The following is a 144,179-nucleotide window of genomic DNA, read 5'->3' on the forward strand; positions in this document are numbered from 1 at the left end:
TTGGTTATTTTGCAGTTCCAGAGGTCTTACATCAAGAAATCAAGAAATCTTATATCAAGTGACCCAGTTTCACATTATTTGAATTATGATTCTAATAATCTTATTGTGAAGTTAGAATTCAACTATTATAACCCTTGAAAAAATCAGAAAAGCAATTAAATAGAGGTGTGTTTCCTCGAATATGTCACAAATTGAAAATGCGATATTATTTCCAACCATCATTAACATCATAAAAAATTATTGCCTTCACTTCTTTAAAAAAGTCACTCACTCTTACTGAAGAATTATCTGCTTGAAAGACAAAATAAAGAAACCAGCATTAAAGTTACTACTAAATTCCTCCCACAGAAAGCTCTAACTTCTAGCTGCCACTAAAAAAGAAAAACGATTACTATACTCTCGTCCTTGCTTGGTAATAGCTTAGAAGTTGCTTTTTTAAAAACAAGCTTAGGAAAATTTGATGAAGCGCCTCATTTTTCATAATTATGTAAACTATTCATAGTAAACAGGAAAGAGCAAGAAACTCTTATGTAGGAGAATGTCATCACCAACAGAAGCCTTGGTATGAATGAGTGCCTTGGATAGCCTTGCATCCCTCGCAGTCTAAGGACAGAAAAGTAAAAGAGATGAAAGGGAAACAGAATAAAGCAACAGGGTGCTAACTTAGAAGTTTCAACTGAGGCACAGAGAAAGGCTACAAAATAACAATGGCTGACAGTGACCTAAGCCCTATTCTAAGAGCTTTTCACACTTTAACTCTCTTGATAAAGACATGAGGCAGGAACTTCTCTAAACCTCATTCTACAAATGCGGACACTGAGGCACAGAGAGGTTAAGCAACTTGTCCGATGTCTCATGGTATTGTCATGGGGATTCCAATATAAATTCAATATAAACCCAGGTATTCTGATGGAGAGCACAAGCTGAAAACGCCTCATTCAAGACGCAGGGAGCTCGAAGGACTGACCACACCCAGAAGTGGGATTTTATAACACTAAGGAAAAGATCTCATCCACCAAGGAGGGATGAAAGAGAATGCCACTGATGAGGAGAACAATAGCAAGAGAAATCGAGATAAAATTAAATTTCCTTACAACTTGCAGCCCACGGTAAATACCTGAGACATACCTGAGACATGCAGAATGTCCTCAAGGAGCTCACAGCTGCCTTAATGCTTTGTTAGAGACTAAAAGCAACTGTAGCTTGACAACAGACATACCTCCAGGCTCCTGTAAGTCATCTTTAACTACAGAAATTGCTTTAGAGATTTCCATTATCTCTACCCTTCCACTCCTTCCCCCACCTCCTGATTTATAAAAGTATGTAATTGGTAGCACCTCACAATAACAAGTGCAGCTCTCTCTGCCCTGGGGTCCTGTCCCCATACTGTAATCAACACCTCAAGAATTCTTTCTTGACCACTGTCCTCAGTGACCCTGCATCACCAAAAGACCGCAGGCAAGGAAGACGATTCTGGCAGGAAGTTTCTTTGGCAAAATCTTTCCTTTGCATCCCAAGCCCTCTTCCTTCGAGAAAGAGTGACAGGTGACTCCAGCCCCCTCAAAACAAGTCTAATGATTAAGAGGGTTAGAGAGGGGGGGTTCAGCAAGACTACTCAGAGAAACTTTGTTATTAGGGACACAGCAGACTGAGGTCTGACCTCTTTGTCTCTGAAAGTCTGGAAGGCAGACAGGACGCAGGAGCTGCTTGATGCTGGGGCTAAGGCAAGTTTCCACAGCTTGCCCGAGATGACTACACTTTCCCCTTGAGGCAAGTCAAAGAGTAGATGATTTTTTTCTTCTTCTTCTGTGAAACAGGTTGGAGAGAGAATTGACTTGGAAAATACAGATATTTGTGTCTCTTTTACTCATGCTGTTCCCCTAGTACTTAAATCAGTGCTTCTTCTAGTGGCTAGAACAGATGGTCAAGGAATATTTAGCCATATTTTATAAATTATTATTATGTTATTATAAACTATTTATTAGAAATATGGTTTTATAAGTCATTAATATTTAATATAAATACATTAAATAAATAAAGCATTTACTATTTCCTTGATATTTAATAAAGAAATATTTGTTGCTTATTAATACATTGATACTAATTAATACACTAATACATAGTTAACTAATGGAAAAACACCGAGGAAGGAGTGATCAGCCAAAAGAGAGCCACTGCTACATCACAGGAAGTCCAGCTGGAGATCCAGCAAGATTCTTCCTCCAAAATACCCACTCCATTTCTTGTGCAGAGAAAACCCCAGCATTTTAATATAATTTACTTCGAAGTTTCCTGGTAGATGAAGACATTTGTGGGTGTCATGTGATCCACTAATTCCACTCCCGGTCCTCCCATTTTATCCTGGACAAGCCATTCCACTCCCACCACTGCCCTTGCAGGAAAGAGGTCTGAGGAGGGAGGCAAGGATGCACTGGTCGTTTTCCCCAGTGCACGTGGCAGGCTGGGAGACGAGAGTGAGCACAGGTTTGACGTCAGATCGTCATCTAGGGTTTGATTACCTTTAGAGCCCCTGACTCCCCATTTCTTAGACATCAAGACTGCCTTTGCACTTCGAGGGACTGCAGGGCAAAAGCAGAAATTATAGATCATGCTGGAGCCTTGGGAGAGTGTTGGAGGCCACGGCACGGTTGGAGTCGAGGATCAAACCAGGTCCTGACTTGTGTCTCCTTCCAAGTCTGGACACTTTGACAAGGTTAAGGACGGGAAAGTTGAGTAACATTGTGAAAAGGGTCTGTGCTATGTGTCGTGCACTCGCCTGTGACTTCCCACGCACTCCCCCTACAGAAGGGAACAACGTGGTCAGGGTCATGAATTCTTAGTTGGTCCTTGTTGTTCCTGTACCTCCCATAACCCACTCCCTGGTTGATTGTCTTGCTAATGGCTTTAGCCGAGACTACCTGGCATCACGAGGTTTGCTTGTAGTTAATGTAAACTTGTTATAGAAACTTGCAGTCATCTGACTAGGTACTGATGTATTACTCCTTTTATTGTGGTCTGCCTTATAAACGCTGGTAAGATATGGAATAAATTTGGCACTGTTGGACATCCTCCCCAGTGTCCCTCCTGCCCCCATCTCTTTGTCTCTTAATTCCTTTCACCATCCTCTTACCCTCACATTTCCTGGTCAATTTGTTGCACCAGCTGCGACAGGAGAGCCATGTTCAGCCTTGTTCAGTGATGTCACACTGACATCATAGCTTGAAATCAGTCATGGTGGGAGAGTTTACACCAAGGAAATTGTCAAGCACTGCAGATTAGCCACTCTGCCTCTCCCCCCAGCCAACAACCGAAAGCTAAATATTAAACATCGAGCAGCATTCTCCCTATACACTAGGTGCATGTAGTTTCACAGGGAACTACAATTTTTTTAAGGTGCTGATCAACCCAATCTGTTTCAAACACTTTAGAGAATAGAAAGAGGAAGTATTCCTAAGTTCATTCTGTGAAGACAGCAACCCAGAGAGCAAAGCCAGACAAAGGCGGGAAAACAAGCCCATTTCTCTCCCCCGATCATCAGTGCAAACTATCCTAAACCAAGTACTAACAGTTTTAATTCACTAATGCATAAAAGTGGTAATAGTCAATGAATACTTTGGGTACATCCCAAGAATGTACAGCTGGTTCAGTGTTATAAAATCTGCCAATGTAATTTAGCATGTTAACACATTAAAAGAGAAAATCCATCCGACCTGTTTCATAGACCCAGAAAAAAAGTTAATGAAACCCTCAGTAAATTACAATAATAAAGGGTAGCGGAAGAACAGCAACAGATGGTGCAGTGAACACCACACTAAACTTGGGGAAAATAGAAAATAGATGAAGATGCACGTGATCACCACTTCTACTATCAAATTAAGAGAAGAAATAGAAACTAAGACTATAAGAATTGAGCATAAAAATATTATTGGAAGGCAACATTATCATGAACATAGAAAGCTGAAAAGAATCTACAGACAATTTATTTGAAATAATGAAGGAAGTTACCAAAGAGGATACTAATTCTTCTACACGAGGACCAGCTTAGAAAATTTAATGAGAAAAAAGCTTCTTTTTAAAATAGCAATAACAATAGCAATATTATTAATAATAATAAAATAGCAGTAACACCCTGCGTGGCTCAGTTGTTAGGTGTCTGCCTTCGGCTCAGGTCATGATCCCAGGGTCCTGGGATCGAGCCCTGCATTGGGCTCCCTACTCGGCTGGAAGCCTGCTTCTCCCTCTCCCTCCGCGGCTCCCCTGTTTGTATTCCTTCTCTCACTGTGTCTCTGTCAAATAAGTAAATAAAATCTTTAAAAAAAATAGCAACAGCAAAAAAATCAAAGATACAAAATTAAACCAGACAATATGTGAGAGACATCTTGGGAAATCTATAGACACCACTGAAAGACATTAAAGAGATAGAGAAAGAGAAATACATGTTCATGAGAGGAAGAACAGATTCTAAAATTAATATGGAAGGCCAAAGGGTCCAAGATATCTCAGACACTACCAAATATCCAGGTTTGCTTTAAAGCTGTAGCAATTATATCTTGGTGGAGGGACAGAAAAATCGATCAATGAAATACAGATTGCAAGAAACACCCACACACATGTGGAGCTTTGATATATAGAAGAGGTAGCACACCCGATCATGTGGGGGAAAGGCTCTTAAACAAATGGACTTAGACAAAGGCTGTACATAAGGAAAAGTGAATACTTATTATACCGTACCAAAAATCAACTGCAAATGCCTCCATATTTTGGAAATCAGTTTGGTTTTATCTTGTAAAGTGGAGCATACGGCATAGGCTACCATGCAGCAATTCTTCTAGGCACGTGCCTAAGAGAACGTCCTGTATACCACCACCCGGAAACCTGTACAAAGATGTTGATCCCTGCCCTGTGGCATAGTGGCAAAAACTTGGAAATAATGGAATTGATAAAAGAAACGGAAAATAAATTGTGTTATCATTTGGTATGCTCTTATGATAAAGTACTCTGCACCCGTCAAAACAAACAAATGACACCTAGACACAAAGATATGGGTGAATCTCAGAAATATAATTTTAGGTGAAAAAACAAGTTGCAGAAGTTTATGTACAGTCTGACATTTTCATTTTATAAATTTAAAAATGACTAAAAGTCTTGGGTGAAGAGATATAATGGAAATGTGCTGGGATGAAACACCACATCTGGGCTAATGGTTGCCCTAGACAAGAGAGAAAGAAAGGGGTAGGAGATAGAATCAGCTATTATCAGTGTCCTAGTTTTGTACTTCTGCGGATGGTTTCATAAGAGTCACCCCAGAGAGATGGTTAAAAAAATCACCTTGAATGGAGCAATAATGAAAGTTGGTCATAAATGAACAACCATATTCATCCACTTCTATGATTCTGAGACCCAGTTAGAGTAAGAACCCTATTAAAATAATGAACCCATTAAATTTGTTACAGAAGGGGGCCATTAAGGCACAGAGAGGTCTCATAGCTTGATAACAAGAGGTGGAGTCAAGATTTTTAATCCAGGGGCACCTGGGTGGCTCAGTCATTAAGCATCTGCTTTTGGCTCAGGTCACGATCCCAGGGTCCTGGGATGAATCCCACATTGGGCTCCCTGCTCAGCGGGAAGCCTGCTTCTCCCTCTCCCACTCCCCCTCCTTGTGTTCCCTCTCTCACTGTGTCTCCCTCTCTATCAACTAAATCAATAAAATCTTAAAAAAAAAAAAAAAGTTTTAATCTGGATGGTGTGACCCAAGAGCCCCCAAGATCTCAGTCATATGCTTTAAAATGGGTGGAACTGCTTCCTAGTCACAATACCATCCGCACCATGTGGAGTGTGCAGCTAGAAAAGAGAAAGTTAAAGATAGAAAATAGAGTGGGAACTGTCGCAGCAATGGTGGGAGCATAGATGATCTTTCCATTGACTTAGCCCTTGTACCGTAATTACTGGACTCCAGGTAAACACAGACAGAGGGCAACAAAGAGCCTCTGCAACTTACAAGAAAGAGGGAGACTTGAGATTTAAGGCACACAAGGTTTGGGATGAAAAGAATGACACAGGAGGAGACACTGGGAACCAGGAACAGGACTGAGACACAGAGTCAGCCACTCCTGATACCCGAGACGTTAACGATCCTTCGAAAGAAAGAATTCGTGATTAATATAAAAGCTACTACTGCATAATATAAATTATTCACCTGACCCATATAAATGACTCAAATGTCAGCTGGAGCACTCTGTACTCTGATATTTAATTAAATTTTTACAAATGCTAGAGTCCCCCTCCCACCATATGCACGAAGTTTAGAGGGATTCCTAAGAGCTCACACGGCCTGTGGTGCCCACGTTCTGCATCTCCGCATCTGTGGGTTCCCTCAGTCACACCCCACTTTCCATGACTGTTCTCTTCTCTCCTGTCGGCACTGACCCACAGGCAGAACATATCTCCTTTTCTATTATTTCTTCCCACATTACTCTCATAAGGCATTTCTAGGCCACTTTAGTACAACAACCAATTTAAATTTTAATATTAAACATTATCATTTGAAAGTCCTTTAGCGGCCATGCCACCGGGCATCCCTCCATGGACGTCCTTCTCCGCGGAGCCCAGCCAGCGGCTCTGTGTGTCCTCACGTTGCTGCTTCTTCATCCACTCGCCTGTTTCTTCCTTGGCACAGATTCAACTTCTTGTTAACCTCTCACAGACTATTTTAGCTTTCTTGTCTCCATTATTTCATAGCAGTGCCCAAACTCTGTCAAAACACCCCATTAATTATTTCCTAAACAAAGACAATCACTTTCTTAAGGTTTATCCTTGGGCCATCTAATACTTGTATACTGAGCAATAAACAGCTACTAACGAGGGCTCCTAGTGCCCCCCCAGCACTTTGTTGGACCCTCCCCTGGCACCACAGACCTCCTGTCCACGGTCCAGCCACTGAATAGTAACACACAGCACAGAAGAGAACAGACTTATAAACATTAAACATATATATATCTTTAGTATCACCCTATTAAGTGTGTATGTAAAAAAAAATAATGAACACACATTAACTGATGACTAAGAGATAGAGAGAATGGTCCATTCGACATCCAAACATTCCTTACCTTTTCCTATGGTTGAAGACCCCAACTTTCTTTTAGAAGTCTCTCTCTCTTCCATGACTTGGGGTGTTCCTAGATGGTTCATTCAGGGGACCAAGGAGAGACATGTGACCCAAATTAAGGAACTCAGACTCTCGCTCCTAGTCATTAGAATTGCTAAAATAAAAGTTTGCATGGGACATACTTATCCTAAAAAATTATTGGTTGTTTATCTGAAGTTCAAATTTCACTGTGTGTTCAGTCTTGTTATTTGCTACATCTGGCAACCACACCGGTAACGGAAGTCATCGCGGTTTGATCCAGATGGCAGTCTGCAGGAGCCCCGCTACCTCTGTCCATGGCTTCTGGTCTCCAAGATTCGCTGTCACTACCCAGGCTTTGTCCTGCTTCAAACCTGGTTGTTCAGCTATGCCTCTAATCTCTGACTATCCCTAGTCCTATATCCTTCCACTATGTTTCTTTCTTTTTCTTTTCTTCTGTTTGCTGTGTTGTGGTTCTGTCTCAGATACCTAGAGTTGTTGTTTGTAGTTTGTAGAGAAAAAAATCCCTTACCGAAATACCACAGCAGAGACACAACCAGAGAACCCCTGCTGGAGACAGCCCGGTTTTCTTGGCCTGAAGAGAATCTTTAAAACTGAATGTGTTGCCACTAAGGTCTAAGACAGAAATATTTACTTAAAATATTGACCCTTTTGACTTCTCCGAAACCGCAGATCTGGCAATATGGGGCTGCAGTCCCATTGGTAACAAGCATCTTGGTTAGAGTAGCTGTTTTCCTTACGTGGCACGTGCTGTTGTTTATTGATACTCTCTGTACACCTGGCGGGTGTTTGACAATGTGATCTATGGTACATAGAGTGCCTTATGCTCCCTGATTTTTTATCGCTTGCCTGATTCAGTTCAGTTTAACTCAATACATCTCTTCTCAGCACCTAAAGTAGCTGACACAGAGGAGAATGAAGTAAGGCACAGTCCACACTATCAAAGAACCTCTTAGTCTAATGAGTGTGGCGGACACTTCAAAGGAGAATTTCATATGTAATATGAGGAAAGAAATAATGGAGGTAGGTCCAGGGTAGTATGAGAACCAATAAAGATCATTTCATTCAAACTGGGTTACAGGGGAAGTTTCTAGAGAAGACAAAGACTCACTGAGTTTAGAAGGATAAGGGAGAGAAAACTGCTGACAGCAGCAGGTTGAATAAAGGGAATAAGATATGAAACAGTACATGGAGGGGCGCCTGGGTGGCTCAGTGGTTAAAGCCTCTGCCTTAGGCTCGGGTCATGGTCTCAGGGTCCTGGAATCAAGCCCCGCATCGGGCTCTCTGCTCAGCAGAGAGCCTGCTTCCCCCTCTCTCTCTGCCTGCCTCTCTGCCTACTTGTGATCTCTGTCTGTCAAATAAATAAAATCTTAAAGAAAGAAAGAAAGAAAGAAAGAGAGAGAGAGAAACAGTAGATGGAGTATGACTAAATATGAGGGGTTTTTTTGTTGGCTTGTTTGTTTTTGTTTTTAACAACTAGGCAATTTCTTTTTTTTTTATTATTATTTATTTATTTATTTTTTATAAACATGCATTTTTATTCCCAGAGGTACAGGTCTGTGAATCACCAGGTTTACACACTTCACAGCACTCACCAAAGCACATACCCTCCCCAATGTCCATAACCCCACCCCCCCTTCTCCCAACCCCCCTCCCCCCAGCAACCCTCAGTTTGTTTTATAAGATTAAGAGTCACTTATGGTTTGTCTCCCTCCCAATCCCATCTTGTTTCATTGATTCTTCTCCTACCCACTTAAGCCCCCATAACAACTAGGCAATTTCTGATACCACAGCTCTATGGTAACCTATGGCAATCTCTAACTCCTGACTAGATTTTAGCTCCAAGTTCTGTTTTCACTCTGCTTTACAGGTGTTTCCTCAGCCTTGGCCCATTCCAGAACATACCTGTTTGACCAGGGATAATTTTCCATTCTCTGTCACCCTCCACAGGAGTGGGAGCCCCCCAAGTAAAGAAAAACTTAATAATAGTGCCACCTCCAGGCCAATAGCATCTCAGGGATCCATGTCCACAGTGAGGCAAATTCATCTTCTTTTTGATCTACCTGCCCCTGGAGCTTCAAATTCAGATGAGGATTTTAGGATTTCTAGGCGGGTAACAAATCTCTTAAAAGATATCATACACTTTCAGCAATAAGTGGCATCTGGGTGGCTCAGTAGGTTGAGGCCTCTGCCTTCGGTTCAGGTCATGATCCCAAGGTCCTTGGATCAAGCCCCGCATCGGGCTCTCTGCTCAGTGGGGAGCCTGCTTCCCCCTCTCTCTCTGCCTGCCTCTCTGCCTACTTATGATCTCTCTCTCTGTGTCAAATAAACAAATAAAATTTAAAAAAAAAATAAGATAAGTTACTACAAATTTGTTCCATGTTTCTCAACTCCTAGAACCCTCTACTATGATCTAGCTGTTCTTAAAAAGCATCACAAGGGAAGAGTGCTGTCTTGTTCAGTGCTATATCCACAGTCCTGCAATCAGTATTTGACACATAGACATGGCTCAACAAATACCTACTTGGTTTAATTAATGATATACGATTGTCATGAATTAAAAATATTTCTTTATAGTTCCACTTGCATAGCTTTTTAAAATGCAACCGATTCCAATAATCCTTATCAAGCAAATTAAATTAGTGTGCCTGGGTAGTTTGAATACAAACCATAAGCATTCCTTCTTTTTGATATTTAAAGGAAAATTTGACATTTAAATCACAGGCTTACCTTAGAAAAGACAGTGGGTTGGTTGCAGCCAAAATTATTTTAATCTTTTTGTACGGTATAGGGAACCAGATGACTAATAGAACCAAATATTTCTGTATTTTTATTTCTATATTTCTATATTTCTTTATTTACTTTTTATTTATTTATTTTGCCTCACACTATTTTTTATTTGCAACATAATTCACTCAATTCTTCTAAACAATGACATAAAAGAGATTTCCTTGTGTATAAATAACTTACAGACCTTCCATAAAGGAAATGCTCAAATATACTAGAATAGATCGCCTGCTGCTACAGCGTTCTCATAACCCACAGAGTTGATGCACAATCTATAAATACTCAAGGCAACGTTAAAAACTCAAGTACTTCAAGTTTCCCAAACTATATCAATATATTTAAAGTGCTTATATATATATATATTTAAAAATGATGATTGTCAATAAATTCTCTATAAAAATAAATGCGATGGTTTGCTCCATCTAACTTTACCACTATGAAATATGAACATTTAGCTTTTAATATGTGGTCAGGCTTGTTCTACCTTCTCTCAACACTAACGCCAAAGGAGAATCAAAAGGAACTAGCGGAGTGCTAAGATGTGAGGGTCAACCCAGTGATTCCCGTCACAGTGCATTTTGGGAGGAGGTAACTGGATTTGGGTGATAGGGTTTATTCTTCCTTCCCTGGTTTGGATAACCAGATAGACTAGGAGAAGGGTAGTGATGCTGATGGCCATTCCCTGGACACATTCCTGGCTTCTTTCTGGGCAAAGGGTGCCACCTTGGAGGAGGTAGGATTGTCACTTTGGAAATCTGGTACACTGGGCTTGGGGCTGCCGTCCCCCAGTTGGGTTTCCCTTCTACTTCCTTACTTGTTTCTTCCTCTGAAGAAGAGGATCCGGAATAAAAATCAGAAGTAACGCTGTCAAGGGCCCTGGTAGCTTTTATAGAGATGCCCTCCTTATTCTCATCCTCATTTTTGTTTCTTTTTTCTTTCTTTTTTTCTTTTTAGGATTTTATTTATTTATCGGACAGAGAGAGAGAGATACAGAGACAGAGAGTGGGAGCAGCAGAGGGAGAGGGAGAAGCAGGCTCCCCGCTGAACGAGGAGCCCGATGCGGGACTTGAGCCCTGGACTGTGGGATCATGACATGAGCCAAAGGCGTACGCTTAACCAACTGAGCCACCCAGGCGCCCCTCTCATCATCATTTTCAAAGCTGGCACCAGCGAACGCATTGTTTTTCTCTCCGTCCCCACCTGGCAGCACACCTCCCAAGGCGCCCGGCACCGAGTGAGCTCCTTTGGCAAACCCGGGTCCATGGATCAAGTGCCCCTGTTCACACAGGCTTCCAGGACCTCAGGATCTGCTCTGGAACATCGAAACGAATGCCTCTGCAAGCCTGTCCTTTTGATGGTTTTTCTGGGTACCACTGATCTTTTTGTTTTTCTGGAAGTATAAGAGTCAATTTCTCAGTAAATCTCTCAACTGCCTGCCCCCCCACCCAAAGTTACCATTTTCGAACTCGCCTGGTGAGAAAGAAAATGGCAGCAATTTCGTTCTTTTCTTTTCTTTTTTTTTTTTTTTAAGATTTTATTCATTTATTTGACAGAGAGATCACAAGTAGGCAGAGAGGCAGGCAGAGAGAGAGGAAGGGAAGCAGGCTCCCTGCTGAGCAGAGAGCCCAATGTGGGACTCGATCCCAGGACCTGAGATCATGACCTGAGCCGAAGGCAGCGGCTTAACCCACTGAGCCACCCAGGCACCCCAGCAATTTCGTTCTTCACTTTCCCTCTGGCTCAGGGACTGTGGGGGTGCTTGGACTGCCGATGTGGCCACCACTGCACAATCCTGGGTGGGAACCCGGGCATCACCTCTGCACAGTGAGCCTGGTCCCAGCCTATGACTCCCGCATCGTCTACATATTTCTCTTTAAATTATAAGATTTATCAAGTGGTAAGCTGGGAGTTATTTTGCTGTGTTATTTATAAGGTATTTCAAGGAGAGAACCAAAAGACGTATTAGCATTTTACTGGAAATTACCTCTCCACTTCCCTATTGCCTATCTATTTATATCCAATCTTATTCCAGAAAAGAGTGAATGTGGCTTGCAAAATTACATAAAATACTTAGATAGCATAAATAAAAGCAGAGGAAAGGGAAGAAACAAAGGACATAAAACATAACTAGGAATGATGGTAAAACGTACATCATAAAAATCCACGCAGTTGCTACAGCTAAGTGACAGATTTGGCCCCCAGCATTCCACCAAGTTCACCGGCAAGGGGAAGCCTGATCAATTCCTCAACCACAGGGTGTATAACACAGAACAGCAATTTATCAGGATGAATATGATTATTGTCCTAAGATCAGACAGGATGTGCTTACTAATGTACTTATATTTTACCTCAGTATAGGCTGGTGATCTCAGTAGAGAGAAATTTAATAAAATCAGTTCTGCAAGGAGGAAATAGCTGCTGGTGACTTGCCTCTCCTTATTTACCTACCTGCTGTAATCAGCGTGACTAGGTAAGAATTACAGTACACACAGCATGCTGCTGCCGAACAGTCCCTTATGAAGAATACCTCTGTGTATTTCCAAATTATCATTTTAGTTTCCATGCAATGTATTTCTAAGAAAACACTGAAGCAAATAATAATAATAATAATAATAATAATAATAATAATGTATCTTTAACAATATCATTCAAGAAAAAACAACCAATGATCTAGACTTCTATTATAGGCTTTTTGTTTGCTGCTGTATAATGAGAATTAGATTTTTACCATTTAAAAACTCAGAAATATTCTCTCTCTTTTCTATTTGCATAAAGTCTGTGGAGTTCAGCACTGTGTCAACCACATTATTACAAATCTCTGGTTATTTTAATTTTTTATCACAAAGATGGGTAAAGGTTATATCGTTTGGCAGAGTCATGATGACAAGCAAATAGTGTTTTTAAAAAGGAAAATGCAGAATATTACTTTGTGACACACAAGTGTTTCACCTTATAAATACAAGGTTAAGAAGAAAATGGTTTTAAATGAACCACTGGGTGTAGGTGAGAATTTTAGATTCTAACTGAACAAGAATTACTTGCACAACAGCTATATGCTAAGCAACTTAACCAAAGGTCTTCACACAAATATCCCAAAGTAAGTGTCTTGGCAACAGCTCTGGGAAGTGGGGGCTATCATTCCTGTTTCACAGATAAAGCAGCTGGGGCAGTAATGCTATAGTCAGTAAACTTTTTCTGTAAAGGGACAGAGAGTGATTATTTTAGACATTGTGGAGCAGTAAGTCTTTGTCACAACCACTCAGCTCTGCCGCTGTCATGGGGAAGGTATAGACCGTTCTTAAAGGAATGGGTGTGCCTCTGCTCCAGTGAAACCACAGCCACAAAAGAGATGGCAGATCCGCTAAACAGATCCTTGAGCCATAATTGGCATACCTCTGGAGCTCAGTATTTTTCCCAGTCCCTCGTAGTTTCTTTAGTACCTAGACTTCCATTTTAAAATAAGGAGTTATTATTGATGGACAACTTTGGGCTAGTTGTTTTTAACCTAGCCAAAATAATATCCCAGCAAACTTGTTAGAAAAATGTTTTAAAACATTCAATCAATTATCTACTAATGGTTTTATGGGCGTGCTGACAAATACACTTCAACAATGTCTTTGTTGACTTCACAGGTACCATCTTCTTTTTGTTACTGAGAAGAAGAATTGTCTGAAGTCAATGATTTATTTCTACATTAAAAAAAATAGAAAAAGAAGAGCAAATCAAACCCAAATCACAAATAAGGAAGAAGACTATAAAGATAAGAGTAGGGGTGCCTGGGTGGCTCAGTCGGTTAAGTGTCTTGACTTCAACTCAGGTCATGATTTCAGGGTCCTGGGATTGAGTCCAATAGGGGTGTGCTTCTCCCTCTTCCCCATCCCTGCTCATGCTCTCTCTCTTTCAAATAAATAAACAAAATCTTTAAAAGGGGGAAAAAAGATAGGACTAGAAATCAATGAAATAGAAAACAGAAAAACCAATGCAGAATATCAGTAAAACCAAAATCTGATTGTAGAGAACCATAAAGTGGGTAAACCTCTGTTTTTTTAAGATTTTATTTATTTATTTGAGAGAGAGCGAGCATGAAAGGGGGTAGGATCAGAGGGAGAAGCAGAATCCCTGTTGAGCAGGGAGCCTGATGTGGGACTTGATCCTGGGGCTCCAGGATCATGACCTGAGCTGAAGGCAGTCGCTTAACCAACTGAGCCATCCAGGTACCCCAGTGGTGTAGACCTCTCGAGGGCAAATCAGAGAGCTAGTATTTTTACCCTGGGATCACAAATGACACTGAGACTCAGAGCAGTGAATATATATTTTTGTGGTTTTCTACCCATGAAGTGACAGGATATTAAACCCAAGCGCGCTGTGTCTAAGTTCCACTTGATTTTCTCTGTGCCAGCAGTGAACAGACTGCACTGTGGACTACAGGGCATTTCGGACAGACATGTTTTCCTGTCTCTTTTCTCTCAACCTTAAATGAATGACCAAGCACTAGAAGTGGAATTGGAATACTTTTAGGACCTGAAGTTAGACACACACACCACATTACCGTTTGTCAGACAGTAACATGATAGTGTATTTCCAGAGTCACAGCATAGGACTGTACAGCAGAGAACTCAGGTCAACACTAGGCACACGATGACCTGGATGAGTAGTTCCCCACGGGCCGCTTTCACTACCATAGCTGCTGGTCGTTCTGGCTCATTCATTCATTAAACAGACATTTACTGAGTGTCTGCTATGCGCTAGACACATAGCAGAGTCTATGGGATAGACTCTGAGGATGCAAAGCTTATGAGGAATCTTAGAGGTTAGTGGGAAAAATGAGCAAAAAGGAAAAATGATTGTAATAGCTAATAGTGAGAGCAGAATGCCCTGGTAACTCTTAGGAGAGACTTCTAACTTAGAGAACAAATGAATATCGGGATTTGCCTCTATTCTCTTACCTGCTCGGGCTTTTCACTCCTTGGCCACTAGGATTCCTCGGATTCCTGCTCCACAGAGCTAGTGCTGCCCTGAAGGTCAAAGCAGGAATGGCCTTGTTCCTGGCTCCTTGATGGGAAAATTATGGTGGACTCTTGGAGGTGTTGGTCATTAGAGATCTCTTGGGTAAGTTAACCTATAAAGTAAATAAACCTTTGTCTGTGACAATTGACTGTCTTTCTTTTTAATGTCAAAGTTATTAGGCTAACAGTCCCCTTCTGTGACAAAGCTGAGAAGAAACACAGGAAGGGAATGGATGGAGAAACCTCCTTCTGCCAGAGCTCCAAATCCCTCCAGCAGAGAAGCCGTGAGTGTCTTGCTTATGACGAAATCCTTCTCCCACTCCCTCCCTGCACCTGAACTAGGGCTGGATTGCACTTGACATCAAATGTATAAATGGATGAATGAACGATAGACTCATGAAAGTACTAGCCAGGGAATGTGGCTGTTTCAGTGGATAGGAAAGAATGTTCTAAGCAGAGTGAATAGCATATGAAGAAAAAAAAAATTCAGGGAGAATATCAGAAGTTCCAGCAACTGAAAATAGACCAGACTAGCAAGAGTTGAGTATAAAGGGATTTATAAGATGTGAAAGTTAGAAATGTAATTCTGAGTCCAGTCCCTGCTTGGTTCAATCATTGGCATCATAACCTTGTTCAGTAAATTCTTACCCTGTCTATAGACTGGGTAAACATTCCCTAGCATATCATAATATCTAGTTAATAAAACATCAAACTACCTTCTCTTTATCAATTTGCATTTATCAGGGTATCAATAAACAATCTATCATTGTGAGTATAAGCACATGTAAGATTTAAAACACATACTGTATTTATAATTTTCCCCAATTTTGGTGACTTTATCTGAGTTTTCATGGTTAGGAAATTTGGAAAATCATTCTGTAATTTAAAAATACTGTTAATCAATTTGAAAATTAACATTTTCTTTCTTGTGCTTGCAGCAATAACTTCTGAGAACTTTATTTCAATTAGAAATGTCCAATTATAATAAATGTCTCTAATGAAGATGTAAAAGGACAAGAATAAAAGTGAAGAAATGGGAACATTGGAGAGATGGGATCTAAAGGGCAACCATTATTCAGTTTCTTGTAATTGCCTTCAGAATTCTCTCTCTACCTCTCTTAGAAGGAGGAGATCTGAATGATGTATAATGTTGGTACTTTGGGAGTTCTTCCAGGCGGTTCACATAAATGGGAAAACAAGTGCATGTGAGGTCCAGCATATCCATCTGAATACTTCAGGGTAACCATATTAATTTTGAAGTACACTAGGAGGTTGCCTGGGTGGCTCAGTGGGTTAAGCCTCTGCCTCTGGCTCAGTCATGATCTCGGGGTCCTGGGATCGAGCCCCGCATTGGGGCTCTCTGCTCAGCGGGGAGCCTGCTTCCGCCTCTCTCTCTCTCTGCCTGCCTCTCTGCCTAATTGTGATCTCTCTCTCTTTCTGTCAAATAAATAATAAAATCTTAAAAAAAAAATAAAGTGCACTAGGAAATAAAGGGATTTTCCTTCCCTTTGTTGTTCTTAGATCCCTATTGTCTTGTTCAGATACATATGTGAAAAATGTTGAAGAACATAAATTTCCAAGTGCCCCCATCTATTCATTTTAACCTATGAGCTCATAGTTAAACTGTAAGAAATGTTTAAATGTGTCAGCCTTAATTCTTAATTACTAGGATGTTAATTCTGCCAGCTCGTGTGGCACACATGTGGGAATGTTTCCTGACCAGCTCATAAGAAGTGATTAAAATTCAAGGGTTCTGGCTAGACTTACAATCACATGAGTAGCATAAGCACCAAAGCCTATTTGAATGAAATCTATAGCACGATGTTTTCTTTCAGCAAAGCAGCATCTAGCAAAGGATGGAATGACACAGGGAAATCGATGCTTGTGTAAGCTGACCGATTTGAAGTCCAGACGCAGGGGAAATTCTGACAAACTTGTCCCTACTACTAATAATCAATTTTTGCTCAATTTTGCCCATAAGGAAGCCTAAGGCTTTTAGGAAACTCCACAGGAGTCTATGTAATAAATATATGTCTATTTGTCTATTGTCTATTAAGGTTTTGGTTCCATGATGTAGTTTAATTCTCACATTTCTATGAGTTAGAGAGGTTGGTTTTAGCACCTCTGTTTTCCTGATATGGAAAGAGGATGACAAACTTGACCCATGACAGAGCTAAGAAGAGGAATATCCAGGATTTGAATTGAAGTCTAACTCCAAAGCCTCTGCTTTTTCTTCTCTACCCACAAAGAGCCAATCCTACATGAGCCTTTTGAAACACGCAGAAAGGGACTTGGGACATGTAGCAACTTTATTCCTCATGCTTATACATCAGTCCTTGTCTTTCCTTCAGAATAAAAGGGATGCTTCATTGTCATGGGGAAAAGTCTGGAATAACCTAGCCTGTAGAAAAGCTTGTGTAAAGTACTCTGAACAGAAGAGACCCCAAGTGAATATATTCTGTTTACTATGGTTTTACATTTAAATATTGTTCTATATACAAAAACCTGACATCTGTGGCTGCCGATATAATTACACAGGCAGAGAACATCCTCTCACAGCCACCTTGAATATGAAACATTTCTACAAGAAACTTTCTCCAAGAATATTGCTATTGCAATAAAAAAATTAACTATAATTCCCTCCCGGATTCCAATTATGGAAAATCTGCCTCAACAAAATTCTATTTAAAAAAGAAATAAGGGGGCACCTGGGTGGCTCAATGGGTTAAGCCTCTGCCTTCAGCTCAGGTCATGATCTCAGGGTCCTGGGGTCAAGCCCTGCATCGGGCTCTCTGCTCAGCAGGGAGCCTGCTTCCTCCTCTCTCTCTGCCTGCCTCTCTGCCTACTTGTGATCTCTCTCTCTGTGTCAAATAAATAAATAAAATCTTTTAAAAAAAATAAAAATAAAAAAGAAGTAAGACACAAAACAAACAGGGTTGCCAGGGGGTGGGGGGAGGGAGAGGGCAGTGGGGTTATGGGCATTGGGGAAGGTATGTGCTATGAAGTGTGTAAATTCACAGATTTACAGATTTACAGATCTGTACGCCTGGAGCTGATAATACATTATACGTTAATTTAAAAAAAAGAAAGAAAGAAAGAAAGAAGGTACAGAATGAACTACAGATTTCCTCAGGGAAACTGGGTAAGGACAGGACTTGTGATGAAATTCCTCCATAGATTTCCTTTTCTGCTGGTCTTCCTTAGGTATTCAAACAACATAAGAGCCAAGGACGCTCAGAGATGGCCACTGAAGGGACGTCTGCTGGATGAGAACAGGAGGAGAAGGGGAGAACGAGGCCTCCAAGACTCCTGTTCATAATGCGTCTGTCGGGGATTCTACCCAGCTACACCCCTAATTCTCCAACAGCTCTTCCTCCTTATGGCTCTTCCCAGATACTTTATCTCCCATGCATTTGGAAATGATTTCAAAGTGAGAGCTATAAGTAAACAGAAGTACCACTGCCTGTCATGCCTTAACTAGATGCAGCGTAGACGTTAGAAACATGGACTCCGGAGCCATTTTGGTTGGATTTGTATCATAGCTTTGCCATAGACCTGGGCATATTGAATATGCTTCGCTTCTCCGTATCTGTAATGGGTAATAGCAATGTCCCCTTCTCAGAGTCGTGGTGAGGATTAACTGTGGAATGCCAGTGCCTGGAACAGAGTAGGTTTTCAGAAAATGTTAGCTATTTTAAATATTTTGAAGAAGTAGTTAGTTGAATTCTCCCCTTCCATACCCTTATACAGTTGATCCTTAAAACAACATGGATTTGAACTGCATGGGTGCACTTACACACAGGTTTGGTTTTTTTTTTTATGGTAGTTCTATATATGGATTTTCCTTATGGCTTTCTTATTAACATTTTCTTTTCTCCAGCTTACTTTATGTTAAGAATACAGTGTATAATACATATGACATACAAAATATGTATTAACTGCCTGTTTATGTTATTAGCAAGGCTTCTGGTCAACAGTACACTGTTAGTAGTTAAGTTTGAGGGGAGTCAAAAGTTATGGATATTTCCAGGCAAGTGCACAGAGGTTGGTGCCCTTAGCTCCCAAGTTGTTCAAGAGTCAACTCTACTCTACTTCAAGAGTCAACTCAACTCTACCATTGGCAAGTTCAGTTTAATTGTGAAAAACAGGATCTTTGCTCCAACCTTCATCAGATTCTCATAAATTACACAGAGAAAAATATCCCATCTGTCCATAAACAATATTTCAAACATCACGGATCACTAACTTCCCTCCACTCGAAGCTTTTCTGTGCTCCTGCACTTTATATTACGTGTTTGTATTGAGTTGAAAGAGGAGCGTTCACACTTTGCCATGTTTATTTTCTTCAGCTTTTAATGTGAGTAATAAATATTTTCATTTATTTTTTAATTCAGTCTTGGTGACAACCCACCCAATGACATGCTAATCTTTTCACGTGTTTTTCCCCCCAATGTAAACACATGGCCATTAAAACCAACAACTGTTGTTTTGCTTTCTTTTAAATCCTACAAACAATTAGATTTACAGATGGAAACCCACTAGTGCCAGTTTTCTGGGGACTTTCTAGATGTAAGCACTGAAAGTCCTATGTCCAGAGAACTCCTTTGATCCTGGACAAACCAGGACACTTTACTCATATTGGACAAATATATTGCAGTTGTCTTTAAAATATCCCAAACCACGAGGCATCCAGGTGGCTGAGTCAGTTAAGTGTCTGACTCTTGATTTCAGCACAGGTAATGATCTCAGGGTCTTGGGATCGAGCCCATGTCAAGCTTCATGCTCAGTAGGGAGTCTGCTTGAGGATTTTCTCCCTCTCCTTCAGCCCCTCCTCCATATACTTATTCTCTCTCTCTCTAAAATAAAAATAGAAACTTATTAAAAAATTATCCAAAATCATTAAATAACAAAGCATAGTGAAAATAGCACTGGACTTGGGACTCAGAATTGCTGGTTTCAAGAAAATACGGGGTGTTTTTTTTTTTTTAAGATTTTATTTATTTATTTGACAAACAGAGATCACAAGTAGGCAGAGAGGCAGACAGAGAGACAGGAGGAAGCAGGCTCCCTGCTGAGCAGAGAGCCCGATGTGGGGCTCCATTCCAGGACCCTGGGACCATGACCTGAGCTGAAGGCAGAGGCTTAACACACTGAGCCACCCAGGTGCCCCGAAAGTAAGGATTTTGCCTTCCACTCTCTCTGTGACTTTGGCAAATCAGTCCCAACATTCAAGGTTCTCATTAATAAAACGAAATTGTAATATTGTTCTTTGTTACCCAAGGACTGTTGTCAAGGCTATCCTCATAATGGTCATGCACACAGAGTCTTAATGAAGAGTTGCACATGTTTTCTCATCTGATCTTAAAATTTAGTACAGAAGTTGCTAAATGATATGAGGTAGCCTGTCTGTCCGTGGTGGTTACTAAAATTTAGAAGTTAAAGAGGTATTATACATGAAGTTTTAGTTCTTTTGTGTAGACATTTCATGTCTAAACATATTCATAAACAACTCCATTTTATGTCTAATCAACAATAAAAATTCCCATCTCTTCTAGTATTCCAATATTTTCTGCTGTGGGAGTTTCCAAACCCTCCCTTTAACTTTTGTAGTTCAAATGCCTTCTTAGTTCAAAAAGAATTCATAAGAAAAGAGCATCTTAAGTTCTTCTTTCATCAGGGAGCATTTTCACATATAGTTCTACAGATACTATTTTTCTGGGATAATGCATTTCTTCATAACTGCACAATATGCTTATGTACACTCAGCTTCAGAAAATAGACTTCGGCTCATCCCTTTACAAACTTTGTGACCTTAAGCCAGATGAGTGGTCTCGTGGTGCCCAAATCTGTGCATTTATAGAACGCAAATAATAATAGTACCTACCACCTTGGATTCTTGTTGTTGTTGTTTTAAAAATTTATTTATTTATTTATTTATTTATTTATTTATTTATTTTAGAGAGATAGATAAAGTGTGGGAGAGTGGGGGGTGGGGGGAGGGTCAGAGGGAGAAGGAGAATCTTAAGCAGACTCTGCACTGAGGGCAACCATGTTTATTTTCTCAAGGAGCATTACAAATGCTTTGAGGGAAGAGATCCTGGGTCATGGGTCAAGCAAGGCTATCCTAGAGAACATTGTGTTTATTCTCTGCCTTTAATTTAGGAAAGGGGCCTGACCTTTCTATGCATTCATTTCCTTATAAGCTTCATCTATGATCTGCTGTTGAAAACCTTAATCCCAAATCATTTCCAGATTTCAGATAAGCTTAGTCTTTAATAACTTCTCTTCACAAATAGGACATCAGGACTTTTAACATTTCAGGCACATACCAGGGTCAACAAAAATAGCTTCTGTCTCTATCTCAGTGCCTACTATTTTGAATATTTGTGTTAATAATGTGTTTCTCCGGTGCTCCAAACCAAAAGATTGTCGTCTTCAAAGAAATGTTGCCAAAACCTTTTCATAGGTCGTCTTCAAAGAAATGTTGCCAAATCATCACTATTTACTCCATTAGAAAACTGAAGAATTGTTTTCCATGTAATTCAGTAAATATGTGGGTATATATATATTTTTAAGATTTTATTTGTTTATATGAGAGAGAGAAAATGAGAAAGCACGCATGAGAGCAGGGAAGGTCAGAGGGAGAAGGAGACTCCCCACTGAGTGGGGAGTCTGATGTGGTACTTGATCCTGGCACTCCAGGATTATGATCTGAGCTGAAGTCAGTTGCTTAAGCAACTGAGCCACCCAGATGCCCAAATGTGGGTATAATTGAGGATATCTCCACCAGCTACACTGTGGTCAGGTGAGACCATGGTGACCATTTAACACAACACCCTCCACACACACACCTTCAAGTCCTGTCCCCCTGTCCCTGCTCTCCCATCCTCTCCTTAGTCTCTCCCAAATTCTGCAGTGTGAGTCACCTTTCACCCACAGGGGAGATGATTAGTAATGTACTGCTGGGTACAATCATTAAAAGTGCTGCTATTTATACGACGCGTACTGAAACGAAGCCCATCATATCTCACGTGGCTTTTTTAGTTGCCAAGCTTCTCCTTTAACACTCTCAACAACATGGTACCTGCTACTCAGTGTTCTTCATTGGAGAAACAAAAGTGTCTTAAAGAAAGTAATGAGATCTTCTCATTTTCTTCTACCTTGTGTATTTAATCATTAAGGGCAGATGGGGATGGCATTTAAGGAGTGAGCAGTGGCTGCAGGGAAGCGTACATGGCCATTAGCCACAGTGACCCATGATTCAGCTGAGTCCCACCACGACCCAGGTTATCCTGATCTTCATAGTCCAGTTCCTGTACCTGCAGAAGCATCATCCCAGAATCAGAAGATCATGGAGCTATACAGGCCTAGAGTTGGGTCCTCCAAACAAACGTGACTCAGGCTGTCCATTTTCACCTGTTTAAATTTCCTATTGGTGTGCTTCAGAGATTCAAGTTCAGCAGTGTACCCTGGGCTTTGTCTTATGGACGGTTCATGTTCTTCCTCACGTTCATTTCCACATTTCTCTGCCACATTCCAGACTGCTTTATCTTGTTTGATTCTCCTAATTAATGTAGCTTTTCTTTTACTCTCTTACTAATATGGAGAAACATTTCTTTATTTTCTTTAAGTTCTTTGCATTCTGGAGGTTAGAATTCATATCCCATTAATGCACCCTCTCTTAAGTAACAAGCATAATCAGTTACTGAGTTCTGATTCCTCTTCATGGGTTTTCGTCACATCTTCTCTCTCCCTTTTTTAATCCCTCTGTCACAGTCCTAACGAAAACAATAAAAACCCCCGTTTACAGAGGCGCCTGGGTGGCTCAGTGGGTTAAAGCCCCTGCCTTTGGCTCAGGTCATGGTCCCAGAGTCCTGGGATCGGGCTCTCTGCTCAGCAGGGATCCTGCTTTCTCTTCTCTCTCTGCCTGCTTCTCTGCCTACTTGTGATCTCCGTCTGTCAAATAAATAAATAAAGTCTAAAAAACAAAATAAAAACAAAAAAACAAAACAAAAAAAACCCAGTTTACAGAAGGACTATTCTGGGTCAGGCACTTGGCCTACATTTTCTCTAAATCCTTGCCATTAATGAAGGGAAGTTACTGTCTCTATGTGTCTCTTCTCTATTTCACTCATTATGATCTGATATAAACATATTTGCTTTATTTATATGTCTATTGTTCGCCTCAACTAACCAGAATGTAAGCTCTATGATGACAGGGATATTTGCTTTGTTCATTGCTACATCACCAGTACCTAGAACTGGTACCAGGTTGACAAGAAGCCATCATTTTAACTTAGAACATTGCACAGTGTCTGACATTTATGTATCACCCAATAAATATTTGTTGAATTAATTAACAAATCAAGACTGACATACAAGACTCCTTTTCTACTTCTGTCTGCTTATATTCTATTTTGGACTTTTCAGTACAAATTGGCCCATTCTGCATTTATTTATTTATTTATTCACTTACTTACTTATTGAAAGAGAGAGAGAATAGGGAGGTGCAGAGGAAAGGGAGAGAGAGAATCTTAAGTAGGCTCCACGCCCAGTGTAGAGCCTGATTCGGGGCTTGATCTCACAACCCTGAGATCATGACCTGAGCCAAAATCAAGGTTTGGATGCTTACCCAACTAAGCCACCCATGCACCTCAAGGTCTATGTATTAGAGCTTCTGCAATAGTGGCAGCTGGTTAAGTGGTCTCTGCAGGGTTTTTATCTTTGCATCTTATGTTAGAGCTTCAAGTCCAGTCATTAGGCAGTCATTCCCAGGGAGGGAAGATAGGGATACAGTAGGGGAAAGCAAGAAAAAGTTGGAATCCATGAATATGATCTAGAATCCACGAGGAAAGACCGAAACCTGTGTCATTTCCTATTGCATCTGACCTTGATGGTGTAGGTATCTGCAGAAAACAGGGCCTTTCTTCATGGAGTTAAATACACACAAGTGGCCCAGGATTCAGAGATACTGAAGTAGGATCCAGAGGAAGGCGGAGTGCGTTCAGGCCTGACAGCTACCTCACATGAATGATTCAGATGCGTAAATTACAAAGTGGCCCTCTGTGTTGCCGACAAGGCTGTCCCTTATGGCCCACCCCATCTAGAAACATACAGAAAAGGGAATTCTAAGAAATGTAGTACAGTCTAGCAACATTGATATATTACAAAGCTGCTTCTCATCTCTTCCAATTAATTACTCATGATAGTTTTGAGTGGCATTTCCTATTTTGCCAGGGGTTAACAACCCACCCTAATAAAGACTAGAAGCTGTTCTTGTTCTTTTTTTTTTTTTTTTAAGATTTTATTTATTTATTTATTTGACAGAGAAAGAGAGATCACAAGTAGGCAGGAAGCAGGCAGAGAGAGGGGGAAGCAGGCTCCCTGCTGAGCAGAGAGCCCGATGCACACCTGGATCCCAGGACCTTGAGATCATGACTGAGCCAAAGGCAGAGGCTTAACCCACTGAGCCACCCAGGCGCCCTCCCTTCCCAATTTTTTAAAGGTTTCCTGGAAATCTTGAAGAGCAACTTCCACTTGCATCTCAGAGCTTCAGGAGGAACTGAAAATTATAGACCAGAGCCGTTTACATTGCTCAGGAAGAAATTAGGATTTGGAAGGAAATAACAACATCTGCCACAATTTCTAAGAAACACTCCCCCCCACAAGTCATACTTACCTAGATGAGATATTGCTTCCTTCCCTAGGAATGAGAAGAGTATTGAATATGAGGTGGGCTTTAAAACAATTAATTTTGTGGCAGGAGAGTTTATTGAGCATTGTCCACAAATGCTTTTGAAGCTCTGCATTTATAATATGGGTCTTACAGAGAAAGTTCTGCAAACTTTTAAGCTGAAGCAGTGGAGATAATTCAGAAACACCAATTTTGCCATCAAAGACATGAAATGTGAATTACTGTAAAAGTTGTGCAGAGTGTTAGGAGACCTCGTAGGACACTGGGTGCTCATCAGAGGGCCATGATCGTCAGAGGAGTGGGAGGCTGATGCAGACAGAAGTGTGGGTGGGGCCCAGGCTGCACTTTGACATCTCCATGAAACCAACATGGTGTGGAAACTGCAAGGGTCCATCAGAGGGGTTCATTAGTTTACTGGAGGGCCTTTTCTCAGTTGTGGGGAGGAGGGGGCCCTGAGAAGAAAAACTTGATCAGGATCCAGAGGTCCTGCAGAAGTGGAAGAAGCAATGCAGAATTTACTCTGGATGCAGAATTAATGTCTGTTTTATATCATAGCATGTGAGTTGGAGCTACCCACAATCCCTTGCAGGTATCATTTTAAATAGTACAATCAGGTTCTTCATTTACCTGATTGTACTATTGTCCAAACACTTTCCTGTCTTCATCATTAAGGGTGCTATTCCAGGCAAACAAACTGTCTTTGTTTGTACTGCCTTCCCCCTTAGCTTTAAAAAAAAAGAAGTTGGTTTGTCAAAATTTGCTTGTCATTAGCCATGTTGATTTTATATAAAAAATATGACCACGCTCTAATGAGACTAACACCTTACGAATACAGCGGCATTTACGCGTCCTAGTGAATGCCCATTACTTCAGAGAGTCACGGAGGGGGAGAGCACAGTTACGGATGCTGCTAGAGTTGACCACACTTTGGGAGTCCCCATTCTAGAATTCAACAGACAGTGTGGCATTTCGGGGGTGAGGGGGCACTCTCATGTATGCTTCTTGTTTTCCATCCTGCTTGGATCAAGGAGACCCAAGGAATGGGTCTGTTCAAATGGGAGGCGGCACAGAGGCCCAGAGCATATGGTTAAGAGCATGGGCTCCAAGGACAGGGTGCCCAAGTTCAAATCCTAGCCTTGTTCCCCATGACCTGGGCCACCCCCGGTGAGTTTCTTACCTGCAAAGTGGGGATACTAAAAATAGTTCTGCACCAAAGGGTCTGGGGCAGACCTGAGGCTGCAGGTCAGGTTCAAGTTATTTTACCTGTGAGGATCAAGTCCCTGGGAACAACCAGAAGAGGAGTGAACAAAGAAGTATGAACATTAAACTTCTATTTTTTCCTCAACCAAATATTCTTAAGCAATTAAGTTAAATATGAACAACCATGTACCTGCTTTTAAAAAAAAATGGAAAATTTCTTGTAATTAATGTCTTAAATCATTTAAAAATAACAGATTCTCAATAATATAAAGAAAGAGCAGAACAAGGTGTTTCTAAATTAGCATTCCTGATTGGAAGACAAATTGAAAGTTGTTGAGAAACAAGAGGGCAGTCTCTAGTTCCTCATTTAGCTTGCCTCCAGGAGTGTGGAGTCTGAGCTCTAAGCTCTGGAATGGTTTTACGGCCGCCCCTCAGTTATCTAGGTACCTGGAGTTGAGTCAGCCTGACAAGTCAAATTTAGTTTGAGGGAACAAATTGAAAAGTAGAACCAGTTACTGGTTAGTTTTAAAGACTTTCAATTGCTTAATTACAGTCTTTACTGAATTTATTGAATCTATCTTTATTCCTCATTAACAACTGAGTGGTTATCACCACACACAGAAACAGGACCGCCATCTGTGTAGTTAGAAGACCCTAGTGCAGATGGATCCACTGGGCTCCATGACTCAGAGAACAGGACAGCAGAGCAATCCAGCATCCTAGCCAGCACTGAGTGGGTCTTGCCGTGAAACTGTTCATATGCTCTAGAAATCTTCATGTGCATTTGGGGTTCACGTGAATATTTAAGTTCAGGCGTGTGGATGACTATGGAAACAATAGTTTTAGCCAAAAGTGTGTTTCTTTTTTCCCCCATAGACCCAGATTTGAAGAAGTCACAGGGGTCCTTGATTGTGTGTTTGAGTGCTTTGCAACTCATGGCCACAGGTAGAATATTCTATTTCTTGGCCATGGCTGTTTCCTTCATTCATCTTCAAAAGGATACATTTGTTTTCAGGCAGTGTGTCCCTATTTATGCAACATGCATGCTCTGGTTGTCAGCATTGTACAAGCAGTACCTGAAAGTAATTGGTACAATGAGCTTGAATCAGATGGAGAGGAAACCTTTACTAATGCACAAAACAGAATTCTTTCAAATCGAGATGAAAGACTATTTTCAGAGTACACATTTGTAATGGATTTCAACAATCACTCTTCCTCTTTTCCTATTATTTGCTCCCCCCCACCCCATTTCAAAATGTTAATCTGATGCTTCGATAAATTTCCTTTAAAAACATTTTAAGATGCTCTTATGAACTCACTGTAAGCAGTTCAAAGGAAAATCTCTAGGACTCCTGTAAGTTTCAGGAGATGTGAAGAACACTGTTGTGCCTGGCATGATATTATATTTTGACCATCAGAACACCAGCAGGAATGTCAGTAGGAGGTAGCAGACATATATGAGTGTTATATGGGTGTCTAAAAAGATAAAGCATAGTTTTCCAAAATTAGTTTTGCTGGACTTGGGCATGAAATAAACACACACACACACACACACACACACACACACACACACACACGGGGCAGGGATCAGGGAGAAGAGGGAATTCCATGGTCAAATACATTGGGGAAATGCTATATACTCTAGCCCTTCATAGAGACATCCAATACACTTACTATCTTAAACGGTATGAAATGCTCTGTAGAGAAGAAATCTGTTTAACCTAGAATTTGTCTACATGTTTGAATCACAGAATCCTTCTCATTTGGGATTAGCAGGACTTGAGTTTTCGGAAAACACTTTGGGAACCATTCTCTTAATAATCACCAGTTAAGGCCTGTATTAATGATTAGCCAAGGCATTCATTTTTAAATTCATTTTCATTTAAACAACCCATTAAGTAATTAAATGCATTTCATTTTAAACAATTCTCCTGGAAATATTTTTCCTGTGAGCTAAATATGTTATCTCTACAACGGTCATTTGTGTTGTTTGAATCTCTATACATTTAGAACATCGGGATATTGAAGTTTTTTCTGTAGAAGCCCGGAAGTAAGGCCTTATTTAAATCAAGAGATAATTTCTTTTCAAACCTGCATACAGTTTGGCAATGGTCGTGGCCTTCTCCACTCCAGCTAATAATTACGGTAGTTTCTACATGCCTCCCATGTGCCCATTGGGGAGTGAAATAATATTTCCCAGGAAGCAGACAGGTAGGTAAGATCAGCCCCAGTCCAGGAAGAAGAAAATGGAGGGTATCAGATGCTGAGGAACTTCACTAGAAAGAGCAAGGAGAAAGCCCAAAGCCAGGTCCGTTCGGCCTCCAGAGCACTCAGCCTCCCTCCACTGTGAGCTTACCTGCCTGCCTGTGAGCTGCTCCCTTAAACTAAACACCGCCGCCTGAGCACACCTCTGTCGTCACCATGGTCACACCACTTGTTGATTCATTCCCTTCTTTACCAGTCTGTGGAGTCTGCCATGTTGCCTCTTAGTGACAGCGTCTCTCATCTCAAAATATCCAGAATTTACCACAGGACCTTGGCAAATTACAAATATAATAATATAATAACAAATATAATAATAGTTAACACTGAGTACGTAGTTACTTTGTGGCAGGACTTGATTTAGAGGCTTTAAATGTATTAACTCATTTTCTCAAGCACTATTATGATCTTTGTGTTATAGATGAGAAGCCTGAGGCTCAGAGAGGGGAAGCAATGTATCCAAGGCAACACAGCTGATAACAGGAAGGGGCCCAGGTCTGAGCACAGGAGGGACAGACGAACTCCCTGATGAATAGTAAATGAATAAGAAACAAGCTATAGCATCTTTTGAATTCTTTTTCTGGGCTAGGCACCATTCTAAAGACTTTATATGAATTATGGCTTTTATTCCTTACAATTCTGTGTTTCTTTGAGAAGGTGGGTAATTCTTAGACCCCTATTTTTTTTATTTATTTTTATTTTTTATTTTTTTTACAGAGAAGGAAACTGAGCAGAGAGAGCTTAAATAACTTATTCCAAGCCACAAAGCCTAGTAAGTGATGAGATGGGAATTAGAACTGACTCCAGAGCCAAGGTTTTATGAATGAATAATTAAGTTTTTAAACGCCGCACTAATTACAACGTAAGTCAATAGAGAATCACACACCTAAAAATTTTTCATTTTTAAGAAGCAATAAAAAGTGTTGTCAGTGGCCTCCATTATGAAATTCTCCAAAATGACGCCTGGCTTTCCCCAAGCGAGAGAGTATTTTAGCCCAGCATTCTTTCTTATAGCTTGTGTGTTTACAACAAAATTAATTAAGATTCTGATAGGGACTCTCTTAGGAGAAGGATTTGAAATCTTTGAAACCGATTATTGAAAAAGAAAACAAATCGTCAGGAGGATAGCCTCTAGATATTTCCAAAATTCATCTGCATAAACATTCCTGTACTATTCTATATACTTTACGCTCCCCCTCTAAAACAAATATTCCTCAGCTCTAAGCTTCCCTAAAGGAGCAGGAACCAGTAAAATGAGGAGAGAAAACAACAAATGTCATAAGAAAAACTTTGTATTTTCATATACAACTGTGGGAGGGCAGTTGTCGGCTGCCTGACAGCTGTGTAATGTTCAGCAAAAATTTGTCTCTCTGGGTTTATGAAGTATAACAAAACAGGCATCATAAGATGTGAAAACGATGAAACCAGTCCTGAAATCACCGTGTCAACATTTAGAAAGTGCAGCGGGAGGGAAGTAAAAATGATAAAATTAAGGGAGACAGAAGGTGCCGGCTCGCCTCACACAAGCAGCCTTTTCCAGCGGGAAACAGTCTTCGTAAGTGGGCTGGAGGGGGCCGGGAGGTGGTGGCCAGGGGCAGGCGCCCAGGGCAGGTGGACGAAAGGAGTCCTCTACTACTTTGGCAACTGCTAAAGAAAGGCAGGATGGTCCTATTCTCTTTCTACATCACCTGGTTCTTAGGTGACATCAGATCTGGATACTTCGGTCCAGTCCCAATGATGACAGAGTTGCTCCCACAGTGTCCTGAGCCCACCTGCGAGGTGATAATGATTCCTACTGGTGAGCATTTCTTCTGCTAAAAGCACACTTTATCTGTCCTCTTACTGACTTTTGTTGTTATTTATTTATTTATTTGGCTTAACCAATCTTTATTGTCTCATGGTTCTGCTGGCCACAAGGATGAAATCAAGGTGTTGGCAGGTTGGTTTCTTCTGGTTTGTTTCTTTCCTTTATGGAAACCTTAAAGAGCTCCGTGAGTAGGTACCTATCACCAGCTTTGCTGTACACATGGGTAAACCAGATCATGGAGAAATTAATTGTCCAAGGTAAAACAGGTAAAAAGTAAGAGACTAAAATTCAAAGTGAGACCATCTTTCCCAAGATTCTGTCTTCTTAACATGCGAGGCCGGAATTCAGCCAACAGCAGCCTGCTGGCCAGACAGGCCCCTCTGCCCATTACTTCAGTGACCCATGAGCTAAGAAGAGTTCTTGCATTTTTAAATGTCTGGGTAAAAAAAAAAAAAAAAAAAAAAAAAAAAAAAATCTAAAGAAGAATAGTACGTTTGAAAATCATGAGAGACTCAAATGTCATTGCTCGTCACCGAAGTTGGTTGGAACACAGGCTCAGTGTTCATTTCTCCAACATCTATACCTGCTTCTGTTAAAATGGCAGAGCTGAGCAGTGACAGCAGGCATGGTGTGGACTGCAAAGCCAAATACATTTCTTCTCTGGCCCAGTACAGAAAAGGAAAAAGTCTCCCACTCAAAAACAGAACAAACAACAACAACGAACGTTTGAAGAAGGTTCCTGGTGCCCGGTCTATGCAATGCTGAGCACGGGCTAAGAAGGATTCTCCAGCTTTCTTGTTCCCAAGGGATGATCAGCTCCACAGCTGTCCTGGCTGGCCTTCCGGTCCACCTACCCCACAACTCTTCATGCTCAGATTGTTGCCATGTGTGTGAATGTGACAACACAGCGCCAAGTTTCTGACCTACCGCCAGCAGGCTAGCTTATTGTGTCTCAGAATGGGCGGATGAAAGTACAAGCCTAGCCCACCAGCAACACGGGTTGAGGGTTTTCTACTAAATGGAACTAGACACAAAACCAAGTGTCCAGAGTACAGTTATTGTGACTTTAAAAAATATTGGGGCCAGTGTTCAGATGAGTAGGGAAAGAAACATTTATGATCTCTTTTTAAGCAGAATCAGACCTAGAAATATAAAGAACAGACTAGTGGTTGCCAAAGAGCAGGGTTGAGGGGAGATGGGTGAAATGGGTGAGGCCGAGTGGGAGCTACAGGCTTCTGGTTCTGGGGTGAGCAAGTCCCAGGGATGGAAAGTCCCGCACGGGGAATAGAGTTGATGGTACTGTCGTAGCTGCACGGTGACAGGGGACAGCTTTGCTTGTGGTGAGCCCAGCATAACCTGTAGAATTGCTGAATTACTGTGTTGTATGCCTGACACGCTAGTGACGTTGTGTGTCGACTGTACACAAATAAAATCATAAAATAAGATAAAGCCTTTTTTAAACTAGAATGTTCCCATCAAAGAATAGGTTAAACTGTTGCCCATCACTCAGCTGCCTTCACTGGGGGTCAGCAGTTCTCACCTGAGCCCAGGAGAACGCTGGCTGGTGCTGGCTCTGGCCGAAGATAGCTCCGTGCAGAAAGCAGCAGTCAGAGAGGAAGTAGCAAAGGTCATCGGGAAAGTAGTGCTTCGGCCTCCCTGATCGCTGGATTTCAAATATTTTAATAAATAAAAACCACATTGAATTTAAACATGAGTTGGATAAAAATTTCACCTGAATACTTCATGCTTGGCTCTTCTTTCTCAGGAATCGCTATGGCAACAGCCAGGAGAGGGGTCTGGCATTTCCTTCACCACAGTTACAAGAGTCACCGATAAAGGAGATGAACCTACAACATAACAACCATAAAATATGCATCATTAGACCAGCAGAGCTCTGGTCGACTTTCTCTGGCATTAATATGCATTCCTTAAGAACAAAAAACAGGAAGGTAGATAACATTATTATCTCCAAAGAGGCCATCTCACCCTCTCCCTACTCCAGGGGACTTATCTGCATATGTACAGTGGGTTTAAAGGTCCCCTGAGAGCCTGATTCTGTGACATCATGTGGGTTTTTCTGCTCTGTTCCCTTATGCAACTCTCGGCCTCCGCAGACGCTCTAAGCCAATGGCATTAAGTCTATGATGCAGAAGAGCTTTGGGCCTTTTCCACCCTGGAGGGAAACCAACACAGGAGAGCCAAACAGAGCAGCATGTCTGCTGCCAGAAACAGGCAATGCAGTGTTAGAGATGGGCTGAAATTCCAGAGGCACCACCTGAGGGTTCCACTTCCCCGGCTCGGTTCAGAAGGCAGCTTTGTTCAACTTCAGGGAGGAAGCTGAACTACTTCCATTTGGGCTCCTTTGAGATGATGGGGGTAAGGGAGATGTGATAGCGGGACTCTGAGCCGCCTGAACTGGAAGCATCTCTTGGTTCTCACGTAGCCTAGGATACTTAGCCTAGTATACTCTCAAAATCAGACTTTTAAAACTAGAACATGTCAGTTATTTCCACACCTTTAATTTTTCTTAATTTCATTATTTATTTATTTATTTATTTATTTGAGAGAGAGAGAGAGAGAGTGAGCAGGAGGGAGAGGGAGAGAGAATCCGAAGCAGACTCCCCACTGAGCATGGAGCCCGACTTGGGGCTTGATCCCACCACCTCGAGATCATGATCTGAGCCGAAACCGGGAGTCAGAGGCTTAACTGACTGAACCACCCAGGTGTCCCCCCAAAACCCTTATTTTATTGACCAGGAAATTGAGGCTCAGAGAGCTGAAGCAAATTGCTGAAGGTCATCCAGCTGATTTATGGGATACTCAAATCCTTTAAGGGACACTCCAGGCTTTCATTTCCACAGCACAAACCACCTTTTAAAAAGACTGATTCTTTTTAAAAATGGTGCTGGATGACTACACGGTACACTGAGCTCTTGGTTGCCAAAAACTCATGTTCCTTGTTGAAACATGTTGTAAAAAGCATGTGTCTAGAATGAGGAGAAAACACTCTCATGGCTTGTTGTGCCCCAGAGAGGTGGTGAACACTTGCCATCATCTAACCGACATAAGCAAGAAGACTTTAAAGTTGCTGCGGGCAGCATCTCCCTTGAAAGGAGGACAATCAGTCAGCAGAAAGTGTTTTGCTCTCTGAAGTACGCTCAGCCCTTAGGTAAGCCAATTCAACCAGGATTTATCAGGGACAGACATAATATTGTAGAAGCTGCACTAGTACTCAGTTACACATACTCAGCAGAGCCGGGAGAATGCTGCTATCTTGGCAAGGTGTGGCATTCTGTCAATGATTAGGATGTTGTAGAAAAATATAAAATGTTTATCCCCAAAGACATTCTCATGATGGTGAGGCAGATGAAACCACCCTTTGTTCTAGAGACATGCTCCAGCCTTCATGCCTCTGCTTTATGACACACCTTCTCCCCGCAGCCTGAAACCCCCTCCTCTTTCTACTCTCAAGAATCAGGACAGAGATTAGTTCCTCCTGGAGCCTAGGTCGGGTTGGTGACCACTCTTATGTACAACTGAAGAGCTCACTGCATTTCTTCACATTCTCTCGTTGAACTTACAAGGTAATATTGTAGCTCATACCTTATGTTGGTTTGTCTCTCCCGTTGGACTGTAAGCTGCTTGAGAACAAGGGACCTTGTTCTACTTATCTTTGCTCCCCACGGTGCTTGGAATAGGTTGGTGCACAGTACACATTCATTTTCTGAAATACTGTTTTGCAAATGATACCAACTGAATTTTTTTAGGACCTTCACATTCTACTAGTTCACCATTTTCTCTCTCTGAAAGCACGCCCTTGAAGACTTGGATATCTTATTTGTTTGCATACGCTTTCGTTCCTCTTTCATTCTTAAGTTGATTAAACCATCCAGCTAAAACTCAGAAGACACAGGAGCATTAGAGTGACTTTCAAGCCAGTAGAAGCTCTGCAAAGGCAGAATGCTTCCCTAGGGATCCTGGGAGGGGGCAGCTACACATGTCTTTGTCATAATGGCTTCAAAACCACAGTCAGACGTACATTTTCTATTATACTCATGTACCTCATAGCTTCTAGAGCCAGACTTCCAGGTCCACACTCCAGGCTCTGAAATATATCAACTCTGTCCTTCTAAAGTTGGTTAGCCCCTTGGTTACCTCATCTGCAAAATGGAGTTGATAATAAGATCTGATAGGACATATGCAAATTAACTGAGTAGACATCAGATTCTCACTATCATATATATAGTGTTCTCTGTTAGTGTCAGCCATGATGTTATTACCTATATGAATAAGAAGTTTATGAAATAATACCCATATTATCTGCAACCTAAAAATTTTTTTTCATGAAACTTTAAACTGATTTCACAACCAAATATTGGTCTCAACTGCAGTTTGAAAATAAAAATGCTTAGCAATTTCATTTTCCTTTTAGAAATTCTTTGCTGGAGTTTGGTAAACTCCAATTGCTTTTAAAAAAAATCCCTTGAGGGCGCCTGGGTGGCTCAGTGGGTTAAAACCTCTCCCTTCAGCTCAGGTCATGATCTCAAGGTCCTGAGATCGAGCCCCATATCTGGCTCCCTGCTCGGTGGGGAGTCTGCTTCTCCCTTTCCCTCTGCCTGCCAATCCCCCTGCTTGTATAGGTATGCTCTCTTTCTATGAAACAAATAAATAAAATATTTAAATTATAAATAAAAAAATAAATAAAAATAATAAAAATCTCTTGAGAACAGGCAGAAGAACCATAAGGCTTCTGTCAGAAGGAGTCATAAGAATGGACACTCTAGCCTCCTTGACTTGTTTCAAAAATTTGTTCAGCACAAAAACCCTACACTATCCATTCCTTTCATCATTAAATAGAATTGAGTCCTGTGTTTTCTCTGGCATTACTATGCAATATAGATAAGCATTCAGCTTCATAGCTGGCCCTGCCTCTTCTTGAAACCAATAAGTGTTAGCAGGGTACAACTTCAGAAACACATGCCTCAAAAACCAGTGGAATTAGAAGACAATATTTTTCTTATACTTTAAGGATGGATCTGTTAATGTTTACTCAGTACACTCTTTGTGTGGACATAGTTCTAATAATTTTAATTCATATTATTTCATGTAATCCTTACAAAGAACACAGGACCCTATGAGAAAGCTACTATTGTTATCCCTACTTGGCAAAGGAAAACATCGAGATGCAGAAAAGTTCAAGGATTTGCCAAAGTCATACAGGGAACAAGTGAGCTCAGACCAAAGACGAGTCGGACTGAGGAGAGAATCCTGGGCTTAGCAGGATGCCTTTGCTATAGGGCTCCATGTTCAAGGGCGAGGCAGTCAGGCCCTGTGTGTTACAGAGTAGCATTCACTGTGGGACATCCTCAGAGAGAGACCCGGTACCTGCTGTTCTCCAACTGAGAATATTCTAGACTCCCGACCTTCTGTATTCCCCAGGTTTTGGGCCAGGGGCTTTTTTTTTTTTTTTTTTTTTTTTTTTTAATCTCCCCTTCTCCTGGCCCTAAGTCCTCTGTTGATCTTCTTGGTCTTTGAAATTGCTCCATACCTTTTCACATGGAATTAGTCTCTCCTAACACTGTACATCTTTAAAAATGTGTACACACGTCAATTATAGCAGCTAACAGATTGCAATATAATTAGCAGTTTATGGAAGTCACCCTGCCAGGCTGGGCGCTGCTCTGTGCCTTTCCTATTTACATTCCTATCTATAGTGTCTGGCACAGAGCCTGCCCAACAGGCGGCACATACTAAGTACGCACTTAACAAGCGTGAATGGAGAACAGGCAGGAAAGTTCGAGAAAAAAATATAATAAAATATTTCAGAAACATCTTGCCTTAGGAGAGACTATGATGACGATTTCACAAACTAAAAATTCATTCCACATTAGTGCCTCTTTTTTTGTTTGTTTGTTTTGTTTTTTAATCATTTACAATAGTAGCATGGCCTTTCATTCTCAAAGATGCTATACTTCTGATTTTGGCAGATCTCTCTTAACTCCTTCAAACGAACCTCCATTCCTATTCTATCCTATCCTATTCTATTCTATTCATATCTGTTCTAACTCCACCATGGCTTGGAGTCATGGAACTGTCACAAAACTTTTTCTCATGGAGACGTGATCCCTCCTGCACCTCAGTGCCGGGATGGTCTTGTCAGTGACACCAAATATCCCATTGCAACTAACAACGTGATAATTAAGTGACCCAATCATTAAATAATAATTATTATATACAACTTCAATAATCTGTACTCTTCTTTCTGTCTTAGAATACTCTTTAAGCCAACAATTCCTAACAATGAAAACAAATTACTTTTCCAAAGTTTTCTATATCACGATCCTAATTTCAAAAGCATCAGTAAGAATTTCAATTCCCCAAATTCCCTAAATTGCTTTGAACATAATTATGATGAATGAGCAAATGTTTGCATTTTTGTTGATAAGTTAATACAATTACTGAGGCACAACAACATTCAATGTTATATCTTACATTAACTCGGTTTTAAAGAATAAAAATGATATGGCACTAGGATCTCCACAGAGACATAACTTAGTCAAACCCCTAAACATCTCCATTGAATGCGGCAAGATACCCTTTATCACTTAGATATTTCAGAGGCACTATGTGGTGTTTTTGTCAAGTTTAATAATACTAGTTTTATATTCCACAAAAACGTTGTGTTTACTGAGTAATAAATACACTAATCTTTTACGCTGTGCTGAGGACTGAACTGAATGTTTGATGTAGTATGTCATTTCCTCAATCACCTCTATTCTATGAATTACATTTTAAGTAAATAATTTGAGGAAATTGGGGCGCTTGGTGACTCAGTGGGTTAAAACCTCTGCCTTTGGCTCAGGTAATGATCTCAGGGTCCTGGGATCAAGCCCCACATCGGGCTCTCTGCTCAGCGGAGAGCCTGTTTCTTCTTCTCTGTCTGCCTGCTTCTCTGCCTACTTGTGATCACTGTCTGTCAAATAAATAAATAAAATCTTTAAAGAAAAATAATTTGAGGAAATTAACTCACTCATGTATACACCCATTTGTGTTCCACACAAACTGCCTTCTCCCAGAGCTCTATATGTTCTGTCTGCTGCACACGAGAGCCTAAAACAGAGTTCACCCTTAACGCGGATGGTTACCCTCTGCTTTGAAGTTTTTACATCCAGCCATTACGTCGATTTGTATGAAAACAAAATATTATTAGCTTTGTATGAAAATGGTGCAATCATTTTTGGAAAACATTTTAGCAATTTCTTAAAAAATAGAAACATATACTAAATTTATGTCTCAACAATTTCACTCTTGGGGAATTTGTTTATGCTTATCCAAGAGAAATGACAAAATATGTCCACAAATATTGTATTTGCATAGATATTAGTAAAAGCTTTATTCATAATAACCAAAGCCCAAAGACAATCAAATTATCCACAAATAGGTGAATGTATAAACAAAATATATCTCCATTTATCCTTAGAATGAAATAGGATGCATCAATAAAAGGGAACAAACTACTGATTCATGCAACAAATGGATATTTATTTTAAAAATTATGCTGATTAAAGAAGCTAGACACAAAAGAGTATATGTTGTATAATCCCACTTGCATGAAATTCTTCAAATGATAATATAATCTTGACATAGAAAGCTAAAGGACATTGACCTGAATGCAGAATTGTTCAGGGGATACAGATTTGGTTGGGAGAAAACAGGGAACATTTTAAGATGATGGAAGTTTTCTGTATCTTAATTGTAGTGGTATTTGTTTAAATTCATAAAACTGTATACTTAAAGTGATCTCCAGTTTATATGAATTGTACCTCAATAAAATTGATTTTTTAAAAATGATATATACACATCTGGGAAGCATTATTTTGTGTCTGCATTTGTGTGTGTGACATCGTAAGGCGATAAGAACAGTTTTACTGAAGGTAAAACAGTAAGTTGATAGATTTAGTAGGCAAAAGAAAATTTTATTGGGATGTTCCTATACAACTATTCATGTAAGGATATGTATTTGGAATTGAGATTCCTAGCATCCAGAAAGAAAGAATAAAACATGACTAGCTACAGTTGGAATTTTATAATAACTTAATTGAAGTACATTTTTGAATTATGCAAATGTTTAAAAGTAAGCTTAGTGTTTCATAAAACTTGCAATAAATCAAGATTAAACACAGGCTCAGATGTTAGATGTTTTGATTAAAAATCTTATTCTTAAGCCTTTCGTTTAGGTCATGCTTCCAAGTGACACTTTGGGGAACCTCATAAAGGGTGTTCATTCTTCTTAGACATACTTCACCTGACCAGATTACAAATGGTACAGACTATGTGTTTGTGTTTATACTTTTCATCTTTAGATATTTTCAGGTTGAGTTCTACTGCTTTGTTTTTAAATCTAAGGTCCTATTTTCTACCCAAATTTGGACATTAGGTGATATAAAAGTTTATATGATAGGGAAACAAAAAGGAAAGGCAGTTTATGCCCAAAAGACCCATTACCATTCCAACCTGCTTTGCCATAAAGGGCACAAAGATTTCATGTTTTTTCCAATTAGCACAAACACAACTTCATAAAACCATTACATAAAGTATTTCCTTTTGTTGATCAACAGCCAACAATTTTCTCTAGCTACTATTTAAATTACAGCAGAAATGAATTTGACATTTTCTGGAGTTTGCCAAATGCCTTCTCCTATGCAAGGCTCCAGGCTGAGCCTCATACCTGTGTATAGGAACCCAGAGAATCCTCACTGCAGTACTTAGGATAACTCAGCACCAAATCCTGTTTTGACTTTGTTTCCTGTTCCCAGAACTCAGACCTTATATCTCAGTTCCAGTGACCAAGCCTTTGCCTTGGTTTTGTGTCTGAATCTTAACTTGATAGACTTTACTAGGTTCAGCAACTCTAAACCTAGAAACCCACAGAACTGTACAGTTTCACTCAGGAACCCAAGTCCTGAGCCAGTGTCCTGTTGCCAAAATGTTCTGATGCCATCACCTTTCTGAATCATTGCACATTCTTTTCCTCCAGTTTATCTCATCCTCCCACTGCCTGGACCACCAAGGACCGCCAATCCTTCATCCCTAGAGACCAACGTCCATTGGTCTAGCTCAGTGATTCTTGACCATTATTGCACCAACCAAGCTTAGGCTTTGTTCCCTGACTGATTAAATAAGAATATCTGGGAAAGAGACCTAAGTCTCTCATTTTTAAAAACCCAGGAGGATTCTGAAATTCAGACAGGGAAGAGAAGGCTGAGAATGGATTGAGGCAAGGGAGAATGCCAAACTTAAGGGGCTCCAAGAAAACAGGAATCGATTAATTCAAGATTAATCTACTAAATCAATTATTTAATTTTTATCTATAAATAACTTATTTATAAATAATTATATTTACTTATTTAATGTATTAAATTAACTTAATCTGAAAAACCAAAAGGAGGAGTGAGTGGGTGGTGGCTCAGTTGCTTAAGCATCCAACTCTTGATTTAGGCTCAGGTCATGATCACGGGGTCATGAGATGGAGCCCCTGTCTACTCCAACCTCTGCAGAGTCTTCTTGTCCTTCTCCCTCTGCTCTTCCCCCTGCTTGCACTCTCTCTCTCACTCTCAAATAATGAACAAATAAATAAAATCTTTTTAAAAAGGAAATGCAAAGTAATCCATAATAAGCAAAATATCAAAATTTTAAAATTTAAAAAAAGGCTCAGTACTCAGAGCCTGAGATGGAGGGGAAACGTTTGTAATACTGACAGTGTCTTTATTTAAAATTTTGATATGTTATTCACCATCGACTTATTGGCATTTATACTAATTTAAAAAATAGTCCATGAAAACATTGATTCTATTAATTACTGAGGTTTTGGGTGCTCCTTGAAGTGTTGCCTTCTGCTCACGCTGGTCTGGGTCCTACAAACCACTGACCTAATCACATGCTCTGCATCATCTCTGACCCCAGGGCCAGCTGAATGTAGTGAGCACAGATATTCCCTTTCCCAACAATTTCACACCTGCCAAGCAAAGCTCCAGTTATAACAATATAAGACAGAGAAACATACATATAACATATATGTTGTATGTCATATACATTATACAATTGAAGAACAAGTCAATTGTTTTTGTCCAAAGTCCCAGTCTCTTTCCCAAACCTGAGCCCGATTTTAGGAATATACCTATACGCAAAATATGTAGGAGGACAAAGCTAGTATGTACATTTTTAAAATTCTGTCTAGGTGACTCTGATCTGTCTTTGCTCCCTACCTCCCACAGTAGCTCCATGGAGCTAGGTCAGTGCTGCTCCAGGTGTGGGCCACGGACCAACAGCCTCAGCATCACCTGGAAGTTTATAAGAAATGTTTATAAGAAATGCTCAGGTCCTATCCTTGAACTACTTAAGCAGAAGTTCGGGGATGGAACCAGGAATCTAGATTTTAATAAGCTCTCCAGGAGACACAGATGCATGCTAAAGTTTGAGAAAGACTGACTGTATAAAGAATCATCCATCTACTCATGGATTCGTGACAACCCGTGGACAGTCACCTCCTCCCCAGATAACTGAGCTCACCTCCAGAGATAACGGTGGGACTTGCCCTAATTCCTCCCGCATAGAGGCTGGCAGGCCCGGCAGACGTGATATCACATCGGCCAGCGTGTCCCAGGAACGGAGAGTCACCAAGCGAATGGTTTCCCGGAGTACCCAGGAAAGGGAAAGCCAGATTCGGAGAGTAAGCTGTGACTGGAAATGCCGGGGGTCAGAAGCAGAAGTGCCAAATTTTTCCTCAAGTTCAAGGAGCAGGTCTGAGTCCAGACCAAAGAGACCGTGCATGCTAGAAGTCTAAGGACATTCTTACAAAGGAGTCTGGGAAGTCTCGTGCTTGTTTCTATTGACCCTAGCCAAGTGGCCCATGAGAGAGAAGGCCTGACCAATGGCATCAGGTCAGAGAAAACAGGCTGGGACTGAAATGGCTGTGAGCAATGCGCGTGGGTTTGCCATCTACACGGCTGTACTCAGGACTCCGCAGTCTTTTCCAAACAGACATCACTGGACTGTTTTCAAACTGCTCTCTAGTCAGAAGTACTCAAAAGATATAGAAACTGTGGCTGGTTATAACGTAAGGTGCTATTATGAGAAAAAAAATCAAAATGTAAGGTTTAATTGAACCCCATTATTGTGCAGTTCTTTACCACAGAGAACATTTATTTGATATGATCAGATTGAGGTGTACAACTAAAAAGCCTAGTTTATGAAATCACAGCTACTTTGAAAATGTAATTTTGCAGAGAGCATGGAGTGGACTGAAAACAGACAGAACCACAATGAATAGTCAAGTCCGGGATGGTGAATTCAGAAGTTTGGACTCTCCTGAGTTGGAAACAACAAGGTCAGGGGCGGGGGGTGGGGGTGGGATGGGGAAGAATGGTCTGAGAACAGTGGAGAGGGCTCCTTTCTAGAAAGCCTGCCTGTGGGCATCAGTGGCTGTCTCGTGACCAGCTCTAACTCCTCATGGCCAGAGCCAGATCATAAAATTGCCGGCTCCCTCCTCCGTCTGCCATTTCACACAGCTGGGCTTTATATGCCCTGTCAACTCCAGGCAGAATATCTTGCCTTCTTCCACCTATCAAAAAGTATCTTTTCGGGCACCTGGGTGGCTCAGTGGGTTAAGCCGCTGCCTTCGGCTCAGGTCATGATCTCAGGGTCCTGGGATCGAGTCCCGCATCAGGCTCTCTGCCGAGCAGAGAGCCTGCTTCTCTCTCTCTCTCTCTCTCTGCCTGCCTCTCCATCTACTTGTGATTTCTCTCTGTCAAATAAATAAATAAAATCTTAAAAAAAAAAAAAAGTATCTTTTCTTTTCTTCAGGAATGTCCTCCTGGGTCCCTTAGCCCACAGCCCCCACCACCAACAGATGCCTTTCCCTTCATACCTGAACCCTTTCAACATAAGCTGTTAGTGCATTTCTCCCTGTTACTGTTTCTGTCTGCTTCTTTCAACAGACCATGACCTACTCGAGATAAAAACACAATTTCACATACTAGGTGCCTGGAACATAGTTGAAATGTAACAATTACATGCTTTAAAAACAAAGGGAGCCTGGCTGGCTCAGCCGGGTAAGGTTAGCATCTGCCTTTGGCTCAGGTCATGATCCCAGGGTTCTCGGATCGAGTCCCACATCAGGCTCCCTGCCCAGCAGAGAGCCTCCTTCTTCCTCTCCCTCTGCCCCTCTGCCCCACTTGTGTTCTCTCTCTTGCTCGGTCACTCTCTCTCTCTCTCTCTCTCTCTCAGATGAATAAATAAAATCTTTAAAAATGAATAGAGATACAAAATGGAGACTCAGAAGGATGACTTCACAGAAACAGTGAGGAATGTGAGAAGATCTGGCGTGGAATTGGAATTGCCGGACTGGAGAGAACTATGACTGTTCTCTCCCTCACCTTTACCACCTCAGAGTAAGACTTGCAGTAAAGCCTTCTCAAGAGTCCTAAAAGCTAAAATCCTGGGTGGGGGGTAGGAAGATGTACTTTCAAAGTATGACTTTTCAAGAGATATTCTGGGTTGGAGGTGATGGGGTTGGGGTGGGGAAGGGAGGCAGTGTCTCTCCTGGGAAGCATTATTGTTTTAATTCCAGAATGTAAAGGGCTAACTTATCAAGAAAAGGGGTGTTCAGAGTAATTTCTGTCCTCCAGCCCAGAGAGAGAGGCAGAAGGGCATCGGCCATCCAGTGTGCTAAGCCAGTTGGGGAGGAAGCTAGAAGAACTCCAGCAGAAATCCCACTCGGGGTGACCGACACTGTCTACTGTCTCTGAGGAACTTGCACGTGGTAAGGAACCAAGACTCAGATGGTTACAGAGGCCGGTGCCGTGTGATGACCAAGTGAAGCTGGCAGGTGTGACAGACAAAAGAGAGGAAGTGGGGGGTGAGAGAAATGGAAGAGGGCACATGCCCTGCGAAGGACCCCCGCGTACTGCTACCCACAACCACAACTCAACGTCAGGTGCTTATTTCTATTCAGGAATAAAGACCCAGGATTGCCCCCATCTCTCTAATTTTTATGAGAGACAGGAATTCAGAGTTAGTAGAAAATCTCCCAATTTTTGAAAAGCAGACAACCTTCAAATTATTTTAGATCACACTTGAGCCAGCATTGTACACACCAGAGAACAAATGTCTCAGAGCTGAATCTGGGTCGTGGGCCATTCATTTGTAATAGGATGCTTTGAAAAGAGTAGATAGTCAAGGAGCCCTCGGGGATTCAGAGGGCGGAATCACTCAGTGCGATCCAGAATTCACCTTCATCTTGTTGGTACCTAGCCTTGCACGGGGTTTTGATATCCCCATGATTTTAGGTACTCAAACTCTACACTTCCATCCGCGTCTAGAAGGAAGAACGTCTGAACTTCTTAAAACAGAGAATCAAACTATTCACCATACAGAGAATTTGGTTCAGGGCTGTTTTTTGGCATCAGTTCATAAAATAAAAGTAGAAAAACATTACCATTCATTTGTTTGGTGCCTATGGAAGGGAGACAGGCTTTCTGAGCCTCTATAAAACGGTAAGGATTTGCCCATGAGCTACTTTAGAGTAATAAAAATCAAGCTGATTTTTAAAAACCTTTTTCTAAGATTTAAGATTTTTAAATAATAAACTTTTAAATATTTTCTAAAAAAAGAAGCATCTGTGACGTTTCCCTTCAGATATGTGGTACCAGAGCGGCCCTGGCCTAGATTTCCCTGGGAAGTTTTCACCTAAAGATAAATACACACAAAACATTGCTGGGTTGGACCCGTGGCTCGTATACCAGACGTAGGGGAAGAGGGGAGAGGCATCCAGAACAGGTAGAGAGATTCTAGTAAGTGATGCAGAGCCAGAATTAAAAAACAAACTGAACAGATAACATGTAGACTTAAGTCAGTATTCCTAGCTCAAAGCGTTTTTAGAAATACAATTTTATAAGCCTCAGAAGAATGCAGCTGAAATGGTTTAAAAATCAATTTTAACTCATTTTCCATTCATATACCACGAGAGGAAGGAGCCGGTGTCTGTGGCTCCCGGAGAAATGGGTTTAAGGGTTTCCATAGTAGAGGAAGAAGTTGATTTCTTTCCATAGTAGAGGAAGAAGTTGATTCCTGTATTTATTTTTCAGACAGATATTTCAAGCTTCAAGGGCCGTGTCTGGACTGAAAAGGATTTGCTTTCCCCAAAGTCCTATCACACAGGGTGTGTAAATACTTATTTCAGGGCTGCTCAGGTCCTGGAGTTCCTGTAGGACTTCGACTAGAAGCAAGTGCCGTCCCCCACTGCTCTGGGGGATCCCTGCTTAGAATTGCAAACTTCCAGACTGAGGACGGTGTCTTCAGCACACTTAAAAGGAAATCCTTCAAAGCGAGAAGATCATGAATGAATCCGTGAGAAGGGACGGGCAGTTGTCAGTGGGGAGGGGGGAGGGGGGACGGGCGGGGGGCGGTGATGGAGGGAGAGAGGGAGGGAGAGAAGGAGAGAGCGAGTGTGCTCATTAGGGGACGCTTTGTGATTTGACAGCCTCGCCGCGCGGCTCCCGCGCGGCTCCCCTCCAGGCTGCGGCTGTGCGGTCCCCCAGCACTTGCAAAGGGTTCCGAGGAGCTGCGGGGCTAAGTGGTCTCCCCGTCCACAAGGTAGACGAGACCCTCCTGCGGGATTGGAAACTTGCACTTATTGCTGCTTCATCCACCCGGGAAAAAGCAGGCAGCGCCACAGAAGAAAAGGTAAGAGAAGAAATTGGTTTCTATGGGGAAGGTAGGGCAGGGGGCAGAGGGCAAGGGGGGCTCAAAGACTTGTGGTTTCGTAGCCCGGTGATCCCACCCTCTGAGAGCAAAGGAGGCAAACGTTAAATTCCTACCAAGCTTCATCATTGAGCGTCTCTGCTCCCTCTACCCCCCTCCCCATCCCTTTTTCTTCTTTCCCCTTTTCCCAAGCATCTGAGAGGTTTCTGTATTTATTTTTCAGCTAGCAGATATCACTTAGTTTTTCCTACTGGGCACCCTCTCAAAGTAGGGAGCTTCCTCTGTTTCTTTTCCGCGTTTTTCACCATTAAGAGGAAACAGGTGCCTCTTATTAAGCTGGTCAAAAACGGTACCTCGAGCCTACAGTAGAGGTTCAATAAGGAGTTTTCAGAAGTACACGTGAGCCCAGGTACTGGAGGAACACGGGAGGTGAAAGCAGAGGAAGAGAGAGCTGCCCATCCGGGACTGGCTCCCTTTGAAACTGGGAGGCTGTGAATGAATCTGGGCTGTAACTCTTCACAGGGGGAGAAAGCACAGAGATAAAGGCAGGCCACCGGGAAGAGGATGTTTTGAGAAGTGCTTCTGAGAAACATCAAGCCGGTGAAGATGGAAAACGAGACAGTGAGTGAACTGAACCAAACACAGCTTCAGCCAAGAGCGGTGGTGGCCCTCGAGTACCAAGTGGTCACCATCTTACTTGTGCTCGTGATCTGTGGTCTGGGCATCGTGGGCAACATCATGGTGGTGCTGGTGGTCATGAGGACCAAGCACATGAGGACCCCCACAAACTGCTACCTGGTGAGTCTGGCAGTGGCCGATCTCATGGTCTTGGTGGCTGCCGGCCTCCCCAACATCACGGACAGTCTCTATGGCTCCTGGGTCTACGGCTATGTTGGCTGCCTCTGCATCACTTATCTCCAGTATTTGGGCATTAATGCATCCTCTTGTTCCATCACAGCCTTTACCATCGAGAGGTATATAGCCATCTGTCACCCCATCAAAGCCCAGTTTCTCTGCACATTTTCCAGAGCCAAAAAGATCATCATCTTCGTCTGGGCTTTCACATCCATTTACTGTATGCTCTGGTTCTTCTTGCTGGATCTCAATATTAGCACCTACAAAAATGCTATCGTGGTGTCCTGTGGCTACAAGATCTCCAGGAATTACTACTCACCTATTTACCTAATGGACTTCGGTGTCTTTTATGTTGTGCCGATGATACTGGCCACCGTCCTCTATGGATTCATAGCTAGGATCCTCTTCTTAAATCCTCTTCCTTCAGATCCTAAAGAAAACTCTATGACATGGAAAAATGACTCAACCCATCAGAACAAGAATTTAAATGCAAAGACCTCCAATAGATGTTTCAACAGCACAGTATCTTCAAGGAAGCAGGTAAGCAAATCTGAGGCACCAAGTCCAGGGGAAAAATGTGGGATAGAGTTCTTTGCAGGATGGAATCAACTTTGCCCTACTGAGCTGTTGGCAAAACCAAAATACAATCATGCTCATGTTTCACAGTGTAAACTTCTGCTTTACCTATTAAATCCATCTCTAAAGTAACCAAAGATCTAAAAATAGGTGGGGGAAAATGTGATAGCACACCAGCAGTTCTCAGTGTAGGGGCTGGGATGATACAAGGAAATATAAACAGAAACCCTAGAAATCCACTTTTAAAATGTGTGTGACTCTCTGGGAAATGTTCTCGAAGTACATGCACTATTTGTGTCTTCTCTGGGGAGCAGCTGGATAGCTTTAAGTATTCTATGGCATGACAAAGATTTGATAAGATAGTTGGAGAAAAGATGAGTCAGAGCCGTAATGAAACTTTTCTACCATTCTACAGCTGCTCACTGAGACAGATAATTGAAAGGGGTTCCCGGTCCTGGACTTAGTGGTTTTTAGTGGGGAGCGAGTCTATCACCCTCTTCCCCAGCTCCCTACAAAGTGTCCCAGCATGCAGAAACTGAAAATGCCCTCTGCTCTGGAAGTATTCTGGTAAAAAAACCTAATACCAAGCTCAATTCATTTGTCACAAAGAATGGTTACTTTTTTTTTTTTTTAATGTGTTTCTCCTGGCAACCATAATCAAAAATCCCTTTATGCTTTTAGATGGCCAAATGTGGATGTGGTTACAGCTAGACAGTGGTTTTACTAGTGGATGAAATGTAACTTTGTTACAGTAGATACAGTTTATAAGACAATATAGGAATAAAACACTTCTATATCATATACATTTTCAGCTGTATTGACACAATTGTCCCAAGTTCTTTAATGGACTTAGCTTCCAGTTCCTTTTTCTTCTTCGCGAAGCAGAATAAACACATAGCAAACAATTAGTCCCATAACTGAGAAAGAAAACTTGAAATCAGCAAAACTGGCTTTTTCTCTTTTTTTCCACTGCAGGGAATACAGCTCTTCTTGCATGCACAGATAGAAACTGAGCATACTTTAAATGTTAAAGTACACATGTGGATTATATACATGTTATTACTTCCTGAACTCTAGATTAGCTGTTATATGAAGAATCTTAACTGTACTGGGTGTGGTGCATAAATAATGAATTTTGGAATACTGAAAAAAATTAAATAAAAATTTATTTTATTTATTTATTTTTTAAGATTTTATTTATTTGATAGACAGAGATCACAAGTAGGTAGAGAGGCAAGCAGAGAGAAAGGGGGAAGCAGGATCCCTGCTGAGCAGAGAGCCCAATGGGGGGCTCGATCCCAGGACCCTGAGATCATGACCTGAGCCGAAGGCAAAGGCTTAACCCACTGACCAGACGTCCCAATAATATTTCTTCTTCTTTTTTTTCCCTAAACACCAAAGAAGTCTAAATTTTATTTATAATGTTGAAAATATATCATTAAATAAACATTTTTTAAAAAGAATCTTAATTGGACATATGGGCACACATTGAAATGAGCTACTAATTAATGTGGGTGTTTGGGTGTTGTAGATATGCATGAAATGAATAAGAAACTATAACTTAAAGGGAGTACATAACCATTTTAAATGATACTGTGAAGTCTGATTTAATAGAACATATTTAATGAAAGATATTTTAATACTAGACAGGGAAGACCTGAGAACCATTGCCACCTCTTAGATTCCTATCACTTTGGGTCTAGCAGTGCTACCTAATACAAGGCACGTTTGGGCATCCATTACTCAAAACTTGATTAAGGGAAATTTAGAGAGAGCTGCTGACCATCTGCCAAGACAAACATTAACAAATACAGTAAGAAAGTAAAGAATATATACATCCCAGTTAGAGATCAAACATGGGTTAATGTCTGCAGCAAAGAAGGTCAGTGAGTAAATTTGTTCATTAGACTCCAATTTATATTCTTGTTATAAATTCTAAAAAAAATTGTTGGTCCGGTCTAATGTCCTTCCTCTCAATTATCGTCATTAGTACCTATCAGCATTAATAATGTGCTTTAAATTGGTAATTAAGTTACATGTTCACGCTCCTGTTTCAAAGCTGTTACAGACAGGCTGCCTTTCGAGAGGTTGGTGATAGAAGAAAAAGTCAAAGATTTGGCTCCAGACAATCCTGGGCTTACATGCAGGGGTTCCAGTCGAATAGTACGAGCTTGAAAAGGTAGAACTCTCTGAGCCTCAGTTTCCTAATCTGGGAGAGGAAGATCAATAGCGGCATCCAGGGTCACCAGGAGGGCTCAGTGCGACATCTTATGAAATGGAGTGGTGATTGACACCTGACAGTTAGCTCCCTTCCCAGATTTACAGTGTGTTGGCAACTGTTAGAGAAATACAGATTCATTCTTTGAAATACTACACACAGTCACCATTTAAACAGAGTAGTTGTTGAACAGATGTGTATATGTTATAGTAACTTCTCTAAGGGACTTTTTTATAATTAAGGCATTTGGAAATGTATTCGGAGCATTTGGGTTTGTCACCACAGCATCGCTGTCAGCATTCAAGAGGGAGGGGTGCCAAATGTCCTGAAATGAGCCAGTCAGCCCCGCCCTTTGAAGAAGTGCCCTGTGACACATGCCAATAACGCGCCGCCTGAGAGACACGGGCTGGTGTATGAATCAATGGAAATGCACTGGAGTAATATGTCATGAAATTCAGTCTTGATTATAGATGGGGTAGGTGTTCAGAGAAGAGAAAGGACATTGTGGGCCTAAAGGGATCCGGGAGGGCTTCGTGGAAGAGGTGGCATTTGAGAAGGCTCTGAAAGGAGGGAGCTAATTTGGAAAGTAAGAGTCAAGAGGGACAGCATTCCACACAGACAGAACCTGGCTGGGATGAGAATGTTACAGGTTTGGAGAGGAGACAAGGAAGGGCCCTTGGGTGGGATTTTTATGGTATCGAGTGATTTGGTTGACTACAATGAGTGATGTATTTGGGGGAGCAGTAAAAGGAAAGATTGGATTAATTAGGAGTGTGTGTGTGTGTGTGTGTGTGTGTGTGTGTGTGTAGCGACAGAGAAGGGACTGTGAAGGATCCCAACCATCAGGCAGAGAAAGGAATTTTTACTTGGTGTGGGGACAGCTGACAACAAGGTGGTAAGCAGGAAGTAGTGAGCAAACTGGTTCAGGGGGTGATCAACATGGGGATGAGGCAGATTTGGAGGGCAGGAGACAGGGAGCAGAAAGGCCGCCTTGGACATTGTTGGTAGTGATTCAGGCATGAGGTAGGAAGATTCTCTATCAGGAGGACTTAAAGGAGGGTGTGAACCAGAGACATGTTTGAAAGAAAGAAAGGGTGAGTTGTGAACGTAACAGACACACCAGCTGAGACAGCACAGCTCCAGGGCTCGGAGCCCAGGAGACACAAGCGCCCCTCCTCCTGAGTACCAGTGAGAGCCACGCAAGGCAAGCAGTTTTGTTCAAAATCAACGTGCCTTCCCTTGGCCTTTTTCTCTTCTAAAATTGTTCTTTTCTCAAGTCTTCAAAAGGTTCAAACATCCACCTCTTAGAATCGAGGGTCTTTTATTTTACTATTTTCTCTGCATATTTTTTTCTTCCAGGCAAGTTTAATTTACATTTTAACAAATATTCTCTGGGACAAGTCTTCCTAACCAAGTTATTAAAGTCAGATGTGCATAGCCTAAGAGAACTCCATTTAAAAAAGGAAATAAAAGAGCATTTATATGTAAGGGACAAATGAGCACTTTTGTTTGTTTTTAACTTTTATCCCCCATTCAGAAAATCCAGATCAGAGCTTTTCCTTTCCCTATTGTTTAGAGATTCAATTATATTTTAGGAAACTGACTAAATATTTGGTAAATTGAATCAAGGAAATTACTCAAAACCATTGTGGCTTGGAACTGTGGAGATAAAGGATTTATCTGATTGACTAAATCTTTGGCTTTATAATTGGTTGTTTTGATATCGAGGAGACCCAGAGTAAATGAGCCCACTTGTCCCATTTCAGCTGTCTTCACACAGTTGCAGAAGAGCTGTTGGTTTTGTCCATTCCAATGCAGAGAGTTGGGTGGATAAAATATTCAAATTATTGACTGTCTATTTCGAAGCAATTGATTGGGTCCTTTGGTATTTTGGAGGCACAAAAAATCTTGGTAATGGACTATACTACGGATACACACAAAGAAAATGCAAATATTTGTTTTCCACGGATCCTGGGGTGTGCAGAATATCGTACGGAGCAGACTACCGTTTTTCTTTTACACCGAGTCTCCCTAGTTCATTCCTTTTTTTCTCTGGTGGGGGAACTGTGGAACAGAGTCCAAATACAAACTCCATGAGTTTATGGCAAGTTTTTCATTATAGGTTTTATTTGACTGAGGAAGCCTTTAAAATACCAGTCTTTGTTTCCAGAAATTTCTTACAAACCTTCTACCTTACCAGAGGAACACAGCATGCCCAAGAAACAAAAGACACTTTCCTTTCTAAAGCAACCCATGCCTTTGCTGCTGTTGCTGTTGTTACTGCTGATGACAATATGAAAGCAATCATGTGTATTATGGAAAACTACAGAAAACCAGGATAAGAAAAAAGGCCTCCTTTACCCCACCTCCCCAAACCACAGTTTATTAGCATGGGCTTATATTCTTTTTCTTATGGTTTCACTTGGTCTTTTTAATATGATTACAGTCATATATATACACACACACACACACACACACACACACACACACATATATACTATTTTCCTTGAGAATATTAATTTCAGGTGGGGTATAAATCATATATATATGATTTATATAAATCATAAAATGTTGAAATTAATATTCTCAAGGAAAATAGAAGATGGGTAAGATTGTATCAGTTTCTCTTAGCCTTGATTTTCTCATCAATAAAAGGGGAATAACAATTACTCATAGACTTTTTGTTCAAATGCAATGAGATGCCTGTGACCAAATTCGTGTTTGCTCTCTTCCTGCCTGTCCCGTTGGTTACCCTTCCCTCTGGCCGGTCCTTCTCACTGATCCGCGACCCCCTCTGCAGCCCCCTAGGCGTGTTCCACAGGTGCAATAGGCTCCTGGAAAATGAAGAATCCAGATCAAGGAAGGGCTTAAATGTGTCTTTTCTCTTCTCCCCCTGCCTCCCTCCAACTCCTGCCTCCAGCGCTGCTTGCTTTTTGAAGAAATCTTGAACAAGGAAACCCCTCTGAGACAGGAGGGAAAGGAGGCATAACAGTGTAACATCAGGCTGTAGGCTGGGATATGAGAGGAGAAAGTCCCTTATGTTGTACCGGGGGTTTCATCGATGGTTCATCGTACCGACAAATTAATGAAACTAAACTCCTCTGCATCGGCCTAAATCAGAGGTCTCTCGAGTTTACTGGGACTATTTTCACAAATCCATTTTTCATTTCTAATGGTTTTGTTTCATTTGTCAGGGTTCACCTGTATCCTTCCTACTAATAACGGTCACTAAGATGGGAAAAAAAATGTGATTTTTTTTTTCACTTAGCACACAGCTTTCCATTTTCCCTTTCCCACCATGTGTAAGGAAAGACTCTGTACGTACCCATAAACTGACTCAGCAAAAAAAACCCTGGAGTTAGGAGCCTTGTGTCCCTTGGTTAGATGGAACATTGTTTATTTCCAGTTTTATATTTGTAGCTTTGAGGCATAATTTCACCAGCACAGAAAATACATTTTCCTACGTGCTTACAAAAAAGGAGAAGATGTACTCCTGTAGCATTCTTAATTTGGACACAAACACACACACACACACACACACACACACACACACCCCTTAAAATCAGCTAACCTTGAGGTGCAACTGGGTGGCTCAGTCAGCTAAGCATCAGGCTCTTGGTCATGACCTCAGGGTTGTGAGTACGAGCCTTTTGTCAGGCTCCGCACTCAGGAGGGAGTCTGCTTGAGATTCTCTCCCATCTCCCTCTGCCCATCCCTCTGCTCAAGCTCTCTCTCAAATAAACAAATAAAGCTTTTTTAAAAAAATCAGCTAACCCAGGGGCGCCTGGGTGGCTCAGTGGGTTAAACTTCTGCCTTTGGCTCAGGTCATAATCTCAGGGTCCTGGGATCAAGCTCTGCATGGGACTCTCTGCTCAGCAGGGAGCCTGTTTCCCCCCCTCTCTCTGCCTGCCTCTCTGTCTACTTGTGATCTCTCTCTCTCTCTCTCTCTGTTAAATAAAGAAATAAAAATCTTTAAGAAAAGTTTTTAAAAAAAATCAGCTAACTTTGAAAATGACAAACCGTATTTCTTTACGTAGCTTTTTGCGCATTCTTCAAATAGTGAGCAGATATCCCAGATTCCAGACAGAGGAAGGCTCGGCTGGCTCCCTGTCTTTAGGCTCCTTTATGAGCTGGGGGAAGGGTGAGAGATATGAAGCTAGAGTGAGGTCAACGTTAAGCAAAATTGGGCAATAGGCACTTTACATTCAATATCCTCCTCAACTTAATGAAACGTCCACTCACAATCCTGAAATAGCACCTAGCACTGCCGTAAGTGTGGGGGCCGTAGGGACACGGAGAGACGAACTCTTCATCTTCCGAGGAGCTCACCATTGGCGAAGTGCACAAATAATCCTGAGCTGCGCACTGTGTTCTGGATAAAGGACACGGCTTTGGGAGGGAGAAGCAAAATGGGGGAGAGGGGAGGGAGGCTTCATGGAGTCCCTGCTGTTGAGTTGAGCCGGTAAAGATCGACAGAACATCTCAAAGCAGCCCTGAGAAGACACGGGGAGAAGCGGGGAGCAGAGCTCCAAAGAGGAGAGGCTGGGAGATGACGGGGCAGGTTCAGGGACAGAGCAGTCTAGTCTCCTCACAGCAGGCCCACGAAAGGCAACAGTCTGGTGAAGGCCGTCTACACCTGCTGCATCCAACTCCCTTCTCGCTTCTGCAGCTGTGCCCTTTGTCATCCACCTGCTTTGTGTCCAGACCCACTTACAAGTCTCTAGCACGGGGCTCTAGCAACACTTCATTGCTTTTTGGACATCACGTAAGCGCATCAAACCCAATGTGTCTAAAACTAAACCCATTATTTCTCTTCGTAAATCCCGACTTTCCTCTTTCTTATCTGATAGTCCCATGTCAAAAATCTGGGAGTCTCTCTAAGGTGCCTTCCACCTTATATAGCCAAGTCCAAGTGATTCTAGCTCATAACTGTCCTGTTCGTTTACCCCACTCACACCGCCATGGGCCTCGCGCCCCACTCCCCCCACCCTTCATCTAGCACACACCTCACCAGCCTCTTGGGCTCCAATTCCAAACTCCCCAAATCACTCTGTACATTGTTCACTAGGGGCTCCCTCTCCCAGAGATATATTATCCAAGTGATTTGTATGGTTCCCTGAGGCCTACAGTTGAAACATCTTAGCATTAGCAAATAGGATCTTGCCTCCTTCCTGTGTGTTCAGCTTACTCTCCTGTGGCTTTCCTCACTTATACTTCATGCTGCAGTGATCCTGAATTATTTGTAGTTCTCTGAACTTGTTGTGTTCTCTCAGCCAGAATGCCCTTCATCTCGCCAACTCCCAGTGATCTTCTGAGTCTCTGGTCAGATGATGTCCCAAGGCACCCCCCCAAGCCTTCCCTGAATTTCTCAGGCAGACTTATATAATTAAATGCCTAGCTCTAACTATGAATGTTAGGTGTTCTACCTATGTTTCCATAATACTTTGCATATACTGCTAGCTTAGTAATCCTTAAGTATCATAATTGGTGGTCTGTCCACCACCCTATTGCCATTAATATCCTTAAGAGCAGAACCTTGTGTCCTCAGTGAGCTCAGCACGGTGTCTAGCACATAACAGTCTTCCAAAAGTGGGGACACACAGTCATGTGTTGCAGTCAGAAAGCACAGGCTTTGGAAGAGCGGGTTGTTAGCATCTCTTTTTAACTCTGTGTTCAGTGATGACACATTAGTTGCTTACAATTGGCCATGGGTGGAGTTTTGTAATCTATGGAAATCAGCAAATATGACAATTCAGTGCCTTTCTCTTTTTGGTGGAGAGCCAGTGGTTAAATATTTATCAGCACGTTCCTGTTTATGTATGTGTGTGTGTGAGAGAGAGAGAGAGAGAGAGAATTTTACACGTATAATGAATGAAGGTATAAGAAAGTACATGCCTGCTTCCTTTGGGGCTCAGTCAATTCCAATACTATTTTGCTCTGTGGAAATACTGTTGTTGATTTATGACATATACTTCTCTGATTTTAAATAAAATTTTCTTGTCCTTTATTAAATCTCTCTTTTAATCCCTTTTAAAAAAAGATTTTATTTCATTTTATTTCAAGTAATCTCCACACCTAATGTGGGGCTTGAACCCACAACCCCGAGATCAAGAGTCCCGTGCTCCACTGACTGAGCCAGCCAGGTGTCCCTGTTGAATCCCTTTTTTATGCCAAAGTAGCCAAATTAGCAACTACCCAATATAACGGTGACTATGTGAGTAGGAAAAACTTTTTATGGAGATTTCCTTCTCTCAGACAGGACAGGCTAACTTAGAAATATGGCAGACTCAAATAATAATTCACTTTTTATACAAAATCCTGTTGGCTTTCCAATGAGCCTTTAAAATACTGTCTGTAATGAGAGATCTGCACTGGACAGGATGGAGAGAGAGAGGCAGAGTGATGGCAACTCAGAGAAGGAAAACAACATGAACAGAAGTATAAAAATGAGGGCTCCTGGGTAGCTCAGTTGGTTAAGTGACTGCCTTTGGCTCAGGTCGTGATCCTGGAGTCCTGGGATTGAGTCCCGCATCAGGCTTCCTGCTTGGCAGGGAATCTGTTTCTCCCTCTGACCCTCCCTCAAATAAATAAATAAAATCCTTTGAAAAAATATAAAAATGAGAATAAATCTATCTGAGTACCCCTATGTGACTCATTTTCCTAAAGCAATTTGTACACATCATCTTCTTTCAAAAGGAATATCCCCAATCTCCTCTGACTCGCTTTTAAAACTAACATCTGACCGTTTCGTCATTATTTTGGCTTTGTTTATCCATTATTTCTTTAATTCAATAAACATTTATTGAGTGCCAATTTCAAGCCAGACATTGCTCTGGAAAACCAGTGAGAGTCACTGTCTTTAAGTGCAATATGAAAGATTGCTGTTAAACACACTCAGAGGGCACCTCGATGGCTCCATTGGTTAAATGTCTGCCTGCACTTGGGTCATGACATCGGGGTCCTGGGATCGAGGCCTACGTCAGGCTCCCTGTTCAGTGGGGAGTCTGCTTCTCCTTTCTCTGCCCCTCCCCCTTCTTATGCAAGCTCTCTTTCTCTCTCTCAAATAAATAAAATCCTTTAAAAATATGAAAAAAATGTTGGGCTATACAGTGCGCAGAAGAGGCAACGGGGAGGGCAAACGCTGTTCTTAAAGCCCCCAACAGAGTTAGAGTCGCTTCTGCTCTGCAACAATGAGTGGGCTTTCACCAGCCCAACAAGAAAAATGAGAAAACCTTCAGACCGGCACAAGTAGTCATTTATGTAACCAAGCTGAGCCCAGGGTGAGACCACAGAAGTTCCCGTGTGTCTTCCGAAGGTGTCTGAACTTGATTCTGTGGCACTGGGGAACCACCGAAGGCCTTGACCTTGCGAACTTGGCTCATAAAATTGTACAACTGAGGGAGCCAAGAACCAGGGAGACAGAGATAAAGCTTTCACTATGCAGACAAGAAACCAGGAAGGCTTCAGGTAGGGGGTAACAGCAGGGTTGGGGAGGAAGGGGCATGTATGAGAAATATTTAGGAGGAAAGATCAGTAGGATTTAACAACTAATTTGACCAATGAAGAAGAGAGAAGTTCCTGAGTGGAGTCCCAGATCCTCAGCTGGGGTGACGGGACAGGTCGCAGCCTTAGTAAGCACAGCACCTAGCAGAGAGGAAGAGGGGGCTTACCTGTCTGTATTCCTTCCCCATAGAGTCAGGCACATCAAACCACATTTCCCCACACCTACCAGGCTCATGTACATTTTGCAACATTGCTCATGTAATTTTTCCCACCTGTAAAGCCCTCCCCATCTTGATGCTTCCACACCTCTCTGTGAAAAGTCCCCAGCCCAGGCAGCAGTTGGATCACGAGGTCCCATACACTGTACATGTATTGGAAGGCAGGGGAGCACGAGCTCTAGCGTCCGAAAAACCTAAATCCCAGCTCTTTTTACATTTACTCTTGGATTCCCCAAACCCATCTTCTCCCTGTCCCCAGCACACCGTCCCATGGAGAGGTTCCTAAACTCACCCCACTTTACTCTGCGTCCAAGCCAGGGTGCACACGCCCCCAGCTGCCTGCGCTCTGCAGCCGCCCTTGGACCTGGACCTGTTCCAATCCGCGCGTCCTGACTCACCGCTCAGCTCAGGCTTCCCCGAGCACCCCCTGGCCTCCGAGCCAGGGCTTCTCCCTTCTCACCAGCACTTTGTTCCCACAGCTTGCGGCTCTCCCTGTTGCCTCAGTACTTTGTTCAAGGGTCTCTCCCACCGGCTCGTGCCTTCCCCAGCCCCGGTGACATCATCCCATTCCTTTCTGTGTCCTGCCGTGGTGCTAGGGACAGACTGACACATAACGAGGAAACACCAGGTGTGAGGAATGAGGAAGACAGGAGGGTCCAGTGTGACTCCCCCAGTTCCCTCCAGGAGACCCGCAAGCGGCGGGACACTTGAGGGCAACCTGGAGGGACAGATGTCAAAAGCACCGTCAGAAACCTTCAGCTTAAGGAGAGGATTTGGACATTGTAGATTGTTACGTCTTCAGCATTGGGAAAAACTTACATTGTCAGCTGGATCAGATCAGATATGGGCCTTTGGGGATCATTAAGATAATGGAAAGAAGGTATAATTAGGATTAAATGTAAAGAGAGGAAAGGAGAAGTGGACAAAAATCACGCTCGGGAGGAAGCTCTGATTAAGAGGCTGGAAGAGGACCAGGGTCTTTGCTGGAGACAGAAAGACCTAGTTTCCCCTCTTGGAACACGGCCAGAGGGCCAAAGACGGAGTCTTAGTGGGAGGGAAAATAAATAAGGAAGAATAAGCCGGGGAGAGAGAGAAGGTTCAGGGAGAGAGAAGTTTCAGTGAAAAGAGTAAGTGGATCTCTCTAAAACTGGGAAGTCACGGCCTGGCGAACCAGAGTCGAACGCGGCTCTCCGGAGCTGCGTGTGAGGTGCATGAGAATTTAAACTACAAATTAAGTTTGCTATGAAAATTCCACAAGGCTAAATGTGCACGCAAAATAGAATGGATAATGCAAAACACCTGATAGCCCTGTTTTGTTGCAATAAAAATAGATAAAATCATCTTGGAAAAGAGAATCCTGCAACTTTTCGTGGACAGGTCTGGTGACTTTGGGCTGTCCCCCTAGGACAGCTGGCCTGAGCAGAATTATCCAGTAATTGCAAGTAGGTAAAGCGTCCTGTGCCTCTCCATCCTGTGCCTTCATCGTTTTGAGTTTTAAACGGGATTTATGGCTCCGGGAGAACTCAGCAGATTTTCTGCAAGCCAGCCGCTCTTAGCTTAGAGAAGGAGGCTGTGGCTCAGAGAGGCGGCCCCATCGTGAGGGTGAGAGAGAACAGAGGCAGGGTACACGCCGAGCACCCCAGGAATTTGTAAAGATCATTTGTGAAGTCAAGTAACGGGAGCCTCCAGCAATGTGTGGGACTGATACTCTGCCACGTTTCCTCTGACAGGAGTTCTGCTTAGTGACTGATTCTACTTGGCAAACCTTTGAAAGATGACGTATGTAGAAAATGAGGGTGGGGGAGAGCAGGAGAAAAAAAAAATGTGCATGGATATATTTTCTGCTTTATAAAGAAAGATAGGAATAGGCTCGGATTCTGGGTGAATTTACAGGAGAAATAGAATCTAGAGATTATGAAGTGCTAGGTGGATCTCCAGCTATTTCTCTGTTAATCAATTAGGAGCAATCAAATCAATACTTTTGTATAAACCAACTGTAGCACATAGTGGCGGTATTATCCTTGTTCAATAATTCCAGTCCCTGCCAGGGTGCTATTATATGGAATGGGAAAACAGAGCGGTAAGGACAAATTTGCACCTACTCATCTATGGCTTAATTGAAAACCTACTATGTATCAGGCACAGTGTTAGGTAGGAGGATACAAACATGAGTAAGTTAGAACTCTTGCTCACAAAAAGTTCACAGTCTAATAGGAAACACAGGAAAGTAAACTGATACTTACAGTCATAAAGGACTAAGTATTATCTATCAGAAGAAGCCCAGAGTGGTGTAGTTATAGTTCTACTGACCTAGATGGCTCAGGACCAGATGGACATCAGAAAGGCTTCCTGGAAGAGGACTCCCAAGCTGCACCTTGCAAATCAGTAGAAATTTTATAGATGAAGAAGGGAAGGAAGATGGCTTATGCACGGGGAACTCTACTGGGGAAGGCCAGCAGTCCAGAAAGATCACCATCAGTCTGGAGAAGGTCCCATAGCTCATTAAGACTAGACAACGAAAGCTGAGACCGATGGGACAGGCAGGGACCAGGAAACGAAGACTTCAGCTAGGATACAGAGGTATTTGGACAATTTTCTAAGGGGTATGCAAAGTCACGGAAAGATTGCAAGGGAAGCATATTATGCTCAGATCTGTGCTTGAGGAAGATCCCTATCTTCATGTAGGCAAAGGGTTGGACCAAAGTAAGGACATTAGCTAGGAGGGGTCCACAACAATAGGGACAGAATAACTGGATGGTTCGGCAAAGGCCTCCCATGATAAGGTAGACAGCAGTAAGAATAGAAAGAAATAGATATATTTGGAATTTAATCAACAGACTTGGTCTGAGTAGATGTGCAGAAAGACAGAGAGAAGGGAATCAAAGTTAAGTCACTTAAACCGCTGGGAAAGAGGTGTGACCATTGAGAATCTGCATTCTGGAATCTCGTGCCCCACAGCAGAGCCAGAGTTGGCCACTGACGATGTGACATGAGCCTGTAAATTTGTCTCCCTTTGCTCATCTGTGAGAGCAATGCTAACAGTGGACCTATCTCTCAAGGTAATTATTAGGATTTGGTGCAATAATCCATACAAAGCATTGTGCACGGTGCCTGAAACAAGGACATGACAAATGCTAGGTACTATTATTATTAACTGGGTAGTATAATTTGCCTGAATGAGGACCATTAGTAGAGGAACACTTTCCAGGGCAGTGAGCATATTAAGTTCGGTCTTGCCCATGTTCCATTCAAAATGTCTAGAGAATACAGGGCCACAGTTTTGAAATACAGACTTGAGCTCAGAAGGCCACCTGGCCTGGAGATATAGATTTGGAGCAATCAGAGTCCAGTCGGTTGGCTGGGGACTCTGGGGTAAACATGATTATTAGGGGAAATTTTGTGGAATAAACAAGCAACCCTGGAGTAGCCAGAATTCTGGCGAGAATGGGATGAAGAGCCCATAAAATAAACAAGCATAGGAAATAAATAAAATAATAAAGTAAATAAAAGGAATTGCCAGAGAGAGAGGAAGAAAGCCAGGAGGAAGTAGAGTCACAAAGGCCAAAGGAGGAGACTTTCCATGGAGGTCAATAGAAAGAGGTAAAGATAACTGAAAAAGCACCCCGAACAGTCATTGGCAGCCTCTGTGAGTGCAATCCCCATAGAGTGCTCGGGGGACTACACTAGCTTCCATGAAGTAGCGAATGAATGGATTGGCGGGGGCGGGGGGGGGGCAGCAGATGGAGCACCAGGAAACTCAACAGAGAATAAGAGAGATGACTTTTAACAAATTTGATTGTGAGAGAAGGTGGGTGGGTGGGGGTGTGCACAGTAATGGCAGGGAGAAAAAAGGCAGAGTATTTTTATCTATTTTATTCTGTTTCCTGCTTAAGACAGGAGAAACCTAAAGCCTTTATTTATTCATTTTTAAAGATTTTATTTATTTACTTGAGAGAGAGAGAGGGAAAGCATGAGCAGGGGGAAGGGCAGAGGGAGAAGTAGGCTCCCCGCTGAGCAGGGAGCCAGCGGCTGTGGGACTCTATCTCTGGACTCCGGGATAATGACCTGAGCAGAAGGCAAACGCTTAACCAACTGAGCCTCCCAGGATGCCCAACCTGAAGCCTTTAACTCCTGATGGGAAAGAGCGAAGCAGAGTGGGAGGAATTACTTGCAGAGACAAGAGCCAGACTCACCATTGCTAGGGCTGCATTCCTGGGGAGACACAAACGGTGCCAGCAAGAGCACAGACAAAGCCATTACCTTAGAGAGGAGAAGGCAACGGCTCTTTCCTCTTCTTCAGCAGGGATTGCATCTAACTACCCGACGCGTTTGCAGCCCCGAGCCCCATGTCTGGCATGCAGAAGTTATCAGTGAATGTCAAATGAATGGATAATGAGTGACTTCATGAGAATGAACGATACAGGAAAAGAGATCAGGGTGATCCTGGTTGCAGATTATTTTTAGGTTATGGGGTAGGAGACCGCTCATTCTCATAGTCTGGTCTCTCTTTTCTTGGTGACACGGAATGGGAAAGAAAGGACTAAGCATGCCGAGCCTGGGGGAGGGAGGGGTCATGAGCAGAAGCACGGGGGTTTGTTGTGGGAAGTGAGAGATCTATGATGAAGGGAATGATGGCAAGAAGAAGTCCCACTCACGTTTAGAAACAAGGAGCTGGTGTGCTAGTAAATGACAGGCGATCTGAATTTTTTAATGACATCTAAATACTTTGCAGTGGGCCTGTTCTGGGATTCATTCCCAATAAACATCTTAAGCAAATTAGGAAAAGCCATCCCTCTGTTCGGACAAGAAAAGGCACTAATCCTGAAGGTCTTGAGGGGTGTGATGCCATATTTAGATGCGCCGTTTCATTGTCCTCAAGGTCGTCTCCTTCTCTGCGACAAAGCATGACACCCCCACAACCAGTACAATTGATACTTAGCATTTCATTCCTTTACACTGCAGCAAGGATCTTACGATAAAGAGAGAGAGGATTTGATGCATTACCAAGGGCAGAGATTCCTACATTTGCCAGAACGTTCCATCCAAAGCCCTGCCCTCTAAATCAACAGAAGCCAGGTGCCTCAATAAATTCCTTCCACAAAAATATCGTGAACAAGGCCAGTTCAGGGGCTGTTAACTCCTTCCTCGCAATCTCGAGCCGGGTCTCTGCTTTATTGGCATCCTCAGAGGGCATGTCTGGGGTTCGCAGTCCTTTGCCTTCACCTCAAACATCCTGGCTCTTTCCAATTTATCAGTGAAGCTTGCCGGGAACACACTTAAAAGCAATTAGCCTTTTGATCAAAGGAACACTGCTCCATTCTGCAGACAGTTCTTGCCTGGACATTGCCGCTGACTTTATCTCTAGGAAGGGGGCATTATGAAGCCCAGATACTCTTAATAAACACAGATGGGTAGAATCAAGGGCGCTTGTCCCTTCCCGTGTGTGTGCGCGAGCCCACTGAGCCTCTGTGCCTTGCCACAGCCTTGAGACAGGAAAGGCAAAAGCAGAGAGGTTCCACGTACTGACCCTTTCTGTATCACATGTGCCCTTTACTTATTCCTGAGAGAGCTCTGCCAATTCAAGGAGTTGGAGCCCGCCGCTCAAAATCCAGTATAGACCCAAACTCAGACCAGTAGAAAACTGTCATTATGGACTGTGGTTTTTAAGCTAATGAATGGTTTCTGTTACTGGCTGCTTCCCAACTCTGCTTATTTCCTTAGAATAATTAAGAATGGTTATTAAATTACATCAGTCTCATTGTACTCATCATAAGCATGTTTTGCTAGAGACAGTTATTCATACATAGACCACAGGTAGAAGAGGCTGTCTTGGATTTATTTTTTAATCACGAACATTGAGGTACTCAAAGAAGACTCATGTTCCCATGAGGCCCAGTGAGTCAAAATACAGAAAATTTTGGGCTGTGACAGTGTGAATTCACTTTTCAAATAATTTTTAATGGTCATTAAGAAGTTCTTGGTAGCATTGAAGGAAGGTACTCTAATTTTTACAAATGGGTACTGAAATTTAAGTGCACTTTTGGATAATTCTGCTTTCATAAAGAGGAAAGTAAAACTGTCATAATTAAAATTCTATTTATTCAAGGTTACCTTTCTGCCTCAGCTAAACCCACCAGTATGATCTCAGGATTAAGGATGGAGTCAAGTTCTTTAGTCACGCTGAGGAATATAAGGAATTCTTTGAAAAACAAAGATTAATCATAAAGATGACTTGAATCATGGTAATTAACAATGATAAAATTCATGAAAGCATTTTTCCCTAAAGAGCCATAGAAACATCCTCATTCAGAAGGAAAACATCTGGGTAAGCTGTTACACAGTCATGCTAGGGAAATTCTATGCAGGAAAGCCTCGATGGTGAACAGTGATTCCCTCCCTTGTGTGCTAACCAGCCACTGTTTCATGCATACGCCGCGTTTGCAGTCATCAGAAAGATTTGAACATATTACACCTTAGTTATGTACTTTAAATTTGTTATCAACTTTTATTTTACTCCAAAACCCCAAGGAATAGGACATGTTCCCTTCAGTCCAGAAGCACATCGCGGCACAAATTACAAAGAGAGGCAATGTTACCAACTCCCCGGGAACATGGAGAGCTTTGAAAATTTCCCCCAAGGGATCTTCGAAACCTCTGCATCCCCGTTTGAGTTGCTGCCTTAATATTTTATCTTACATTCTGCAGTGAATGTCATGCCCCAGGTTATGTGTGTCCTCTCCCTCCCACCCGACGTAACCCGGAAAGGAGTGTGGCCCACCTACATGGCTGTCAGTCATTTACTCGCCTTTCAGGTGACCAGGACTCCTGGGCTTGAAGCGTGTGCTAGGTGTGGTGCTCAGGGATGTTTGTACTGCATCGTGTTTCTACCTAGGACATGGGTATAACTTCTCATCTCAGTTTTCAAGACGAGGAGTCTGAGATTCAGCAACATGAACCTCAAGGTCATCCAATAAGAGAGGGAAGAACCAGGGATCGAATCCTTGCATAGAATCCAAAGCCTCTGATTATAACCTTACACTCTACTTCCTTACACACTTGCCCACACTACTAGTATCTCAGAGATGAGGTACATGTCTTAGGCCATATCTGCCTAAGAAAAAGGACACTTCTTGTATAGATGACAATTGTACTGATTTATGTGTTCTACAAATGGTGCTGAACACCTCCTTCAGTGCTCCCGGCACTGCGTGAGACCTTAGGAACACAGTAGCGAACTAATGAGACCAAAAGTCTTGTCCCATGACACTTATATTCTAAGGAGGAAGGGGAAACAATATACAAACTTATTCACAGTATATAAACATATACACATAGTATATCAGATGTTGGAGAAAAATGAAGCAGATAAGGACGCTGCTGAAGTAGGAGGGAGACGATTTTCAGAGACATAAAATAAACAGCTCATTTTCAGACGGCACTGTCATTTTGATTCTAGATGTCGACATGAGTAAATGTCATGTATTTACTTACTGGTTTTTTAAAGATTTTATTTATTTATTTGGCAGAGAGAGAGGGAACACAAGAAGCCAGGATGGGAAAGGGAGAGGCAGGCTTCCCACCAAGCAGAGAGCCTGATGCGGGGCTTGATCCCAGGACCCTGAGATCATTACCTGAGCCAAAGGCAGAGGCTTAATGACTGAGCCACCCAGGTGCCCAGCAAATGTCATTTATAAACCAATGCCTGAAATAACAGGATTATTCCCATTAATGTAATGTTAAAACACCAGGCCAGTCTACATAAATCATTTAGCTTTTATGCATAGTAAGTGTAGCAGTGATACTCTTCAGTTATCTTTCATAAACTATTTTTTTCAAAATTTTCTTATTTTTTAAAAGATTTGTATTTATTTATTTGCCAGAGAGAGAAAGAGAGCACATGCAGGGGGTGCGGCAGATAGAGGGAGAAGCAGAGAGCCTGCTCTCTGCTCCCTCAGCAGAGAACCTGATGCAGGGCTCAATCCCACAAACCCAGGTTCATGACCTGAGATGTCCAACCAACTGAGCCACCCAGGCATCCCTTTCATAAGCTTTTATTAACACTCATTCTAGAAGAAAAGGCATTCTCCATTCTTTTTTTTTTATTTTATTTTAAAGATTTTATTTATTTATTTGACAGACAGAGATCACAAATAGGCAGAGAGGCAGGCAGAGAGAGAGGAAGGGAAGCAGGCTCCCCGCTGAGCAGAGAGCCCAATGTGGGGCTCAATTCCACCCTGAGATCATGACCTGAGCCGAAGGCAGAGACTTAACCCACTGAGCCACCCAGGTGTCCCGGCGTCCTCCATTCTAATTCAGAACTGAAACATTTTCCACTGGTGGGGATGGAGACCTCTAAGTAGGTCAGAGGTTGAGAGAGGTTCGTGGTCAATGTTCCTTTACCTACACACAGTGCTGGTTCTCTTCATTTTTGTAAGAGAAAACATGACATCTACCTAGTTCCACCTGGGCAATCAGAAATAGTTGCCTTTTTAAGGACAGATAGGACTAGTGGCTTCTATCTTCTCCGTGGCAGCCAGAGTGGTTCAAGCACACACAGGGGCAAGCTGGATGAAATCCCAGTGTAAGTGTAGATGGGTTCCCTTGCTGGTAGCACTTTCTTCAGATGTTATTATAGAGTTTTGAAGAGCTGATATGCAAATGAAACACTCAGAACAGGGTCTGATGCACAGTAAGTAATGAGTGATTTTTATTGTAGGCTTTAAAATTAGCTTTGCTTTTCTCGCATTTACGGTATTCCAAACACTACATAAGCCCTTGATCGACATCATCGCATTTATCCACACAGCCACTCTGGGAGGCAGGTAAAATGTCTTTCACCACCTTTGCTGAAGAGAAAATGGAGACTCAGAAATAGAAATGGGCCCCAAGTCTAACAACTGGATTCCAGCACAGATTAGGAGAGTCTGAGAGCAGAACCAAGGGACTGGCTCGCTCGGGCCCAGCAGGGCCCTCCGCCATCAGTCCGGAAGTGTGTCCGCTCCAATGGGCTCCAGTACTGATTTCTGCACCCCTGCCTGAATCCAACATCCATAGAAGCGCACACTTTCTGGGAAACTAGGTCCCAGGATTATTAAAAGTACTGTATCAACAGGGTATTTTTTTAGGTGGCATTTGTTTAGAGCAGTAATGCTCATGATGATTCTTTCCTGAGAGGATCAAATTTTCAATCAAAACTCTGGTCCCCACGCTGACAGCCAGCCTTATTCGGTTTGTATTTCTTATAAGATCTGTTGATAATTAGATGAATAATTTGAAAAAGTTAGCCGTAAATCACAAGACTATTTCGAAATAAATTATATGCCATTTATCTGCTTTACTGGAAGTACTGGGTAGTTCATTGGTTGGCAAACTACAGCCATGGGCCAAATCCAGCACCGTGGTTTGTTTTACCAAGTAATGTTCATACCCATGCCTGTTCGCCCATGTGTCGTTCATGGCTGCTCTCACAGCAGCAGAGTTAAATAGTTACGACAGAGACTCTAAGGGCCTATGAAGTCTAAAATATTTATTGTCTGGCTCCTTATAATAAATGTTTGCTGAAACTTGAACTATTCCTATTTAAAAGTTTATTTGTGAAAATATTATAGATTTAGTGCAGGTACATGAGAGGTGCTCAAAAATAAATTATAGATATTAAACAAATATTATCAAAACAAAAATTACCAAAACATTACCCAAAACAAGAAAATTCAAGCTTATCACAAGCAGCCTAAATTAGCAGCTAGTGTAGCCCCAACCAGCATCTTGACTCATATCCCTTGAAGAAAATGCCTTGCCCATCGATTGGGAAATCTTTGATTTCATTGGGCTCTAAAAGTACAAATTTAAGGTGCAGAGTGCAGACTTCCAGAGAAATGGTTTTCTACAGCTTCATGAGGGACAGAGAAACCACAGATGATTAGATGTGACAGCAGACAGAGAAGACAGTGCAAGAATGACTGTCAAAGTGGGTTTGTATCTTTGAAGGCCAAACCCGCTCTGGTATGTATTAATACATCAGTATCAATCAACATCAGTAAGGGGAAGTGACTTAAACATAAATCCTATTGACTTAGCATCTCGTTAGTTCACATTTCCTATGTTCCTCATAACATTATATCCAACAACTGCTTATTTCTACAGAATAACAGGCTGTTCCCCGAAAATCTTCTTCACCATAATTCCAGTCTGATCTATCATGCCCCCTTTTGGAGACTGAATCTTTACACATTGATTTTAATTGTTAATTCCAAACATTTTTTTTTTAATGCCAAACCTTGATTCAAGGGCTAGAGATAAAAATATGCAGTCCACCCTATTCCTGCCATCAAAATCTTACATATCAGAAAAGAAATCAGAACCCAACCAATGGTGACATTTGTGATTAGGACTGGAAGTACCAAGAAAACATCTGGAATTCCACAGAAGAAACAACAGAGTAGCGTTAGTGAGTTGTTCATTCATTCATTTTTTTCATTCATTCATTTCCTGACTACTTTTGGCACCTACTAAGTGCCGGACCTTTGCGTGCAGGGATAGGTAGAAGCCATCGTTCTAGAGATGAAAAAGAAACAAGAAACAAACGAACAAATGAGGCAACAGCATCCTCTCAGAATGGATCTGTTAGTTCACAGAAATAAGCAGGGACATGAGAGAGAAAGCAACCCGGGAAAAAGTTAGTACCTGCCACTCTCTCTAAAAAGTTAATATTCTCTTCTCTGGATCTTTCTCTTCATCTATAAAATGAAAAGAATACCTACTTCATAAATACTGCAATGATTGAATAATTGCATAAAGTCCCTGGTGTTATGTTTAAAATATATTGAATATAGTAAGGAATTATTACTATTGTGGTGGTGGTGGTGGTTGTCAGCCTTCTCTGCTATTTAGTTAAATTCTCCACATTTTCCCAGAGACGGTTTAAATGATATGTTGCTTATGGAAGCCCAGACTCTATGCAGATGCTTTACATACATCACCTCATTTATTCTTTTTTTTAAAATTTTATTTATTTATTGGACAGACAGAGATCACAAGTAGGCAGAGAGGCAGGCGGGGGTGGGGCAGGAAGCAGGCTCCCCGCTGAGCAGAGAGCCCGATGCACATCATGTATTCTTTACACTTAATCCCATTTCACAGATGAGTACTGAGGCTTACAGGCATGGTATATCCTGCCCAATTGTATATGGCTAGAGAGAAGCAGACCTAGAATTAGAATCCAGCCTGTTCCCTCAACCACTACTAATACGGCCTGGATAATACCTTTGAAAAGAAACTCTAATGACTTAATAATCTGTGGTAGAAGCTTGGACTTCATAGCATAGGCCCAGCCTGCTGTGGTTTAAATCTTATACCTTGTAGACTCGTGCAGGTTTTTTAGACAAACTGCTAAAAGCAGGTAAATGCAAAGTAGCTCCATTCAGTCTGTTAGGTGAACAAGGCGTGATAGAGGCAGCACCCCTCACCGAGGAGGCTGACTTCAAGATAGGATCAGGAATATAAGAGCACCTCATATTAGGAAGCTATAGTATATGTGTCAGTGTGTTTTCACGTCCTCCTTAGAATTAATCCTTAAACACATTATATTCACATATTATGTTAACTGAGACATCAAGGCTCAGAAAGCTTTGAGGGGTAAGCTGACATTCCAAACCAAGTCTTCTGATTCTGAGTCCCATGGTGAGTCATCAGAAAGCTAAAAATCAGTGAAAAGTGCTGAGTTTATGACTTGCGGACGGAAAGAAACATATTTTCCCCATTTGGCTGTTGCTGTGAGTTCTTTTGGGACAGCTAGAAAATTCACTCTGTAACTCCAGATAGACCCAAGCGTGTTATAGTTGGTCCCTTCTGGGGTTGACACAGATAGAGAAGGAGTTGGCTTCCTTCCGTGTGCTCTTAGCCCCATGACGAGGTATTTTGTCCAATACCTTTAGGAGCAAGACCACTAAATACCCACTAAAACTTTGGCAGCCCTGAGAGCTTTACTTCTGTTTAGAGATTACCTCTCTTCCCCTCCATCACTGACATTTTACATTTTAAAACATTCTCATTGATTTCCCATCCCCTGCTGCGTGAGCTGAGGGATTGTGTGTCTGGATCGTTGTCTACAGTGTTACCCTCACCAGGCTGCAGCGCCAGAGAAGCACAGGGGTGAGAAGAGACCGGGAAATGTCTCCCTCAGAAAGGATGGATATCTTCAAAGAAGTATTAGAGCCAGCAACTGAATGCCTCCCTCACAGCCAGTCAAGATGCCTCCTCATTCAATTTTTTTCTAAGGTCTGGGTCCAAAGAGAAAAGTGGTCAGAAGTAAACACATCCTTGAGAGCAAAGGAAAGAAAACCCACTCAAGGTGGTAGGACAGGTTTTCCTCCTGCTTAGTCATTCACCAGTCATTTACCTGGAGTAGAACATTTAGAAAAGGTGATGTAGCACACAACCCACAGCGGATACACTGTAGCATTGTTCCAGGATGGCTCATGAAAGAAATTGGAATGACATTTTATTTTCTACAATGGAAATGTTATTGTAATTTGAATCCCAGCTCTGACACCTGAGTTGTCTCCTTCCCAGCTTGGTTCCAAACATGGGCCTCCTGTGAACAAGAAAACATCAAAGCAACAAGAGAGGAGACAGCCTTTCATCCCCCACAACTACCAGACTGTAACCAGTCCTGAAACCTCCACATCACAATAGTTGCTAGTGTTGGGGGAAATTTTGTAGCAAATCCTCAAATCTAGCTGCCAACTTTACCTAGCCCTGGGCTGTTTTCCACTGTCAACTGGAGAGCGGACAAAACGGAAACTTAGAAAAACCATGTTCTTTCAGAGCTTAGTGGAGGGAACAGGATAGTTCTGGTAGGTGCTAAGGCATTACCTTTGGGTGGGACTAGGAATTCATCTTTCCTTTTCCCTGTTCCCCTCTGACAGTCTTTACCATTTCTAAACTTTCAAGCCACCTTTGCTTTTTGGTTTTTGTAAACTTCAAAAAAAATTATTTTGTCCCACAGTTAAGGTATTATAATGAAGAGAAGAGGGAAATTTTGCCGTCAAATATACATACCTTTAAAAAAATGTGGCTTCCATTCATCAGCATAGGACTTTCTCAGCACCAGTTTTGCTGTTGTTGTTGTTGTTGTTAGACTTTATTTATTTATTTGACAAAGAGAGATCACAAGTAGGCAGAGCAGAAAGCAGAGAGAGAGGGGGAAGCAGGCTCCCTGCTGAGCAGAAAGCCTGCTGCGGGACCTGGATGCTGAGATCATGACCTGAGCCGAAGGCAGAAGCTTAACCCACTGAGCCACCCAGGCGCCCCTCTCAGCATCAGTCTTATCCTCTGTAAAATGCAGATAAAGTAGGGCTGATGTGAAGAAAATGCTAAGCACATGGTGGACACACAGGAGGCATTGCATCTCTCTGAACACTCTGACTCCCTGTCATATGCTAATTCCTAAACGAGAATAGTTCAATGTCGCTTCCCTTTTTCCACTCTTCATGTGTTTGTACCTCTCTCTATCTTTGCTCTTGAAAGAAAGTATGGCTTTGAAGGTTCATCCCACATCAGACTTGGGTGCAGAACTCTGTTTCCTATGAGTGTCCTCACACTTGGTGTTTGGTGATGCTGGTTAAGTATCTGGGGGTGTCATGGAGGACGGGTCGCATGGTGTTCTATATGGAAACACATCCTTCTACAGCTCCATGTCTCAGCTGTGCTCATGCATCCTACCAAGAGCAGTGCCATCTTGTAACTGCCCTGGTGCCTGTGGCCCCCCTGGAATGAGGAGCCCAATTTCCAGTACCAACAAATGTCTCACTCAGGAAACAGCTCTGCCTGACAAGTCTGCTTTCTCAGCACCCCTACAATTGTGGAGACTTATTTTTCCAATTTCACTGGATGTACCCCACTTACAAATTTATACTTAAAAATCTTTATCACTATTTCCTTAATCCTTACTTCTTCCCCAGCATCACCAATACCACCAAAACCTCTCTATTGTGAATCTCAGCTACTATTTTCATGGACATTTTTAATCAGAATAGAATCCAGAAAATACTCTGTAATTCTAGCCAGAATGTCTCTAAGTTCTTAATTTTTAGATTTAGTTATGGTACTTGATATTTAGATATAGGCTTGACAGGTGGAGCCAAGATCCCATGCATTAGCATTCCTAGGTGGCTTCTTGCCAAGGAATGCATAAGTAATCCACAAGGCAGAATTTGACAGTCCATGATCTCCCCATCATGAATCACCACTTAGACCTTATTCACTTCTAGCATTCTTAAACTGACTTTGAGTTGATTCCAAGCCCTTTGGTGGCCCTATCATTCAATTTTTAAACCCCACTATATACCAAGTCCTCCATAGTACAAAGCACCCCACATTGATTATAACTGTGCTTTAAAAACTGCATTGCCAGACTCTAAGTCAAAACAAAGCAGAACACCTCTGGAAGAGGAAAATCCCGGAGCTCCAATCAGTGTAGAAGCTTACCTACATTCAGATTTATATAACGGTCTCTTCAAGTATTCTTCAACCGGCTTAATTAATGTAACAAAATGCAAAGGGTCATTGATCACTTTGTTGAAGGCCATCTGAGAGCAAAATATTCCCAGGAACAGAACACTCTGTTAAAATTCAGTAGTGCAGGAGAACATGGAAAGGAGCCCAACACAGAACATATTGTTACTCTTCAAAGAATGGCATTAGACAATTAAAGCTAACTGTTTTCTATTCATTAACCAAAAGAATGTTTCCAGAAGGAAGTACACTTTTGAAATTTTTTTCCCAAAAAATTTCAGTCAGAAGTACAAGAACTAGAACACTTTGCTAATTTAAAGAGTCCTAAACTTACACATACTTCCACAGTTATATTTTAACATTTGTGAAAAACAAATTTTTACTCACTAATAATTCAACCGTGCATTGAGTGCTTTTGTGTGGCAGGTATATTTACTAAGGACTTCTCCAAACTTCTGTGTACTAGAGATCCAATAAAAGTTTGTTGATTTACTCTGGTCATGAAGCCAAAAACAGAACTTTTGTGTTATACAGTGTGGGATCCAAACTAAATATAGAGCCTATGATCCACAAATTAAAGCTACTGCTTTGATGCTGTTGAAGATAATTCGTTATAAAAATGGTAATAGTCTTCCAACAAAAATTATTGATATGGCTGTCATCTCCTGTTACATGGCTTTGCCCTTTTAATTTAAAGAAAGCTTTTCCACAGTATTTAAGATTGCCCTGAAATCTTTATATTGTGCCACTGACTTCCAGCCAAATGTTTTAATGGACACTGTATTAAATAATTTTTATTTCAGCATTCCTTTAAAACTTCTGAATCAACAGATTCAGTCTTTAAATTGACAGGACTATTAAAAGAGGATTCAATTGTTTGCTTTCTTCTCAAGGTGATGCTCTAATACACTCCAATGACTCAATTTCTTCAACAATATTTCAGTTATAATAAACTTTAAAAGAGAAAATGATAAAAGGTTAGGAAGCCAGCCTTCTGGGTCTAGAGATGCACCATGTTCTAATTAGCTACAGGAAGTTAAAATGAATTCTAGTAATTTCTTCAGCACCTCAGGAAACTGTATCATCCCTGTGAACACAGCAATTAAGATGATTACTGACAATCACTGTTATTAGAAATTGGATCTATTCCTATAGCTTATCAACACATTGAAGGATTATGTAGGCTCCAGGTACTATTTCCCCTATGACTGGCCTTACAACCCCCAAATAACAAAACCCAATTATGTGAAAATGATCACAGGCATGTCTGAATATTGTGTTACCATAAGTAACCTATAAGTTAGATTTTATTCGAATGCTGGAACTCGAGAGAGTTTGGGGAAAATATAGATTGTACATTTACTGACTCTGGAAAATGAGTTTCAAGCATAAGTCATGTGATCTGCCCAATCTCTTATATTCAGAGAGGGATTGTGAAACAATGCTACACGCCAGTTCCAACTCTTTCTTCCAGACTCACTAGACTTTGCCACTCACTGAGAGACAGGGCTATGCCACGGGCTTTCTCCCCCTAGGAAGAATGTCTAGACAATAGCATGACCCATGACCATGCTCAGAATCTCTTCTGAATTATACATGAACTCAAAAGTCAGAATTTTTTTCTGAATCAAGAGGAAGAAAGAATTCTAAAAATCTTACAGAGAACTGAGGAATCAATCAACTCCCTATATGACTTCCTGGACAGACTAATAAACTAATCTCTGACGATTAATTAAAATGTCCCCAAATCCCATGTAACCAGATCCTCACAAATGACATGTTACTAATTGAACTGTGACCCCCAAGATAAAAGTTTCCATTTTATCTTTTATTCCATTGTATTACTTTTGCATTTTAAATTTTATTGTTTATTTTTCCCCCCTAGGAAACAGATAGGTATGCAGCATCCCTATCTGCCTTGTTATGACAACTTTCTTCTCCCTAGTCAGTACTTTCTAAATGGAGCACTCTGATTTGGGGCAAAAAACCCCACAAGTAATCCCAGGGTTACTGGTGATTCCTACCAACAATATTAGCCTTTCCAAGTATTTCATAAACATTCTTTACAACAACTAGAAGTCTTCAGCTCAGTATATATGTTGATTTCTGTAATTATCTAGAAAGAAAACTAGATGTAGTATCAAAAGAACTTAATCCAATAACTACCTTTGCTGTTTATATGTATATATGAGTTGTATGACCTTGTTTCTCTGCTTCTCTGAGTTCAGTGTACATCCCTCATCAATGAAATGGGAAAAATAACACCTGTCCTACAGATTTCATAGGGATATGAACACAAACTGACTTGATGACAATGAAAGTACTTTGTTAATACCAAGGATATAAAAACAATTTGCTGATATTAGGACTCCATTCAGGATTCAGGGTATTGACAAAAATGGTGGAATTTTCTCCTGCATTATCTTGATATCTTAGATCAAGTGTGGCTAAGAAAAAGATGATGATATTGAAAAAGTGGTTTTTGTGTATACAACCCAGAAGAGGCCAACCTTACCACGTGTGCACCCCTATTCAAGAACTATTCCCTATTCAAGAACATAGCTCTTCCAATTGTCTTTCTTTCTCTCCTGGATCACAAATTTTCCCCTCTGTGGGATTCCTCCCTGGCTAACAAAGATGTGATATCTTCCATTTTTCTTTTTTTTTTTTCAAAGATTTTATTTATTTATTTGAGAGAGAGAATGAGAGAGAGAGCATGGGAGGAGAGAGTTCAGCGGGAGAGGCAGACTCACTGCTGAGCAGGGAACCTGATGTGGGACTCCACTCCGGGACTCCAGGATCATGACCTGAGCCGAAAGCAGTTGCTTAACCAACTGAGTCACTCAGGCACCCCTCTTCCATTTTTGAAAAACATAAATTGACTCTGCATCTCCCTCCCTCTGGCAACCCTTCTATTTTACCAGTCCCGTTTCCAGCAAATAGTAGAATATTATTCAGCAATAAAAGAAAGGAAGTACCAATACGGACTTCAACACGGATGAGCCTTAAAACATTATGCTAAGTAAAAGAAGCCAGTCACGCCACAAAAGACCAATTCCATTCATGTGAGTTGTTCAGAATAGGCAAATCTAGAGGGCCATGAATACATTAGCAGTTGCCTAGGGCAATCTAGTGCTGTGGAAGGGGGCCATGACTTCTAAAGTGTATGGGGCTTCTTTTCAGGATGACTTAAGATGTTCTAAAAGTAGAGTGTGGTAATGGTTGCACAACTCTGGGAATATACTAAGAACTCTTGAATTATACACATTAAGTGGGCAAATTTAATTTTATATATATATATATAAAATACTTCAATAAAGAACTATATGAGGTTAATAGTAGTCATAAGTCAATTTGACAACATACACTCTTGACATATTGTGTTGAGAATGGCTGTTCACCTCTGTGGCCTTCCTTCCCCAAAACCATAACTTCATTCTAAGCATGAGTAAAACATCAGCCAAGTTCAAATTGAGGGATATTCTATTAAACACCAAACTAGTACTCCTAAAAACTATCAAGGCCATGAAAATTATGGAACGTTAGAGAAACTGTCACATCCTGTCACTGGAGGAGACGTAATGACTAAGTGTCACACAGAATCCTGGGTAAGATTCTGGAACAGAAAAAGTGCACCAGGAAAAAAACTAAGGAAATTGAATAAAGTACGACGTTAACTAACTTCCTAGAAAAACTATCCATGTTGGTTTGTTAATTATGACAAATTGACCACACGAATGGAAGGTGTTAATAATAGGGGGATTTTGATGTAAAGTGAATGGAAACTGTATTATCTTTGCAACTTTCCCATAAATCTAACACTTTTTTTAAAAAAGCAATATACAAACATTAGCTAATAGTTCTAAAACATGTATTAAAGTCGTAGTACTAGTAATAGGGATAGTAGTTAGTAATACAAGGATCCTTAGCAGGCTGAACTAGAGAACTTCATTATCTGGTTTTTCACATGCAGCACTTATATGCCAAGCTGAATGAGTGCCCCCAGGAGGAACCATAAACTTCAACAATCAGAAGATAGAAATCTGTCCAGTTCACATTTAAAAAAAGGAGGGGGAGGGGAATAAATCCTTAGTAGGGTCTTCATCTAGAGGCTTTATAATGATTGCAAAAAGATGTGTTGAGAAGGACTGAATCCAAACTCTTTTATAAGAACTATATGCTACTATTCTGCATAATTAAATATAATGAAAAGTAGAATATATATAGTATGGCTTCATTTAACATTTTCTAGTGGCTCCTCATGAGAGAGATAACCCTTCCCCATGGTGGCCAAGGACAGAGGCCCTGGCTTATCTCCTCCGTAGTTCCCACCTTGCTCTTTTCAACCATCTCTGTATGTAATCTCTCTCTCTCAACACCATGTTTTAAATAACTGATTAATTTTTATCAATTTAATCAGTCTCCTTTCTGACCCTCACTATACTGTGCAAAAGTGGCTGCCTACCTCCTCATTACGAAAATGGCCTCGTGGAGCTGACGTTTTCAGAACACGATGCTGTATCTCCTTTGACAGCTGCATCTCTCCTTCTGTCTTAGCAACGGGAGGCCAAGCACCCCACAGACAATGACATCACCTCATCAGATAACAATGATGACTTTTGTAATGGTTTCCACAAGCTTCCTAGAGAAAGAGATAGAGCTCCACTTAGTCACATGATCTGCAACTGGAACTTGCATACTGAATTTTTTTTCAAGATTTATTTATTTAGTTGAGAGAGACAGAGAGACAGAGAGCATGAGCAGGAGGTGCAGAAGGAGAGAGAATCGGAAGCAGACTCAGTGCTGAGCCTGGAGCCCAACATGGGGCTCCATCCCATGACCCTGAGATCAGACCCAAGCTGAAACCAAGAGTCAGACGCTCAACAGACGGCATCACCCAGGCATCCTAGAACTTGCATACTAAATTACCTCTGGTCCCCCTGAGAGGTCTCGCTATCTCACGCCTCCAGAATGCTACACATATCTGCAGGAACATTCTTCCTGTCTGTCTTTACCTCCAGATTTTGGCTTAGATGTCCCTGAGACCAGGAAGCCCTCACAAAACACCCTTTGACCTCAACTCCAGATCAGATGCTCTTATAGAACCAAAACTTTTCTCTGTCTTCTGAGTCATCACAATGTATGATGACTACCCATCAGATTATAAGGTACATGATGCCACTAGCAATGTCTCTCTGGATCATTGTCGAATCCTCAAGGGCCAGGACGTTGACTGGTACATAGGAGGGATGCAAATGAATGTCCTAAGTGAATGGATAAATTCCTTCCCAATCAAAACATACTGTAAAATCACTTTCCCCTGAAGATTGTGCCATACTGTTTCTCAAGGAACTTTACGTCCTGGTACAGAGGCTAGTAAAGAAGCAATCTTCATCTCATCTCGTATCTCATGCATTGCCTTAGCAAAATTGTCAAGGCTTAAAAACAATGGCCCAGAGATATTTTCAGATTTGCCTCTTTGTCACTTTACTTGGGATAAGGAATAGCAACAGAAATAAAACTTTAGCAATGGTGTATGAAAGATGATCTCCAGAACATTTTTTTCTATATATTTGCTTCTATACTGAATAACAGCCGTTAAAATCCAAGCTATGGATACACTAAAAACTTGTGAATATTTTAGAAAATGATTAAACTCAATCTAAGATATTGGGAGTTAACTGAAAATAATTACAAGCGAGATTAAATATATTCTCTATTATCCCACTGGAGATGTATTTTCCATTTGACTAATTTTAGAAACATCATTATATTTGTTTTACTCCACACTTTGTTAAATTTTTAAAAATATATTTATTTCAACAAAAAGCTGAAATGTATTGGAGACTCATTTTGTTAATTAACCAATCTCCACTTAAAAGATATTTTTTAATATTTAATAAAATGTTTGCAAAAATCTTCTAACAAAATTTTGTAGTATTAAAAACTAGAAAAGGATCATGGCTACATATTTTGAAGTAATTATTTCCATGCCTGAATTTATTCAACATTTACCGGGGGCTATCTTATATTACACACTGTACTACATCCCTGGAGGACAAAGAAATTAATAAACTTACCCATCTCCTGAAGAAGCTTACCATGTATTAGAGAGATGGACAAATATAGATCATCGCAATAAAAAGTTTTCGTAGTGATGGCAAAGTTTGCCTGGGGGACTGTGGAAGCTCATGGCAGAGATATTAACTTTGAAACATGTGCCTTTTCTTAAAGACAGTGCTTCCTCACTGACATTAAGTGAAAAGAGGTCAGTTGATATTAAATGTGGATTCAGTGCTCCCCCTGACTGTTGTAGAGAAAAGCACAAAGACAGATGAAATTCAAACTTTAAGTTTGGAAATTTAGCAGCAATATATATGTTGGGTTTATGCTTAGAAGAAATTAAATGTTTAAGTGACCACAAGGGGATAACACAGTAGAAATCTCAACACTGGAAAGGCAAAAGACTTTCACAGGGAGAAAGAGCAAAGTATAAAGGAAAGAACATGGGCTTTGACTTAAGTAGACAGGTTGAATCACAACTTTGTCACTTACTACTCACGTATCTTTAGACAAATCACATATATTCTCTAAATCCCAATTTCCCCATATGCAAAATGGAGCTAATATTAGCTTACACATGGAGTTATTATAAGCATTAAATAAGATAATATTTATATATCTTTACGAGTCATCATAAAGAACTTGGATGTGATGGTAGCAATGTCATCGTGTAGCAAGCAGAGATTCAACTCTAGGATGCTTAGTCCTTGGTGAGGAGTGGAAGGATGTTGGCAGGTCTGAAGCAGTGACTGGAGGTCAGAGAACCTGGAGTACTAGACAGGAGACAAAGACAAGGATGTAAGTGATGATGACGATAAAGATGATATTACTGTAGCTCCTTCCAAAGCTCAGAGTATTTATCACTAAATTAAGTCTTTGATTTCCTAGGACTGGTTAAAATATTTATTCATAATCTTAAAAGTCTGCTCAGAAAAAAATTAGGCTTCAGTCAACCTCTGGACTGAGTGAATCCCTCTTATCTCTGAAAGAAGTCAGAATCTCTGGAATAATACTTTACCTGGTATTTTATGAACCTATGTGAAAATTACACCTTCTCCCACAGAACAACTTACCCCAGTGAGCAAAATATGAAGTATCACTACCCTCCGTGCACTGAGTCCAAAGAGAAGCTCAGGGAACAGTGAGTGAGGCAGAACAGGGGAACTGGGCACATTCTTGGAGGGCAGGGAGACCTTCAGGAAGTGATCAAATGGCCCTAGAAGGGAGGGAAATAGTAACTTGAGAGTAGGCGGATAGATCCTAGGTGGCATTGCAAGGAAGTAGTAAGAGTTGTTCAAAAAGAGATAGTAATGGTTAAAAACAAACCCAAAAAAAGACAAAGGCTATTTGTGCCCTGGGATGCAAAGTCTTACAGCTAATATTTCGAGAGCCAAGGAAAGAGGTAGTTAACTATAGATCTGAGAAGAATAACAGTAAGAGAGTAGCATTACTCCCACAATGTAGGCTACAAGGGGCATTCCTAGCTCAGGTAGAAGAGATATGGCTAAGAGTAAGACAGAGCCCCAGGATCAGACGACAAAAAATGCCAGGAAGAAAAGGAAAGTTTTACAACACACTAAACCAAGATAGAGTCTATCACCAGGATTAGGAACAAGGTTGGGTGATGACTTTGTACTAGATTCTGATAATGGAATACATGTCTAGATGTAGAATCTTTCTTTCTACACTGAAGACCCTTAAATAGCCCTCTCTCAAAAGAGGATCCCCCTGAAGGCCAGAACTAGATAGAGACTGTCAGCGCTAGCTTTGGTAAAACAGCCAGAAGGTCAAAAGGGAAGAGGGGGAAGAATCTGTTCCCTCCATTTTGGGTAGTTTTCAAGTTCAGAGCATCTAGAAAGTTTGGGCCAAGGAAGCTGAAATTTTTCAAAATCTGTGAGAGACTAAAGGTAACTGAAAATTTATTTTTTTTTATTTTTAAAGTTTTTTTACTTATATTTTTAAGTAATCTCTACACTCAACATGGAGCTTGAACTTATGACCCCAAGATCAAGTCACATGAGCGACTGAGTTGCATGAGCCAGCCAGCTGCCCCTGAAAACTTACTTCGAGATATGTAAAGTGTTGTTTTCGAAGAAAAGCAGTCAATTATTATCTTCTCTACCCAAAGATAACCACAGCTACAATTTTAATATGTCCTTCATAAAATTGAAATATTATGGTCTCTTTATATAGACACTAATCAAAGGGTAATATTTCCAAAGTGCTTTAGAGTTTCAAAGCCCTTATCATGTTCATTATTTTTAAATTTGATTTTCTCAATATCTCTGTGAAGTAAATGAATGAAATATGAATATGAAAGAAATGAATGAAAATATGATCAGACATATTTTCAGATATAGAAATGGAAGTATTAAGGTCTTAAAACCACTTAACATAGACAAAACCAAATGATGTAACTCTGAGTCCAGGACAATCTCCAGAATCTGCAAAATTGTGCTCTTTGATAATCTTGTCCCTGGGCAATCTTGGATATTATTTTCATCCTACCTATTGTCCTGGTTCTCATGCACTGCTTGTTCTTAGGAGCAGGGTCAGCTCTATATAAAATTTCTAAGTTTGTTTTCTCTGTCCTGCATCTCCCTTTACCCTGAAGGAAAGCTGGACGATGGGAAGGGCAAAACTTGGGATCCAGGCTGACTTGGCTTCCAGTCCCGGCTCTAAGACTCTACCACTTCTGCCAAAGTACTTACCAGCACCTACACTTCATTTTCTAATTTGAAAAATGGAAGATGCAATATTACTTTGGAGGATTTTTGGCCTTTTAAATATGATAACATATGTAAAGCAGCTAGTGTAGTAGTGTCTAGTAGACATCCAATAACCATTGGCTTTTTTAAGAGACATTTTAACCTTTTCAAACTACTACGTTACCTCATTTGATTGAGGGGAGCAATATTGGCTCCATTTTACAGATAAACTATAAGCTTAAGATCATTTCTCAGGGCCACATATAAAGTAAGTAGACGAGATCAGACCCTAGGTCTCCTAACACTTGTCACAGACATCTTTGGTGGCCCGTGTCACAATCTCTTAGCTGGCCTCTGATTTCAGCCATTGCTACAGTGGAGTGTTCATTCCTGATTGCCGAAAACATCCTGCTTCTGGTATCCATTGTGCCCGGGCTGTCTATCTTCTCTGCCTCAAGTTTCTCTCTGAAGCTCCCCATGTAATTCCATGCAAGAGAATAGTGGCAGTGTGGACCATTAAGGACCCTAAGGACACTTCTCAACAAAGGGGAGATTGGCTGCTAGGGGATCAATGCCCCGCCTCTCTTTCCCTGGACAGATAATCCTGAAATGCGTGATTTGATCCACAGTTGCCTACAGGGGGAACCACTGCAATAATACACCCTATTTTAACTTTACTTCTATCACACTCTCTCTCTTACCCTAATACTGCTTCCTGGGATGATCTCACAAATTAACTGCCTGCATTGAAGTCCTTGTCTCAAACTACATCTTGGGAGCTATTGGTTAGGGGTTCAGCATTGGGGGTGGGGGGAAGCTGTTTTACTTTCATTGGTTTGTTTGTTTTCTTTTCATTTGTATTTGCACTGCATTTCTCTTGATTTCTCCATAGGTCACCAAGATGCTGGCGGTGGTTGTAATTCTGTTTGCCCTTTTATGGATGCCCTACAGGACTCTTGTGGTTGTCAACTCATTTCTCTCTAGCCCTTTCCAAGAAAATTGGTTCTTGCTCTTTTGCAGAATTTGCATTTATCTCAACAGTGCCATCAACCCAGTGATTTACAATCTCATGTCCCAGAAATTCCGTGCCGCCTTCAGAAACCTCTGCAACTGCAAGCAGAAGCCGGTGGAGAAACCCGCTAACTACAGTGTGGCCTTGAATTATAGTGTCATCAAGGAGTCAGATCATTTCAGCACAGAGCTGGATGATATCACTGTCACGGACACTTATTTATCAGCCACCAAAGTATCTTTTGATGATACCTGCTTGGCTTCGGAAATAACCTTTAGCCAAAGCTGATTCATGAATGAGAAGAAAATGGACCACAGAGTAAATGAGAATCTGTGCCGTCATCAGCCCAAGAGGAAACAGCCAGTGCTTGTACCTGAAGACAGTGCAGATAAAATCTTTGCCAATGCTCTAATAAATCCTGGCCCAAGATACTTTAACCCATAAGAACGCTTATATTTTCCTTCTAGTATCACGAAAATGTGTCCCCCAAAGTGGAGCAGATTGTGAAAGAAACAAATGATAGAAAGAGAAGTGTGGCTCTTTCCGTTTAATCTGAGAAATTCTCTATATTTTCTGGGGCTGTGAAGCATAGATTTAATCTAGACTTTGACGAAACATTATTCATGATAAATGTAATTTCTCAAACTCCCTCAAATTATTTGTCCATTTGGTAATTTGGCCACATGGAAATGTTTAAATGTTTGCATTTAGCATTTCATTTTAACCCAGAATAAGTGCTATTTGATGACTATCTGAAACTACAGGGAAAAAAAAATAGAAAAAGATTTTATTTATTGAGTAAACATGAGATTCCAAATATATTCACTAAGTGAAAAGCGAAAACAAATGTCATAATCCTTATAAAATTCTGAGATGATTTTTTAAATTCAAGGGTGGTTGGCACACGGTGCTACACTAGTTTCAGCGTAAAATATAGTGATTTGACAGCTGTACACATTCTGCTGTGCTCACCACAAGTAGTATCTGCCCTCGGTCACCATGTAACACTGTTACAATATCAGCGACCATATTCCCTCAGCTGCTCCTTTCATCCCCGGAGACCATTTTTATGTCTTACAAAGTAGATGTCATCATTCAACTCTAATGTAAGATAAACCTCAAAATACCCAGAATTACAACTTGAGAAGACATGTAGATGTGATTTTTAGTTGAATCCATCTCTTAACTCTTCAAGCCTCCTGCCTGATGGCTGAGACAGGAGAAATAACAGATTAAATAACTATGAAGATACAAGCCAACAATGTAAGTCATTATTGAAAAGTAGAGCCAAGACAAGACCCAGTATTTAGAATAAGGCTTTACTCCTTCTGTAAGATTTTTAAGGAAGAAAATCCTTTATGAGCATTCTTGTGTAAAAACTCCTGAGCCATGTCCAGTGAATCCTTCTAGCAAATCTAGCTCTAAAAGTCTGAAACAGGAGAGACTACGGATTCCAAGAAACAAACTGAGGGTTTTAGAGAAGAAGGCGCGTTGGGGGGATGACTGAGCCTGGTGATTAGTATTGAGGAGGGCACGGATGGCATGGAGCACGGGCTATTATACGCCAACAGTGAATCACCGAACACTACATCAAAAACGAATGATGTACTGTATGGCGACTAACATAACACAATAAAAAAAGGAGAGAGAGAAAAATTCCAAAACATTCTCAAAAGCTTAGTTGCTATTCTAAGTCAGTGAGAGTTTGACTATTAAACTTCCAGATGAAGACTCCCCGTGGAGCATTGCAGTCTATGGATCTTTCACTTGTTTGCAATTGCCTTTCTTTCCTGCCTGCTTGCCATTTGTAGGTTTAGGGTTTGTTTTTTGTTTTGTTTTTTTGTTTTGTTTTGTTTTGTTTGTTTTTAATACTAGTGATGGTTGGTTTACAGATTCCAAGTCAAAGCAATGCAGACTTCTGTTGGCTCTACTTTCATTAGAGCTAAAGCTGATTTCATCTCATCATTATTATCTTTATTAGGTATGACTTATACCTGCTCTTCTATTGCAGTGATTATGAGAGGGCTGTGAATGCGAATCTCTGCAGGACATAGGGTCAAGGTCTAATTTAATCCCTCATTTTTTTTTAAGATTTTTTATTTATTTATTTGACAGAGAGAAATCACAAGCAGGCAGAGGGGCAGGCAGAGAGAGAGGAAGGGAAGCAGGCTCCCTGCTGAGCAGAGAGCCCGATGCGGGACTCGATCCCAGGACCCTGAGATCATGACCTGAGCCGAAGGCAGTGGCCTAACCCACTGAGCCACCCAGGCGCCCTAATCCCTCATTTTTAATGATGGGGTCAGAAAGTACTGGGTGCTGGCATTTGTGTTCTTCAGTATATATTTCTGTCTCATGGCTTTTGGGGGAACCTAATCACTAATGACAATTACCCCTCCCCACCTTCTTGTTGAAGAGTACATCATTTCTATCTTGGAAACTTCAGGGGTTTTTGTTTGTTTGTTTTTTGTTTGTTTGTTTGTTTGTTTTTAAGATTTTATTTATTTATTTGACAGAGATCACAAGTAGGCAGAGAGGCAGGCAGAGAGAGAGGAGGAAGTAGGCTCCCCGCTGAGCAGAGAGCCGGATGTGGGGCTCGATCCCAGGACCCCGGGACCATGACCTGAGCCGAAGGCAGAGACTTTAACCCACTGAGCCACCCAGGTGCCCCGGAAACTTCAGTTTTGAAATGCTGCTATGTGAAGGCTCTGCCATGCAGAACATCAGACCAGAATATGCTTTTGAGAAAAGTGGCCTCATCTCCTCCAGGAAGACATTCTTATCCTGTCACTACATCAGTCAACGAATGCAAGCAAATGTTTAGGGGAAAGACACTACGAGTCTATCTGCATGACACCAAGAAATCTATTCTAACTGATTTTTCATCCTGGATTAAATATTAATCTTGGAATCACATGGATAGAAGCACTAGAGGGACCCCCACCCCAAATCCCACAAGGCATGTGTGCAGCCGCATACAAACACACACAAGAGCATCAACTTGTTTAACCGAGGCAATTAGAATATATTAGCTTTGTTGTTAGGGAGAGGAGCTGATATCATCATATCAAGCTATGTCTCAGGCTTGCCGGTAGGTACTTAAACCCCATTATCTCCATCGCGGTCTCACTACAGCTGTGATTTCTCTGATGATAAAATCAGGGATCAGAGATCAGGGATCAATGCAGCGTCTCTAAATTGTGTAGATACTGAAGAGAGAAAATTTGTCTTTTTGTTTGTTTGTTTCTCTTTTTTTAAGCCAACATTCTGATGGCGGCTTATGACCTGATAGGATAAATAACTAAAAAAAACCATAAACATTTTGCTGAGTGGTAATATTAGATGTTGAAAAAATTGCAATTAATTTTACATGTTATAGTACATGAACACAATGTACTCTTCTCACTGTTGGAAATTTAATTTAGGGGCTCAGTTTTTCCATTTCCACTTTTAAGGAGTTATTTGTTAATAATCTGTTAGTTTTAGACCACATGGGAAATTCAAGAGAACATAGTTCATAGTGTTTCAACGCTAAAGCAAATACTATTATGAAATTAAATGTTCCCATACAATGTCCAATAGATAGTTGGGTTTACACACAAGAGATATGATTTTCTAAAGTATTCTTTACCACAGTGTACTAAATCACAAAGTATTTCCTTAAATTGTCAAAACTTAATACACCATCAAATGAAAAATAAAGAACTTGAAAAAAATTGCTATTGGAGTAGAGCAATATTAAGGGCCTCCCTTAAGAAAATCCCTTGGGTTACTTTATCACTTCCAATTTCATTAATTGCTGAGTGTCTTTGGCTAGATCTTGCACCTGAGGTAATTAGGTAAAGGTCATGGATCACAAATAGAACAAGCAAATGTAAATTACCCTTAAAACTTCTTCCATGAGTATTGTGAGTGTATTTCTAGAGTTTCACTCCACCACAAATATGCTGAAGAGAAATGAGGAAAGTCCAAACCATATTCATTATTAAACAAGCTACATGTACAGAACAATACACTTTGAAAATATTTCAGAACAAATAACTGGTTTGAGCTAAACAACTAGTAAAGTAAAAGGAAAACTTTGGCCTTAAGGTTTAGTGTAGCTGAATCTTAAACTTGGATTGTATCATTTTCAGAAGAATGCGTTGGAATACTAAGGACAGTGTATCTTAGTAAAGCTGAGTCCATACAATTTTGGTCTCTTCTTAAAGATTAAAAGAGTTACATCATTCTAAACTATGTTAAATTCTGTAAACTTGAAAGAAGAGAGACAATATTAACTTTTTAGAGGAGGAGGTTTTAAATAGTGTACCCATGATTCTGTGAGTTCTACAAATACTGTATTCAACATTATTTTTGATACCATGTTGTATCTGTTCTCCTTTTTTGGAAAGTCAGTCAATAACTCCCTAAGGGGTGGGAATATTTGTCCATGGAATAAGGAAACTAGGAGTGAAAGAGCCTCCAGAAACAAGTGGTCAGTCCCAGGTCCAAAGAAAATGGTTTTCAAATGTTTGGAATCACTCATTTCCCGTAGAAGAAGGAGAGGAGGAAAATCTCTGGCAATTTGTTCTCGGTTTATCTTCAGTTGTCTACAGTAAGTAGCCATCAATACCAAGATTTGGCTGAGGGACTGTAAGTGTTTAGAAAAATACTCATAAAGAAGTCTTACAGAGCTGTGTAATAACAAATAACATTTTTCTCTCCTCCTGCCCTCCCCTCCCCAAACCTCCTCCTTAATCAAACTCTTATTCCTCCTAAAACATGGCTTTCCTTAAAGCAGGCCATTTCATCTGACTTCATTCAAGACTAAACCTAGACATGAACTATCTTAAGGAAACATGTAAATATTCTTCAAATATATTTATATGTAAGAAAATATTTTGTTGTTCTGAACACTTTCTGATCATGTTTCAAGTGTGAAAAAATGGATGTTTCTGATATTTCTGTTTAACTTAAGTCCCCATTTTCATGGCGGGGGGGGGGGGGGCTCGGCTGTAGAGTTGAGCCACTCGATGTGCCTTTGTCCTCACAGAACCAGGCAGAGGTTCTGCATCTCAGAGCCTCAATGAGAAGCCAAGAGAAGAACACATCATATGTGAAAAACTACTGCAGAAATGTACTTAAGGGAACAAAAGGCTCTTCCCATTCTTCAGGATCTCATGGTCCAATGAGGAAAACCAAAAACCAATGTGATACCATTTCAAGATATAACTGTTGGCAATATTTAGAATACAAATTAGAGGTGTCAGAAATGTTTTAAAGGAACAATTGTTAAGACAACTTATATATTATGATTCTATTTTGTGAACTACAATTAGAAATACCAATTGATTTAATCATTAATTTCATTAATTACACAGGGGAAAAAAGGTCAGATAAGGCCCTATGATATTTTTATTGTATGTTCGGTCTGTAAGTATAATTTCAAATCACTCAGCAGAAAATCTCGTTTACAAAGTTGCACACTAGGGAATAGTTTTGTTGCTGAGATGGTTAGCACTAAATGAGCCATGCTGACAATAACTAAATCTTGGTGGTTCTAATTTTGATATTCAAATAATCTCTTGAAAAGAGTTGCCATGAATGTCTGTATACAATGTGGTGAGGCCTGTTTACATTCTTCTACACCAAACACATGCATGGAAAAAGCCAACCTGGGGTGATTGATTTATGCCATAGAAATCTGGTCTAGAAAAATAAAGGCACTCCGTGAAATGGTATAGCTGGGACAGTACATTGTGGGAACTGTCAAATCTGGATTCAGCAAGAAAACAAAAGACAGTTTTGTGGCCAATAAAAAACAAATTCACATAATGATCATCTGCATGTCCTTCCTCACGGAGGAGCATCTGGGTCAAGTCCGTACTGCAGGCTTTCCAGTAGAGTAATAGAAATGAAAGCACTTTGAAAATTATGAAAGAAGGATGAGATAAGCAGCAGAGTTGGCTGGAGCTCCTGCAACTTATTTGAGCCCCAGAGCAACACTCTTAAGTGACTATTTGGTTCCTCTCGGAATAATGGACTTAACTTTTGGGCACGAGACTGTTTTTGACTTGTAACAAAGAGAAAGCTAGAGTGGTATGGGCTGATATTGATAAAGATGGAGACTTTCTAAAAAAGGAAAACAGATACAACATGGTATCAGAATAAGAATCCACCTAACCAGAGGTCTGAATTCAGCAGTCAGTAAGAACAGTTTCTGGATTCTTGGAATGTCTTGGCCAGCAATAATAAACAACTCCCCACTTGGTACACAGAAGAATGACCTGGAAACTTATCTTCAAAGGCACTTGATGTGGCCCTGCCCCAAGAGATTCTCCCTGATTGGATGATTTCTATGCCGTAGTCTCCTGACCGCACCTTGAAAACTACTGACTCCTAGTCCCTGCTGTAGAGCCTTTAAGGCTCTTGTTTATTGCCCAATTCTTTTTTTTTTTTTAAGATTTTATTTATTTATTTGACAGAGAGAGACAGCCAGAGAGGGAACACAAGCAGGGGGAGTGGGAGAGAGAGAAGCAGGCTTTCCAATGAGCAGGGAGCCCCATGCGGGGCTCGATTCCAGCACCCCGGGATCATGACCCGAGCCAAAGGCAGACACCCAACGACTGAGCCACCCGGGTGCTCCAATTGCCCAATTCTTGATAAGCAGCCACATGGAGAACCTCTTGTGAGTCAACCTATTTCATCTTTGTAGTCCACAAATTATTTAAACTTGAACAACGTCCCTAAGTATCTGTTAAATTAATGAAAAAAAAAATCAACCCCAGATTAAGGAATAGATTTTAAAGTTTTCTGGTGATGCCCAATTTGCCTGTAGATCTATCCTCATAATAAGATGATTAGTTCTATTTGGGTTTGTTTTTTTAAAAATAGTTTTCAGCTCAGTGAAAGCATTGCTGTAAGTATACTGGATCATGGTTAGAACTATCCCTTGTATATCACGTTGCTTGAAATTTCAGTAACACTTTCACATCCTAAATTACTAATTCTCCTAATTTAATAACAAAAAATAAAGAAAACGGACACATTGTTTCTGCCCTCAGGAGATTATAATTTAGTGACAACATATTAACAGAGAAACATGCGAGAAATACAAAATACGTAATTAAAGTACATAATTGGGAGCCAAGCTGTATGATTTCAGACTACAAATAGCTGAGTGCTTCAGAGGAAAAGGGGCATTAGTGGGACTGGAGTAATTAAGGAGGACTTTGAAGAAAAGATGGAACTTCTTTCAATGATATATTTGATTTAGATATTTAAGGGAAAAAGAACATATGTGAGAGAAATAAGATGAGTGGGAACAGGGAGACACAACAGATCTTAGAGAAGGTCTCTGGATGTTAAAGGTAGATATCCAAAGCATGTCCGTTTCATGAGGGATTAATTAAAGAAGGCAGCTAGTCCTTTAATATTTGCCACCACCAATAAAGCCCCAAGTAAGGAAAAAAGGAATGAAGTCAACTTATAGTTGGCGAGAAAATATTCCACCTATACACTCTGAGTGTAAATATGAAGGGAAAAAACGTCTGGGTCAGCATGTTTGTTTTCTAAACTTTGTGAATTTCATTTATTATCTATAGAAAAGATACCACATGATTGGTCTTATAGATGTTATAATTCTAAAAGTGTTCTTATAGTCTTGATTTTCCAAGTGAAAAAATATATTTGTATATATATATATATATATATATATATCTTTGTTTTTATGTTATATTGTCACCATATATTTAAAAGTATTTATACCCATATATATTGTTCAGGGGTCCTTACCAACTCTGGACTTAGCAAATTATGTGAACCATAGAAATCAGAGCTAGCTCAGGGACCTAGGCCCTTCATGAACTTAGGCTTCAAGATTAAATAGAAAATCGAAAAGCATGTAAGCGCTTAGCTTTAGATTACTTCTGACAACATCATAGACTCGCATGTTGCTTCTGCTGTGCTTCTGAATGCATTGGCTTCCTTCTGTCAGGTTTAGAGAGTCGTACGCTGACTTGCTTCCATCACTTGGGAATTAACTGTTGTGTCCTTGTGGGACAAAGACTCTTCTACAAGAAAGTGCAGTATTACGTGCGCTGCTGTGGGAAACGATGTGTCTGTTCCAATACGTGTACTGTGAGCAATAAAGAATCAAACTGAAAGACTTGGCTCTTCGGCTTTCCTTTTCTTCCCAATTATTTAGTTTTTGGTGTAATTTAACCCTAAACCGCTTACCTCGAAACTTCTTTTTAATCCAGTGACACCCAACATGATCCACTGTGGGTTGGTTTATTGGTTGGTTGAAATGATTAGAAGTAATACACAGACGGACATTTCCCTTTTTAATGACAAATTTAATATGTACTGGATGGAAAAATATAACTACCCCATCAAATTCATGATGTCATTGATATTAATGAATTCCCTTAATGTTGACTTAGATAAGACAAAGCCATGAGGGTTAAATATGCTGAAGTTTCGGCAGGACTGAAGTAATTCTTTTAAATGTCTATAACGGTCCCTTTTTGAACAATAGCAAATAAACTCAAATACTTGTGTGTTCCTGTAAAGCAGATTGCCCTGTTACCTTTGTACCAAGTAATCTCCAACATACCTGGAATAGACAGGTAAAAATATACAGACTATAAGGCCTGGCTCTCTATGAAAGTGGGTTTAGTTAGTCCCTGGGGTCACCACTCTAGTTAACAGACTCTGTTTGATAAAGTTCATTTCATGTGGAAAAGGAAATGCTTGCTTAAGTAAATCTCAAGCTTAGCTTGAACAACCTCATTCTTTCACACTTGGAAAACATGGAGGAAATAAAATAAAAAATACACTTGAAGCGGGGGCGCCTGGGTGGCTCAGTGGGTTAAGCCGCTGCCTTCGGCTCAGGTCATGATCTCAGCGTCCTGGGATCGAGTCCCGCATCGGGCTCTCTGCTTGGCAGGGAGCCTGCTTCCCTCTCTCTCTCTGCCTGCCTCTCAGTCTACTTGTGATTTCTCTCTGTCAAATAAATAAATAAAAAATTTAAAAAAAAAATACACTTGAAGCACTGTAACATTCAGTGAACAAGAGAGGATTCTTTAAGTAAGAATAAAACAATCTTGCCACCACTAACACTATCTATATTTCAAATTTGTTCTTATATTATGATGTATAGCACTTCCAGCCTATGTAAATTTTTCTCATTTCCCCCAGGTAAATAGTTTAGTGGTATTATACCAAGTAACATATTCTTCTTCCCCAGAACTCCTGAAAATGGTGTAAAAATCAATAAGGACACGTTTCGTACTCACTGTGGTTAGCAAAGCACAGTGACTAACTTGGTGCCCAGCATGCAATGAATCCTCCAGAAATATCTATTAATGGATGTAAACGAATGTGTTTACTAAAGAATATAATGAAAAGAAATAACTTACACCACAGATAAGAACTGTTAAGAGTGTAAATTGCATATAGACACTGAAAAGTCCTAGACCTCCTAAATCTCAGACATCATCCACCTTTTCATCTCAACCTTAAAATATGCTCAGCTTCAAGATGGAGTACTATTTCTTCCGGCCTGAAAATCCACTCAAGGCTCAATGTGACCATCCTGTCTGCTCCACAGAATGGCCAGCTCTGCTGCTAGGTTTGTCATGAAAGCTGAGACAATGTAGATGAATCTGTGTGAATAAATTTGCATGGTGGTAGCAAGCCACTTTGTGGAGCTGTGGGCTCCATCTCCTCATTAACCCCCAAGATTTCAGCACAGGCGTGGTGGACAGTTCCTCACGCACGGCTATTCTCCTGTCTCCAGCAAACCAAAGTGACTGCTTTTCTTCCTCCTGGTTTTCTCCAAAGCTGTGGAAACTACTCAGCTGGAGCATAGTAGCCAAGAGTTAGGAGGTAAATGCCCCTTTGGTGAGGGACAAGAACTAAAGAGAGAAAAGGGAGGGAAACAGTGAAGGGAAAAAACTGATGGACAAATGTTCCATCCTTTCTTTTGGTGGAATATTTCTGAGGCATCTTCAAAATGGTTCCTTAGGGTCAGCATGATCCAGCCCCCATTCTACACATTGGTAACCAACTCAAAAGCATACCCTTCATTCACTTCCCTTCCTTCCTCTGTCTCGCTTTCCCAACGTTCTCACTTCTGCTTCCTGAATTTACCTCCAAAATGTAGTATGTCCTCCCAAATTCTTGTCTGAGGCTTTGTTTCAGGTACCATTCAATGCTACAATTTTTTTTAAGTAGATGTCTAATGAGTGGTGGATTAGATGCCATCATAAGAATGAGACACCAAGAATAGATCTCATTGTATTTCTATTCAGAGTTTGCCTTCTAAAATCTCAAAGAGCTGGCACTGCTTATGTATATCAGTTCTTACACCCCTAATATGGTACAATTTTATGATTTACAAAAAAGTTCCTTCTCTGTACTAGTGAACCACAATGGATCTTGTCTATTCGTTTTTGTCTCCTCATTCTCTCTTATGTAATACTTAAGTACTTAACATACAATCATTGCATCTGTAAAACAAAGATAGAAACACCTAATTTATGCATGCACTGTGAGGATTAAATTAAATTATACATAAAAGTAGTTATAAGATACACATCCAAGGATATGTTTTCAACATTAATCTAAATTATTACTAATCAGACTCAAGACTAAGCAGAATTCTAACCATATCAAGTTACAAATATTCATTGAGAAATGCTGTGCACAAAGCACTTCCTACATGCTAGGATAAGACAAAACGGCAATAAAAATTGTCCTCAATAATTTATAATCTTGCTAAAAGACCAAATGCAAACACTTAAAATTTAAGTAATAGCACAATATTTAACTAGCAGTTCAAGATGCCAAGAGAAGCAAAAAGGAAGTGCATGGTGGATTCCCCAATTATTAACATAGAGAATAGTTGCCAAGAAAATTGAGAGAAGAGAAAAAGCCTTCCAGGCTAAGCCTGCAAGAGGAGGCAGTGGGATATGAGTTGATTGTTCACAGAGAGATATGAAAGAGCAGAGAAGGGATCAGGTGCAACAAACAGCAAGGGAGGCATTCAAAGCACACCTCAGCAAATGAGAAGGCATAAGACGGCACAGAGACAGAGCAGAGCAATAGGAACTATGAAAATTTAACTTGCTTACAATAGGATATCAAGAGCAGAATAACAGTCTAATTCAGGTAGTGCTCACAGGAAAGAGGAATTTTGTTGGGCTGTTTTCTTGCAAACTAAGACATCTTGAAAATATCCAGTGTGAAAATAATAATACTATTATGGACTGAATATTCATATTCAATATTCATGCTCATATTCATCCCCCTAAATCCATATGTTGAAATTCTACCCCACAGGGTGGTAGTATTTGGGGGTGGGGCTTTTAGGTCATGAGAACAGAACCTTCATGAATGGGATTAGCCCCCAATAAAAAGACCACAGAAGCTCCCTTTGATCCTTCTGCCATGTTAGGTAGAACAGAGCAAGGCTACCATCTATTTATGAGACACCGAATCTATCAGTGCCTTAATCTTGGACTTCCCAGACCCCAGAACTATGAGAAATTTTTCTTGTTTATAAGCCACCTAATCTATAGTATTCTGCAATAGCAGCCCCAATGAGCTAAGACAAATACTCTGTTGCTTAACTTGTTTCTGGTTTAAAATAAATAGAAAGTAAGCAGAATGATAGTACTATCTTGGAACCTGTCTATAAATCTAAATTATTACAAAATAATATGTTTACTAAAACAAAATTTAAATGTCGATCATGGAAGTCAAGGAGGAAAACAATTTGGTCTAGAATATTTTCCTTATGAATCCCAAAATTATTTTGGCATTTACAGTTCTACAGTTTTTTCAATTAGTTAAATGGCAAAATTAGGCCAATCCTTTTATCAGAATCACTAACAAAATTTGTAACCATCAAACTATAATTCAGGGCGCCTGGGTGGCTCAGTGGGTTAAGCCGCTGCCTTCGGCTCAGGTCATGATCTCAGGGTCCTGGGATCGAGTCCCACATCGGGCTCTCTGCTCAGCAGGGGGCCTGCTTCCCTTCCTCTCTCTCTGCCTGCCTCTCTGCCTACTTGTGATCTCTCTCTGTCAAATAAATAAATAAAAAAAATCTTTAAAAAAAAAAAAAAAAACTATAATTCAAGTGCCACAGCGCTTTTTTTTTTTCAGGGAGTTTTTAAATGCTCTACTTGAGTCAATTAGCTTCATATTTTGTTATATAACAGTGTAAGCCCGAAAGCTTCATCCTAACCCCAAACACACACACACACACATACACACACTCCTAGATCATAGAATTTATAGAAGTATAAAATAATAGGAAGCTCAGAATGTCCATAGTCATCTTTTTTCCTCACTTTATCCACACATTTATTTATCATCTAAAATATGTTGTGAATCTAGTACATGACTTGGTCATTCTCAGGTATTATAAAAGAGACTCTGGTTGACTCCAGCTTATTTCTGATCTATTTCTACAGCTTTTTCCAACTTACTCTCTCAAAGAGACTCCAGTACTGATAATTAAAAGGATGTTTCAACTTTTGCCCCACACTAAACCTTGAATGTCACATGTCTCATGTTAGGTGACACGGTTGTGGCAACTTCCAAGTTTGACAAAGACTAAGTCTTAAACTGGAAAAGAAAAAGTGAAAATCGGTGACAATAATAAATATTAGAATATCGATTTGTTTGTTTGTTTAGTTTCTTAGTCCTCTTGGCCATGACTGGAGAGAGGTGTATGGAAATATCCTGAGACAACATCCCAACAGCCAGCTGAAGGGAAGAAAAGCAACAACAACAACAACAAAAAAGAGCCAGGATCAACGAAAACAACTCTTCCAAATAACATATTCTGTGTTAGATCTACAGGAGAAAGAGTTCTTTCAGTGTTTAATATTCAATATTTAATGCAAGCACCCTTATTTCATTCACAATCAGTCATTTTCTCTGGAAAGGATATAATTAGTTACCAGAAGGACTGGAGACAGCTAGTGCCCTTGCTTGGAACATGGAACACATTCTTTTTAATGCCAAGATGTGAAGGATGTGGAGACACTGATTTTTACAGCCAAACGGTGAGCTATCGTTTCTTTCAAATTGGACACTTGCTAAGTTTACCCACATCACACATTGTTCATCTGGGCTATAATTCACACTGTCCTGCTTGCTAATAAGAGAGTGATGGACATTATTAATGCCTTTGTATGAATTGCTGCCCTTTAATTTCTTTTTAAAGACTTTTTATTTATTTTTTTAAAGATTTTATTTATTTGAGAAAGAGAAAGCATGAGTGGGGTGGGGGAACAGGAGGGGCAGAGGGAGAGAGAAAAGCAGACTCCCTCACTGAGCAGGACCCTGGGATCATGACCTGAAGCGAAGGCAGACAGTTAACCCATTAAGCCACCGAGGCACCCCTCCCCCACTTTTTTTGTCTTAATATTTATTTATTTCAGAGAGAGAGTGCATACATGCTATTGAGTGGGGGCAGGGGCAGAGGGGGAGGAAGAGAAGCAGACTGTCCACTGAGCCTGCAGCCGGAGGCAGGGCTCCAACCCCAGACCCTGAGACATGATCTGAACTGAAACCAAGAGCCAGTGGCCCAACCAAGAAAGCCACCCAGATTCCCCTGTGCTCTTTCATTTTTTTATGTCAGTTACATATGTTTGGATTTTTATAAAAATGAATATTGTCACATAGTGATCCAAAGGTGAACGTGCACCCAAATGTTTATAGTGGCAGTGTCCACAATAGCCAAACTATGGAAAGAACCTAGATGTCCATCAATAGATGAATGGATAAAGAAGATGTGGTATATATATACAATGGAATACTATGCAGCCATCAAAAGAAATGAAATCTTGCCATTTGCTATGACGTGGTTGGAACTAGAGGGTATTATGCTTAGCGAAATAAGTCAATCAGAGAAAGACAATTATCATATGAGCCCCTTATATGAGGAAGTGGAGAGGCAATGTGAGGGATTTGGAGTCTAGGAAAAGAATAAGTGAAACAAGATGGGATTGGGAGGGAGACAAACCATAAGAGATTCTTAATGTCACAAAACAAACTGAGGCGGGTTGAGGGGAGGGGGGTAGAGAGAGGGTGATGGGGTTATGGACATTGGGGAGGATATGTGCTATGGTGAGTGCTGTGAAGTGTGTAAACCTGGCGATTCACAGACCTGTACCCCTGGGCTAATAATACATTATATGTTTATTAAAAAAAAATTTTAAATTTAAAAAAAGAAAAGAAAAAAATGAATATTGTTATATCTTATAATGGGAATGATAGAGTCAAATAGAGTGACACTTAGAAAATCCAGAGGGACTCAGATTCAGCATCAAAACTGCTACTTCCATGAAGCAAGCTCTGAGAAGGAAGTTGAGGTGAAGGCCATCTATCTACAGAATCAGAGAGGGAACCCGGCCCATTAAGAAAAATGGCTCCCACATAATTCAACTTAGGACAAGTGGGGAGTGAGCATCTACAAGGCAACCCCACTGTCACTGGCGGCTTATGAAATGCACTATGTACACTAGACGGGCAGCTATTTGAATACTTAAGTTGCTAAAAGGTGACAGATTCTTTCTTTAAGAGTTTAAAGGGTTACTCTTGGTACCTCTTCTTACCGTTCTCGTTTTAAGTTCACATTCTAGAAGTCTTAACGAAACTCCCTGCACCCTCATTCTCCATTCTCACCCCCCACCCCCCTGTGAGAGGGCAGCAAACACAGTCACAAACCACCCGGACCACAGAAAGGTGACTTGTACATTTGTCGGTGCCACTCCTAGGAGGACAAAGCAGGATATCCCATTCTGTAGTCTCCTATTGTTGAAAGGACACAGAGCAAAAAAAAAGTCTTCTTCCTTATCAGATTTCAGAAAAAGATATCAAACGCAAATATACTGAAATAATGGAAAGGCAGCAAAAAGGGTGATCTTCTCTGCTAAGCATTTGACATTAACTCCCAGTGCCCCAAGGCAAGAGTGCAATGTTTCTGTTTCCAAACGAATTGAAATCTGGGGTCCTGAGTAGGTGTTTGTGCTGTCTAAAATAGAAGCAAATGTATTCTGAATTTTCCTGGGTGTCACCACCAGTCCGTGAACACAAATGAAGTCACATTAGTCCTGAATGTCACTGGCTGGTCAACCTGCCGAGCTAACCAGAGGGCCTCAGCATCCTGTTCCGTTGTTACGTGTGGATCTGGCGGGGAAGGGGATCCCTTTCCTGAGATGCTGTGTCAGCTCGTTCTTCGACCTCAGGCTCCTCAATGACCCAAACCACCAACGCTTACCATCCCCCAGCTGCCATGCTGCCTTCTCTCACCATGATAACCCAGTTTTGCCCACAGAACCATCTCTTTGGACTGCAAAATGGACAGAGCTTTTGAGTTGCCAGAAAGAAAAGCATTTCTTTTCCTGCTACACAGAAAATGCTCTTCGCCCCTCCTTCATATCATCTTTTTCTTTTTTTAAGATTTTATTTATTTTATTTGACAGAAAGAGAGATCAAAAGGAGGCAGAGAGGCAGGCAGAGACAGAGGGGGAAGCAGGCTCCCCGCTGAGCAGAGAGCCCGATGCGGGGCTCGATCCCACGACACTGAGATCGTGACCTGAGCCGAAGGCAGTGGCTTAATCCACTGAGCCACCCAGGCGCCCCTCATATCATCTTTTGTAGTAAACCGGGGTCTGTATACCACTGCTTATGTCCTGCGCGTAACAATATGTCCTATGAAAACAGGCTCCAGCTTCCACCTGCAAAAGTTCTCTTGCTCGAAGGTCAAATCCAGCCCAGGTACAGGGCTGAGGAAAACCCCTTACTGCCCTTTGCCTTCCTCCAGGCTCTGCTTGATTCAGAGACTTTTCACAAGACTTCTGCCTCTGTTTTTTTTCTCCTTTAATACAAATCAACTCATGAATGTAAATGATGAAGGTCAATGGCCCAGTGGAGGAGCAGACTGAATCCCAGTGTAGATTCAGTGAAAATTACAGCTGCATTGAAAACAGATTAAGTGTGAGGAAGGAGGTAGGTGTTGCTGGTTTACTTCTTTGGGGGACTTGAAAGAACAAATATTAAAGGAAAGAAAAATTCAAGGGATCCTTAGCTTGCTGCAAATCTGAGTTCAGTCCTACCCAAACAAGGTTGGTTTGTTTGTTTTTCTTTTTTTTATATTTTTTATATTTATATTTTCTTTCTTTTTTTTTTATATTTAAGATGTATTTATTTATTTATTTATTTGACACACAGAGAGAGAAATCACAAGTAGGCAGAGAGGCAGGCAGGGAGAAGGAAGCAGGCTCCCTGCCGAGCACAGAGGCCCAATGGGGGACTCAATCCCAGGATCCTGAGATCATGACCTGAGCTGAAGTCAGAGGCTTAACCCACTGAGCCACCCAGGTGCCCCTGTTTTTCTTTTCAAATAAGAACTTTCGATATCAACTTTAGACATGATCGTTCATGGCCTCAGACTGTCTCTGAATCAGCAGGCCCCCCAAGCATTCAGGGGACATGAATGTGGAAGGCCAAAATGAGACCTATTTAGCTCTCATTAGCTTATAAATGAACAGAAAGAAAACAGAACTGCAAACTGCTTAGTTTAACCAAAACTGACAACTGATAAAAATGGAATTTTGAAAGCAAACAGGGAACTGTAGCAGTTAAGATGCTAAAAGCAAACGTATTCAGTGGTATTTATTCCACTTTCCAGCCGTTCCTCTGAAATCCTATAGACCAGATCGAGATGACAGCATTCGAACCAACAAACCTAGACCCGCTGATTTTATTCAGTGCATTTGGAGAGAGGTCCCAGAATCTACTACACTCCACTTTCTCCACCAGCTGCAACCGTTCAGGGAGGGCTTCAGAAAATTCAATTTTATGGTGAAAATTTCTCTCTCCATGTGCTAGAGTCTCAAACTATTCATTCCCCCATTCACGGTGGTCTCAGGAGGGAAGGAGGTCTACCTCTTCAGTTGCTGGTAAATACAAAACAGACTTTCTGTTAGCAAACAAAGGATGCAAATCACAGTCTTGATTTTGGTTTGTCCATGCAAATCAGCAAGCGGCAGCTCAGCCAGGGCCCCTGAACCCAGCAGGACCAGTCCAATAAGCATCCCTTAAATGGAATCCTGGAAGTCCGTTCTCTTCTTGCATAGTCCCTCTCCTGGAGCACGTTGCCCAGCAATTAAAGGTGTTGAATTCATGCAGAGTGCCTGTTACCCAGATGAAACCACACACAGAAAATTGGGAGACACACGGCAGCATCAAGTATGGTAATTAAGGAAATTGTCTTTATGCTTTCCTATGAATATGAATGACGGCATAACTGGCAGAGAAATGCAGCCTCTTCATTAGGAAGAGAGCCTGAGGCAGGCAAGGCACCCTGTCTCCAGGAGATCCAGAAAGGTTTAGGAGGGAGAGATAGAGACAGAAGCCAGTGCCTTTCAGTAAAATGTAGAAGCCCAGCTACTTGCAAATAGAAAAATAAAAATGGACAAAACTTGAAGCCTGGGTGCAGTGGCTGATCCATCAGCCTGGGTCAGAAAGAGGACGGAAAGCACCTTGGCAGAATGTCATGTCTGAAAGTCTCCTGGGGAAAGTGCCAGATTGTGCCCCAGAAGGGGGTTTTCGCCTACCTGGCCTCAGCACTGCTCATCTTTCCCATAATTCCTGCCCGACCAGGAACACTTTTGAACCCTCCTGTGTTCACCGTGTTGTGCATCCCCTGACAGCGGGGCGGCACAAGCCGTTAGTTCTAAAGAGAGCTGAGGACGAGTGCAGGGAGGTGCTGGCCTGGGCTCAGAGAAGCACCCGGTGCCTGGCTGGGAATAAAGAGCAAGGCCTTGGTCCAGGGTGATGGGAGAAAAACTCTCTAAAGCCTCGATATGTAAGGGAGTCATTTTAGATTTCAAAGTACATAAACTCTGTTTACACCCTAAGTTTCATTTATGGCCCCCCCAACCATGCATTGTACACCTGCTGTATGCATGCGTAGCTTCAAGGAAAACCATCTCGTCCATCAGACCTCCTCTTCTCTGCCTTCCCTGACGGTAAAACTGATGACACCTGCCTAATGTTCTTCTATCATCTTCTGAGCTTTCACAAGACGTAAAAAAGTTTGTAACTATAGATGGTGTTCATTCTCCAGGGTACTCTGTTGTTTGTGAAACTTGAGTTTCCTGGGCAGCTGGGCTAGCTTGGGCTCAAAGAAAATTCTCTTTCTTTGTTTTAGAGATTTAGAAGATTTGCTCATTTGCATCAAGAAGGGCCACCTTGAGGAAAGCAACCAAGAGACACTGAAGACTGAGGATGTAGATCTGGGGGACAAATGGGGTCCATCATGGCAGGAGTAAAGAAATAGTCAAGAATGAGGAATTAGGGCCCATTGCTTGGATAGTATTTGCCCTGAAAAGGACAACTATGCAGTTCTAGCTCAGTCTCCCTTGTAGACTTAGCCACATGGTCTAAAGCAGTCCCAGATTCATTTTGCAATAATCTTGGATTGCCCTGATTTCACTCTGCCAGTTTGAAAAGGCTTTTTAAAATGTTACAGAAATGGGATGCCTGGGAGGCTTACTCCGTTGAGCATCCGGGTCTTGACCTCAGCTCAGGCCTTGACCTCAGGTTCATGAGTTTGAGGCCCATGAGTTCAGGTCCCCACCCTGCGCTGGGCATGGAGCCCACTTAAAAAAAAAAAAAAAATGTTACAGGAACATTTAAACTCGTGCATCTGATGTTCATTGCAAACAAATATTTATAACAGCCAAAAATTAGAAACAATATAAAAACTCAACTTCAGAAGATTAAGTAAATTAATCTTATAAACGGAATTTCATGGGACCATTAACAAGATACTGCATTTGTGTAATGATCTGATTTTCCATGTCTATTTATGTTAATTTGAATGTTATTTTTATGTAAGTGTTTAAAATCCTTTACCCAGGGAAGAATTACTTGGATAGCCCCCTTGGTTTTTTTGTTTTGTTTGTTTGTTTTGTTTTTTTGTTTTTTTCCAGTGTGGGAAAGTGAGCCCTCTTAGATTTGTGTACCTGGATGAGGTCATGATCTCAGAAGATACCTAGGAATCTGCAGGGCCCTGGGAGACAGGGGGTCACAGCCCCAGCATTCCCCACCCCCACACCCCCAAAGACAAGAACTCAGGGAGGCCTGATGGAGCTTTCTGGGATTGTGCTGACCAAGTTTCACTGGCAAGAACTAACAAGGGGGCACCTGAAATAAATTGACCTGAATGAAAAGGTTCGTGATTCCAGGCATTTGGCTGAGCTTTAACACCAGAGCCTAAGAGTTTGGGCTGTAGAGCTGATGCGGATACTTCCTGCGTCTGGTTCTGGACTTCATGCGTCTGGTTCTCGGGCGCCAGGCCCCTGGAGCGCAGCGGCTGCGCTCTGGGAAACAGTGACCGTGCCAAGAACACAGCCAACTTGGGAATCCAAGCATGGAATGTGGGTGAAGCGGAGGGAAGATACGCAGCCCGTCTGCTCTCTCGATTCAAACCTGGTCAGCTGGGGCACAAGCACCCCTGTCTCCCCACCCCCCACCCCGAAGGAGTTCTGCGGGACTCCACACCCACCGCGCTTCGCGACTGCTGGAATCCCACCGAGTAAGAAGCACCCAGGACAGTGCCCAGCCTCAGTGAGTACTCGACAAACAGCCGGCGCTGTCTGGTGGTGCTCATCGCAAATGTATACGCAGCTCCTTTTCTTATGATTAATCAGGGTAGATTTGTACCCGCATTTCCGAATAAGGCATGCTTTTTCTTGCTCCAAGTCACCTTCCCTGGAAAATTTGTCCTTCCTGGGCATTATTTATCATTTATATCTACTTGTAACGTGGTGAGATACCAATCACGCAAGTCACCAAATGAGTCAGGTTAACTTCAAACTTTGTTTGAGTCTAACATGAAATGTGCGGTTCTCAGTCTTCATAATTAGGTATTTCTATAGTATATCCGTTGGTATATTTCAAGGGCAGTAACAGAAGCCATGACGCACCCAGGCTTAAACAATAAGGAACTTTATTATTCAGATAGCAGGAAGTAAAGTAGTTAACTGCAGAGTGATGTGATTCAGTGGCTGAAGCTATCGCATCAGGCACCCAGAATTTTCTACCTTTCTGCTCTGCTGTCTGGAGTGTCGGCTCTATCCTAAGCATGCTTCTTGCTTTGGTCCGCAGATGTCTGTGGCAGCAACTATAGCAACATGGTGTCTTGTTGACAGCTAGAAAGAGAGAGTGAGAGAGAGGAATCACTGCCCAAAGATGGAATGTATCTTTTTGCTGTGGTATGAGCCCAAAATGTCAGAAGCCCACTCCTGCCTCAGAAACTGCTGTGGAAGGAATGCCAGGTGCTAGTTGCTTTAGGTTAATTATCCACCTTGGCTCCCCTGGGGGCTGTGGCAGTTTCCTCTTAATGAGCTGCAAGGGGCAGAAATGGATACTTGAACAAAATCAGGATTTCGGTAGGAAAGAGGAAAGGGCATTGAATGTCAGGTAGCTAGCCAGCAGTCCTTGGCTTAGTAGCTGTAGGGGATGATTATTTTTGTGAGGAAATGGGTGTAGGAAAAAGAGGAGCTATGGTCTCCTGGGAGTAGCTGATGTAGAAAATTGCAGGCACACCTCTCTATTTTGAGCAACTTGAGAGAGCAACTTTCTGAAAGTCTAAAAGTATTTCCATCTTCAGTATGTGAGTAGTATGAAAACGAAAAACGGTTATGGTCATTTTCCTTCGTTGATGCCTGTAGTGTTGTGTTAGAAGTCATCGTCTTGCTAAATTCAAAATACCCCATTATATTTACACAAGATTTCCCTCCTCAATCCCTTCCTTCGTAAGGGATGAACTGCTTATGGTGAGCTTTTTACATCACCTCCAGGAGATCGATGGCTGGTGACTTCACTGTGTCAGTCATTCAGACACAGCTAGATATGCCTGAACCCCTGTGGGTACTCAGCCTGGGGTTCCATCCCGTACCCCTAGCACTCTCCAGCATTAAAAACAGAATTAAACCCGAATGATCAAATAGCCTACGTATATTCCAATCTGACCTGTACTCTGTGGAAATTGAATAAATGATTGTTCAAGTTAAAACTTTTTCACCTATCAAAAGAATTAACGTGATCTGATTAAAGCTTAGCCTGTTGGACTCCAAAAACCAATTTTTAAAAAATCAGACTTTGTGCTCTGAGGCAGTTATTTGAGTTTATAAATCCTTCAGCTATTAACTGACTTTAAGAATTAGCTTCTGAGAGTTTGCTTAAATTATACCTTCTCCAATGCATAAACCCATAGCAACTGGAGTCAGTGAATGTATAAATTATGAAAGCTCTTATTAAGTAATTAATATATTAAGTATCTACTGTGTATGAGGCACAGTGCAAGGTCACCCTTATCCTCAACTGTGAATTGACATAGGTATAGCTATAATGAACTATGCTTTTTTACCTATGGATATGCAAAGTGCTCTGGGATCACACGGACTAAGAGGGAAATTCAGGATACTCCTTACCAAGAAGACAACATTTAAGAAAGGTCTTTAAGTAAAATCTCAGGGCACCTGTATGGATAAATCAGTTAAGCATCTGGCTCTTGATTTCAACTTGGGTCATGATCTCAGTTTTGTAAGATTGAGCCCCCTGTAGGGCTTGGCATCCAGTAGAGCTCTGCAATGCGGGAAGAGCCTGCTTAAGATTCTCTTCCCCTCTCCCATTGTCCATCCTCTCCTCCTTCTCTTAAAAAAAATAGGTAAAATCTTGAGATAGAGAAAAGAGCTGAAAAATGCATTTTGAGAAAAAAAGGAATTTTATGGGCAAAAGCACAAAATGTGAATAAGCATCAGAATGTCAAAGAATGTTAATGTGCAGGAAAATGGTTAAGATGATTTCAGGAAAGGAATAGATAGGTTGTAAAAGTATCAATAAATAACAAGACTGAGATTCTAGAGACCCAGGTTTTAAAATTTGTTCTGCCACTTTATATTGTAGGTCTCTTTCTTCATCTGTAGATTACTGATGTTAATCTCCCTTAAATGCTTCATGAGACAATCCCTGACCTTACTGTGGCAGGTACAGGTGCTGTCCTAGACACACTACATTTCTACCAGCCCCAGTCTTCCCTCCATCTCCTCTGAGGGGGATTTGAACACTGGCCTCTTGTTACCCTGTTACTAGCACCCATACACAGCAGATAGAGGGCAGAACTATTTTTGGACCAGTTAGCTCCTGGGAATAAAATAGGTAAAGGTAATGCTTGATCCAATCCTAGACTGTTGTAGAAAATAGCTGTGAAGGAAACGTTGAAGTCAACTGAAAATTTTTGAGTACAGACTTTGGATTCCATCATTGTATCAGTGGTAACTTCTCCGATTTTGACCAATGCACTGTGGTTATTTAAGATGACATCTCTGTTGTTATAAATAGTCCGATGAATTACTTAGAGGCAAAGCAGTATGATGTCTCCAATTTACTCTCAAATGAGTTAGAAAAAAATGATAAATAATGTAAATGTAAATGTGTATACAGGAGTTCTTTATTGCAATTTTTTTATTAAAGTATAGTTGACCTACAATGATATAGTAGTTTCAGGAGTACAACATAGGGATTCAACAGTTCTACACATCATGCTATGCTTACCACCATAAGCGTAGTTACCATCTGTCATCCTACAACATTACTACAATATTATTGACCATCTTCCCTATGCTGTAGTGTTCATCCCTATAACTTGACTTTTTAACTGGAAGGTTATACCTCTTAATCCTCTTCCCCTGTTTGCCCATCTGCCTAACATCCTCTCCTCTAGCAACCACCAGTTCTCTGTATTTATGATTCTGATGTTTTTAATTTATTCGCTTTGTTTTTTAATTTTTTAATCTATTATTTTTTTTATTGTGTTACGTTAGTCACCATACAATATCATTAGTTTTTGATGTAGTGTTCCAACATTCATTGTTTATGCACCACACCCAGTGCTCCATGTAATACGTGCCCTCCTTAATACCTACCACCAGATTCACTCTTACCCCCCACCCTCTTTCCCTCTAAAACTCTCAGTTTGTTTCCCAGAGTCCACAGTCTCTCATGGTTCATCTCCCCCTCCAATATCCCCCCCTTCATTTTTCCTTTCCTTTCCTTTCCTAATGTCCTCCATGTTTTCCTTATGTTGCACAAATAAATGAAACCATATGATAATTGACTTTCTCTGCTTGACTTATTTCACTCAGCATAATCTCCTCCAGTCCCATCCATGTTGATGCAAAAGTTGGGTATTCATCCTTTATGATGGAGGCATAATACTCCATTGTATATATGGACCACATCTTCTTCATCCATTCATCTGTTGAAAGGCATTTGGCTCTCTCCACAGCTTGGCTATTGTGGACATTGCCACCATGAACATTGGGTTACATATGGCCCTTCTTTTGATTAATCTGTATTTGGGGGGTAAATAGCCAAAAGTGTAATTGCCACATCATAGGGTAGCTCTATTTTTAATTTTTTGAGGAATCTCCACACTGTTTTTCAAAGTAGCTACACCAACTTGCATTCCCACCACTTCCCCTCTTTCCACATCCCCACCAACATTTGTTGTTTCTTGTCTTGTTAATTTTGGCCATTGTAACTGGTGTAAGGTGGTATCTCAGTGTGGTTTTGATTTGAATTTCTGTGATGGCTAATGATGATGAACATTTTTCAGGTGTCTGTTAGCCATTTGTATGTCTTCATTGCAGAAGTGTCTATTCATGCTTTCTGCCTATTTTTTTACTTGATTATCTGTTTTTTGGGTGTTGAAGTTGAGAAGTTCTATATAGATCTCGGATATCAGCTCTTTGTCTGTAGTGTCATTTGCAAATATCTTCTCCCATTTCATGGGTTGCCTCTTTATTTTGTTGACTGTTTCCTTTGCTGTACAGAAACTTTTTATCTTGATGAAGTCCCAAATAGTTCATTTTCACTTTTGTTTCCTTTGCCTTTGGAGACGTGTCTTGAAAGAAGTTGCTGTGGTCGATGTTGAAGAGGCTACTGCCTATGTTCTCCTCTAGGATTTTGTTGGATTCCTGTCTCACATTGAGGTCTTTCATCCATTTTGAGTTTATCTTTGTATATGGTGTAAGAGAATGGTCAAGTTTCATTCTAATGTACATAGCTGTCCAATTTTCCCAGCACCATTTATTGAAGAGACTGTCTTTTTTCAACTGTATATTTTTTCCTGCTATGTCAAAGATTATTTGACCATAGAGTTGTAGGTCCATATCTGTGCTTTCTACTCTGTTCCACTGGTCTATGTGTCTGTTTTTGTGACAGTACCATGCTGTCTTGGTGATTACCAAGACAGCATGATGTTTGCTTTGTTTTTTAGATAAATTTTACATAAAATATTCTTTCCTTCCTTTCTTCTTCCTCCTCATCCTCCTCCTCTTTCTCCTTTGAGAGAGAGAGAGAGACACGGAGGTGGGAAAGGACAGAGGGAGAGAATTTTAAGCAGGCTCCATGTCCAGCATGGAGCTTGCCATGGAGCGCAACCTCACAATCCTGAAATTATTATTTGACTTGAAATCAAGAGTCAGACACTTGATGGACAGTCACTAAGGTGTCCCTAAAATATATATTTTAGATATCTGAATATAGATAAATAATATGACTATGCATACAGGAGTTTTTGCTTGCAATTTTTATTTAAGTTTTGAATCAGAGAAGAATAAAATTTCATTTTATAAAGGACATTAAGGTACCACACCATCCATTGAGCTATGAATTCATTTCCTCCTCCCATCATAGCATGTTGATAGTTGCCCACCCTATCACAACAAGCGCTAACCCTGCCTGCCCTGAAAAATCAATAAAATTCTTGTTATTACCCAATTCCTACTACACGAATTGTTGTTCACTTAATTTGACCTTCATTATTTTCAGACCAGCATTCTTCAGAACAATTCACTCCTTCCCCCGATTCCTAGTGTTTTGGTAAATGTTTTATAACCAACAAGAAGCCATATATGACTGTGTTACTTGGCAGGAGAAGCTACTCAGACTTTTTATTCATTGAAGTCCTCTAAATTTCAGGTTCATATGCAAAGTAGAGATATTAATTCCTGCCCTCTAACTTAGGAATTTACATATTTTAATTTTTACAGCAGAACAAAAGAGGAGCAAGCATGGTATAAGCCTTCCTGTCTTCTCTGATTTGTTCCATTGCCCTAAACCATAGTGAAGTTCGAAGCCCCTTGGCTTATACTATTATCCTCTCTCCGGGAGCACTTTTCAGACATAGCAAGACGAATGCTGAACTTGTCTGTCTGCAGCACTCCATGGAATGAGGCAGATAATGGAATATTTCAGAGCAAGCTAGAGTGACAAATGATATTTCAAAAAGCTAACAAAGAATGTTTGACTTTCTTATGCATCTTATGATTTGAGTACTTGGTTTTAGAGATCACTAATGAAAAATTCACTTTATAATGACATAGTTGAAGGAAGTGTGGCTCAGTTTGCTTCTAAAATCTCATAACTCCCATCTCAGAGTAAACTTTTTAAGATTAAAAGAAATCCTAGAAATATAAGGGCTTTTTTCTTCTTCTAAAATTATTTTTATTTTTTAGATTTTTTCAAAGATTATTTTTATTATTAAAAATAAGGAACACAATTTTATGGAAACAAATTTTAAAAAGCAGAATCATAGAGAGTCAAGAAAAGAGAGAGAAAGTACATTTCTTCATCTCATTTCAAGCCCTAAATGTAACCACTATTAACACTTTAATATAATTTTTAGTCTTTTCTGTGCATTCAGAGAGAGAAAGAGAATAGGCAGTTTGAGTTTGTTGTCTTAAAAAGTATTGTATTGAGTGTGTAATTTTGTAACCTGATTTTTTTCATTTAGGATAACTTTCTATCTCTAAAGCCTGTTCCTGTAGATATTCCTCCATGTTACCTTGGGAATTAAACTTACAAATCCCTTTAGAGAAGATCCATGCATTATTCAAGTTGGAGTACACCAATCAAGCACATACCCCGCCCCCCCCCCCCGCCCCCCATGGCTGTACCGTGATCTAATCTCATTTGTCTCTCTGCAATTTCTGGCTCCTTCCAGCACTTTACTGTCACAAAAAATGCTTCGATGAGCAACATTATGGATGTTTTTACATATATTTCCCAGCAAACTTACAGGATATCTCCTTTAGAAAAAAATCACTGAATCAAAGGGGAATTCTGCTATATACTGCTGAATTGACCTCCAAAAGGACTATACCTATTCACACTCCAACCAACAATACATCAGTGATCATGACATACTTTGCCCCACACCAAATACATTAGTCTTTGAAGGTTTTCTGAAACTGATGGACCAAAACCAAAATAAAACAAAACAAAACAAAAAAACACATTATTTCACACTGTAATTTCCTTATTACTAATACAGGTGAGCGTTCTACCTGTCTCTATATCTCTCTTTCCCTACCCCTCCTCATTATTTTTTTTTTCTGTGAGTTGCTTTTTCATGGTCTTTGTCCACTTTTTCGGACTGAGCTTTCTCACTGTCCTATAGAAGATCTTTATATACTTTGAATATTCTTTGTTATATTTATAGCAAAAATTTTCTCCCATTTGGGCATTCTTTTCTCCCTTTTGGTCATTTGTGCTTTGTTGTATCTTTTACTGTACAAATTTAATTCTTTAGTTGCAAAACTTGTTAATCTTTTCCTTTATAATTTCTGTGCTTTCTACCTTGCTTGGGAAAGTCTTGCCCATGTCAAAGCACAAAAAATTTCACTGGTGTTTTTCATTAGTGCTATTTTTAAAAATTTTCTATTTTGAAATATCTAAAATAAGAGAGAAATAAAACTTAATTATCTTTCCAATAGAAAGTCAACTGTTGTTACACATTAATTAAAGAATTTCTTACTTCCTCAAGAATTGAAAGTGCCCATTTGTCATATTCACTATTCATACTCTTGGTAACATGTCCTAGGTGAGGTCCTCTGGTATCAGCCTTCAGAAAATCAGACACCTCCTCTTCGTCAGTTGTCAGGGGAGAATTCATTTGGGCTGATACCCTAATATTTTATACTATATATATTTCTTTCTGATTCTGGATTCCTTTTCTAAATTAACCTATTTCTTTCTGTCTTGCCCAGTACCACTGTATCTTGATTAACTTAGCTACATGCCTTAATTTGAAATTTGAGGGTGCTAGTTTCTTCTTATTTCTCTTTTATTTAAATTCTTGTGTATGTTTCTCCTACAAATATCAAATTCCATGAAAATTTCTGCTATTCAAAACAAATCAAATTATGAATTTGTAGGGATTCCTGGGGGGCTAAGTCAGTTAAGTGTCTGCTTTCAGCTCAGGTCATGATCACAGGGTCCTGGGATCAAGGCATAGGGCTCCCTGCTCAGCAGGGAGTCTGTTTCCCCCTTTCTCACTCTCCCTCTGCTCTCTCTCTCTGTCTTTCTCAAATAAATGAATAAAAATTTAAAAAAAGATGAATTTGTGAATATTTGCCATATTGCCATATTGAACCTTCCCATGCAGAAATGTGGTATTTATCTATTTGTTCAAATTTCCCTTTCTGTCTCTCACTAGAGTGGTAGTTTTATTTTCCTTTTCCCTTTTTTTTTTTTTTTTTTTTAAGAGAGAGAGAGAACATGGCAGAGAGGCAGAGGCAGAGGGAAAGAGAGAGAGGGAACCTTAAACAGGTTCCATACCCAGAACAGAGCCCAACACAGGGCTCAATCTCACAACATTGAATCACAACCTGAGCCAAAATCAAGAGTTGGTTGCTTAACCAACTGAGCCACAACAGGTGCTCCTACTATTTGTTTTTTTGTTGTTGTTTTGTTTTGTTTTTTCCTGAGAACTTTATAGATTTTTGGTGCTACAATAAATGGGATTCTTTTCCACTGACTTCTAAAATTGGTTATTCTGGATGTACAGAAAATTATACCAATTTTGTATGTTGACTTTGAATCTGGACAACTAACCTCTTCTGTTATTTGTATCTATAGTCTTATCTTCAAATAAATACATGGTTGTATCTTCTGTCTTGTGGTCTAACAGTCTTTAGATGTGTATGTGTATTTGCCTATGTGTTGTTCTTACCTGATTTTGGTATCCATGTTATATTCAAATCATGTTCCCATTTTTGTATAAGTTTTATATAAAATATAGTATATATTTTGTATAAATCCCATAGTATAAATTTTAATTTTTCTTGATTTCTTTTTCAACCCACAATTTATTTAGAAAGGATTAAATGTCTACATGATTAATTTTTTACTATAAATTTATTCTTTAAATTTCTTTATTTTTAATTTGATTGCATTATGATCAAATAACATAATCCTTATCACATCCATTTATTGAATAATTTTTATATTTTGTGAACTAATATGTAGAGTCATGTCTTAGACTTTTCCTTATCCATATACATAAAAAAAATGGCTGCATATTCTTAGCTCATGGATACAATATTTTTATATATTTTTTTTTAAAGATTTTATTTATTTATCAGAGAGGGGGGAGAGAGCGAGCACAGGCAGACAGAATGGCAGGCAGAGTCAGAGGGAGAAGCAGGCTCCCCACTGAGCAAGGAGCCCGATGTGGGACTCGATCCCAGGACGCTGGGATCATGACCTGAGCCGAAGGCAGCTGCTTAACCAACTGAGCCACCCAGGTGTCCCAATATGTTTTTAATATAATATAAATATAATATTGGTATGATATTTTCATGGATACAGTATTTTATATTTATATTTTTAACATTTATTTTTATACTCATGGATACAATATTTTTATGTTTATTATATAATATAATTATATTATTTAAATCTGCCTATCCTTTTTATACTTTATCAATTTCTGAGAAAGGTGTGTTAAATTTTTCTGCAACAGTTTTAGGTGTGTGCCTTTCTTCTTGTATTTCTAATATTTTTGCCTTACATATTTTACAGCTGTGCACTCAGACTTACATAGACTTACATATCTACTAGTCTGATGTAAAATGTTTGTCCTCTAATATCTACAAGATCTCTTCCTTTCATTTAATACTCTTATCCCAGAAAAATGAATTATAGTAATTCATAGAAATGTATTTTTTGTCTATTAAGATTGCCACATTCTCTTTTATTTTGTTAATATTTTCTCAATGTATTTTTTTTCTTGTCATCTTACTATTTGCAGTCTTTCTGTGTCCTGATTTTCTTTCCTTTGGTGGTCTCTTGGAAGGAGGAAATCATTGGATGTTGTTGTGGATTTTTTTGGTTTATTTGTTGTTTTATTCATGTGTACTTAGATAGAATTTCCCAACCCCAAACTTGAGACAGGTGCCGTAACATGTACATGGCATCTGATATGGTAGCAGCAGATATCAAAATAAGGACTGTTTTTGAAACATGAGACATGTAACTGTTGCCTGTATGTAATGGTGCTCGAGGATTTTACAACGTAACATTTGTGACCGCCATCATTTTTAGGTTAAGTTGGTTCTACCAAATAAAGCATCATCATTAACATATATCTACCTTTTTTATTATTATGTATGTTCTTTAATATATTCTTTCAGGTGTATACTTTAATAGCATACATATCTTTAGTATGTATTTTTAGGATTTCAGCAGCAGAAAGGAGCTCAAGTATTATTGATTTTTCTCCACAGCCTCATTAAATTATTACATAGGTAATATTTTTGTGAATGAGGTTGTCTAAGAAATGCGAAAAAAATCAGAGGACTTGGAAACAGTAACACAACTAAATCACTTTAGGCAGACATTTTCACAGAAAAAAAAAACAAGAAAATTCCTTTTAACTAGTATCTTAATAGTATAAGTTGTTCATATAAAAGTTCATGTAATTATTTATCGTTTAGGAGGTTATTTCCTTTTTTTTTAAAGAACTTAGTTTAAACCCAGGTCACATATATTCATGGGAATGTTTTTATTGAAATCCATTTCATTTTACTTGACGACAGTTCATTTGTATATATGTTGAAGCTTCATTCTTTCCCATTCTGCAATTTGCTCTACCTTTGTGCCTTTTCTAGTGATTTAAGCCAGAGTGTTTCTAACTCCTCATGTGTAATGTCATGGACAAGCTCTAAAAACCCTAGTTAAATGGTTAGTGAAATGTTTCCAAATAGAAAAAATTAAATGAAATCTGCTTCTACAGAAGGAAAAGGAGTAAAAATTCAACTTATTAAATATTGTTTCATTCATTTAGAGATTGTTCATCTAAAATTAGGAGGGCTTTGGACTCCTGGCCTGGACCAGACACATCCCAACCATGAGAAAACATGGAAGAAGTGTTGGGCCAGGCCCCTGTAGTTCTGAGATACACGAATGTATTTTACAAGGTGAATAGTACCAGAACAAGGGCTAATAAATGGCAAAACTGGGAGGGAGCCCTGTTTGTCTCAATGTTATTTCTTGACTAGACAGCTGTAGTTCTCTGATACTTTTTTTAAAGATTTTATTTATTTAGGGGGTGCTCAGTGGCTTAAAGTGGCTCAGTGGGTTAAAGCCTCTGCTTTCAGCTCGGGTCATGATCCCAGGGTCCTGGGATCGAGCCCTGCATCAGGCTTTCTGCTCAGCAGGAACACTGCTTCCCTTCCTCTCTCTCTGCCTGCCTCTCTGCCTACTTGTGATCTCTGTCAAATAAAGAAATAAACTTTTTTTTAAAAAAATGATTTTATTTATTTGAGAGAGAGAGAGAGAAAGAGAGAGCACACAAGCATGGGGCAGGAAAGGGCAGAGGGAGAGGGAGAAGCAGACTCCCCGCTGAGTGGGGAGTCCAATGTGGGACTCCATCCCAGACCCCTGAGATCAGGATCTGAGCAGAAGGCAGATGCTTAACCTACTGAGCCACCGAGGCACCCCATTTTCTACATTTCTATATGTGCATATGTATATATTCATATATAATATTTAGCAGTCTGGAATGACCAAATGAAGGAGAGGAGAAGGGAGGAGGCGGGGGGGGTGGTGGGAATGAGAGGAGGAATACAATTTAGAAGTAGGAATTTGGATTATTTAGACATCAAGTTGGAATCAAAATCTTAAAGTCATAAAGCAACACGGAGGTTGTAGAATGATCATAGAAGGGAGCAAATGAAAGCAACTTCTTAAAATTATATTATACTGCTTAGGGCTGTTACATAATCCTGTAGCTCCAAACACTCCTTTCAAAAGGAGGGCAGAGTGGTAAAGCAAAAGAGCCCAGTTTTAGAATCAGGCCTGGGTTTAAACACTGGACCTGGCTCTGACTTTCAGTAAGCAAAACTCTGCATCTCAGGGCTTCCCTCTGTATGCTAGCCATGATAAAAAGGCAAACTAAGTCTGGTGGTTTTGAGATTTAAATGAAATATTGTATAAAAAGTTCCTGAATCATAGAAGTCAGTCAATAAATTACAGGCATATGTGTGCTTAATTATTTAATTATTTGCATGCAAATTCCAAACAAAAGGTTAATAAACTTTTTTCTTCTAAGCTGATCATCAAGTACACGTGATCCCTTCTGAACATCATTTATCAGAAAATGAAATGTGACAGTGACTGCCCATAGGGTCCAAGGAGCAGGGCAAGATGCATTTCCATCCTTAACAATTCTTGTCCCTGTCCCGCCTTCCCAGGAGACCATGTTCGAGTTGGCTGGAGTTTGTGAAGCTACGAGAGAAAACATTTAGAACTACTCTGTAATAAGCACATCAAATACTCACAAATTCTTTACAACAAATCTATGAGGTAGATACTATGTTTCCCACATTACATAGGTGGCAACTCCATTCAATTAAAGGGAAGTAATCCCAAATTCCCGCATCTTATCAGTGGCAGAGATGAGAATTCACATTAGACCTGACTGCAAAGCCTACTGTCTTTTCATCACTTTCGAATGCCACTGAGAGTCTATTTTGGACAGGTGGTATTCTAATTTTCAGTGTAACCACCGTTCGGAAAAACAAAGGCACATGCATGCTGAGTTAAGAGAACAGAATTTTGGGTGACCCTGACATTTGGAATTTCATTCTGATTGTTTCTCTTGGGAATCTGAAAGATCAGAGCTCATGAAAGGACAAAACCAGTAAAATCGGCATGATGCAACAGAACATCAGTAACCGCGACAGCCCAGTCTAATTCTCTACTTTTGTCTCAGAAACTATTTGTGAAACTGCCTGTGACAAAAGTTCAAATTCTGTCTTCTAGTGAATGTTTTTGCTCCCAAAAGTCCATTTCTAGATGCAACAGATGTTCCTTCTAAATGACTCATTTCTCGAAACTTAGAAAGCCTTTTGGGAAGTCGAAAGAAGATTCCTACTTTGCTCTCTCCCCTGCTGAGCTTCAGAAAATTCCATACACATTTTCTCTGGAGAGTTATGGAGTTTTTTCTAGTTTTCTTAGTAGGCTGAAAGGTCTGAATGGTGCGTTGCATTCTGCCATCATCCGTGCATGGTACATTCCCTGGTCATTCGTAAACACTCATCTTCTGTAGCTCTGTCCAAAAATATCCACCTGATGCCCCCAGCCCAAACAATTTTTAATCTCTGACTTACATTAAAATAGCTAAAACTCACACCATAAAGTACCCAATATCGAAAACTTAAAGACGATCTCCAATATCTCCATAGAAGTTCTCTGGTTCTCTTTCCACAATGAATAGTCTTTGATGTATTTTGATATCTTTGTATTTTGTGAGCTAGGAATATTGTAGATATGCAAAGTTTAGACTAGAATAAGGCCATAGGGTTAAAGAGAAACATATTTCATAGATGCAAATGAGATACAGTCTACAAGGACTGATACGTGATTTGTTGTACGAGATGAGGAATAAGGAGAAGTCAAGACTGACTCCAGCATTATGGTTGGGCTGGAGGGTTCAGTTTTGCACATTCATTCAACAAATATATGTTGACTATGGGCTCTATCCCTTCACTAACTTGGGTGCTGAAGAGAAATTGGTGAATAAGACCGTAGTGTCCCAACCCTGCTGTAACTTAAAATCTATTAACATGCTGAGGCATTTAAGTGGAAATGTCAGACAGCTGCCCTTAGTGTTCCAGAGAGAAATCTCTGCTAAGAGGTGCCATCTGAAAGGTCCCTCCACACATGTTCTGAAACTTTACTTGAGACCGATGTAGATTTAATCATCACTGATCTAGACTCTGGAAAATCAGCCACAGGCAACACAAAGCCTCTGCTGTAATATAGGTTGCATCCTAGTAGGAGAAAACAGATAATAAACCAAGGACTTTATGGTGTGTCAAGAGGATAGAAATGCTGTGAAAAAATAGAAAGCAGGGTAAAGAGAAAGTGAGTAGGAGAAATAAGTAGAAATGGCGTTTTAAATAGACAGCTCATCTTGTCTCTCCCATAAGGGGAGGGAGGACATGACAACCTCTGGGGGAAGAGCCTGGCAGACCCAGGAAATGGCAATTAAAACTGAGGTGTGGGGTGTGTCCCAGAGACCACCCAGGGAGCTCAGTAAGCAGCAAGAGACAGAGACGCAGTATCCAAGGGGTGCGGACCCCATAGAGCTTTGCCAGCCTTGATAAGGACTTAGATTTTCTTCTTAGTGAGTTAAAAGACCACTGGAGATTTTTAGAAGCGGGGTGACGTGATCTGACTTATGTAAGTAAGGATTGCTGGCCACTGGGTGAGGAAGAGATCTCACACAGGGTTAACCTAGATAATTTCTATTGCAGCTCACTCTAAGTGGTTATTAAATAATTAAAGGCTTTCCATGTCTGTCCTTTTCTCTTCCTGCCCTCTTTAATTGATTCCTATATACAGTTGGCGTAGGAGAATTGCCTGTGTAGTTTAGGGAGCTGTTTCGTTTCAGAATCTAACAGGGGCCAGGAGGCACACCTAGAGGATACAAGCGGGTTCTAGAGTGGTGTGAGCTTTTGGGGATTAGAGAGTAAAGGAGACACTTGCAATTCTTCTACTGTGGTGCAGGCAGCTCTGTAAAGGTAGAGATTCAAGGCAAATGTCTCTTCCGGAAACAAGTATTCATTTCTGTGGGGACAATACCGGGTCCCTCAGGAACCTGAAGGCACCAGTGAGTAGGGGATGGGTTGCATTGCAGAGACAGTAATGAAGAAAAACTTCCCCTATTCTGCTGGGAATGAAAGAAGGCTAAGATGGCTGCCTTTTAGGGGAACTCAGGTCTGACAAGGTGTGCAAGGAAAACTCCAAAGAGCTGAGCTGAGTGGGGAAAGCCTCAAAGTGAGAGACAACTGAGGAAAAGAAGCCACACTGTGTTTTGCACTGAATTTGCTTATGCCCAGGGAGCTAGGAGCCTTGAAGTTGTTCTTAGCATGAGAAAGTTCTCCTGACAAATAATTTCCTTGTGCCTATATTGTTGAAGGTATATTTGTGTGTACTTTCTAAACCAAACATCAACATTATTGTTTGCTTATACAGCTCAACCAGAATCAAATAGGGCTTTAGAAAAACAAAAAAAAACCTGCTTTTGCATTTTCTCAAACCCCAAAGCAGGTAGCCCTTGAGAGTTCTAGAAGAATCCCTCTCATTTCTAGCCGGGCCTCTGTATTCTCAACTCTGCTACATGTTAGAATCACCTGGGGAAATTTTTTATTATTATTACTTGATGCCCCATCACAAGAAAGAGAAGATAAGCCACAGACTGAGAGAAAATATTTGCAAAAGACATATCTGATAAAATATTGTTATCTAAAATATACAAAGAACTTACAACTCAACAATAAAAGATAAAAAAGAACAGTCTGGTTAAAAGATAGGCAGGAGACTTGAATGGACATCTCACCAGGAAAAGATACGCAAAGGGAAAATAAGTATATGAAAAAATGCTCCACATATGTCACCAGGGAAATGAAAATGAAAACAATAATGAGATACCATACCACAATTATTAGAATGGACAAAATCTAGAAAAGTGACAATGCCAAACGTTGGTGTGGAGAACCAGGAGCCCTCATTTATTGCTGGTAGGAACGTGAAATGGTACGGCTACTTTGAAAGATAGTCTGGCAGGTTCTTTCAAAACTAAACATACTCTATTATTGAACACTACATCTGAAACTAATGTACTATGTGTTCGTTAATTGAATTTAAATTAGAAAAAAAAACTAAACATACTCTTACCATATGATCTAGCTAGCAGTTGTGCTCCTTGGTATTTACCCAACTGAGCTGAAAACTCACATCTACACAAAAACCTATACATAGATATTTATAGTGGTTTTATTTGTAATTGTCAAAATTTGGAAGTAATCAAAATGCCCTTCAATAGATGAATGGATAAACTGTGGCACTTCCAGACAATGGCATATCATTTAGTGTTAAAAGGAAAAGAGCTATCGAGCCAAGAAAGGACACAAAGGGAAACTTAAATATGAATTACTAAACGAGAAAAGCCAATCTGACAAGAACACACACTATGTGAGTCTTAACAATAGGATATTTGGAAAAGGCAAACCTATGGAGATAGTAGAACGATCAGTGATTGCTGGGAGCAAATAGGGAAAGAGGTATGAACAGGCAGAGCCCACAAAACCTTTAGGGCAGTGAAAATGTATGAACCTATATTGTTGGAGACACGTCCTTGTACATCTGCGCAAATCATAAAATATGCACCAAGTATGATCTGTCATATACACTGTGGACTTGGATAATTATGTGTTGATACTGGTTCATCACGTGTAACAAATGTACTATTTTGGTGCAGGATGTTGATAGTAGCAGAGTCTGGAAGCATGTCCAGGCAGGAGGTATGGTCAATCTGTACGGTTGACCCTTAAACAGCTCATGGGTTAATGGCATCAAGGCATTGTGTAGTCAAAAATCTGCATATATGGGGTTCCTGGGTGGTGCAGTTGTTAACCTTCTGCCTTCAGCTCAGGTCATGATCCCAGGGTCCTGGGATTGAAAGCCATGTCGTGGCAGGGTGTGTCAGCGGCGGGGTGGGGGGGTTCTGGGCTCAGCAGGGAGCCTGCTTCTCCCTCTCCCTCTGCCTGACACTCCACCTGCTTGTTCTCTGTCTCTCTCTGTGTCAAATAAATAAAGTCTTAAAGAAAAATCTGCATATAACTTTCAAGTTCCCCAAAACTTACCTACTATTAGCCTACTGTTAACCGGAGCCTTATGGATAACAAACAGTTGATTAACACATACTTTATGTGTTACAGGTATTATAGACTATATCCTTGCAATAAAGTAAACTAGGGAAAGATGTTATTCAGAAAATCATAAAGAAAAAATATATTTATAGAACTGTACTATATTTATTCCCAAAAAGCCCATGTATAAGTGGACCTGTGCTGTTCAAATCTATGGTTATTTAAGGGTCAACTGTACTTTCTGCTCAATTTTTCTGTGAACTTGAAACTTCTCTAATAAAGTGTCCCCCTCAAAGGGGAAAAAAATGATGTCCCGGACCCTAACCCCAAAGACTCAAATTCAGCCGGCCAACGGTAGGGCCAAGTCTTCCGTGCGATTTGATTTAAGCTCACCTAGAGGTTCTGAAGTGCTTCAGGTTAAGAACCACCATGCCAAGTGAACATGACAACCAGGTGTCAGGCAGATAAATGATTTCTGGCTTTTGGCTTTCTTGCTAAATTCTAATTAAATTAGTATTTACACAGTTGTCTGTAATTTTCTTCCAAAGGGCATTCATAACTTTTTCCCCACTGTGGTACTAGCAAAATGCCAAATGATCTCTTTAATGAAGGAAAATAGGAAATTAAGAATCTTAAATGAAGCCTGTAACTTTATGGTTTCTGCCTTTGAGCAACATCTCTAGTTCTCATTGTCCTTATCCCCATCTAAGGCTTAAAACCTATCTTTCTGCATCATAGCAGTATCATTAAATAAAGTGAACTGTGGTTTCCATTCTGTCATTTTACTGTTAAAAATGACATACATCATGGGGCACCTGGGTGGCTCAGTGGGTTAAGCCACTGCCTTCAGCTCAGGTCATGATCTCAGGGTCCTGGGATCGAGTCCCACATGGGGCTCTCTGCTCAGCAGGGAGCCTGCTTCCCTCTCTCTCTCTGCCTGCCTCTCCGTCTACTTGTGATTTCTCTCTGTCAAATAAATAAATAAAATCTTAAAAATAAATAAATAAATAAATAAATAAAATAAAAATAAAAATGACATACATCAGAATAAACATAATGATCAAGGAACAAATGTAAGTACATCAATTAATGAGATTTTATTAGCTGGGGTAGTGACTAAGAGGAGAGCAGTGACAGATGGCACATTTTGATGTGCACAGAACATGAGGACTGAAGACGGACTTCCTGTCCAATTGGCCATGTCTTCGTTGAAAGAAGAGGGTCTGAAAACCCAGTAAGATGTTGCTTTGGAAAATTCCGATAATTCGAAGGCTTGGCAGTGTGAGTAAATTATCCACAACTTGCTTCTCTGCTGTGATGTGGCTTGCCTTGCCTGTTCTTCTTCCTCTGACCAAATGCCTTCTATTTTTAAAGAAGAGATAATTACGCATTTTGAAACAAGTACCTTGCTGTTCCTGGGCGTTTAGGTCATCAAAGGATCCCATCACTAATCAAACCAAAAACAACCAAGGGTCTAATTCTTAACTTGGTTACATGTAAGACTCATCTGTGGAACTTAGAAGAATCTCTGGTCAAAGCCTCAGAGATTCCTTTTTCTTTTTTTTTTTTTTTAATTAAAGATTTTATTTATTTATTTGACAGAGAGAGACGAACACAAATGGGGGAGAGGAAGAGGGAGAAGCAGGCTTCCCACCGAGCAGGGAGGCCAATGCGGGGCTCAAGTCCAGGACCCTGGGATCATGACCTGAGCCGAAAGCAAACACTTAGCAGCTGAGCCACCCAGGCACTCCCCAGCCTTGGAGATTCTGATGGAGTTGATATCGGTTGGAACTTGGGCATTGGAATTTTTTCAAATCCTCCCCAGGCAGGATCAGCTACATAATTTGCAGGGCTCATTTCAAAATAAAAATATAGGACTGTTGTTTACAAATTTAAAAGGTTAAGATGGCGATAGCAGAACTGAAACCAAGTGTGGAGCCCTTCATCGAATGAGACCCCATTGGACTATACACACCCATGCAACTGGCCCTGTGCCACATGACGCTAATATGCTAACAGTGTGACAGCCATTGGACCGCGGGGTTTCCCGGCTGGGCCTCACTGCTGTAGTTTGGGGGTTTCTTCATCACCATCGCTGTCTTCGCACACATTAAGCTGTTTGCGAACATCACCTAACCCTTGCATTAAATAACATTATGAAGGGAAAATGGGGATTCTGTCCCCATTTTTCAGAAAAGCAAACTGAGGCTTTGCTAAATTAAGTGTTGTCCCTGGTATCTTTGAGGGGTAGGCAGTTGCCCTGCCTAGACTGAGACCTGGCTACCCACATTCTGGATCCTACACTGTTAGTCAATGTCCTAACTACAGGTCCACGAGTAAATAGTTTTTGTTTTTGTTTTTGTTTTTAAGAATTCTCTGTGTGGGATGCCGGAGTGGCTCAGTGGGGTGAAGCCTCTGTCCACAGCTCAGGTCATGATTCCAGGGTCCTGGGATCGAGCCCCACATCAGGCTGTCTGTTCAGCAGGGAGCTTGTTTCCCCCTCTCTCTCTGCCTGCCTCTCTATCTACTTGTGATCTCTGTCTGTGAAATAAAATCTTTTTTAAAAAAGAAAGAAAGAGAAAGAAAGAACAAGAATTCTTTGTGTAACCCCAGTGCTAAACGAAAAGGAAGATTCTATGCCTGGAAAGAGATTCGTGTCTAAAAATCCATGTGATTTAATTTATTCTTTGGATACATCTTAGTGTACCTTCATTTATTGTTTCTGCTTTGCTTATCTCTTTATTTTGTTGTTATATTCATGTGCACTGGATAGAGCATACACAGACATGAATATACATAGATAAGAATATAATTTTTATAAAATTCCACTTACAAAGCTCAGAAAGGGATTCAGAAGCCCCCAAACCTATGTCTTCTGCAGCCACTCTCCATCAAAATGTCTCTGGGGTAGATTGTGCACAGAGAGCATGCAGGAACGCTCCAAGGAAGACGATAGTTTCTTAACCTTGACTCAGGATTGTGCAGTAGCTTTGTTCACTGACTCAATGTAGTTCTCCTGTGCACCCCACCCCAAAGAAGAAGATGGTGGAAATAAGCAGACATCTACCTCCAGGAACATTTCATTAGGTCCTCAGGGACACTCGTGAGTGATGCACACTTCGATGTACTTGTTGAGACGAAGCTTAGTGCAGGGGAGGCTCTTGCTAAAAAGGTGATATACTTCCGTCCCCACTCTCTTTCCCAGCTGCGTGTGTCACGGCTATGTCTTATCAAAGCCTTGAGCTCACAGTCTTCTGATCATGTGTAACATGAAGTTCTCTTAGACCATGAACTCCGGAAGCACAGGGAATGAGTTCTACTCAGTGCTGTATCTTCGACTTTCCACTCAGCCTCCTGTTTGGCCTTCGGTATTTATTCAGTGAATCAGTGCAAGCGTGAATGAATGAACGGCTTTCAAAAAGAGTGAACTCTGAAATTCACACATTCAGTGACAATACGAAAATCCTTCAAAGACTTTATTCTTCTCCCCACACTTTTAGTGACTTGCATCTGCAGCTGCTCTGTAAATTCTGACAGCATTTCACTTACTTTCGTTTACGTTCCTCTGAGGGTTTTAAATCACTCCTTACTTTTCCAGTCATCATGTGTATTTTATGGAAATTCTTCAGAGTTTGCTTGTACCGCTTCAGAGAGTTGTCTCGGGAGCTACTATGGATCTCAGCTTTGGGGAGGATTTTGATTCCTAGCAAAAGGCTGCAGCATGGAAAGTACAAATTCATGATCGCCCAAGCTCTTGACAGGGACTGGGGACTAGAATTACTAGGTGAGTGTTAGCTTACCTTTCCAATTTTCATTTCCTCCTACTTATATTTTCTCTTGTCTTCTAGTTCCTATACTTCCCAATATAATGTCAAAAGCACTGACTATCATGGAAGACAGAAATTTGAATATATATACGTAATCAATCCCACAGCATTTTTATTTTATGTAGATGGTCTGCATACTTACGCAGTCCTACTTTTTTTTTGCAAAGAGATTTGCAGGTAAGAATAATCTCTAGTGTCAAGTCTTCTGCTTTTAACAGCATTTTTCAATTTGTGAGTATTTGTGAGTATTGTCTAACATAGTCATATGCCCCAAGCTTCGTCTTTCTGCCCACCGGTCATAGATACCCACAATTCTGGGTTAAAAAGGGGCCTTCTTAGCCCCAGGCTAGCACCAGCTTTCATGTCTGTGTTTATCTCTTTCTGTGATTTCAACATTCTCCTATTTTCTGGCCCTTCAAGATTTTCCATACTTTCTTGTGAGCCAAACACATCATTTTGAAAGTGTTTTGCTGTGACAGAGAGTCCCTGAGTTTTGAGTCCACAATACTGCTGGAAGTAGACACTCTCATTCCGTGGTTTTGATTATGAACACCAGCCTGATCTTAACTCCTTCCTCCTGCCCCCTGTCTTCCCTTTGTTTGGACAACTCTTCTTTATTCTTCAAAACCCAGTTTGGAAATAACTTCATATTGAACCCTTTGAACGTGTTGTCGCTGAATATTGAATAACTTCCTCCTGTCTGCTGTTTCTATAATTACACAACATTTCCTTTTTGTACCTATCATACTGAAATCTGTTTATAAGCCTGTTTTTCTCACAAAGGTATAAATTCCTTGAGGGCAGAGGCCAAATCATACCCATCTTTTCCCCACCAGGTTCCTAGTAGAGTATCTAAAAGAAATGAAAGACAGAAAAATATTACAGAAAGGATTTAAATCCTGTTGCTTTCTTTTTCTTTTTTTTTTCTTTTCTTTTCTTTTTTTCTTCAGTGTTCCAAAATTCATCGTTTATGCACCACAGCCAGTGCTCCATGCAATACTTGCTCTCCATAATACCCACCACCAGGCTCACCACCCCCCACCCTACTCCCCTCCAAAACGCTCAGTTTGTTTCTCAGAGTCCACAGTTTCTCATGGCTTGTCTCCCCCTCCGATTTCCCCCAACTCGTGTCTCCTCTCCAACTCCCAATGTCCTCCTTTTTATTCCTTATGCTCCACAAGTAAGTGAAACCATATAATAATAGACTCTCTCTGCTTGACTTATTTCACTCAGCATAGTCTCCTCCAGTCCCATCCATGTTGATACAAAAGCTGGGTATTCGTCCTTTCTGATGGAGGCACAATACTCCATTGTATATATGGACCGTATCTTCTTTATCCATTCGTCTGTTGAAGCACATCTTGCCTCTTTCCACAGTTTGGCAACTGTGGCCGTTGGTGATATGAACATTGGGGTACAGATGGCCCTTCTTTTCACTACATCTGTATCTTTGGGGTAAATACCCAGTAGTGCAATTGCAGGGTCATAGGGTAGCTCTATTTTAAACTTCTTAAGGAATCTACACACTGTTTTTCCAAAGTGGCCGCACCAACTTGCATTCCCACCAACAGTGTAAGAGAGTTCCCCTTTCTCCACATCCTCTCCAACAAGATAGTTGTTTACTGACTTATTAATTTTGGCCAATCTAACTGGTGTAAGGTGGTATCTCAGTGTGGTTTTGATTTGAATATCCCTGATGGCTAATAATTTTGAACATTTTTTCATGTGTCTGTTAGCCATCTGTATGTCTTCCTTGCAGAAGTGTCTGTTCATGCCTTCTGCCCATTTTTTCGATGTGATTATCTCTTCTGTGTGTGTTGAGTTTGAGGAGCTCTTTATAGATCTTGGATATTAGCCCTTTGTCTGTAGTGTCATTTGTGAATATCTTCTCCCAATTCATGGGTTGCCTCTTTGTTTTGTTAACTGTTTCTTTTGCTGTGCAGAAGCTTATTTTTCATCCTGGGCAAGTGGCATCCCTTCAGAGAAGACGGTGCTTCTCAGTATATGAGAATATACATTTCATGTATGTGAGAAACACTTGTGAGGCTAAAACATGGATTTCTAGGACCCACTTCCAAAATTATTGATTCAGTAGGTTCAGGACGGGGTCTATGAGTTGCATTTCTGACAAGTTCTTGGGTGACACAGAAGCTATAGTTCTGCAGACAAATTTTGAGAGTCACAGGTCTAAGAATTCAAGGGGGGAGCCTATGATTTCTCAAATCACTATAGGCCACATCTGGGGATCAAAAAACAATCAGGGTTCAGGAGCTCTCCATAAAATTTTTAAATTTTGTGTATCTAGTTAATAAGTATCTGAAAAAAATTAAACATCTGGATGACTGCCTCATTGCTAACTATTGCCATGTAATTTCAGTGCCCATATTTGTTTTTATGATTGTATTTATGCTGACACCAAAAGTAGAAGTTTAGTTGCCACTAATCAGACTAGCTAATGGAATGAGAGCAGAGGTAGACTAAACACATAAATGATGTGTCCTTAGTGAAGACCAAATGAGATTATAAATGCTATTTGGATAGACTTAGCATTAATTTGAATAGAGAAATGTCCTGGAGAAAAGGGACTGGCACAGCAGGCAATTCCATGGCACAAGAAAGCATGAGCATGTCGGATTCAAAAGAACTCCTGCTACAGTGATCAGAACCAAATTCTCTTCATGAATGGTGCTTTAGTTTCAGAAAAATGTCATCTGTCACCTAAACTCAATATTATTGTTATGAATTGTATTAGAGTGAGGTATGGTTTGGATCCAGATAAGTGAATAGATCTCTTTTCATTGAGATGTTTTGGCATAATTTAGAAAGAGCAGAGCCCATAATCGTTTCAGTCTTCTCAGTCTTTTCATAATCTAATCTGTCAACTTCATGGATAAACTGGAGGTCAGCCATGTGGAACAAAGGTAGATCTAAACCAGCAGTTATAGAAACAAGAACCTGGCTCTTTCAGTCTAAAATTCAGATGCCGGGGGGTGGGCTAGACCTATGATGGGTCACTAGTTATTAGCCCTGAGTGTTGTATGTAATGATGAATCACTGAATTCTACTCCTGAAACCAATATTGCCCTGTATGTTTATTACCTAAAATTTTCTTTAAAAAAAAATGCCAGGGAACTCTAATTTTTAAAATCTTCTCTATGAAGTGACAAAAACTAAGGAAAGGGAATGGATTTTAAAGAAAGACATAAAGGAAAAGTAAAGTGGAAATAGATTGGGCTGGATAATAGGACAGAAATGGAGAAGACTAAAAAAAAAAAAAAACCACCCACCCAAAAGACAATGAAATAAAGAAATTCAATGGAAATATGTCTGGGAATAAAAGATCTCTGGAAAGGTCAAAGACATATTATACCTTATATTCGATGAGAATGTGAAATCTAATTATTATGACAAGGTTTATACAAGAAACCCATGATCTTTATCTTCCTGCTGTGCTAGAATCATTCATCAAAGTTAACTATATATGAACTTTATTCAAATAAGCTGAAAAACCAGCAATGTCATACCAAGTAAACAAATGACCTTATTTTAAAGGAGTGGATAGATTTGAGCAATTCAACAATTTACAAATGTTGAGACTTACTATGCCCTAGGAATGGTGCTGGGCATCAGACATATAATGGTAAATACATTTCTAAAATTCCCTTTCTCAATGGAGTTTATGAGATTGAAGAAGCTATAGGAAACAACCAAGAAGTTCTAGAACATCAGAAATCAGTCAGAGGGGAGAAACATGAAACTATGAAAATATTCACAGAGAACCTGAACCAGGTTTAGAGGGTCAGAAATGGTTATATTAGGAAGTTGGAAATGAAAGGTTGAGCAACCAGTCTGAACTCTATTTTCTTCCTCTAGGGGATGCTTAGAAAGAGATGCCACAGTTAAATCTCTTCATAAACATGAGACATAATGGTATATTTTCCAGAGGCAGAAGGGGAGTCTGCTTTATGAACTTATCTAACTGTGGTCTACCTGGTTTGCTTATGATAACTGTACTTGGAATTTATGCTCCCTGGAGAATGTCATGTAAGATGTGTGCTTAAAGGAGACGTCCTATAACTGAACTAGCTCCTTCGTACATATCATCCAAGCATCATTTACAACCTCACATTTTCTACTATACATTGTCATATGGGAAAGACAGACTTCTGGTAACTTTGTTGATGGGTGACACATTTTTATGTTTCACTTGAGTGTTGCCATGGCCCACGTGCTCTGAATGTGACAATTCTACCTTCAATGTCATCTCTGAAATGACAGGCTGTGACCTGGGGTAAGCAGGAGTTAGCCAGATAAAATCATGGTCTGGGAGGGAAGGAAGATGCACAAGGAGTGACAGAAAACTCAGTTAATAGCAGAAGGGACAGTTTGTAGAAGAGCACACTTGGGAAAGATGACAGAATGAAAGACACACTCAGCAGAAGCCAAATCATGGAAGACCCTGGGACTCTGTAGAAAGCTCACAATTCATTCCCAGAGGAATCAAACACAATTAAAACAGTTGAAGAATATAAATGATCTGCTTTGAATTTTAGAAGGAGTGTTCTAGAGTAGAAAAACGCATTAGAGAGAGGCAAGAAGACAAAATAGAAAGCGATTTAAGTACTAATAGCATTCCAATTAGAAGATGGAGATTGTCCCTTGAAAGAATTTCCCCGATGGAAATGCACACTGTGTGTGCCAAACGGAATTTCTGAGTGTAATTTCAGAAGCATTGTGTACAATAGTCCCAAACTGGAAATAACCTAAATGTCTATCAACAACAAAATGGGTAAATCCATCTATTGTGGAATATTCATGAAATGGAATATACAGCAAGCGAAATGAACAGACTTTTGCTATTCATAACAACAGAAACGGATCTCACAAATGTAATATTGAGCTAAGCAAGCCAGACACAGATAATGCATCTTCCATGATTTCGTTTACAGAAAAATAAAAACAGGCCAAATTAATGTATGGTGTTAGAAGTTAGATCAGTCGTTATGGCCCCTGGGAGGGGGCTGAGGCGTTCCTGGGGTACCGGCCATGCTCTCTTTCTGGGTGGTGGCCTCACGGGTGTTCACTTTGGAGGAAGCAGATTGGTTGTATCCTTTTTCTTCTGTATGTATGCTGTGTTTTAACGTCAAAATGACTTAGAAACAGACCAGAAAGCTGACGTTTATTGTCCTAGAAGAGAGAATATAAAACGATCTAATAAAATACTTTGATAAAAGTATCGAATTTTGTAATTTTGTTCCAAAATAGTCTTGAAAGCAGTGGTTTTCCATTACAAAAGCCAAGGATTTGAAAGAGAAAATAATTTGTATGTGGCTTGGTTTTTCTGCAGAAGGTTTCTGACAGACTTAGGGGAATTCTAAAAAAGTTTTGCTTTTCTGATTAAAAGTAAAGCCCAGGGATGCCTGGGTGGCTCAGGCAGTTAAGGATCTGCCTTTGGCTCCGCCGGACCGGATTCTGAAAAGCAGGGAGCCGGCTTTTCCCTTTCCTTTGCCCTTCTCCCTGCCCCTCTCCCATCCACCTCCCCCGTGCTCGCTCTCTCAAATAAATAAATAAAATCTTTTAAAAATTGAGGAGGGCACGTATTGCATGGACCACTGGGTGTGGTGCAAAAACAATGAGTTCTGTTATGCTGAAAAGAAATAAAAATAATAATAATAATAATAATAATAATAATAATGATAATAATAATAAAAATAAAAGCAAAGCCTAGAAGACCCAAAATATTGAGCAGGGAAGAGCACATCATGGCACAAGAGTGGTTTTGTTAACACCCAGACAGGTAAACAAAACCTCTTCCGGGCTGTGGGGGAAGAGGGAATTCAGCCAGACTCAAAAAGAGAAGCAGAAGAGGTAGATGAGCGCCTGAGCGGCTGCCTGGGCCCTGCTCCCCATTATAAATCCCAGGTGCAGATCAGTGGGGAGGGACCCTGGGGCACAGAACCTGGGGCCTTTCTTCCCAGACATTAGCCTAAAGAGACTGCAAAGCCCTGGGAGAAGCCCGCACTCAAACCCCGCCAGAGCTTCGAGGAGCCATGGGTGTGGAACGGGCAGAGAGAGAAGAGGAGCTGGATGCATCCCCCGGGGCTTCTCTAGATCTAAAGCCAGTTGGCAGAGTGTCTAATGGCCCTTAGGTCCCAGAGAGGCATAAAAGTGAACAGTAGACCAAAAGAAAGCTGATGGTAGACAAAAGGTGAATTGAAACCCTGGTGCCCAGAAAACTGGAGAACAAATATGGTGGGAATTTCAGGGGGCAGATCCAGCAGTAACAGATGCTGACCCCACGGGACCCGCTAGGGCTAGGCACCCATCAGGACAGGCAAGCCAGGTCAGAGACGGCCATGGAATCCCCACACTCACCCCTAACCCCAACCCTACCCCCAGATGCCCCTCAAGGAGAGAAGGGAAGAAAGGGAAGGACGGGCCCAGCGACGGAGCTCTGAGTAGAAATGTCTGAATTTCCTTAGCTTGGCCAAAGTCTGCTTTTCACCACCAAGCAGAAATGAGGAATCAAGTTTTATTTTCGCCAGCCCTCAGTCTGTGACTATAAACCATTTAACTGCTCTACATAAAAGCGTTTACAAGCCATCTGGAGGCCCCACTTGGCCTTCCCGTCACCTCCAAAAGATGCTCGTTCCAAGGTTTGGGGAAGGAATTGAAGGAGAAGATGTGTCTATTACAGATAAAGCAAGAATCATTATCCAGGCTTCTATAGCTACTATAAGGGTTCTGGAACATGATGAAAGTGTGACTGAGAGAGAGACAGAAAAGAAAACCAACCTCTCTGTTCCTTTGGCGGTTACAGTAAAGAATGACAGGACAGTGAAAGGAAAGTAAGACAGAGCAAAGTTTCATTAAAGTATCTGCCGAAGGAGGGGAGGCTGGTGAGGCGAGACAGAGGCCCCAGAAACTCTGAGCTGTGGGTTTATAGCCCTTTTTCTTTTGGGGTGTCTTAGGGTCCCAACAGTTGAGTGAGAGACCTGGATTATATAATAAGTAGCCAAGGACACAGGTCCTCTCCCAAGATGTATTCAAAAGACCTGCAGTGTTAGGGAACCGCAGCCTGATTTCTGATCTGGAGACAGAGGTCAGATAAGGACAGGAGGCTGCTTTTGGCACAAGTGCAGCAAGCACAATGAACTGAGCTCTTCCTCTACCAGGAGACCATGACCACAGACCAGCCGTGAGATGGGAGGCACGGGCTGGTCCCTGGGCGGTCGGGGCCATCCGTCAGGATGTCTGAGGTGCATCCTTCCTGCCTCACAAAAGCAGCTGCCTCCCGATGAGAATCAGGAGACATCTCTCCCTCCTGTCCGGGAATGGGATGGTTGAAGGAGATCTCCAAGGGCCTTCTGGACCAAGCACCAGGCTTTATGCAGGAAAATGTGAAACCCTTGAGGCAGACCATTGTTTGATCTAGTTTTATAGATTTCAGGCCTGGAAATTTTACCTTCCTTGCTGGTGCTGATCACAGATACACTCAACAGTACTTCCCAACTCCTTCGTAGCATTTCTGCCATTTCTTCTCATTACAGCCCTTGTGAAAGATGATAATTAGCCATGTTCTTTCCTGTAACTCTTTTTTCACATGAAAATAGTCATCAAAGCATCACTTCCTCTTCTTTTTATGTAAGATAAATAATTTCAACTCGTTTAACCTTTCCTCATTGGTCCTGTTGAAGATCATCCTGTTTTTGATTCTCAGCACCAATTTTTTTTTTTTTTTAATGTGAAGATCAAAATAGAACATGATGCCTTCTTTGGTGAGTAGGAAAATTACTTCTCAGTTTTTATGACATAAACGGTGCTATTTGTTGAAACAATTGTCAAACGTTGCAAATTTGTAGAAGTTTATTTTTTAGAATTTGTAGGAAATTGTAGGATTTTCTAATCTACAAACTTTATTTGTAGAAAAGTATTTTTGAAGAGATAACTATGCATTGGATTTTGCCCTGATTGTCACATCTTTAACAAGAAGAGGAAATTAAGAGGCAGGAAGGTCAAGGTCTTACTCATGTTCAAATTGCTCTTCAGGATTAACTAGTGTTAGAACAAGAATTCTAACTCCCTCTGCTCTCGCCTGCCCCCCAAGTCTGGGCTCACCATCATCTCTCACCTGGATCCCTGGGTTTGCTCCCCAACTGTTCTAGCACACGTGCGTTCTTGTTCCCTTTAATCTACACTGTATGCTTTAGCTAGAGATCTTTGCAAAAAGATGATGTCAATGCACTGGTTAAAATAGTTCAGGGACTTTCTAGTATATGTTTGTGGGGTGGGGGAACTGTTTCTGTATGTTTATTTTTGGCACTTTCTTAGTTCATGCACGACAAGGTGTTTGATGCTTATCATGTTTATTTCCTGCCCAGTCCTGGAATCGGCCAATTCTCCAAGGAGCCCTACTTCCTTTATTGGAAAATGGTACTAGAAAACAAGATCTGGGGGCTAGGTGTGCTCATTGCCATTTGGATATCATGACTTCTGGGTCCTCTTAACTGACAGAATAAGAAAATCTGTGTGTGTGTACTAGCCTATATGCATGCCCACATATACAGATAATAGACATAGTCATCTGTGTCTATATTCAAGTAAACAGGAGTTCGTACTGATGTCTCTAGCTCTAATCTATTACCATGTGGATATCTCTGGCTTCTTCCCCTTCCTCAGCTATAACCACCCACTCCAAAAGTGAGAAAACATGATCCCACCATCTGCCATTTACTTAATCATTTAATTCTAACATGAACATAGAGTGGTATCATAATTATTAAATCATACCCCAGTGAGATGCAAGTTTATCAGCTATAGTACTGTACTTTTCTATAGCTCTTTTTTTTTTTTTGCCTTTACTCTTGCAAATTTAATTCCTTTCCAGTGCTACTTAGGTCAGCATTTCCCCCCGCCCAATCCCTTCTGTGAGGTTGTTTTGCACATTTGTCATATACTTACAGTGTGCAGTTATCCTATGATCCACTGACCTCCTAGATGAGTTCTTGAAGATTTATAAGTATTAAGGTTATCAAAATCACCATCTAAATGTTGCTGCCAGTTTAACTTTCGCGTCTGATAAGGAGGTTTCAGTGGCAACTCTCCAGATTCACCCATCTCTCCAGATTTCCACATGACACCGAGCCCTGTGATCTCCACCCTCTGAAGAGTCCAAGAAAAGTCACTGATGTTCAGGTCCTTTCACTTTTTCTTGTTGTAAAGATGGGAGGGAAGTCTTCCAAGCTCATTACATGTTGGAGCTAAAAATATAATTACTTTTGGGATGCCTGCGTGGCTCAGTGAGTTAAGCCTCTGCCTTCGGCCCAGGTCATGATCTCAGGGTCCTGGGATCAAGCCCCTCATGGAGCCCCACATCGGGCTCTCTGCTCAGCAGGGAGCCTCCTTCCCCCTCTCCCTCTCCCTCTGCCTGCCTCTCTGCCTACTTGCGATCTCTCTCTCTGTCAAATAAATAAATAAAACCTTTAAAAAATCATTTCTTTTTAATGTCCATTTTATCCCTAATTCTAAGCCCTGTAAGGACAAGATCATGGCAGTTTTGCTCACCATTATATTCAAGTACCTAGTTGAAGTTCTAGCACATAGTAAATACTGAATAAATATTTGTTAAATGGATGGAAAAATGAATAACTCAAGTCCAAATGTAAATTTAGTGATTTTTTTCCCTATGACACATGTTTCTCTGATATTACTCTATCTTTAGACAGTTTTTTTACCAATCCATATTTTGCATTTCATAATCTTCCCTTTGGTCATACTTACAGATGTGGAAAAAAATAACTCTGTATTAATGACAGTTCTTCATTCAGTACCTTTTAAAGGAAAGAAATGTCACAACCTCTCTCGGTATGCCATTTCTTTCATCATCAATGCTAAACATTTTTTTTTAAGATTTAAAAATCTTAAAATTTTCTAAGGCACCCAGGCATCCCAAAGCTAGACATTTTTTAAAGCAATAACTACTTATTGGATTTATTGGGAACAGTGGTGCTTTCATGCTGTAATGACTTTAAATAAAGAATGGAAAACAGTTTTTTCCTCCACAGTGTGTAAGTGGTCAGCCCCTCTAATTCTGACTCCACTCCTACCTGAAATTCAAGTTGCCAAACTTTCTTCAAATGAGAGTAAGCCAAATTCCAGGACCCTGCAGGGTAGGTAGCTAATCAAAGCTTCAAACTGTCTAGATGCTTAAGAGCAAGACATGCTTTTCTATGTGACAGAGTATTTATCTTGACTGGTTTGCTTCAAATCTATAGATATTTAAAGCCTATAAATACAGGCACCATGGAGAGATTACTAAGCAAGGCAAGAAATCCAAAGGTTTCTATAACTTTTCATCTAGAAAAAAATTATTTGCGTGTATATCAATTAGTATGCAATTTACACACTCTCTTACCTCTAACACACATTCCTTACCAAAGCTAGGTTTGTTAACTTTCCTCAAGCAAAGTGCATCATCTCTTTGTCATTTATCTATTGTCATAGATTGCTTGTGGGAGTGTACATTGATATGACCTTTCTGGAGATTATGTATCAAAAACTTAAGTACCAACACAGCATTCTCTCTTCCAGGAATAATTTTCAAGGAAATAACTAAGGAGGTACGAGAAGATTTAGCTACCAAGATGTTACTCACATAGCGTTTAGAGTTGTAAAAAAAAAAATTAAAAGCAACTTAAACATCCAACTATACTGGATTGATTGATTACATTGTGACTCGATCATACAGTGGAACATTCTGCAGCCATTAGCGAGTATATTAAAAGGTGTATTTATTTAAAAAAATATGTACTTGAGCTGGAGAGTTAATGCTTTAACTTCAAAATGGTTTGCATTGTGTAATTTCAGAAATAGATTTATTGATGTAGATAGATGATAGATGGATAGATAGGTAGATAGGGATAGAGCTGAAGATATGCTTCAAAACTTTCACAGCAGTTGTTTCTGGGTGGCAACATTTCTCTTCTTTCTTACTATGTTTTCTAATATGTGCATGTATTTTAGGACTCTTGAAAAAGGAGATGTACTCAGTCCATCGTTATTATCTTAGCACTCTGATTTGGTCATACTGCAATTTCAGTTGCTACTAGAGTGTCCTTAAAGAGCCAGGGTTGACACAACTAGAAAGAATAGTCACGTTGCTAGAGACCCTGGATATGAGATGGGTATTATTTGTTGAAGAAAGATATGACTAGAACTGGCTCTTTCATTGTTTCCTGTTTTTCAAAGATAGAGCTAAAATATACAAAGCAGGAAACAAGGGTTAGAGTATCATACTTAGCCATGTCAAGATAAAAAAATTACTGTGGCAGAAACAAAGCTGATAAGATGTGGTCTTCATATTGGAACATAATTTTTTCCCCAGCTTTTTTTTTAAAGATTTTATTTATTTATTTGACAGAGAGAGACACAGTGAGAGAGAGGGAACTCAGCAGAGAAGTAGGAGAGGGAGAAGCAGGCTTCACACTGCAGGGAGCCCGATGCAGGACTCGATCCCAGGACCCTGGGATGCTCAATGACGGAGCCACCCAAGTACCCCTTTATTGGGGCATAATTTTAAGGGAATCCATTATCATATCCTCAGTGTTCACAGGCAACTCTTTCATGTCATCAGAGAGATTCCCTTCCCCACTTCCCCTTTTAAAATTGGTCTTCTCCCATTTTATATAAGAAAGACATCTTCATGACTCATCCTGACTCTAACTTTGTCATTGTTCTAGGGTATAAAAATGTCTAGGACACCAGCAAAAGACTAGCATGTGTATGCAGGAAAGTCTCCTTGGTTGATTAATCAAGATTCTATCTTCCTATTTTTCTGTATCTTTCATGGATTTCTGATAACAATGAAGTACATAGCATTAGAAATATGGTGCTATGTTGGCCATTGTAAGATTATTCCAAAATTACAGGTATTACAGAGTGGGCAGTCACCACCTCTTGCCTTTTCCGGACTATTTTCAAAAAATAAACTGCTCACGGAGATAAACTAAGGATAACAAAATGAAGACAGCATTGTTAAGAAACACTAAAAGCTAAAAATTTCTCTCGTAAAATAAGCAAATTTTTGGATATTTGTAATATTCATAAAAGGAAAGCACCTTTTTGCCAAGTAGTAAAGCTTGGTGATGCTGAGCCTTTTAAGAATATTTTCTAAGACTATTTAATTTTTTTAGTTATAATGGAAAGTACATTCACAAATAAAAATTTTATGATTTCTCTTAGATTCATGTGCATTACTCAGTGAAGTTATTAAAGTATAGCTTATAAAAACAGTCTCTTCAATAAATGGTGCTGGGAAAACTGGGCAGTTATATGTAGAAGAATGAAACTCAACCATTCTCTTACACCATACACAAAGATAAACTCAAAATGGATAAAAGACCTCAACGTGAGACAGGAATCCATCAGAATCCTAGAGGAGAACATAGGCAGTAATCTTTTCGATATCAGCCACAGCAACTTCTTTCAAGATATGTCTCCAAAGGCAAAGGAAACTAAAGCGAAAATAAACTTTTGGGACTTCATCAAAATCAAAAGCTTCTGCACAGCAAAGGAAACAGTCAAAAAAACAACCCACGTAATGGGAGAAGATATTTGCAAATGACAGTACAGACAAAAGGTTGATATCCAGGATCTATAATGAACTCCTCAAACTCAACACACACAAAACAGGCAATCATATCAAAAAATGGGCAGAAGATATGAACAGACACTTCTCCAATCAAGACATACAAATGGCTATCAGACACATGAAAAAATGTTCATCATCACTAGCCCTCAGGAAGATTCAAACTAAAACCACATTGAGATATCACCTTACACCAGTTAGAATGGCCAGAATTAACAAGACAGGAAACAACATGTGTTGGAGGGGATGTGGAGAAAGGGGAACTCTCTTCTACTGTTGGTAGGAATGCAAGTTGGTGCAGCCTCTTTGGAGAGCAGTGTGGAGGTTCTTCAAGAAATTAAAAATAGAACTTCCCTATGACCCTGCAATTGCACTCCTGGGTATTTACCCCAAAGATACAGATATCGTGAAAAGAAGGGCCATCTGTACCCCCAATGTTTATAGCAGCAATGGCCACGGTCGCCAAACTGTGGAAAGAACCAAGATGCCCTTCAATGGATGAATGAATAAGGAAGATGTAGCCCATATACACTATGGAGTATTATGCCTCCATCAGAAAGGATGAATACCCAACTTTTGTAGCAACATGGACGGGACTGGAAGAGATTATGCTGAGTGAAATAAGTCAAGCAGAGAGTCAAATATCATATGGTTTCACTTATTTGTGGAGCATAACAAATATCATGGAGGACAAGAGGTGTTAGAGAGGAGAAGGGAGTTGGGGTAAATTGGAAGAGGAGGTGAATCATGAGAGACTATGGACTCTGAAAAACAATCTGAGGGGTTTGATTTGGCGGGGGGTGGGAGGTTGGGGTACCAGGTGGTGGGTATTATAGAGGGTGCAGATTGCATGGAGCACTGGGTGTGGTGAAAAAATAATGAATACTGTTATGCTGAAAATAAATAAATTAATAAAAAAGTATAGCTTATCAAATTAGACTATAAAATACTTATTCTAATGATATATTAGTTCATCTTATAAAGTAATTAATATTTTCTATCCTCTATTAAATTATATACAATTGTATGATAGTTGCTGGGTAATTATAGCAATAAGAATGTTGTTCTTTTGGAAAGTACATAGAAAAATGTTACCATTATATGAAACAAATTAAGGGCTCTGAATATTTAATGTGATTATTTAACACTTTCCAGAAACTGATAGAAGTCAATACACATTTAAAAACCCATTTAAGAAGGGCACACTATCTTTGATTTATTATGCTTTTCCAAACACTTGTTTTTCCTATCCATCACGTTGCATTAACACAAATTAAATAATAAAACATAACACACAGCTTTCAGTTTCTAGTTCTACATGTAAGGATTTTGCAGGTCACCACTCCTTCCTGACAAATAAAAAATCACAGGGCAAACTATTGTCTGCAAAACCAGAGAGAATGACAGAAGAACACAAAGAATCACAACTTACCAGAGCAGAAACACATGAACTAACACCTCCATGGAACAGTGCCAGAGGAGGAAAACCTGAGCTATAATTAATAAACTGATAGAATTTCAGAGTAGACATGTCTGAGAGTTAAAGTCTCCAGGGGAACCAAGTCATAGAGGGCATCTCCCAACCTTTTGTGAGTTCTACCTGAAAGAGCTTGACCAGGTTCTCACAACAAATATTGGAGAAAAATCTCCTTCATACTGCTGGCATAGTGAGAGGAAATGAACCATTTTTGAAATATACCAGAGTACTCTGCTCTTCACAACAAGGTCTGCCCTCAGGACCAGCTATTTTTTTTTTTTTTCAGTATAACAGTATTCATTGTTTTTGTACCACACCCAGTGCTCCATGCAATCCGTGCCCTCTCTAATACCCACCACCTGGTTCCCCCAACCTCCCACCGCCCCCCCCAATGCTTCAAACCCCTCAGATTGTTTTTCATAGTCTCTCATGGTTCACCTCCCCTTCCAATTTACCCCAACTCCCTTCTCCTCTCTAACACCCCTTGTCCTCCATGCTATTTGTTATGCTCCACAAATAAGTGAAACCATATGATAATTGACTCTTTCTGCTTGACTTATTTCACTCAGCATAATCTCTTCCAGTCCCGTCCATGTTGCTACAAAAGTTGGGTATTCATCCTTTCTGATGGAGGCATAATACTCCATAGTGTATATGGACCACATCTTCCTTATCCATTCAACAGGACCAGCTATTTAACAGACCCTAATTTAGGGATGGCTCAGAGCTGATTGACTGGGGGAAGGGAAATATCCAATACCAGTTAGCTGTAGCCATCCTGACTGTTCCATCTAAGGGGAGAGGAGAAGCACTTGTGAACGTCATAGTTGGGAGGCATAAGCTCACTAAGAGACTAAAGCATAATCATAGGACAATAGAACATTTCCCTTCCCCCACACCACCACAGCACTAAAGGCCTATTTACAGCAGTTCCTTTCCCCCAGTTCATCATGTACAGTGATCATGAAAAATTGACAAGACATACTAAAAGGAAAAAAAAAAAAAAAAAACCAATTTGAAGATAAAGAGCAAGCATCAGAACCAGACATGGCAGCGATATTGGACTTATCAGACTAGGAATTTCAAATAACTACGATTAATATGCTAAGATCGCTAACGGATGAAGTCAGCAGCGTGCAAGAACAGATGAACAATGTTAGAAGAGAGGGAAATTCCAAGAAGAAAAACAGAAAGAAATGCTGGACGTCAAAAACTGTAATGGTAGTAACTGTAAAGCAGAAAGAATCTCTGAGCTTGAGGATATCACAGTGGAAATCTCCAAAATTAAAATAAAGCAATGAGAACAAAACCTGAAAAAAAATATATAAGAACAGAACATTATATCCAGGAACTATGGGACAACTACAAAAAATGTAACAAGTACATAAGAATAACAGAAGGAGAATAAAGAGAGGAAAAGAAGAAATATTTGGAAGAATGATTTTCTTCCAAATTATTGTCAGATGCCAAACCACAGACTTAGGAAATTCCAGGAACACCAACCAGGAAAATACCTAAGGAAAAAAAAATGTACCGAGGTATATCATATTCATACTACAGAATATCAAAGATTAAAAAAAAATCCTTAGAGACAGAGAAATAAAAAACGTCTCATGTATAGAAGAGAAGAAAATTACATCCAACTTCTCCTCAGAAAACAAGGAAGAAGAGAGTGGAATGAAATATGGTGTTGAGAAAAGAAAACTACCAGCCTAGAACTCTGTGCACTGTAAAATTATCCTTCAAAAATGAGGAGAAATAAAGACTTTCTCAAACAAAAATTGGAGGAATTTTTTGCCCATAGACATTACTTACAAAAAATGTTAAAAGAAGTTCTTTAGAGAAAAGGAAAATAATATAGGTCAGAAACTCAGACCTATATATCATGTATTTATATATATGGGAGGAAAGAACTAGGGTTATTGTATTATAAGGTACTCGCACCACCTCTAAAGTAATATGGTATTATTTGAAACAGAATTGGATTAGTTGTAAGTGTATATTAAAAACTCTAGGACAACCACTAAGTAATAATAATAATAATATAACTGAGGTACTAAGAAATGAAAGAAAAGAGAATCATGTAAAATGTTTGGTAGAAACAACAAAAAAAAAAGGTAGAAAGAGTGGAAGGCAAAAAAAAAGAACTAAAAAACAATGGTTACAAATAGCAAACAATAAAAAATATGGCAGATATTAATCCAACTATGTCAGCAATGAATTTGAACATCATTGGTCTAAGTGCAGCACTCAAAAGATGCAGGTTGTCAGGAGAAAGGGGTGGGATTATGGACATTGGGGAGGGTATGTGCTTTGGTGAGTGCTGTGAAGTGTGTAAACCTGGTGATTCACAGACCTGTACCCCTGGGGATAAAAATATATGTTTATAAAAAATAAAAAATTATATAAAAAAACAACAACAAAAAAAAACAAAACCAAAAATCCCCTATATGCTATCTACAAGAAACCTACTTTAAATATAATGACCATATAGATTAAAAGTAAGTGAATGGGGGGTGCCTGGGTGGCTCAGTGGGTTAAAGCCTCTGCCTTCAGCTCAGGTCATGATCCCAGGGTCCTGGGATCGAGCCCCACATCAGGCTCTCTGCTCAGTGAGGAGCCTGCTTCCCCCTCTTTCTGCCTGCCTCTCTGTCTACTTGTGATTTCTGTCAAATAAATAAATAAAATCTTTTAAAAAAATAAAAATAAATTTTAAAAAGTAATTGAGTGGAAAAAGATATATGACATTAATACTAATCAAAAGAAAGCAGAAGTACCTATATTAATTTCAGATACAACAGACTTCAACTTTCCTTCAAAACAAGGAAAGTTATCAAAGAGAGGCATTACATATAATAAAGGAGTCATTTCTCCAAGAAAACTTAATAATCCTTAATATGTATGTTTCTAACCATGGTGTCAAAATACATAAGGCAAAAACTGATAGAATTGCCAAGAGAAATGGAAGAATTCACTATTATATTTGGAGGCTTCAACACCCCTCTATCAGAAATGGACAGAGCCAATGGGGAGAAAATCAGTAAGAACATAGTTGAACTCAACAACATTAATCAACAGGGTGGATATAAAGGACATATATAGCCTACTTCAACCAACAGCAAAATAGACATTTTTCTCAAGCTCACATGGAACATGCACCAAGATAGACAATTTTAAGCCCTAAAGCACATCTTAACGAATTTAAAAGAATAGGAATCACACAATGCTTGCTTTTAGACTACAATGGAATTAAAGTAAAAATCCATAACAGAAAAACAACTGGAAAATCCTGGAGTACATCATGAGTAAACAACACACCTTTAAATAATTCATGTGTCAGGAAATCTCAAGACAAATTGAAAATATTTTGAACTAGATTAAAATGGAAATATGATTTATGAAAATTTGTGAAATACAGCAAAAGCAGTGTTTAGAGGAAATTTATAGCAGTGGTTGCATATATTAAAACAGAACAAAGACCTAACATGAATCATCTAAATTTCCATCTTAGGAAAGTGGAAAAAGAAGAACAAATTAAATTAAAAGTAAGCATAAAATAAATAATAAATACTAAAGCATAAATTAATGCAATTGGGGACATCTGGGTCATTCAGTTGAAAGTAGGACTCTTGATTTTGGCTCAGGTCATGATTTTGGGGTTGTGAGATTGAGCCCCATGTGGGGCTCTGTGCTGAGCATGGAGCCTGCTTGGGATTCTCTCTCTCCCTCTACTCACTCTTCCCCCGACCCCCCACTTACAAACTCTCTCTTAAAAAAAAAAAAGAAAAAAGAAAGAAATTAATGCATTTGAAAACAAGAAATCAATAAATAAAATCAACACAAACAAAAGCTGGACCATTGAAAAGATTGACAAAATTGATAAGCCTCTAGCCAGACTGACTTAGTGAAAGGGAGAAAAAACACAAATTACTAATACGAGAAGTGACAGAGATAGGACATTACTGCAGATTGCATGACTATTAAAAGGGTAATAAAGGAATACTGTGAACAGCTCTATGTCCATAAGCTTTAAACCTTGATGAGAAGGACCAATTCCCTGAAAGACACAATCTGCTAAAACACAAAATGAAATCAACCATTTGAGTGGGCCTGTAACTATTAAAGAAATTGAATCAACAGTTAATAAACTTCCAAAACAGAAAGCACCAAGCCCAGATGGCCTCACTGGTGAGTTCTATCAAATATTTAAGGAAAAAAAATCATCCCAATTCTCTATAATCTCTTTTGAGAAAGTAGGAACATAAAAAATAATTATTAATATATTCTGTGAGGCCAGTATTACTCTAATACCAAAACCAGATAAAGACATCACAAGAAAAAAGAACCAGAAACTAATATCTCTCATGAAAATAAATGCAAAAATGCTCAATAAAATATTAGCAAACCCCAAAAATGTATTAAAAGGATTATACACCATAACCAAGTGGAATTTATTCCAGTTTTGCAAGGCTAGTTCCACATTCAAAAATCAGTTAGTGTAACACATCATATCAATAAGCTAAAGAAGAAAAAAATCATATGATTGCCTTAAAAGATATAGAGAAATCACTTGACAAAATCTAGGACGCATTCATGATAAAAATTCTCCGTTATCTAAGAACAGTGGGCTATTTCCTCAATGGGGGGGAGGATATCTACAAAAAAAACCACAGTTACCATCATACTTAATGGTGAAAAACTAGAAGATTTGGGGCAGTTGCATGGCTCAGTCATTTAAGCATCTCCTTTCAGCTCAGGTCATAATCTCAGGGTCCTGAGATCAAACACTGCATCAGGCTCCCTGCTCAGTGGGAAGTCTACTTCTTTCTTTCCTGCTCATTTTCCTTCCTACCCTCACTCAAGCACTTGCTATTAAATAAATAAAATCTTTTAAAAAAGAGAGAGAGAAACTAGCTTTCCTCACTAAGATCTGGAAAAAAATCAAGGATGCCCCTTCTTACCACTCCTTTCCAAAGTCACACTGTAAGTTTAACTTAATGTAATAAGATAAGTAAAGGAAATAAAAGTTATATGAATTGGGAGGGAAGAAATGAAAATCCAAAAGAGCTGACAAAAAAAATTTCTTGGAATTAATAAGCAATAAAGCAAGGTTTCAGGACACAGGGTTAATATACAATAGAAAATTCAGCCACTTTCCCACATACTAGCAATGAACAAGCAGAATTCGAAATCACAAACACAATACCATTTACATTATCATCCTAAAAATATTAAATATTTGGGTATAAATCTAACAAAATATGTACAAGATATATATGAGGAAAGTATAAACCTGATAAAAGGAGGAACTAAATAAAAGGAAAGATACTCCACGTTCATGGTAGGAAGACACAGTATTCCCATGATGTTAGTTATTCCCAAAATTATCTAGAGGTTCAATGAAATCCCAGTCAAAATCCCAGCAAGTTATTTTGTGGATATTGACAGATGGATTCTAATGTTCATGTAAAGAAGCAAAAGTTCAGAATAGAGAACACAACCTTGCAGAAGGCACAAAGTTGGAAGACTGATTCAACCTGACTTCAGAACTTACTATAAATCTATCAGTTTTATAAATATTATAAATAGACATATATATCAATAGAATAAAACAGAGAGCCAAGGAATAGACCCACATAACTAAAGTCCCCTGATTCTCAACAAAGGAACAAAGACAATGATGCAAAGATACTCTTTTAACAAATGGTGCTAGAACAGTTGGATGCCCATGTGCAAAAGAATCAATCAAGACATAGACCTTACACCCTTCACAAAAATTAAAATGTATCAAAGACCTAAATGTAAAGTGCAAAACTACAAAACTCCTAGAAAATAACATAGGAGAAAATCTAGATGACCTGGTATTTGACAATAAATTTTTAAATATAACACCCAAGACCTGATCTGTAAAGAAAGATTGGACATCATTAAAATTAAAAATGTTGTTCTACAAAAGACACCGCCAAAAGAATAAGAGGATTAACCACAAACTGGGAGAAAATATCTGCCAAAGAAATATCTGATAAAGGACTATTACCCAAAGCATATGAACTCAACACAAAGAAAAAAAACAACCATATTTTAAAATGGGCCAAAGATCTTAACAAACATCTCCCTACAGAGGATATACAGTTATTGTATAAGCATATGAAAAGATGTTCCACATCCTCTCTCATCAGAGAAATGCAAATTGAAAGAACAAGGAGATATCACTACACGTCCATTAGAATAGCCAAAATCCAGAACATCGACAACACAAATGTTAGTGAGGTTGTGGAGCAACAGGAACTCTCATTCACTGATGGTGGGAATGCAAAATAGTACAGACATTTTGGAAGACAGTTGCAAACATATTCCTAATGTACCATCCAGCTGTTGTAATTCTTTATATTTACCCAAAGGGGTCGAAAACATCTCCACAGAATAAACCTGCACATGTAATGTTTCTAGCAGCTTCATTCATAATTGCCAAAACTTGAAAGAAAACAAAATATCCTTCAAAAGGTAAATAGATGAACTGTGGCACACTAAGATAATGAAATATTATGCAGCACTGAAAAGAAAAGAGCTATCGCGCCTTGAAAAGATATGGAGGAAACTAAAATGTCTATTATTAAGTGAAATAAGCCAATATGAAAAGGCTATATAGTGTGAGTCTAACTGTATGACATTTTGAAAAGGCAAAATTGTGTGGACAGTAAACTGATCAGTGGTTGACAGGGGTTAATAGGAAGGGAGAGATGAATAGGCACAGAGGATTTTTTTAGAGCAGTGATGTGTAATACTACAATAATGGATACATGTCATTATACATTTGTATAATATATACACCGAGAGTGAACCCAAATGTAAACTATGGACTTTGGGTGATGATAAGTCAATGTAGGTTCATCAGCTGTAACTAATGCCCTGTTCTGGTGGAGAATATTGATAATGGGGGAGGCTGTCTGTACAAGGTAGAAATGATTACATTGGAAATCTCTGCCCCTCCTTCTCAAAGAAGAAATCTCCACACCTTCCCAAGACTGCTCTAAAAATAAAATCTGTTTAAAAACAATAACATATGGATTATTTTATTTTATGAAATTTATAAAAATTTATTATATTAGATCTTACACAATTTTAAATAAGACTTTTTTTGGTGATTTATCTTTTTTTTAATATATATTTTATTTATTTATTTGACAGCAAAAGACAGATTGCGAGAGCAGGAACACGAGCAAGGGGAGTGGGAGTGGGAAAGCAGGCTTCCCACCAAGCAGGGAGCCCAGTGTTGGGCTTGATCCCAGAACTCTGGGATCATGACCTAAGTAGAAGATAGACGCCCAATGACTGAGCCACCCAGGTGCCCCTGGTGATTTATCTTATAGGATGCCTTCCGTAATTTGTTTTTCAGTGCTTTTTATAATAGCTGTTGAAGCAAATATACTAACTCAATTAGTTGAATTAAAAAATAAAGCCAGACTTTTTCTAACAATGAGTGAGCTTAATTTGATTGATTGGTTTGTCACTGAGGACAGGATTTGCTAATTAATTTATGGAGTAGAAATTTTCAATTAATTGAATGAACTGAAGTCTCAAGATTTCACAAAATTATATTTAAATCATTTGGAATATGAAAGATATAAGCATTTTATCAAAGTATTATATTGACAACATATATTAAAATTGTTATTTCATGGCTCAGTTCTTCCTGAGTATATTGGGTTAAACTATATGCCTCTATGGGCAAAAGTAACAGATGTAATAAATAGCCATTTGAAAAGTATTGGTAAAGCATTTTTGGTACAGTTCCCAGAAACTGAGAAAATGAATGACCCTAACAATTGGGTAACAAATCTTTGCAAGTGAATTGATTTTCTGTTATTTGCTCTCAACAAAATTGAAGGAAGACCTAATAGAATACTCAGCTAATGGATCATTAGCAATGATTTTTGTTGCTAGACCACTGCCAGATGTTTGGCATGTTATTCAGAAAGTATTCAAAAAATTAAAGGACATCACTGTAACAAAATCCATTCCCTTCTCATCTAGTTATCTATGTGAATTGATGCTGAACTCTCCCTATACCACTCAAACAAAACAATTCACCTAGGGGTATATTAGGTGGTGAGAAAAAGTATAATTTGTCCTTTAAATGCTTAATTAAGTTATCTGTTAGATAAATATCAAAATCATAAACATTTATTATTTAGATCACATTGCATACTCATAATTCAGCGCTAACATGATCCAGATCCTATGTTTTAATATAATAAAGCATTTTAATTTAACTGTATAAACATAGTTTGTTAAAAATAAGTATGATAACAGGTGAATTTAGGAATTTTTTTTCAAATAAAAATGTGTTAAACATAAAAATGTGTTTTCTTAACATAAATCTCTGGGGGAAGTGGAATAAAACCTAGAACTATGGGTAAAATGATGTTTAATTTCCTGCAATTAAAAAACAGCTTCTTGTATTTTTAAACTGAATGGTGGCTATGAAATTTCCCAGGATAGTTAGATTATAATGGGTACATTTAAAAGAGCATTTTCAGTTTTTTTTTAAAATATGAACATTGAAATATTTCAGAAATTACATCCTTTACATTTCTTTAATGATGAAAATTAAATTAAATAGTGATTAAAAATTAATTTTTCCCAGTCTAATCCTGACAGCAGACATATCCCAATGGAGGGCCATCCTGCAAGATGCCTGATCAGTCTACTCAGACCTGAGATGACCTGTCAAGTTCATCAAAAACAAGGAAAGTCTAAGAAATTGTCACAGCCAGGGGGAGATATGATGACAAAGTGTGATGTGGTATCCAGAATGGGATCCCCCCAAATAGTAAAAGGACATTAGGTAAAAATTAAGGAAATCTGAATAAACTATGGACTTTAGTTTATAATAATGCAACAATATTGGTTTGTTAACTGTAAAAAATATACAATATATTTACTTTTAAAAATATACAATCTGTATGAATATAAATAAATATACAATCTAGTAAAAATATACAATCTGTCCTAATAATGGACAGATTTAATAATAAAAGAAACTAACTGCAAGAGTAAGGGAACTTCCTGTATGATCTTTGTAAATTTCCTATATATATAAAACTGTTCTTAAAAATAATCTTTGTTAAAAATTAATTGCTGGGGCACCTAAGTGGCTCAGTGGGTTAAGCTTCTGCCTTTGGTTCAGGTCATGATCTCAGTCAAGGTCCTGGGATCAAGTCTCGCATTGGGCTCTCTGCTCAGCTGGGAGCCTGTTTCTCCCTCTGCCCGCCTCTCTGCCTACTTTGATCTCTCTCTCTGTCAAGTAAATAAATAAAACCTTTAAAAATAAATAAAAATTAATGACAAAATTAAAAACAGATGTAAACCTGACAATGTACAAGAAGGCGCATAGTTTTTCAGCAACTACTTAGCAAGGATCAATGAGAAAACAGTTTAAGCAGACATGTTGTTGTCTTTGTTACTTTCTAACTGTATTACCTGGGACAAATGACTTAACTTCTCTCTGCCTTGGTTTTCCCATCTAAAAATTTACTTCTTAGTAAGATTTCGAGAGGATTGAAATAATGTATTTAAAATATGGGGCTTGTAGTAAACACATAGAAATGGTTGTTATTGCTCTTATTTTTGTCATAAACAGACATGTGAAATCCAGGAGTCGCAAGTAAAAGTTTATGAGTACTTCTGCGATTGAAGCTGAGAGAAAGTTACAAGTTGGTAAAACCAGCAACCGGAAGTGAAATGTAAATAACCCAGAAACATCCTGCATACAAATTGTTATGCCCGAGTTTTTGCGTCCGAGAGACCACCAAGGAGCCAAGC

At 40.2% G+C, this 144,179-nt stretch overlaps 1 protein-coding gene, 1 long non-coding RNA gene and 1 pseudogene across 4 annotated transcripts; 1 reads left to right on the forward strand and 2 right to left on the reverse strand.

Annotated features, from left to right (window-relative positions):
* Positions 1-10,289: 10,289 nt before the first annotated feature.
* Positions 10,290-11,430, reverse strand: LOC116575466 (annotated as a pseudogene).
* Positions 11,431-21,767: 10,337 nt separating this feature from the next.
* LOC116575371 lies at positions 21,768-40,734 on the reverse strand. Of its 3 annotated transcripts, none has more exons than XR_004279740.1 (5): positions 40,470-40,734; positions 31,441-31,747; positions 28,188-28,366; positions 24,617-26,907; positions 21,768-22,715 (listed from the first exon to the last, which is right to left on the reverse strand). It is a non-coding gene; the product is annotated as an uncharacterized LOC116575371 (long non-coding RNA). The 3 variants fall into 3 exon arrangements; XR_004279741.1 differs by lacking the exon at positions 21,768-22,715 and adding an exon at positions 40,166-40,240 and having other exon boundaries at positions 24,402-26,907; XR_004279739.1 differs by lacking the exon at positions 21,768-22,715 and having other exon boundaries at positions 24,402-26,907.
* Positions 40,735-41,182: 448 nt separating this feature from the next.
* Positions 41,183-80,899, forward strand: TRHR (thyrotropin releasing hormone receptor). The gene is made up of 7 exons (XM_032316882.1): positions 41,183-41,286; positions 42,217-42,349; positions 42,587-42,720; positions 44,045-44,306; positions 44,440-44,642; positions 45,183-46,055; positions 80,208-80,899. The coding sequence occupies exons 6-7, from the start codon at positions 45,267-45,269 to the stop codon at positions 80,613-80,615; spliced, it is 1,197 nt and encodes a 398-aa protein (XP_032172773.1). The 5' UTR covers positions 41,183-41,286; positions 42,217-42,349; positions 42,587-42,720; positions 44,045-44,306; positions 44,440-44,642; positions 45,183-45,266; the 3' UTR covers positions 80,616-80,899.
* Positions 80,900-144,179: the final 63,280 nt, after the last annotated feature.

The sequence above is a fragment of the Mustela erminea genome, chromosome 16 (genome assembly GCF_009829155.1).
Source record: "Mustela erminea isolate mMusErm1 chromosome 16, mMusErm1.Pri, whole genome shotgun sequence".
NCBI classification, from domain to species: Eukaryota; Metazoa; Chordata; class Mammalia; order Carnivora; family Mustelidae; genus Mustela; species Mustela erminea.

Coding starts and splice junctions, on each gene's coding strand:
- TRHR (XM_032316882.1), top strand. CDS start 45,267: ATGGAAAACGAGACAGTGAGTGAACTGAACCAAACACAGCTTCAGCCA. Junction 46,056..80,207: donor CAGTATCTTCAAGGAAGCAG/GTAAGCAAATCT, acceptor ATTTCTCCATAG/GTCACCAAGATGCTGGCGGT.